General features: G+C 37.7%; 2 protein-coding genes across 4 annotated transcripts in view; both read right to left on the bottom strand.

Moving 5' to 3' along the window:
- The window catches only part of LOC129577740 (LIM/homeobox protein Lhx9-like), a 24,088-nt gene extending 8,096 nt beyond the window's left edge, over positions 1-15,992 (bottom strand). The window contains exons 1-3 of the mRNA XM_055465240.1: positions 15,124-15,992; positions 4,595-4,993; positions 4,239-4,373 (exon numbers count right to left, since the gene is read on the bottom strand). Of these exons, the coding sequence (XP_055321215.1) occupies positions 4,239-4,373; positions 4,595-4,680 (221 nt within the window). The 5' untranslated portion in view covers positions 4,681-4,993; positions 15,124-15,992. The remainder of the gene's footprint in view (positions 1-4,238; positions 4,374-4,594; positions 4,994-15,123) is intronic.
- A 42,495-nt stretch (positions 15,993-58,487) lies between these two features.
- On the bottom strand, positions 58,488-124,091 carry LOC129579203 (protein apterous). Of its 3 annotated transcripts, none has more exons than XM_055469007.1 (8): positions 122,834-124,091; positions 97,148-97,344; positions 96,262-96,478; positions 95,911-96,050; positions 63,277-63,722; positions 60,143-60,345; positions 59,902-59,921; positions 58,488-59,686 (listed from the first exon to the last, which is right to left on the bottom strand). In XM_055469007.1, exons 1-8 carry the CDS (start codon positions 122,870-122,872, stop codon positions 59,542-59,544), a joined length of 1,407 nt encoding a protein of 468 aa, XP_055324982.1. In that variant the 5' UTR covers positions 122,873-124,091; the 3' UTR covers positions 58,488-59,541. The 3 variants fall into 3 exon arrangements, with proteins under 3 accessions (XP_055324982.1, XP_055324984.1, XP_055324985.1); XM_055469009.1 differs by having other exon boundaries at positions 97,148-97,341; positions 122,834-124,085; XM_055469010.1 differs by lacking the exons at positions 95,911-96,050; positions 96,262-96,478; positions 97,148-97,344; positions 122,834-124,091 and adding an exon at positions 69,393-69,501.
- Positions 124,092-144,179: the final 20,088 nt, after the last annotated feature.

Below are 144,179 nucleotides of genomic sequence, written 5' to 3'. Positions count from 1 at the left end.
GGAAATTTGACGCAAACTGATTCGACTGTTGGAGGGAGAAAAAATATGGTTCGTGAGTAAAAGTGTCCATTAAATGTTTGTGTTGTGTCCATTTTTCATGCCTTTTCCTTGTGTGCATTTCGTGCGGTGTGTGCACTGTGTGCACTGTGCATGTTTAAATTCATGAATAATGGATTCCCAAAATCAATTCAATTCAGATGAAGAGAAAAAAATGGACAATGGCAACATACAATTTTCATTGGCATTGTTTCACTCGCTGATAACATTCTCTGTGTATGCGCTGTGCGCGTACACGGGCGCTCAACAGCAGCTTAACTTACTCCTTTTTATTTGTTATTCAATATTCCGTACAATTTTTTTGTGTTCTTTTGCGTGTGTGTATGTGTTGTTCATTCTGTTGCCATATACCTTTTGCACAAAATGTCGCGCATTTGCCAGGCCCATTCTTTTTCATTTAGTTAAATGGAATATTATCTGTCGTTTTTCATTCAAATTTCGAAAGTCAGAGTTGGGCCTGCATTTTCATTCATTGAGGTCATATTTTGTGCGTGCTTTTCATTCGGCTTGTCAAAGGGTTCTTTCTTTCCGTTTATCTGTTGCTTTTTTTCGCCATTTAAACTTTCAATGACCTTTTTAATTTATTATTATACACATTTTCTGTTGCTTTTGAAATCATTCGTTCCTCAAAGCGAACATCATTCGTTCGTGGTTTTTTTTTATTTTGCACATGCATGTGAACGATAAGCTGTCCAGCGCTGCATCGAATGATTGTTTATGCATTGAGCATTGTATTTTTATATTTTCAAGCATTTCCATAGATCAGCTTGCATTCGTGTGTACACTTTATTATTCTGATCGAATATTGTTTGTATTTTTCGTCGGTTTCACTTCAGATTTACGCTGCTTCTTCATTTGGTTTTTGTGTATTTATTTTTTACGCTTTATATTTATATTGAAATTTATTTTGCGTCTTTTGTATTCGAAATTCGAAATAAATACGTGTGTTTTTCGCCTTTTATTTTGACGTTGGCCATTTTGTTTGTGGCCGATCAAACAAACAGAAGATGCGAGAGGAAAGGAAAAAAAATGCAAACACACAGACGGGCCGGGCCGCACACGGAAGACAAGTGCGAAAAGGATGGATACTAGCGAAAAGGCGAGCCTACAAACCACAATCAAATAAAAAACGAAACAAAAAATCGATATAATAAACAATGCATAGAAATCGTTTAGCCCGTTTGCATGCAAGCATTGCGGTGCTCCGGCAATGAATCCCATGAATGCAATGAAGAATCTTTTATCTGGAAAAACCGTTTGCATTGTATTGAAAAGAGAGAATTTTTATAATTTTATTGTTTTGTACGTTGTGCAAACCAAATGACTATACTCGCAATCGTCGAAATGCACTCTCAGCAGCAGCAGCAGCAGCAGCATCAGCATCGACAAACGCAACTTGAAAATGAACATCTACGGAAAAAATAATCATACAAAAAAACCACGAAGCAGAACATACAGTCCGAGCGAGCGAGCGAATGAGCGCATTGAAGACGACATGCACAAAAAATGCAGCACATAACGCTCGCACATGGATTTCATTGCACAAAATATCAAAATGTTCGGAGACAGAGTGTGAGAGGGAGAGAGAACGCGCTGGAAAAAAAAAATACAAACTTTATCGCAGAGCGGATTTTTGCGATTTCAACCAAATTTCCGAAATAAATCGGCGGACATTTTTCAAGCACCGTCACACAGCAAAATAGTTCGCTACGAAAATGTTGGCAAGGCGACTAGCATCGAAAGTGAACGAGAACATTTTCGATGAAACAAACATTCTTTATCGGTGCGCGCGCGGCATTGGTCGCATTCTGCAAAAAAAGGAAGAAAAAAGATGAAGCACAAAACCAACGTACACTGACGCATACGCCAAGAACGAGCGAGGGATACACACACTCACGCACATTTCCGATTATCAGAAGCGAAAAATTGCCAAGTAAAACGACAATTTCGTATGAAATACTACGTCTGTCCGATTCCGAAGCCCTTCTGCACAATCGCAACAATGCGAAAAGATGAAATGAATGCACAACGCTTGTATTTGCTCTTTACCTAAGCGTTTAACATTTTCGTAGCAACTTTTTTCCCGTTCTTTTTTTTCGCTGTTTCATTTCATTTTCCTTTTCTCTCTCTCTACCTCTCTCTCTCTCTGTTGTTATTTTTTCCCTCTTTTTCACTCTGTCTCGGGATTCGATGGTTTCTTTTCGTTGACTTCTTTCTGTTGAAAAATGTTCGAATTGTTGTTTCAACCATCTCTACCTATTTGCCCGATGCTTTTTACATGTTTTCGCACATTTTTCGTATCATTGTTGCCGATTTTTTTTTTCTGTTCGTTTCGTTGTTGTTGTTCCTCTTGCCAGTTTTTTTTTCGGCTCAAAAAGTTTGTCTGCCGAACAAATCTCTCTAACGAGAAAACAAAGTCCAGTTGGCGAACAACAGTTTTATCAAGGATTAAAAAAGCTCATGATTTGTTCTCGTTCGACTCGAATTTTTTTTTCTTCTCCATTTTTTGTTGTTGTTTTCGTTTGTTTTGCTCTGCTGTGCATCCATGTTTCGGAAATTTACTTCGCGTTCACGTTTCGCAAATCACAATGTGTTACATTGGAGCCTAAATGCACGACACTAGCAACGGCAATTTGGTTGGCATATGCATACAAAAAAAATGAACCATCAAATGAAATTGAGTTATGTATCGAACCGGTATTCGACATAACAAAAAGACCCTAGGGGTTTCACGCAACTTAAAATTCATCTAAAATTTCAATATTTCTCTCTTTTCTCTAAAATTCTCTGGGATTCACCAAAATCCGTATTATTTCGAAATATTTCAACATTCACCTTGAAAATTATGTTCTGGAAGTGGGTTTTGGTGGATCCCCAGGATCGTTCAAAACTGCTCCCGGTTCTGGAAGTGGGTTTTGGTGGATCTTCAGGATGGATCAGACTGGGTTTGACAATGCCCTGGTCCATCCTGAGGATCCACTTCCAGAACCAGGAGCGGTTTTGAACAATCCTGAGGATCCACCAAAACCCACTTCCAGAATTTTTAGATTCAAAAAATTCTAAAAAATTCGAGTTTATGAACAAAAAGAAGCAATATCTATAGTTTACACATAAAATGGTTTTATTTCCAGCTATTTAGTAAAATCTTCGGCCTTCGAGTTTGCGTGAAACCCCTAGAAAAGACCCATTTCAAAAACTACACCTGCAAAATGGCCAACCAAGGATCGAAAAGTCAATGAAGGTTTTACATCCGTTCGACCCCAAAATAAAATTACCAGAAGAATTTACTTTGAATTCTTGAATTTTGTCAAAAAAGGATCGAAAAGTTGGGAATTTTCGATACAAATTATGATTTTGTTTGATAATTGTTCGTTCACCCACTGTGTGAATCCATCGCCACTGTTGCCACCGACACAAAATCATTTTCCCGTGTTGTCAACTGACACAGTGCTCATTATGTTGCATGAGCAAGGGACAAATTGTCAACCACTTTGGTGTTTGTGTTGCTAGGTGAGCTCATTTGATCGCATCGCCGGGGCCGCTTCGAAAAACATTTTCGTTAACTATACACTGATTGAGTGAAGAGTCTCTTCTGATTGGTTTAATGTTGACGTATTTCGATTCTCATAAATGTCGTGCACAACAGCAACAACGAAAGAAAAAACACCTACTCACTTGACCATGGGGCCCCGAAGTGTGGGCTGTTGGATTTTCTTTCATGCACTTCATGTGAAAGAGACATTTGGTGTTGACACTTTTCTACTTTCTTAAAATGATATGCACACAACCGATATGATGTCATGCGTTCATTCCCCAACCAAATGCGAAACGAAAGCGAGAAAACAAAGTTCGTCGACAAAGTCTCGACAATTGTTTCTGACCGCTTCGAATGAAAAAATAGAAAAAAAATTATGAACTGTTTACCCAAGTGACAGTCAATCAAAGTGAAATGTTTATTTTATCGATTTCTATCGCATTTTCTAAGTGAAGTCCGAAAAAGAGAAAATTTATTTGGTGTGGCATTGACTGCCGATGTTTTGGCTTTTCTTTTTATATTCGTCACGAAAACATGACATCCCCCTCATCACATGTATTGACTGACACACAAAAAACACAACGCTTGGAAGCTATAAGCACTTATTCAAAATGAAATGTAAGCGAATTTTCAATCATGTAATTACCGGTAATAGTCTTCTTTGCAATAAATATTTCCGTCACGAGCGAAGCAACTGAGTTCAGAATCAAGAGGCTGGGAACATCGGAAGCATCGCAAACACGAACCGTGCCACGATCGATCTGCAGCCAATAGGTAAAATCTGGAAAGGAATCACATTTTTGACATTCAAATTTAGCATTTCTTTTGAACATGCAACAAAATTTAGATTTTCAATTCGTATGAACGAAAAATTGCTTCCGAAGAAAACAATAATGGAGAAATGTGGAATTGAAACTGAACTTGCAATTTAAAATTGCAAAAAAAAATGTTTCATTCGCTCAAATTTTTGAGGAAAAACAAATGAAAAATTGATTCACTCACCGATCACGAATGGAACGACCGCAACCGCCACAGCAATGATCGGCTGTCGGTGATGAATTATCAGTTGATGGGAGTTCTTTAAGCATTTTTATTTTGTCGTTTTTTTTTCAGGTTATTTTCAATAAATCACATTCAATAAATTACGCAACGAACGAAGAAAATCATTTATTTGTATAAATGAATGGAAGAAGAACAACAACACAGTCGCTCAATTGTTATTTAACTAGCTAAATTGAAGGCGTCATCAGTTTTTCTGCATTGTGTCCAAAATATTTTGCGGCTATAGTTCTTTTTTCTCAGCACATTTGTGAATGGGTTATAAATGGTTTAAGTTCTTGATGACTACTTGTTGCAAATTATACGATGAAAGTATCCTGGGCCATTGTCTTCGAATGAAATCTACAAGAGAAAAAAAAACCGAAACAAAATTAAATATTTTAATGGAACAATAATTTTTGTATGTTTCTGTTCAGTCCAATGAATTAAACCGTAATAAATGAAATAAATTTTCATTATTCGGAACAATAAAAATATTTTCGTTTTTCAACACGTTGAAAAATGATATGGTAATATCCAGCCCGTGAACCAAAGCCAAGACTGATCCCTCAGACTGACTAAATGCAGCGATTTGACTTTTAAAAGTCAACGATGTAATGGGTTAATTTCTTTTTTTTCCTTCTTCTGTAAATTAAAGAATATAAATTTATGCTAAATAAAGAGAAGAAAAAAAAATCCAACCCAAACCGAATACAAAACCGAGGTTTCAAGTCATACAAAACGGCCGATAAATCAGAGAAACGCAACGAAATGGCAAAATGTCGACTGTGTCTGTGTGCTCATCAATCCGTGCATAGTTAGCATGCTCATCATTTTCGATGTGCGCATGCAATTTGTACAAATGTAAAATCGAAAACAGCACGCGAAAATTATCGGGTAGGCCAATTGAATGGTGCATTTTATAAATGTTTATGTGGCATTACATTTGGTGGCGATTGAACACATCAACGGAATGATGCACGCGCCGTGGTTGTTGTTTTCTCTGCGCTGCTCAAATGATTATTATTTTTTTAAGTATATAGAAATAAATGAATGTGTACAAAATTTTTGACTTAATCGATGACATCGCCTGGGCTGTGCAATAATAATAACAGAAGCGCGTCTGCCAACTGCGATGCGATGGGCAAAAGGCGCAAAGAGCCGCACAAACGTCTCAATCGAACATTCATAGCATTTCAATCGGAAATTTATTTAATTAAATGTGTTGCTTTTGAAGTTTCCAACTGCACACACGAAGACGCGCGCACGCATCCCGGCACAATTGCACGCATCAGCGGCACAAGAAAAAGGCAAGATGAATTCGATGTCTACGTACAAATTGATAAATGGTTTTAAATGTTTTCGACCGCAGCAAATACTTTGCCGACGATGCGCGAAAAGCAAACACGGATACCAAATTAAAATCACAACAAGTGTTGATGGCGAGAGATGTGCTTACGCTGCTTTGCGTATTGCCAATAAACATGGAAAAACTGTGTGTGATTCGTCACATCCACACACACACACATACACATTCACACAGCCACACAATCGTCCCGTCGTCGATGCGATTAATTGAGGTGGAAATGCACGCCGGCGTACAAGAAAATGGATTGTGCACAACAACGGCCGAGTCCACTTAACGCAAAATCGACCGAACGTTGTTAAATTGTTTGAGTTCACGCGACTATTTAAGTACCATTGACTTAGTGCATACAAATGGTTTTGCGCACACACCACATGTGCTGTTCCTGCTGATGTCGCTGTTGCTGTTATTGTTGTTGTCTAAGTGTGCGGTGTGTTGCACTCACATTCCCTTTGTTCTCAGGCTCTCATTTACTTATTTTTCGATGTTGAATGCAATTTTATCGACAATGTGCTCCGGTTAGGTCGGTGACAGTCACTAATTGCACCTATGTTATAATTAATCGAACTAATGAACAACTTTCGATTAAAGCGTAAATTTATGTTTGGCTTTCATGGTGTCGCTTCATTCGGCTGAGGCAACGTGATTTTTTACTTCTCGCATTTGCAAGTGATGCCGAGATGCATGCACATTGCACATTCTAACAATCCGCATTTTAAGCGGGTGTCATTTAAATCACATGAAACACTGCACACACACACATTCAACGGTGTTGACCTTGAGAAAAATTCTACGTCACCCATATCCATATTTGGACATTTGCCCGAAAATGTTGGTTCATTTTTGTGCAACACAATCTGTGGGAGCACAATAGACGGTCGGACACAAACTCTTTCATCGAAACGATGTATAAATTCACTCCAAAATCTTCTTTGATTGTCATACACAAGTTGTTCTTGCATTCGAATGACACTAATTAGTTGAGCGTAAGTGTGTGCGCGCGCGCGTGTGTGTGAATCGAATAACTGATGAAATCGATTCAATTTAATGAAAAAAGCTGTAAATAGAACACCACATCGTGGTCATTTGCATTGTTATTGAGCGACGTTTCCGTTTAACAAACGTAAACAATATTGGGCTATTTAAGAAGAAAGAAAAAAGCCCACGAAAAATTTGTTCCAATCGCGGAAACGATTTATTTTTCTCTCCTCCTGATTTACATATCATTACAGGGCAAATGGCTCGTTATGCTCCCATCAAAACGCAAAATGTTTCACCACATCGGTTGTATTAATTTCCCCGTTCCGACTATCATTTGTTGTTTCAATGCCGACGATTATTTGATACAAAACTTCCAAAATATTGTCGATTTCGTTTCGTTTTAGTATACATTCCATCTCATTCGCTGATAATTTATTGCATCGTATCCACGCGCCTACTCCGATCGTTTCATTAATTTCCATTCGGCGTGTCTGTAAATGGTTAGGTCTTCATTTAAAATAAAAAAAAATTTGATGCATTTTTAACACTGGGATATCGAAAAACTCTTCCTCTCGAAAGCGAGATGATGTAGCTGATCTTGTTGTTCTCAATTATGCAAAACCCCAACCAAGAAGCCCATAATCATTATTTAACCAATGCGGCAAATGTTACCAGAAGCCAAACGCCTTTCCGAAAACTTCTTTTTCATTTCGGTTTGTGTGTATGTATGTTGTGTGTTTTGACCTGCGTGCAAATTTTTCACTATCTCTAACGAACGTCGTCTGACACACAGTGCGATAACAAGCAATTAATGAACGACAAACACAAACTATGTAGCTGTTCTCTTGGGTCGGGGAATTTTGGCATAAAACGTAAAATCCAATACAATATTCGACAATATTCGAAATGGTTCGGTTTTTTCGGTGTTCTTGTTTCGTTACATTTAAATTCATTTTCAATCAAAATTCAGATTTGATCAAGAGTACAGTCAATTTAATCGGAAATTTGTTATGTCGTCATTTTAGGACGTCGGCAAAATTAGTCATAGAATGTTTAATCATTTTCAAATGGAATGTCAATCAAGTTGGAAATTAGGTCGTAAACCACCCGTTTAACGGATTTTTAGCAAAGGATCGCTTTTTATATAGCAGTCAATGACTGCTCACAATGCTGACGATGCTTTACTTTTATCGATTGTCGTTGCTGTTTCGTTTGTTTGTTCTTTTTTCGTTCGGCTCATTCCAACTTTTAACTTGACGTACGCAACATATTTGTCAACCGCAAGCTGGAATGATGATGCGTTGTATTTCATCTGGGTAAAACATTCATTGGAATAACACAAGGCCATAAAAGTCATCAATTAAATAATCATTTAAATACCAAGATGATGTTTTTGCGTATCTACTTGGGACCGCAAATGCATTGCGCTTCTATTATTTCAGATCGTTTTGTTGCGATTACGAACAACTTGCAAGCCATTTTTTTGTTTGTTTGTTCGATGCTTTCTGTCGCGTTCATCGTCATTGGTATTTCCCATTTGGTTTTGTCTCTCTGCAACAATTCACTTCCCTTGTATCGCGAACCATTTCGTTTGGTCGACTACTGATGGCAGTTGGCACAAACAACAAACAGTAAACCAATCCCATTTCGGATGCGTATGAAATACGTTATGGAGCGAACCGAATGTTGAACGCATACACGGTTTAAGAATCAAGCACACAAGTAGACACAGAGTTTAAATAAAAAAGAACAAGAACAAAGTACTACAACGGCGATAAGCGACATTTTGCCAACATCGCGCAGTGACTAAATGTTGCGTATAATGAACGCCTGCGACCTGAATGAACTTGCTTGAAACGAATTGAAATATTGAGCGATGGTCTTTTGAAGAAATCGTTCGAATTCAACCTCGAAGTTTTTTGCCTCTCAGTTTCTTGATGTTCTATCCAAAATTAACAATTCCCGATAAAAACGATGAATTTCTAATGTCGAACGTCAAGACCGGCGGCAGTTGCAGACGCCGTTCATTTTAGCCACTGCAAATTGACAATACAGTTGTGTAATTTTCTGTACATATGAGATGAATGGAAATTAAAACAACACAACACTTTTCCATTTGTAAGCGAGCCTGTACGCAATTTGCGTGTTTCTGATTTCTTCTGCGTCTCCTCCTGTCTCGCGCGTTTGTAATGTGCGTTGTGTGTAGTTTGTTTTAGTTTCAATTCGTTTTCTCTCTTGATTCGTGTGTGTCGTTCATTCGTTGGGTTTCGTTGGTTGGTTTGTTTGTTTTGTCATTTTGTTTGGAGTGCAACAGCTTCTGAGCAGCTCGGAAACAAAATGCGCGACATAACGACGATGTCGGCTATCTCTCTCTCTCTCTCTCAGTCTGTTTTTGTGTGTGTATAATTTTGTCAGCCATTTCTACCGGCTAGTGTCTTTTCCATTTATAATACACACAATGTGATGTTTTTTTTTCACATTTCGATCCTCAATGCGGCCAGTCTCGATTGATTTTTTCTTCTTCTCTCTCGATGGCAGCCAGTGGTTTTTCATCGAAATGGCAATGGCAATATCGTTTTATGTCAAATCGAATCCGCAAAGGGAGCCAATAGCGCAAAAATTATGTGACAATAAATATAAAAATTGTATAACTCTCTGCATAAATGTGTATCTGAATGCATCAGACCAAAAAAAGCAGCAGCAGCAGAAGCAGCAACAGCAGCAGCAACACGCAAAGAGGCTGCAGAAAAAGATGCGAAAAAGCGCGCAACATCGCATTCACATGAAAAACCACGAGCAATAAATTTAAATCAATCTCCCAAAAAAAGAGAAGCTGACTTTGGCTTGTCGTTTTATAGTACAGGCCAACCTTAAAGGCGATTTCATATGAACAGTGAAACAGCAAAAACGAATACCTCAATCGAAATGGCAGAAGCACTGCTGCTGCTGCTGGTGCCAGGCGAAGAAAAAAAAAACAACACAATTTTAGAATAATATGCATGAATGCATCCTGCTGCTCGACTTGACGACATGTACGTACATACGAGTGATATATTTTTCCAAAAATGTCGATCGAAGGCAATGTACAACAGGAAAGCAGAAACAAGCACACACACACACACACACGATTTCGATGCAAAGCAAAACGAACCAAAAAATCACAAACAAAGATCCATTATCAGCGCGCTATTCCCGCAAATGATTCTTTGCACTATTGCAACTTAACCCATCAGAGAGTTGACATAAACACAAAGACACAACCATATGAGAGCAACGAAAAACGTATACACACGCCGAAAACCAGCATCGCCAAATGTGTCTGCGGGCAAATGGCACACAGCAGAGCAAGAAGCTCCGAACAAATTTCGTAAATCGTTTAAAATGGTCACCGTAAATTGTGGCCGCATTCGATTTGGAAACTGTAATTCATCGTTTTCAGTCGGTCGATCGATTCGATTGCATTGCATTTATAAACGGCAACTTTGGCATACGAATTGCAAGAATGTACCGTTTTATATTCTGTGTCTGTTTTTTGTTGGTCTTATTGCGGTTTCAATTTGGATGGAAAGAGCGCTGACAATTGGCCACTCAACGAGAAAGAGAGACAATAAACCTTCAAATAAAAGTCACATATTAGTGTAGACCTTTTTTTTTCTCTCGTTACTTTGTTGGTTGGTTGACCAAAAACCGAATGTGAAAATCGGAATTTTAACAATTCGTAATTTTTCAGCATTAACAACACAAATACATCAAATTGAATGCCTTTTGTGTCATCGCCCGTAATCTAACCAAAAAAGGGTACACGATAAAAATTGGTGTTTCGCATGACCAAATCCGTGTGTGGCAGTTTTCTGTTAGTGTTTTTTTGTTTTGTTTTATCGCAATTGCACGCATTGCTTTCTTCGTTCGTTATTTGCATGTGTACAGTTAGCAGCGCCAAAATCTGAGTAGATTTTGTTGTCTATTCAAATTTATCCAATTTATCTGAATTGAAATCGAAAGATTGAAGATTTCCAGACGAAAGCGCATCAATAGCAAAATTTTGTTTCGATCCGCATTGTAGATCCACCTTATATGGCCGTGCATCGAAATCCAAATCAGCTAATCGCTCATTGCAATCTTACACACACAATAGTGAGAAGTTAAGTTGTATACTAAAGTGTCATAACCAATACATTCAAATATAGTTGACATATACGAATGGGATAAAGTTTATCGCAAAAGCCGATGTCAGCACCAACAAATATACACAAATGAGATGACATTTATCCCATTCGAATATGTCAACTATATTTAAATGTATTGGTTATGACACTTTAGTATAAAACTTAACTCCTCACTATTGTGTGTGTAGTGTGCATCAATTACACAATTACAGTCGCACTTTGGATGCAGGGAAAAAATATGCATGAAATCGAAAACATTTTATCGCTCTAACAGTACACACGAATAAGGGCAACGAATTACCATATGATTAATTGAGATGAGCGAATCAACAACTACTTTACAAGCGAACATCACATCTCGCTTCATGATTGGCGTCAATTTCTATCGTCAACAGCAATACATATGTTCTGTTACCGGATGTCTCGAGCCTCGTTTTTCTGATGTCATACAAGATTTTGTGATGGGTTGCGGAAATCGATTAAAGTCGAAAAACTTTTTCGAAATTCACTAATAATAATTCATAAATTATGAATCATAATTTTCATTTCTCAAACATGTCTTTTGAATGTTAACTATTTTTTTTTCGGTTTGATGATTAATCGGAAATGATAATTCTATCATAAACCAAATTGGTTGCTTCAAAAAGAATTTTTTAACCATAAAAAAGTGAAATGGTTCCAAATAGCTAACTCATTTAAAAAAAAAACACTCAATAGAAATCAATGCAGAAAAATCGTTGAAACAAGTCTGGTTTTTTTCTTTTGGAATTTATTCGAATCAATAAACAGAATGGTTCTCTGCTATATTTTTTGTCATGTTTCACTCACTCAGTTAGTATGATTCAATTAATATACAGTCAATACATAAAACATTAATTAACTCTTCTCTTTTTCACAGTTGTGAATCGATAAAATGTCGTTTATGTCGTCTGCTTCATATCTAAATTCATTCGATTTAGATTCCACACATAAAAGTAAATATTAATGTTATATTATCATTATCGTTGCATTTATTTGTCACACTCGAACAGGCACACACACATACAATAATGGGCTTTTAATTGTTGCTTCACTTCTTGATCGTAAAGCAGACTGACATTCTGACTGTGAGCGTTGTTGTTGTCTTCAACATTTTCTTGACATCGGTATCGATAGCGAAGATAATGTAATAAATTAAATATTAAGATATAGATCGATTGAATCGTATTTTTATGTCTACATCGTAAATTGTTTGGTTAATTAATAAATGTGTAAAACGGCAGTCAACTGCTGGAAAATGATAAATAAATGCAATCAGAAGAGAAATATGTTGAAAGTGATGGATCAAGAAATTACCATTGGCTTTTCGAAAAATGGCAAAGACAACGACAACGACAATGATGATGACGACGGCGCGAGCCAGATGCGCAACTCGTGCTTAAAAACAATAAAAATATCAACGCTTTTTACCGTCTCTGTCTCTCTCTCTCTCTTTCTCGCTCGGTTGGTTTTTTTTGCCTTCTTGTGTCTTAAAGTGCATCAATGCTGTGTAATCTAAGCAACAGATGCTTCAAGGTACTTTTTGCACCTAAATTCACATTGAAAACAAACCGAAAGAAAGAGATCCGGCAAGAGAGAGAGAAAGAGAGATCGCAGAATTTTTCAGCGAAAAGAGTTGACATTATAATAAGGCCAAAGATGAAGATGATTGCCATTTTAGCGGTTCAATTGATCCAATTGATAATAAATTGCAATCACGTTATCACAAATCGTTCCCTGAAATTGATTTTGAATGGTTACGGTTTTGTGTAATGCTGTTTACGTAATCTGGAGAATGTGTGTGTGTGTGTGTGCTCTCTGTTCTTGTATTTACTATATCAGCTGGCACTGCGAACAACAACGAAAAAACAAACAAACAAACAACCAAGATGCGTCGCGAGTTGATTTATTTGGAAAGAGAGATACACCATTAAAAGCCTCGATGACAATTCTTCGAAATGCTCACATAATGATAAGGAATCATGAGTGTGTAGCACCGATGGGCATACCGCGTGTGCGTGTGTGCGCGCGCGAGCGAGTGAGTGCGACAGTGTTGGGTGTCGTAAATCGAGTTTAAACGCGTGCAATGCGATATGTGTTCACTTATTAGAATTGATTTGACTGCCTAGGGAGAGAGTGAACATACACGATATTTAATTACTTTTTAATTATACGCGACCTGTCCAAATCTAGTGCAGGCACGTAAAAGAGCTCATTAGATTTGAATGGGCTGTAATGCGCTCATCGTGAAACGGGCTCTCTCGATCGAGGTGGTCAACAATTTTAGCACCAATGGCGAACTGACCATTTAATCATACACTTGCATTGGGTGCGAATCAAACCGAAGTGAAGACCTTTGATTTGTTGTTGCTGCAGCGTAAATTTGTTGTTTGGAATGCTAAAGACTTGCTTTTAATGAAATGATCTCGGCCAATACATGGAAATGATTGAAATTGATCTGGCACTCGTTACCCATGTGTGTGTGTGTGTGTGTGTGTGTGTGTGTGTGTCTTTGTCACGCCTGATTGACGTTGTTGCCACCGTTGGTACCGCTGTAGCTGTATTGCATTCGCCACCAGAATTTTAATTTCACTAAATAGATAATTAATTGCGATTATGTGAGTTTTTAATTAATTTGCTGTGTACAATGAAATTTTATGTTAAACGAATTGCTGATTTCACACTCACAACACCAGCCAAGTCACTATTAATCGCTTTGGTGGGCTTTTCATCGCGTTATTCGCATTTCAGTGTATATGCCTGTCTTTCCAACTCTTTCTGGCTCTTTCTCTTTCTCTCTTCGGATTGTGCTCTCGCTGTGGCCGTTCTCGTAGTCGAGCGCGCGCGCGCACGCACATGCAGCGCAACGCAAAAGACTTTTCTACTTCATTTACATTTTATGTTCGTTTTGTACAAATTATTGCTGCCAAGCATACTCTCGGGTATGCATGCGGCATTTTTCGCACTGTTGCTGCTGCTGCTGATGCTAAAATGCGGCACAACAGAATTTGTAACCGATTGCACTTGATTCGCACGTAAAACGTTTTCATTCCATTGTTTTATAATTAATTGAAATAATGTTTTCTGTCTCTGGTTGTTTTATGGGCCTTTTTTTCTCGCTGTGCGTTCTTCTCTCGCTATCTCTCTCTCTCTCTCTTGCTCTCACTTTTTTCGTATGCGCCCAAGCGCATTTTTTTCTTTATGTGCCCCGGTCTGCCGAGTTGCGGCTACCATGCACCTACGCGCATTTTGAAAGAAAAAAAAAACGTGCGCACACACACAATATTCCGAGCCAATGACACCATTTCGGAGAGATGCGTTTCTTACAAATAAGTTGTTGTACATTTTCGTTGTAAATTTTAGCATTATCGTAGTATTACTCTTTTTGTTCTCCCTACACAATTCCCTGAATGCATCTGTTTTAATTCGTAATATTTTTTTTTTCGTGCATATTTCGCCCATATTTGCATTAACTGCGCTTAAAATTCACTGTTTTGTAGTTGAATTAATTAATTGTGCACATATATATGCGCTTGTTTTGCTACGTAGCCTCTCTTCGCGCATTGTTGTTATTTATAGCCAATTCATTTTCGCGCTTGAATCGCACGCATCGAAACAAGTGTTCTTTTTTTCTGTATTTACATACAAAACTCTTAGAATGTACATTGGGCCGCGATTAGTTTAGAATTTCCATGTCATAGCCATTTGATATTAATTGCATGTAGAACACGACTGGAAGTATGTGTAAAATCGATTGTTATCTTACGCTAGAAGCCGGTCGAAATTTTCATTTTCTTCCACAAGCAACAACAACAAACGAAAAATCACGTTAAACCGACTCGCAGTATCTAATGCAAAACACACACATTTTTTAAATTCCTAAAATTGCCAAACGATTCGAACACTGAATTTGAGAATCTTAAAATAAAATAAATGTAAACAATAAAATGTGTATACGTTACCATGTGCGTCTCAGTTGAGTGTTGACCGTAAATGGTTGGCTATGTGAATGATTCGATGAGTCTAGTTGTCGTTCGACATGCATGCAATGAATTCATTTTTTTTATCAAACACTCAATATTCAATTTGTACTATTTTTTTCTAATTCTATTCACTACTCATTGTTGTGCTTCACAAAAAAAAAACTGATATCGAAAAATCACAAACTTGAATTTAGCAATAACAACAAAATGAAGCGATGCAATTTACGTGATATCCGTAAGTCGATAACGTATGCTATTTGCAATTGTTTGACATCAAAACAAATAGTGTAATCAGTGTCACAGTTCTTTCGATGATTCAAATGGCTAGGCGCCTTATCATTTGTTTGTAGGAGATTCCTTTGAATCAGCGCACACTTATTGATTTTGACTTCTGTATTTCCGCTGACGATAAACTTCGATTGACATTGAACAATAATAGAAAACATACACTTTGAGATAAATTTCTCTTTGATCGAAAAGAAAAAATAAACAATTTCACGAAGTACCTTTTTTTATCTTTTTGCACTTGGTTTTAATTTTAACTTACAAGTTCAAGGAAGTGAATTCAGTTGAACGCACGGATTTTTCTTCTTCGAGCCGAATCTATGAAAAGCGTTTGCTTAAGAGCAGCAGCAGCGAACATGTCAAGAAATGAACATGAATTCGTTTCGTTTCGACTCTGGAATTGTACACACGAGAGATGCAGTAAGAACGAGCACACTTTGTGACCGTCGCGACAGAAACAAAATACTAACAAAACACACCCGTGAGCGCGTTACAATCAGTCGAAAACGAAAGCAAAATTTCAACTAATAGTACAAATGGTACAAAAAAAAACATCTCTCTGATTCTTTTCTCATGTGTTCTATAGTGTGACACGCGTGTGTGTGTGCATGTGTTTGTGTGTGAACGGGCGCGAGGGATTGTAAATGTGTGTTTTTATTTTATGCTTTTTTATTTCTTTTATATTTTCGGTGTCGCTCCTCTCTGTGCCTTTATTTATTTATATTATTTTTTTTCTTCCACCATTCGCTGTGCCGCGCGCTCATTCTGTATACCAACTCCATACGATCCTGTGTGCACACGCAAAATACGCTTGAATTTTTATCTAGTCCCAGTTTGGTTGAAGCCGGGAAAAATCCTCTCTTGCATGTATACACAATTCAATCTCTCGCCCGTACACAGAGCGCACAGCACACACACACACACGCACACACGCCCGTTTCAATGCTTAAAATCTCGTGTCGGTGAAAACAAATCAAAACACACCGAGAGACCCTTTTTACATGTCGATTTTTCACAAACAGGAGAAGTTCACGAGTCGTGAACACGACACACCAGCAACAGCAGCAGCAAAAGTAGGGAAAAAAACGAGGCGAACGAAAGAAATAACAACAAAACCAGTAAATGAAAATAAAGCGGAAAAAATATAAGCGTGAAACATAGAGCATACAATCGACAAACGGTGTGCGCGCTCAGCACAAACGAATCTATGTATATATGCAATACGAAACGGCGCGCGGTCCAATATAAATGAAAATTGAAGCCGAGGAGAAAAAATCGAATACGAATTTTCTGTATATATAAGCACACACACAGGCACACAGACACACATGTGTATCGCGATATGCGGAAGGGCAAGAGAGACGGAGGCTGAGAGATGTGACAGAGAGGGGAACACACAGAAAAAGTTGTAAGGAAGCAGCAGAAGAGAAGAAAAAAAGTGCCACGAAAATCAGCCGTGGTATCATCCCATCGTTTGTATGCTCATCGGCTGTGCTGTGCTGTGTACTCTTCAACGGATTCGAAATCGCGCTCGGTCACATTGTACATAAGAGCAAACGTATGCGGGGACCGAATCGAACACAAAAACACATTGTTGTATGTACCTAACGCACAGCGACAGCAGCAGCAGCAGCAGTAGGAATATAAAGAAACATCAATAACATTCAGTAACACAGCCGAAAGGCCATCCGCTACAGAAGCAAACCAAAATTCAGATCAATGTTACTGCTTTTCAACAAGAGACACTCGGCAACACAATAATTCGATAGAGACAACGAATGAGATGAGTGTGTGCTCGTGCGCCGAGCAATTTTCAAACGGATGAACATAAGAAAACGGGATATGCACCTAGAAATTGTCGATTTTCTGTACCGCACGCAATTCCATTTGCCGCTCTCAATTTTCAACTAAAACGCAATTCGACGGGTAAACCAAAAAAAGAAATCACAACTCTTCCCTGTTCAATGCCATCTCTTTTTCTGATTGTTTTCATTTGTTCTTTTCCACCTTCGGGCTGTCCGCGCTCCACTTATTTTCTGATATTTCTTTTTCCGTACATTATGTAAGAATTTTTCTTCGAGTTTTTTCCTCCTTCTGAGCAAAGCATCAAATTCCGTATTTTCATTGAAATGTATTTCATGTTTTTCGCCCAACAAATGGTTCTCTGATGATTTTACAAAAAGAAAAAAGATCACGAGCGATTTGAGTAAACAAACGAGAATATTTCTTTTTGTTGGGTAAAATGTGACCTTTGCTGTGTGTGTGTGCTAAGCTTGAATATTAGCCGACCAAACAAATATAACTTATTGCACAACAATGTTGAGAATAGTGTGTCATTTTCAATGGTTGTTTGTGTACTTCGGAATGGAGACGTGTAAAAACTCGGCTAAATTTTATTGTTTCTCCTTTTTTTGTGGTTAATTAGGAAGCAAGAAAGCAGTTCAACAATAGCAACTGGTCGGCATGAATCAATAGCGGGGATTGGAAAATTTGCATTTTCCGTCTGTTTTTACATACTTGTACATTTGATTTTTTGGTTACTTTACACAAAATCGCCGCCCGTCGAACTGACTATGTAGAACTGGTTGAATTGCAAACTTGTAATTTTATCGATTCCGATTTTTCGTTTTTCGATGGTTGTATGTCGAAATTTTTTCATGCCTCAAAATCATTTGCCCGTTAAATTTTAATGATCTCGTCTCAGTGAGCTCGCATTACACACGTACATAGCATGTACGATAGAGCAAGTCTTGACCATAAGACAAAAATGACATTTTTGAAGTTAGTTCTGTTATTTATTTATTTCGTGTTTTTTTTTCTCACTCTCTCACATTCAATCCGTCTAATGATTAGTCTGATTGTTCTGTTGTATATTCTGTGTTTTTTTTTTCGTGTTTAATGTTGATGTTACAGTGCGAATGAGCGAATGGCCGGCTGGTCATGTCTTGAGACGGTCGAGAGATTTTCTAATGAAATCGAATGAAAATGGTTTGGCGCCATTTGATTCGTTGTTGTTAGTGCATTCTATGTATGTTGTTGTTCTTTTTCTGCGTTGTTTTTTTTTTCTCTCTGCCTTGTATTTTGTGAATGAGAGCGAGCAACAAATTTCGAGTTGAAAGATTTTACGCATCACATTGCAATTGTATAATTGTATCATATATGTATGTTTCCGTGATATGCACTCGAGCGGACCGAACACTGAATCCTCGCATTTCATGTTGAATATTTCCAAATAAGTAAACACATGTTTTGCCATGGATGCGCGCTGCCTAATCGTGACGATTAGAAAAAGAAGAATAACAAAAATGGAAGAAAAAAACGACGACGACGACGAAGACGACATGAAATTGAACAGAAAAAAAAACAGAGCTGATTGTGTGTTTGTAGAAAAAAAAAGAACAATTCGTTCAAGAGCTTCAATCATTAAGCAGACATAAACTGGTTTTGTGTCGCATGAAAATACAATGCAGTGAATGTGCGCTATTCGCTCATAAATGGCCACTAATAAAAGAGAAAAAAACACACATTTTTAAGGCAAATGAAAACGAACGACATACCAAAGCCTAATCACAATTCCAATGAATTCCGTCTCGCACTCTCTCGCAATGGCTCTATGGCCACTGTTGTTGTCGGCTAGTCGGCTGGTTTCGAATGGCGACTGTATGATCCATGTACTTGTCAACACGTACCTAAAATTTTCCAGCCACTGGCCCTGATCAACAAAGTCGTCGACGACGACAATAGGATCTCTATCCCCCGGATTGGACACGCTCTTATTTGGATTATTTGCACCAATATCAATGAAGAGCAAATTATAATCTGTCAATTTGATTGAAAAACCAAGACATTATTGTGCTCTGATGGATTGAGCTCAAGAGCGGCTCAATCAAAACGATTGAAAATTTTTGCTGTTTCAATAAGTACACAAAGAAGACGATGCTGAGAAATACACATATCGATCGCACAACTAATGATGGAATTGCTAGCGTTGACATTCAACAAATCTTTGTGTACTGTTCCATTTTTTCAGCTCTCGCTGGTAAATTCATTCTCTCCATTTTTGCCGAGTGAACAGAGTCATTTTACGAAAATCACAAAATGATTTGGAAGCTCAAAAGGAAGCTTTTATCAAATCATAGCCGGCCGATTCAACGTTTCGATCAAGTGGTGCGACAATGCAATAAGAGAGAAGAAAAAAACAGTCAGACACACTCACACACACACACCGTTTTTGAGCGACAGCACAAAAGCGGCAATGATTTCAAAATTGAACGGGGAAACATGTTGCAGAGAGTGTGCGGCATCATCATTCGGTAGCCATTCCGAATACCCAAGTGAAACCAAGCTCTCCATCTCTCTCTCTCCATCATTTCAAAAACGTGCGCGTGCGCACATTCGCTCACCGCTCATGAATCATGATTTAGCACCGGCACAAATCCGATTGCATTCATCAATAAATAAATCCCATTTCGTTTTGCAGAAAAGTACGCGATTGAATGCCATTTTGTTCGATTACAAATTTAATCGTCTTACTTTTTGTTTTCTTTTTTTTCGAGTGTGCATCAATGTTCGCCAAGCCTGCGATTTTCTCCTGACTTTTGCTATGCTGCGTTGTCGTCGTTGTTGTTGTTGCGAGATTTATTTTCTTGCATTTCGCCAGTGTTCGCTTCATATACAAATTTTTTCATTCATTTCCTTTGCCGAGCTTATCATACTCGTCGCATTTTTTTTCCACCACTGTCTGTTGTCCTTTCAACCTTATAGACAGTCATCTTTTTTCGTGTTCACTTCTTCATTCTTCAATACGCAAAAGGCGGCTACTTCAAACACGATACGTTTTTCTCAAACGGGACAAAATCGCCTTACATCCACTTTTCAGTTCGAGCGAGAAAAAGAATACAAACAAGTATGGGCGAAATCATCCAATCGAGAGAGAGAGAGAGAGAGAGAGAGAGAGAGAGAGAGAGAGAGAGAGAAAAGACGGGCTCTAGCACTTGATTCGGGGAAACACACGAAAGAGTCGTTTTCACAAACGAAATATCAACAAACGCATGAAATATCATTGGACAATTGGTGGACGATGTGTCGCGCACATTTGATATATGTTTTTTTGCGTATGCTATTCGCATATGAAGAGTGATACCGTGTGCGCTTCCATTTGATTCAAGTATTTTAGGAGCTTACATTCGCATGTTTCCCTATAGTTATGTCGACGAAAAAACGGAATTTGTTAATTATTGAATTATTGAAATGCATATTTGCCACTAATATACATGAAATACATTCGATAAAGCCATTAGATATTATTATAAAGCATAGAGCACTTGATGGATTTAATGCTTGTTGCTGAGTTACGCATTATTTCAACGAGACATTTGCTGTTTAACAGGTATCCATTTCAATTGCTTCGGATAAATTTGAATCTGTTGCATTATCCTACTCAACTCATCATCTCCCTGCATAATCTGAATTTAGTGCGTTGCACCCATCTCTGATGAAAGTCTCTTGCTCTGCCTCACACTAGCGCTATCGCTGTGAAGTGAGATTTCATGGAAAATTGAAGCGTTCAAAATTCCGGTGAAAATAAAATTATGTTATCAACTCTCGACTATCGAAAGAAAGTTCAGTTTAGTAGCAGCGTCAATGCAACCGAAGCACAAATGTCTTCATTTTATGTAGCATCAGCAGTAGCTGGTTGGTTCGAGTGTATTTGCGTTGTTACCGATGACGTACGCTATCATTTCTTCAATTATTATTAAATCTTTGTGAATTGATGCTTACACTGTCGCTGCGCCATTTGCTCTGTGGTGCGGCTTCTTCAGATGTCAAACAATTTAGTTGAAATGTCACACATCTGATAGTATATTTATTTTCTACATTGTGAGCAAAAGAAGCAAATCGGAGCTGTTGTGCAGTCGTAAGCAATAAAGCAAAAAACATCCAGCCAGCAAACGAATGTATTGGATGCGGCTGCATTTTTGCTTAGCCATGTCTATTGGATGTATTGAACGACATTGCAGCGCATAAATTTTCGTCGAGTGTTTCAAAAGTATGCGATTGGTGAATGCTTATGGTAAACAACACATACGATGTTGCCATACTATTCACAATAACGACGACGACGACGACGACGACGACGACGACGAAGATGACGACAGAAAAAACCTCAACAGAAGAGCAAGAGAAAAAAGCATTGCGATCGAAGATCGATCAATGGCTATCTGTTCGAGCCATATATGCCGATACGGTCTTGAAAAGACTTTTGTTTGTGCATCTCGCTGCCGTTGTCGTTGTTCGTTTTTTTTTCTTCTATCTTTATTTCTTCGATGCACGTCGTTTTGTATGTTGCCATCTCGCGCACAGCGCTGCAATAGAACATGGAACGACTGTGTTGAACAACATCGTTTTACAAGGTGTTATAGAAAGTTAATTGTAGAAAATTGCTTATTATCGCACTTGTCATTGGTGCGTTGGTTTTACGTTGCACGGAGCTAACACATACAATCGATATCGGATCAGAAAGATGAAGAGAAAGACCGAGAAAATGGGAAAATGTCAATATTTTTTAGGTTGATTTTTTTCGTTCGCGATTTGATGCCATGTTATTTATTATTGTTGTCGTTATTGTTGCTTATGCTTATTGGATGGCAGAATATCAAAAACCCACCAAAGGCATCGTATAATTTTTTCTTCATTGCCATTGCACCTGTGCCGGTTTTATATCAGAATATTTTATTTATGTGTGTGTGGTTTTTGTTGTACATAACAACGAAAAATACATGAAACCTTAAATTCATCTGATTCGATATTCATGTGCAAAACTGATAACTGGACTGCTACGCATCACGTCTCAAATGACTGAATTAATACACACAAACAATAAATGTTTCTTCTCCTTGGTCGCCTTTTTGTGCTGCTGTATCCCATTTGACGATGGCATTTCATCTTTCTCTCTGCGTTCGGTCTCAGTCTTGGTCTCCGGCTCTCTGTCGTCCGCTCTCTGAATCTTTCGGTCAATTCAATTGGCAGTCATTCGCCAAGATTATGTAGAAATTATGTGGAATTGCTTTGTGTCGCATCTTGTTTGTTACGTCTTTTATGGTCATCTGTAATTCTTCCCCGTTTGTTTTTTTTTCGTTCGCCAGGCACACATAACACACTTTATATCCATATAATGCATATTTTTGATCAATTTAAATTCCTTTCAGCAATTGCACCTAGCGCGTTTTATCCAATGATCATATAATAGAAGCGAGTGTGTGCAATACCAAATAAGAGCAAGTGCATTTATGTAAAAAGAAGCTAGAATTTAACAGCAACGGCAATTGCAGCCGCAGAAGCAACAACAACAGCAGCAGCAAAATCTAGCATTGAGAAAAGATCAAAATGCATCGATCGGTTGAGTGTGTACTATCGCGGCCTGGTCGATTGTATGCTTCACTCGGATGGCATTTCATTGTGTTTCGATTTTTACTGGAAATAGGCACACAAATAGCAGCCACAGCCAGCCACTTGCGCTTGCGCGCGCACAACGCTTTGGTGTAGATGTCATTGATAAGGTAAATAATAAGAGAACAATGTGCACAAGACGCAAAAGGTGCCAGAGATAAAAAGCGACAAAATTTTATTACATTTCGAATTCTTCGGCTCTGTATGATCGTTTCTACGCTTAATTTCCATCACTTCTCGGTGCACTTCATCTTCATTTGATGCGAAATGAGATCGGCTGTAACTAGGGGAATTGTTTGGATTAAAGAAATGTAAAAAAAAATGCTCTTTACAATTGCTTCATTACTTTTTACGACTACATTTGGGCTGTAGCAAGTGAATGAATGTGATTTCCCCTGGCTTTTGCTCAATGGTTTCGCGTCATCTTTGAGGGAATGCAACTTTTTGACTTTAAAATTGCTGCACTTGAGTATTCATCATAATCATTGAGTAATCCTGTGTGTATTTCCATTGAAAATTTCGGACAAAAAAAAGCGTCTGGTCCAAAAATGAAAATTGCCCGAAAATAAAACTCGCCCAAAGAAAGCAGCCGATTCAAAGAATGATATATGCTTATTTAGACGTTATTCGAATTTATTTCCCAATTAAATTTTTGTTTGCAAATTGAATGAGACATTCAAATTTGATTCAAATACTCCAGGTGAAAATAAGTATATGAGCATGTGTGTGTGTGTGTGAGTTAATAGTGCATCGTTTGAAAAATCCACATAATTACGACGGTTCAACAGTCATTTTTCCACTTGTGCATTTTCCTCTTATCACTTCACATGTTTGCATTTAGAAATGTCGAGTGGTGAGAATGATGACGCATCTGAGGATATGATTTGGTTTTTTTTTTATTCATTTCACTTCCTTTCATTCATCATTTTTCCATAATACAGCAGCAAAAGCATCGTTTGCATTGGGTTCATCAGTCGTAAGGTGCTCAAAATTGTACTTCGTATGATCCTTGCCGCGTATTTTGAAGAAATGCCAAAGAAAAAAAAGCAGAGCACACTTCACCAATAAAAGTGAAATAGATAAATTGAATTTAATTAAAATGTGGCTTGTGAGTTGTGTGTGTGTGTGCAAATATGTCAATAAAAAAAGCGCGCCGCTATAATTATATTTCCAAGTGTATGATTAAAGTGTGGAAACGGATAGAAAACCGCATTAGATTTTTGTTCGAAACTCAATTTCAGAGCAAAAAAGAGAGAAGAGGTAGCAGCAGCAGCAGCAACGAAAAAAAATATGTGTTACAAACGAACGAAAAATTGATTCAGTGAGAAAAGTGTATGCTGTTTTTGGGCTCATCCATATATGCATACACATATGTGCACGTAACCGATAACGTAGAATATTCGTATTTTTCATTTTACGTGATGCGATTGTTTATTTCATGTGTCGTCGACAGTGTCTGCTGTGGCATTGTTCACCGCAAGCTATACACCGACGTGCTATAGCTAAAACACACAACGTACGCATTCGCATTCATGTAATACATACGCATTTTCATCTGCTTATATACTCGTGTTGTACGTCGACGAACGGAGCGCCGAGTCTCGCTCTCAGAGAAATCTCTGCACATGAAGTACAGCCACATACACACATTGATCAAACGGATGATGTTGTGTGTGTGGAGTAGAGAGACGAGAAAATAACATATCCACCCAGTTGGCTCTACCATTGGTCGTAGCCATGCAGCGCATTTCATGAAATTAATAAGTTGAAATATAAATAGGCGGATGCTGACACCAATCGTCGTCTCGCTCTGTTTGCATGCGTTCGAATGAGACGCAGCACATGACATTGTACACGACACTGTACACAAGATGAACAAATACACACACACAGTGAGACAGCCAGCCAGAAAGCGGCGTGAGTGAATTTCGGGAAGAGGAGAAATGTTTATTCAGTTCACGATTTACAGTGTCAGTAGTTTGGTATATGTATGAAATGCGAACACAACAGAAGAAGAAGGCGAAAAAAAAACAATGAACCGAGCGCACTATATACACGCAGGCATTTCGCATTTTGATTCGAATGCTCTCACATCACAAATTCGACGAGGCATGAATGATACGAGGCTCCGTATCGATACGAGTGCGCGACACATTTCATATTTTGTCATATCAATCGGTCTATTTGTTTCTCGTTTTGCAATGATTTTGTCGTCGAATTTATTTTTTTTTTCGGCTTGCTTCGACTCCAACAGTCAATATGGATTGAAAAAGTATGTTTCGTTGCAAAGAGAGAACAAATCGAATTTTGATTTGTATTTGTTTTTCAAATGAAATTGATGCGGTTTTCTTGTAAAGCCCTTTCGGTGGATGGCTTGCACGTCCAGACATTGATGTAGCCGAATTGTGAAGAGATAAATGTCATGTAGAATCGTTTAACTGCATCAAATTCGACATAATAAAAATTGCATATGTCCGTCTGGAAATGCAAACACCAAACTCCACTGAAACATCAAATGCTATCTGTGTCTAGAAAAAAATACGCACTTTTTTATTCGTATCCAGAAAATGCAAAAAACAAATGCCTAAATCGTCAATAAAATGATTGTTTTTGTTTTCCGTTTTATGTTACACTCATGAAAATTTGTATTCGGCTCTCTCTATGTCTCTGTGTGTTTCTTTCGGTGCTGACGAAAAGAAGAAAAAAATTGTGATAAAATGTGCTAAATAAATCAGCTGTCACTTGTTCGCACGCAAACGTTCTCTGGTTGCTCTCGTTGTTTTGTCTTCTCTCGATTGTTTTATTTCGAGTTTAATTTTATGGCCGACTTCTTGAAAGCGCATTGGTGAATAGCACACGTGAACCGAAAATCGTTTTCATTTCGAAGTCGAAAAAAACACACACACACAAGCCATTGAGTGCAAGTTCAATGTTCCGGGAGAAATCGTAGCAAATGTCCGAGTACGAGTGCGTTGAAATGAAAGTTTAAATGAAAAGCAAATGAAAAAAAAACCAAAAAACTACAAAGGGCCTGGACGCAATAAAATGTAAATGTATTTTGCGGCTGGCTGAATAGATAATGGCAAAAATCGCGTCCAAGTTATTAGAAATATACATGACATTGGAGACAGGGGAATGCGCGCGCGGTGCAGACAGAATGATGGATTCCGTACGGAAAGGTGAAATTAGCTGAAGAAAACGAGTCATAAACCAATTACCGGTCACCATAAATTTACCCAATTCCTCATCGCATTTCGAACCGAGCACCGTGTGTCCTTCTTCGACGCTGTCGTCGTCGTCACTGTGGTCGAACACACCACACTTCACTGTGAATGTTTGCTGCTGGTTTTCAGTTTGCGCATTCCGTTTCTACCGTGTCATTCGTGTTGATTTTCTTCATTCACCGTTTGTTTTGCAATGCTCTGTTTCTTTGGGTGGAAAGAAGAAGAAAAAAATATATATTATTGCGTTCCGTAATTACAATAATTAACATATTTAGTTTATTGTTGAGTTTTGTGTGCCGACGAACTGGTTCGCTGCATTTTTCACTGACCTTTTGCTCTTGATCTCGCTGCATTTCTCTCGTCGTCGTCGTCGTTGCTTCTTTTGATTTACATCGATCGTCGTTGGAAACGCATGTTATGCAAGGAATGAATGTCATTCACATCAACTTTGATGGCAAAACGCATTTCAATTCCAAAACGCAAAGCCTCTCTGTTTCTCTTCCACATGCTATATGCTTTACATTTTCACCCGAAAAATGTGTGTGTGTGTGTGTGTGTGTGTGTGTGTGCACAATTTTCATATTTTCCACTCGCGGTGAAATTCAGTAAGCGTTGTTTATAGATAAAATAATCGTCTTAAAATGCTGTCAAGGAAAATCTTGTGTACTGAATCGGGTTGCATGAATTTAATCCGTTCCAACATATGTTTTTCGGTGTGCGTTTCTGTGCATATTTGTTTGTTACGGAATCATTTATGCATACGAACTAAAACCTCTTAACTTTGGCGTAAATAATACGGCAATTGGTTTTTGTATTTCGGGATTTTCTATTTTGTATTGAGCTAGTCGTCGCCACGCTGCAATGAATATAAAATCTGTTATTCTCTTCTCTGCCTCGTGCATGTGTGTGTTGAGAGCAAGAGGAGATTTCCCTACTGGTCTGGTGGCAACATTGCATTGGTTTTTGCGTCCTTTCTATTCCATTTTTCCGTGTTCTTCAAAACAATAAGCTACACAAAATCACTTTGAAGAGGGTTACGCGCGCTGCACAACAAACAATGCATACGCGTACACAAACTTTGGATGACGAATGACGAGCCCGAGTTTAGAGAGAGAAGGAGAAAAAAGAGAGCAAAAAGATACCATCGGATTATCCCAATTAATAGACGTATTACATTTTTCGCTCATGTAATAATCATTCGACTTCCTACAGGAAACAAATATCTTTATTTGCGTTGTCCATATCCATGCTTACTTTTTTCGGTTTTTCTCGACAGAGATTTCTCGATGCAAGGGCATTATAAAGTGTGCGCTTGCAATAACAAGCTAAACAAAACCAAACAAATGATAAATTGTTGGGAGAGAGCGAGAGAAGGAAAAAAGTAGCATGAAAAATGAAGCGATAGGATGAAGCGATCGTGTGGTAGTTGTGAGGGCAAGAGAAGAGCACATTTGACTGTAATGCTGCAATACAAAGCAAAAACTCACTTCGAATGTGAAGCATTCCATGGTTGGGGTGCAAGAACAGTGAACGCAGTTTTGGTGAGCGCGCGCGCGCTGTGTCTGAGTACGCAATCGAAAAAGTTTCAAATTTACCGGCGAACAAGCGACAAAAAACCACTTCACATAACAACAACATCAGCAACGATAACACACCGCACCGAAATATGAAGGGTTCCCATCAATATGTGCTATGTACCATTCATTTGTCAATCCATGCGCATTTCGGGGTCGTGTGCACATATTTTCCGCATTAGTGTTGGGTAATGAGGATCTCTCTCTTCCGTTCCATGTTCCGTTTGGATTTTTGCCATTTTTTTTTCTGCTGCTGCTGCTGCTCAATTCATACTTGCACGGGCGAAATTTCAAACCGACATTAGTTCACTTTTGGTCTTTTTTCGCTTTTATTTGCATTTGGTAAATATTTTTGGTTAAATAGTGCAATAATCGATACCTGCAGCAATACAGATGCAACCAGAGAATATTCGAGAACGTTTTTTTGGCCCTTCCCGAGTGAAAAGTGAAATTTCGCTCTCGGTTCGACTGAAGATTGCATTCCGTTTGACATGCAGCAAGGACTTGAACGTTGAACAACTTGAAAGTGAATAATATGTTTGCCGACGAATTTCATGGCAACATGAAGCGCACACATGCATGATGCCCTCACCAAGTATAGTTTCTATATGGCAAATAACAATCACAAATGTCTCAATTATTTTATACGCTTTAAAAGTGGAATTGATATGTTTTTGTTCAGTTGGTTTTTCGATTTGGGAAACAGGTTGAGCGGTTTGAACGCCAATTGGCGTCTCCTTTGTTCTTCCTCTCTCTCTCCCTCGCTCGGTTTGTGTTTGTATTATTGTAGTACACCGCCAAGTAAAATTATTATTTTCCATTTGCTTTCAGCAATTTTATGAAATATAATCCGTAGGATAAAACATGTTAGTGTTACGATTGCAAACGGGCGAACGAATGGCGGGCATGAAATGTGTGTGTGGTGACATGCATGCAACTTTGACAGCTGTTCTCTCATTTCGGACGATGGATTTATGGTCGAAATAGAGAAAAGGCATCGGCAATCGGCATGCAAGCGCACATAAATGCTTACCGATAATTGTCATCGAAGTCAAAGACAAAAGCCATTGCTATGGTGTATACAAAATGTTGATTGAGATCATCTTATTATGAACACACACAGTTCATTCAATTAAAAAGTAAAGAAACGAAACGTCAACGCGATGCAATGGCACGGGCTTCTTTATATATAATATTTATATATTAGTTTATAAAACAATCTTATCATTAACAATGATGTTATGTTTCGAACATGTTTATTTTTCTCTGTTGTGTTATTGTTGATCCTGTTGTTTTCGAAGTCGTTGTTGTTCTTTCGTACCTGGAATTCGACGACAGCCATTTGAATGTGAAATGGAACACTTCACCCGATGTTTAGTAGCAATTTAAATGAAAAACCCTTGCAATAACTCACGTTTTCTCTTTCAAGTGGTTTTTTTCTCATTGAAACGGTTGAAAGCAGTAAAACACACACACACACACACACGCAATATTTATTTGAATGTTATGCGTATTGTAATATCCCTTGCGGTTTGGGCGGTTAGTTGTTGTTGTCGCCATAAAATTGTTATAAAAACGCGTTGTTATTATTCATAATTTGAGAGTTGCGCACGGGGTAAACACGGAGTTTATTTCTCAATTCGACACGACCGAAAACTATAATTTATAGTAGAAAGGTAAGAATAACATGAATTATGAGCGCAAGAAAAAATGATAATTCTGGAACCGAGTTTGCAATCAGCGAGAAAAAAACCCAACTCGTGAAGCTGTTGAAAACTATAAACTGAACTGCAAGTCTCATTGGGATTGCAATTGGCGATATTTCATGGAAATTTCGTGGACAAAAAACGTCATTTGATTTTCAAAGTCGAGAAGAGAAAAAAAAAATTGGGTTTCATAACGGCAATTTATTTGACCGGCGATAACGAAAATTAATGGCGTTTTCGGATTTTGGAACAAAAAGCTCTTCCTCTCTCTCTCTCTCTCTCTCTCTCTCTCTCTCTCTCTCTCTCTCTCTCTCTCTCTCTCTCTCTCTCTCTCTCTCTCTCTCTCTCTCTATAAAATTTAAATTTTCACTTCATTAAAAAGAGATACTATTAATAAAAACCCTTAGATTTGTTGAAATTGGAAGGGCGTTGTTTTTTTTGGCATTGAGACAAGCTGGCAATTTGTTCGTTAGTCGCGTTCAAATGCGTGCACACATTTTCCGGTGTCTTTCTTACAAATCACAAATCAATTGTACCGCATCGAAGAAAAGTCAAAAAGGGGCACATGTCAGCATTTTTCGGTGAGATCACCGAACTTCACGATAAAATTAGTCCGTAGCGAATCGGGGAGGAAACAACAAGCAAATGAACAAACACTGTGCGCGAGCGCAATTTGAAAACAAATATGAAATACATATTGATAATTAAGAATAATTACCCCTTTTTTCTCGTGCACAAATGGCACATACCTACCTTCATTTTGCCATAATTTTTCGTTGATGTTATTACTTCTTCTTTTTTTTCACTTCCTTCATCATTATTATTAATAAACAACGGGGCTAATCAAAGTAAAGTGAGGTCGAAATCAGGGAAAATCATTTCATGTCTTTCTATGGGCATACGAAAGACGAGTGCGTTGCTGACAAATCGCCAGCACGCACAACAAAAATATTGGGAAGAGAGTGTTTTATGCGTGCATTTAATGGTATTAAACGGAAACATGTGTCGGCAATATTTTAGTGGGTTATTTTTACAATACGATAATGATCATTGCGATGTTATCAGCGCTGCGATTTTGTTCTGGGTGCACACACACACACACACACACAAATGAAACGAAGGAGAAATGTCAAGGAGGATATACGTTTATCAGCCAACCGAAATCATCACATATTGCAATAGATCGTAGTGCGACGGAAACGACGAATCAAAACAAATGCGAAAACCCCCTCAACACAACACAATGAACATGAAAAAAAAGGGACGACAACGATGACGATAACAACAATGGCAAAACAGTTTTATTAAATCATACAAAAGCGTTACTTGTTTTGCCAATTGTTTTGATTGACAAAATATTTTCATCGTTGTCTAGCATCTTGTTCGCTGTTCATTATTTTCATCAATTCTAGCGTCAAAAATTATGACATGAATTTTCATTGAGCGCTCGCTCGCACTCTGTTTTGTTCACAATTTTTCAGTTGATGTGTGTAACACACATGCATGTGGGGCAGATCTCTATCACAATTAGCTACCAGTTCGTTGTGCATTGAGCGTGTTTATTTTCTGTTCGAATGAAAAAAAAAAAACACCAATGGATTGCTTGTACATTTTTCGTTGGCTTTTGACGGTTTCAATTGAGTCGGTGGTATTTTTTTCGGTAATTGTGATTCATTCGGGATGGGGTGCGTTGCAGTAACATTTAATTCGAGAACGTATCGGCTAACGAATAATAATAATGTTGCAAAGCCCTAAACACAACACAGCACAATAGATGTGGACGTGGATAATGGGGTCTAAAGAGCTGTTTATTATTTGCGCTGAAGCAATTTTCGTGTCACATAAATCGGCGTTCACATTTCGATTTTTCGTCTTTTTTTCCAATGATGTTCACCCAACGGCGCACAAAAATCCATTTCATCCAATTTCAAGTCACTCGGCGCGGTGACGGTTCATTGTGGTCGATGATGATTTGACAGGAGTGTTGTCGGGGCAATCTGATATTCGACGGTGATCAATGATAAACAACATATCGGTTGCTACACAAAATGTGCATGATTGACATTTCGAGTGTGTGCAAGTCAAGCAGTACTCAAGCAAATAGGTAAAAATAGATACAGAACTCACCTAACTGTACAATATTACCTATAAACATATGGTCATTAAAGTCATTGATTTATTCGATCTATTTGGAAAAGCCATGAAAAAAAAAGATGGAGAAAAATCAACTCATTTTCGGTCGACGTGATTTGAGGCCCTTCATTTCCTCTGTTTCTCTCCTCAATGTTTCAATACATTGGCAAGAAGACATCCATCATATTTTTTCTCAAGTCGAAATTCCAATGACACACAACGCTGAGAGGCGCTGTGGTGGAATTAAAAAAAAAGGAAACGGACGAGCACATGATTTATCGATGCAAGAGCAAAAAAAGAGTAGTCGAAAATTGTTTTGAAGGAGTAAAGAGAGACAAAATAACGAATACCGAGAGGAAAAAATATGCTCGAGTCATCTTGTTTTGTGTGTGAAATAGGTGTCACATTTTTGGTCTGAATACATTTGAATTGAATTTTTCATTTTATTGGCGACACAAACGACAGCTCATGCCTTTCAGTGTCAGCAGGGCGCAGACAATAAAATCACATCGATTCACCAAACTTAGGCATCATAAATGTCCACATGTCTTTGTATCATCGGGTATTTTCGGATGAAATAAATTGATATTTACGTAGACCAAAAATAACAACAACAACAACAACAGAATGAAGGAAAAAAAACGGGACCAGAACACAAATGTTAATATGGAATGTTCCAAACGACTCATAAAATAAAGGAGTGATAAATAAGTTTCGTTTTTTTTTCTCCATGTAGTCAATGTTCAATGGCTTTTTTTATCCGTATGTTGCCCTTCACACTAATCGAATCACCGAGAGAGTAAGATTCAACGCCTGCTGTGGCTGCGCAGCTTCATTCACACTGGAACCAAGTCAAAATGATCAAACTAAATAACCGTTTTCAATATACACCCGTCCGCACAAAAGAGGAAATAAAATTATTCTCTATCATTTGGAGAGAAGAGAAAAAAAAGCACAGACAAAAAAGAAAATATGATTTAGTCATGCGCAGCGTATGTTCAATGAGGCTTACGCGTATGAATTCATTTTTTTTCCACTCACTCTCATCTCGTGCGCAATCTTTGATCGCTATTTCAGTGACCGCCCATTCCCAAAACATTTCTATCCGCTCTCTTTCACAATAAAATAACACCAGAGAGAAAACAAAAATTGTACAAACAAAGTTCTTTCACACAGACACACAGGTTACTCGCCTTGTGTGATACAGTTTCACATTTTTTTTTTTCTCTCAGCCTTAATCATCTCAATGAAATCATCGAGTCATTCTCAACATTTTCAATGAAACACATTGTACAATGAGCTAGCTGGCGAACGTCAGAGCAGAGAAGAAGAGAGACTGAATACGCTTCAATCATAATTACGGTCACAAAAGAACGAAAAATCTCTTCTTTATCCGTTGATTTTATTATGTGATTGAATAAATTCGATATTCAATTGAGAGATTTTTGGACGAATAATAACCCACCCGACACGTAGCGAGATTGAATGAAATCGACGAGCGAGAGAGAGAGAGAGAGAGAGAGAGAAATGGTTGAATTCCGAAAGTTGCGAATTCATTGCCTGTGAATTTATCATGCTTAATATTAATTTCGGTGAATGTGTGACAGGTAACGATCTTGAAAGTGATCTCTTCATTTTTTCAACACATTTCGCGTTACCGTCTAGTGATTATGGCCTCTGTGCGAGCATAACAATTCATTAATGCCAAACATGCGCGGTGTGCAGCTTTCCGTTGGACTCCGAAAAAACACACACACACAAACACACACATCGAAAGGGGAATAAAAATAAGAACTCATCGAACTCATTGGCTTTCAGCATAGTAATTTATGGTTTTGGCATCGAATTTGTGCGCAGAAATATTTTTTCACACCATATGCCCATATGCGTTGCGCTATGTTCTGTTGTGTGTGTGTGTGTGTAAACCAAGGCTGCGGCTTAAATCCCATCTAAAATTAAATTCTAAATTACACTTGTGCTCGGCAAACTTGCACGGTAGGTGTACACCTAATCGGCGTAATTACCGTATGTATTCTCGCATAAGATCACACCGCTCTCGGTCGTAAGTCAAATAGGCACACATAGAGAGAAAACAGAAACAAATGCTGAAATGGCGGGAGCACTTGAATCGATGGGCGCGTAACAATCCCACTAGATCACAAGCGAATGAATGAACTTATTTGTGTTTGTGTTTTTTTTTTACTATTCAAATTGGAAGCCACGATTGAGTTCAAAGTGTTCTACACAATAATTCATTCGATTAGTTTAAACACGCTATAATGATCAATTAGTTAAATTATCATGAAAAATGAGTATAAATTTGAGTGTAAATCATATGCCCGATTTCAAATTGTATCTTATACTTTCCAATGACCTTTGATTTTACACTTGTTTCATTATTTCGATGCATGAAATTTGCGCCGAAATCAAAACGTCACTGCGCACTGATTTATGTCACATGATTCCATGGAATTGTGAAACGCGAAGACCGAGAGTAGAAATGAAAAGCAGTAAGCAACAGCGCTGCGCATTCGTACGCCTGTTCAAATGATGTGTCGTTATCAAGGCAGTCGTTAACTGAGCATTACTCATACATCATAAATAAACAAAATATGAAGCGAAAATAAGGGCCAGGCGACAAAAACGTTCTCAGAATTGAGTCTCCATCCGGAAAAAAGCGTTCAAATTATTTTATAAACGAATCGGATATCAAACGAAAGACACAGCAACAGCAATGGCACAAAAAATGCTAAAATTAAGTAATTTATTATTAATTAGAAATCACTCAACCGTTTATTCATATTAATCACATTCACGAACAAACTTAACGCATTAACGCTGAATACCACCGTATTTCAGACGTTAAATGCTCTTGCTGACATAGTGCTGCTGCTGGAGCTCAGAACAGAGAATGAAAATGCGGAGAAACTGTCTGAGGCTTACGGAAAAACCGCAACTTTTGTTGGTTTGCCACTGGTTCTCGATGTGCATTTATTTTAACCGTGTTGACCGCAATTTCACTTGAGGAGAGCCTTGTATGTATTTCACGTGCTCACCACTCTTCGAATGGTTAATGACCGATTCATCTGTTTCATTATTTTAACGATGTTATGACTAGTACCTGTTCACTTCGGACATATGCACACAACAAATCTACCGAAACACTCATTTGCACGACTTTTCCAGAGCAAATGCAGCACATATATATATGTATGATTCTGGGTGATATCAGGAGTTGTATCACTCGACGATTAGATACAAATCTATAGATTTTGTTCTTTTCAGGAAGCCATAATTAAGGAAGAGCAAACATTTCAAGCGCAATTTATCAAAAAAAATTCGAGTAAATTAAGGACAGTTTCTAAAAATGTCCATCGAAATAAGTTATTTGAAATAATGACTTTTGAGCTGTCAATGTGTTGAAATTAGTGTCTTTATTTTCCTGTCTTCTTCCGATTCATGTGGACATTTCTGACGTTGCATTTTTCTTGTGAACAAAATTGGATTGTTGCTTTTTATCTGAACGTATCATTGACGCCTTTTGTTCGTTCGTTCGTTGTTTTCATTGCGTTTTTGTAAAATGAATCGAATGGACGCATGACATAGAATATTCTTTCGCCTCACACCGCTGAATGCGCGTTTGTAGAGCAAAAAAAATGAAAGACGATTCAGAGAACAACACGAGAAAGTGGTTTTATTAATTATTATGTTAGGGCATTGATACACGTTACACACAAGTCAAGATGAAATGAATGACTTACTACACAGCGATTACGCATAAATCTATAAATTTGCATTAATATATTTGAAATCTACACTCGGCAAAATGCCGTGAACCAGTAGACAAGCGCGTCAGCGATAAGACAGCGTCAGAGCAGTGGAAGCAGCAGCAGTAAATGCACATATGTGCGCGCCACACAATACAATCAGCAGCAACAGCGGAGGCAAAGTGGATTCGACCGCAACAACGGCAGCATAAGCCGTAATGGTGTAATGAATATGAATAATAAAGCGAAAGAGCAAACAAAGTGGAAACGCATCAGTGCAGAAATGTGTGTATTAATTCAATTTCCAAGCAATCTGAAATACGGGAAACGAATTCTTATTTTCACGTTTCAATTTTGAAGAAGCGGAAAGCTAAAAATGCAGTACACGGCGTGTACAAATAGTAAATGGCAGAATAGCAACAGGAGCAACGATGACGACGAAGACAGCAGCGGTGGCGGCGATGTGGAATGTATTTATTGTTGGCACGTCGTGTCGTTTCGTTCTTCTCATTTTTCTTTTCTAAATTCAGTTCGAGCGATGAAGAGAATCAAGTGACGAGCATATCCTTTGACGCGTCAATCAAGATGATGATAGCCATCAAAAGTCATCTGTATACCCATACAAAATATTAAAGCGCGCATGCGAAATTTTTGCCCCGGTGTTTGAGATTGGATGTGTGTGTGTGTGTGTGTGTGTGTGTTTTTGCTCTTGCACTTCTGCTTAGGCTGTTCCATCACCTTGTGAAATATAAATGTGAATCAAGTCACTTGCAATTGGTAAGGCAATTTTGCCAGGGCACACCGTGAGCGTACTCGATCACTCGATGCCATTGTATTGTGCGCGCGTTGTGCGAACATCGCGAACAACCGGCCGTATCACACTATCTCTCACACACAAGGAGAGAGAAACAGCGACACACTATCTGATGTTGGTGGCATTGCATGTGGTGTGTGCTCATCGCTTTCAACTAGCCAGATATATCAAAATCTAATTACATATGGTTATAACATGCACATATATAATTATCTTCACAAGTTTTTTTCCTTGGGTTTTCTCTTTTTACTCATTTTTTTTTATTTGGGTTGGTTATTTTTGTTTATTGAACAAACACCGACATTCATACCGAATTCAAGTAAAAGAAGAAAAAAAAAATATGAAATTGTTTTCTTTCTTTCGTTCATTCGTTCTTTTTTTTGCAGGTGCTTGTCATGCAATCAACAATTATCATTTGAACCTGAACCTTTCCTCTTCACTCACTCTCGTTCGCTCAATTGTTCACTTGTTCAAATTCACCAATTCGCCAAGTGGAAAAAAAGATCGATGCATTCTCCGAATTCTTGCACAGACAACAAAAACGGCATACACCAAATCCATACCCAATACGGAATGATATCATGGAAAATAGGGCACCAATTTATGGGATCAATGAATGTTAATTTAGCACGGTGACACCTGTTCTACATTGCAGTTTGCATTATGAGGGGCGAACGCAGGCAAATAAAATAAGTGCGGTGCATAATTCGTTTTGACTCGTACTCATCACAAAATTGCAACAAGTGTACGACTTACAATGCACACTAATCAGTTGCGGCTTTTTTTTATTTATATTTCGTGTCTTCTCTCTTTACCTGAGCAGCAGCAGCAACAAAAAATATATGAGAAAACACCAAATTTACACGAATATTCAATGACCACTCATTATAATCACTTACAGCATGTAATTAAAAGTGCTAAATCCATTAGAAACTTTTTACGCTGTGCTGCTTTTGAACTGTCATACAATTTCAATTGTGTTCACGTTTCTCCTCCCCTCACTTACATTCATCCACCATCAGTCACTACACCGCAGTGTGCTCAAGTGTGTGTGCGCTTGTCTCTTCTTCACTCTTCGCTATTTTGCATTATGAATAAATGCATATTAATGACATTGCGTGCAAAATTTCATGATTTACGTTTTTTTGCTTCGGTTTTTTTTTATTGGCTTTGCATAAATCTGAAAATGCACGAAAAACAACAACCGTTTTTTTTACGAATTAAGAATTTGTATGGTGCGCGGCTCTTTTTTTTCTTGCATAGTTTCACGGTCACGGCTTCCAATACTGATTCTGTGTGCGGTTGTGTTTGTGTGTTTCAATTTTGGAGTATGACCTGGTCATAGACGTCACAATGTGAGATGAATCTAAATTTAGATTGACACAAGCGGCAGTTTAAGTATTATTATCCGATGCTTTTGTTTAATGTAAATCGTTCAATTTTATTCAAGAAAAAAATTTCAATGGAGAAACAATATGCTAAAATTGTAATTTGCACAGCACAGTGACCGCTATTTGGAATTTCTATGACGCTCATTTTGTAGAAGTATTGAAGTAAATCTTCATTTTCACAATTAATAGCGAATGGGAGTTTTGAGTCAAGCGAAATATGTATGTTCTAATATTTATTTGCCGCCGAAGAATAAACAATTCCTGGTGATTTTTTTTCTCCATTCATATTCAAATTAGGTTTTGCGAGAGCAATATTGCCATTTTTCGCGAGTTTGGTCTTATTCGAATTGGCGATCGCAAATGAATGTGAATTTTTCGCCTTCAATGGATCGAACGGATCATGGTGCGACTGTGAATTGTGTCCACTTCCATTTGGACTCAAGTATGGTGGTGAATTGTAAATTCAAATTGTGTGTAAACTGGAACACTATGCTCGCGAGAAAGAAACTGTACAAAAAAAAACCACGAACCACAACACGCTGGACAACGACAACGACAATGATGACGACAACGAAAATGGTAGCTGTTTTGTGGCTAATTTATTTTAACTGGTATCGTCGAGTTTTATCTAATGATGGTCACATTAAATTTATACAACTATTTCGATATTTGGCATACGCTTTCTCGATTTGTACAGAGACGCAATCCGATTGCATTTTCTATGAATTATTTATTTAGTTTGAATGGAAAATGAACGAATGTAATACATGCAATCCACCGAAAATTTCCGAATGGCAACAGAGCAGCGAGAGCGAAAGAGACAAAAATGAAGTTGGATTTTATGTTGAAACCGAAGTCGATTGATTGTTTGTGTTTTCAGGCAGTGCAATGTGTGTTTTGCCATTGTTTAAAATATTTTTTTATTTCGCCGAAGCATTCAGATGCGAATTTCGCAAAACATATCTGGTGTGTATGTGTTGTACACACACTTTTTTATACCATTCCGTAAATTATCTGCCTACATTTCTATGGGTGAGATCGAGAGTGGAGTAAGTATTTTTTGTCGACTTATTTTGAGAAAAAGAGGAGTATGTTTTCTGATGATTCTGTTGGCATTAAAGGAGAGTATGTTCTAGTACCGTCTAGCCTCCGCGGTCTTCACGGTTTTCGCGCAACTGATAAGAGATAACAACATGGTGTCTTGAGCAAAGTTGTAGTACTCGAGGTCCTCTATAACTTGACTGAAGACAGTTATCTCTTATCTCTTATCAGTTGCGCGCAAATCGCGCACATGAAAAAGCAAATTTTATATAGAACTTTTTTTTCTTACCATTTTTCGCGTTTTTCGCGGAACTGATAAGAGATAAGAGATAACTGTTTTCAGCAATGTTATAGAAGATCTCGAGTAGTACAACTTTGCCGAAGACACCATGTTGTTATCTCTTATCAGTTCCGCGGAAACCGTGAAAAACCGCGAGGACCCACCAAAAATGAACATACTCCCCTTTTTAAGTCGGAAGAAACTTACTCTTCTCTTTCACAACCAAATCAGTGTAACATACACCACTCTCGATCTCACCTATAGATTTTTGTGTGCGTTTTAAAATATCAATCGAAAGTAATGTTGTTTATGAGTGTGCTCATTCTTCGATAAAAATTACAATCGAACAATCCAGTGAGCGATGAAACGAATTTGGCGTTTCGATTCTGCGTGTGTGCACACGGCAATGTTGATATTTGCTAATAAATACATTTCATTTCCTCTTCATTGATGCGATTGTATCAATTTGAGGTGCGCGCTACTTACACTGCTCTTGCATAGAGCGTATTTCTTCTCTTCTTCTTTTTTTTTCGAAACGAACGAGAAAAAAAAATGTTTTATTTATTTGACAGTTTTTACTTTGGTTGGGCTTTTGTTTTGGTTTTATTAAATAAAAAGGAACGACAAAATGAACATGTCCACCATAAATCTTGCGCCAATGAATTATTGATTTAGTGATATTATAGCGATCGAGAGCAAAAAAAAAACACACCGACACACACACACATGTGAAGTGAAGAGCCGTACCAAGTTGAAGTAGCTACCGATCAATTTTCAGAATACCTGCTAACAGGCCATTGTTGTTGAAGATGAATTCGCCCCGACGACTCTCACCCGAATCAATTCACCGTCGAGAAAGAGAGAGAGAGAGAGAGAGAGTGAGGAAGACCGATCACTCGGAGCTGGCGGCTGTACCAATGAATCAACGGAATGCTGCTTGTAAATCAGCGCTACCGAACGGGAACATAAACGTAAAATGCGCATCCATTTGATTGGATTTGGTCATACGATAATTCTCGAAATTGGACATGAATACGAATGTATAAAAAAACAAACAAACCCATATGTATATATACAGTGGTAGCATCATTCAGTCAGTCAGTCAGACAGGCAGAAATTGCCTAGGCGCGGTCACCGCTTTTCAGCGCAATGTGCATGAGCCTTGTTGCAGAACCGGCTTCGATTATTTTGGCATTTGTTTGTCTTTCTTTGTAAATTTCACTGCATCTCTTCTCGGGTGTACGTCTTATTTTTTTTCTCCTCTGTCCAACGGGCACAATGTGAACGAGCCGTTTTCACGATTGTTATGTGCTGTGATGTGATTCCAAAAGGCGTCGAAAATGTCTTGACCAGCGCACTCGCATCCACAAGCCATAATCAGATTTGGCTTTGGCGCAACATATTCGTGAGGATCACGTAAACCATTCCCACATTGAAATGGTCCCACAAAACAAACATTCATCGCATTATATGCATGCACTTTTTTTCTGTCCACATTTCTTGTATGTTTTAGTTTGTCATTATTTTGTTGTCATTTCTTTCAATCGCTGCTGGTGCTGCTGCTGCAACCAATTCCGTTGCTGCCGTAAAAAACATACAAAAAATAAAATAAATATTATGCAAATGTGTTATTATTTATATTATTATTCACAATTTTATCTTCATTGAGCGCACCGCGTGACCAAGCGACACAGCAAAAGATTTGCTGCCGGCTTTTAAATTATAATGCCATGTTTCTAGGCTCCTTTTGAACTGTCATCACATTGTGTGAGTGCAGACACACACACGCGCGCGCGTGATCCAGCGCTCATTCATTTTGTATTCGCATTTGCTGTGAGTGCGCTGAATGTACCGATGTCGTTGTCCGCCTTTCCATTTTATATGATCTTAGTGCTTTTTTTCTCTCTCCTCTTCAATTGTTCTTAATGGCTTCGCATCGACAAAGTTGACCATAAACTCTTATTCATATCAAAAACCCTTGCATTGGACATGGCCATAATTTTTCTCACAAGTGCGCCCAAAACACCATTCAATATATCGCGGCAAATGCGCAAAAAGATAAAACGGCCGATCCACAGGGAAAAAAACAGCCATCAAATAAGCAAACATACACAAAAAATATCATCATAATGCCAATTTGATGCACATATATGTACAAAAGACGATGGATGTGCAATTAAGTGAGCAGTTTTTATATGTGTGTATGCACGCGCGTTGCACTAAAATGCACTACAGGAATGAAGGTGGTTTTAGGCATGCGAGTGGTTGCAGACAAACACAAACACCAACAGCACGAGAAAAAAACAATTATGAATAACTTTCGAATTTCGTGGATATTCTGCTTGGCGTTAATTACACCTTTAATAATAATCGCAGAAATTATATGAATTTTATTGCAGTAAATCGATGCGTGCCGATCAAAATGCCGTTAAATATCATTATTGCGAATCCATCGCCTCCCCCCATTCGTCGTCAGCTCTATCATCGTTGGTCGGTTGTAGTCGTCGACTTCGTCAGCATCTTTCGGGCCGCAAAAATCAAATGCCGCAAAACGGAAAACGTATTAAATACGTACACAAAACACACATGCCGAATGCAAATGACGTAGAACAAAATTGGTTGTGGTGATAAATTAAAATTGCAAATTTGTCTTCATTACATGCGATGTTACAAGAATGTTGATATCCGAAACGCGTTTAAACCATTTTTATTTCTTAGAATCGGTATTTTATTTCCCGTTCCGCGCCCGAGCCCAATAAATGATTTGTCAAAGCGACAAACAGATTCGTTTTCGGGTTACAATATGTGTATGAGAGAGAGAGAGAGAGAGAGAGAGAGTTGTTCGGGCCATTTCGTCGCATCATTCTCTCTCGACTCCCATTTAAATGGATAGAGAGGAAAAAAGGGTAATTAAGCACTTTTTTGTTTCTCGGTTTCTGTCTCTCTGACGTGCAGCATGCACGCAAAATGTGTTTTGCTGCCATCTAATTCCAACATTTTGGGCATTTAGCATATGAAAAATGATTGTACCGTATTTGGCGTGGCTTCAGTAATCAAGTAAAATATGAACAGAAACAGAAAAAACGAAGAGACACGACACGAAATGAGTCTGCGCCATGCGCTTAACTTGTTGCTTTACATTTGTGTGTTTTTTTTCGTACCGTCAGATAAATCAATACTCCCAAAAAAAGGAAATCATTTTTTTGATTGTTCCACAGAAGACGCATACACATTGTAAATGAGTCATGTGTTTTAGCACTCAAATTATGGATTTTAAAACATGAAACAGCCTGGTGGAATACAAAAAAAAAAGATTCTCGCTTCAAAGTATCAATTTGTTGCATTCATTTTTGAATCCTTTTTTCAATTGGCTCTGGCCTGGACATTTTATTCTTCTGGCGTTTTTCACTTTCATAAGAAAAATCTTGTCCGAAAAAAATTGAAGAAATGGAACAAATCCACCGAGCGAATTGGAAAAAACCAAGCAGCGTTCGTCTTCAACAATATTGCACTGTTTGTCTGTTGTTTTCTTTTCATTTCATCGGCACTGAGAGAAAGAGAGAAAGAGAGAGAGAGAGAGAGAGAGAGAGAGAGAGAGAGAGAGAGAGGGAGAGAGAGAGAGAGAGAGAGAGAGAGAGAGAGAGAGAGAGTAACTTGGTTCACGTCGTAGGCCACATAAATAAATACAAACATAATGTTTTTCTTCCATCTGACACATTTATTTGTTTGTCCATTTCTTTAGGTAGTTTATTGCCTGTGTAGAACATCGATTGATCTATATCAAGCGTATAGTTGGTGCTTCAATTTTTCTTCGTTTTAATTCGCTGCTGCTGCTGTCTGATTTGAGGGATAACAACAACGAACCGAAGCATAGATGAAATTAGAGATGAGGCGCCCATGTCTCTGTGGGAAATTGACGAACATTGCATTTCGCTGGTTGTCGTCGTCAATCCGATGAGAGTAAAACAATAATAACAATATCAATATCACCATAAATGGAAGATATTTTCTTCTATTTATTTCGTTGTTGTTGGTTTTTATTTGTCTCTGTGCTGCGTTGATTTAAAAAAAAAGCCACGCAGCGCGATGCAGTCGAATGAATCAAGATGGAAAAATAAAAACGCAAATGCCCAAGAGAACGAAAAATTTATTTTATGTTCAATCTAATCAGTTGATGCCCATCAACGAATTCTTCTCCGCTTCCAATGGTCGTGTTGGTTTTTGTTCATATTTTTTTCTTTTCGTTTCAGATATTTTTATAATCGAATAAAATCCATTATTAAGTGTGTCGATTTGTGCAATGCCACAAACCGTTTTCGAAGCAATTAGGCAACAGATAATTTTGATATATTTCATCGGATTGGAGATCGATGAAATGAACAGCGATAAACTATCTCGAGCTCGGCAGATCCGAACAAAGAATTCCATCCACGGCTGGCGCATATTTATGTAATATTATTATCAGTTGAACGCCGATGAACAAATCAAAGTTGAGTTCATATTTCTCACATTCGATCAAATAAACGTTTAAATAACATTTCGGTAGTTGATTTAGTGCCGGTGTTCGGCTCATTCATTCATTCATTCATTTATGGGCATTTGCATTGTGTGTAAGCGCGTCTTTGTTTGGTATCGATTTCCTGTTGTGGAACATATCTCTCCGAGAGAGCGAGACAGAGTAAATAAAACGGGCCACAGCAACAATAACAACAATTAACACAGAAACGCATCAACTTGGATGCTCGTCAATTCGGCATTTTGATTTTGATGCGAGCGAGAGAGATATTGAATGAAGATGTACGCTCATCAATGTATACAATTTCATCGTGCAGTCACTAAACAAGTGAACAATGAACACTGAAACAGGTAGAAGGTTCGTGTATTTTATCTGACAATCTGACGCTCATACGAATCGCTATCGGCTGCCATATCTATTGTTTGATGCGCAGCGGTTGCGGCTCATGTTTCCATAGATGTGCGTTTATTTATTAATAATTACGAATGATGTGTAATGTTTAAATATTTGTTATGAACAAATATCACACACAACTTTTTACTACTGGCCCACTGTGAAGGTTGTTGCAGTTATAAGAAATGTGCTAAGCGGTTAAATCAACAGCCAACCAAATAAAAAAAACAAACAAACCGAAACTCCGGTCGCTGTGGAAGTGCGGTTGCTGAATCACTGTCAATTACTGATTTTCTGTGTTTCGACAACGGGGAAAATCAAACGACGATGACCAACCGAAAAGAAAACAACGATGGATTAGACAATATGAGAGAGAAAAAAAACTAGGTCCCATTGAGATTTAAAGCCAATTTTCACAATGCACTTGTAGCGGCACACTAAATGATCTTGTTGCTGCTGCTGTAAAAGTCGTCTCGGTCCAGAATTTTATTATCTTAAGATGTTAACTCGACTACTCTTTTTTTCGCACATTTTTCTCGGCCGTTTGATGGAAACGACAGTAAGACAGGGCGGATGCGTGTGTTTGAGATTCACAGCATTCGATTTTTTGATAGACTACCGTATTTACTTTCCTCACATATCGACACCGTTGTTTTCGTTTCGGTTCTTTGTTCGTAAATAGTGATTAGGTAGAAATTTTTCGGCGATCACTTGATGCCTCTTTGTTGTTTGCCAATGTCGGAAATAACATGTTTATGTTAGTCGAACAACGAACAGAGAACAACAAAAATAATAGAGATTCTGTTTACTTTTGTGCTTATCACTCGAAGTGATCAGAAAATTTAAGTCTCCACTCAAATTGATCGGTAGGAGTATTCATTTCGGACAGTTCAGCATTCGCTTCTTCCTCTCTGCTTCTCTGCATCTCCATAAAACTAATGTTTATTTAGAATCGTTACAAAATTAGCTACTTATTCTTTTGACCATTTGGGTTGTTCTACCGATCGCTTGTTTATGGAATGGAAAGTACTTTCGAAAAGCTGCCAAACAGTAGCTAAATGAGATGAGATGAGAAGCGACCGAACGACGATGATAAACGATTTTTTCGCTTTGGTTTCACATGAACACAAAACATCATTATTGTTTTTTCGATGTATTCTCGCCAAAGATTACATGCAGAAGAATAATATTATAAGAATGATATTCCAAGATGAAGATGCAACAGCCAATGGCAATGGATTATGATTTGCATGTAAGAATCAGGTTCATTGAAATCTACTTCGAAGAACAGACACTCAAAAATTGGAAATTTCTCTCTCTTTTTCGCCACATTTATATCGATTTATCAACATTTCTTTGGAATATTATTCATCTGTGCATCGAGCAGTATCTCTTGCAAGCACCATCGCAACGTTAACTGCATATCGTTGTAATGATGAAAAACGGTTCTCGGAAGCATTTGTTTCGTTGTATAATTGCATATTAAACCGTTATTATAAAGCATTTTTTCCTCAATATGATTTCTCTCTCTCTCTCTCTCGCTCTTTCTCTCTGCCTCTGCTCCAACTAATAAATTATTAAGAAATTTTCATGCGGTCGTTATAGACTATTACATGGAAATCCAAATGGCTGATCTAAGTGTTTACATCGATTTCGTTGTGCTCGAATACTTTGTTGTCTATTTTGATGCATGGGCGCAGCAGCTTTCAAATCATCCGAAAAAAAAAGAATGTTTCAAGAAGCTTGTTGAACAACATCGATGACGACAACGATAATTTAAAAAGAAATACGGTTTATGAAGATGCTTTACAATGTATATCGAAAGCAACGCAGTTTGATACGCAATTTACGGAAATGCTTCAACCATCAAAACCTTTGGGTTTTATTCGATGCATGGAAAAATCGAGAAAGAAAACATTTTTCACCGTTTTAAAAATCGACGCATTTTTTGTTACACTATTTTGAGCCGGTTCGAAAATTGTTCGACGACATAATATACTTGAAAACGAATAAATGTTGGCTCAATTGAAAATTGTGTGTTTTTTTTTGGCACGATGACAGTCGGACCGCGCAGCGAACAGTATATCGTGCAGAAAACACGTGTATTCATATTTTTTGACACGAAATAAATTTCCAATGAAAGTTATAATTTACTCAACTCGAATCATTTACAAAATAAATACCGGATCGAAGAGAGGAATCGGGTATGGCAAATGGTTTTATTGGTTGCGGCGGCGGCATAATGACATCTCATTCACGACGATCATCATATAAATTGCACCGGTCGTTCGGAGAAGAGCGTCGAGCGTACACCAATCATTATGAAACATTTAGACGAAACAAAAAGCTTTGCTGATAACCAATACTCAATGTTGAACTTAACCCTTTCGAAAAAATATTCTTCGGATTTTCCCTGGAGTATCAAATGAACGTCAAAAACCATGGCACATAACCATAGTCGGTCGGCCTGAAGTAAAAAAAAAGAAGTAATGTATGATAAAGTGTTCAAATGCGCCAAAGATCACACTTTCGAAAAGCGGGTGTAAAATGAACGACATCGGATCGCCTGTTGCAAGCGCACAACCAGCACACATGATAAATGTGCAGAGAGCGAACATTTAGTGTGCCTCTTTCGAACTGAAAATAAAAACGTTCATCTGTGATTTATGCTAAATATTTATGCTTCAAAAGAAGGAGGGAAAAGAGAGAGAGAGAGAGAGAGAGAGAGAGAGAGAGAGAAAGAAGCAAACCACAGAGCACGTAAGAGAAAGAACGAACAAACGACCGAATACGAGGATGTGTTTGAAAATTAAAATTAATAGTTTGGTTAAAATTTTGTAGACACTTTAATGTGCAGCCTGAACTTAAAACGATGTAAACGAACAATACATGCACGATTAATGTGTGAGATACAATCGGAAGACAGATCGCGGAACGAATATTCATAGATCACGCATGTACGATACATCCACCACATAAATGCGATCGTTTCGGTGCACTGCCATCCCCAGCAACCAATGCCGTTATGCATAAACGCATTGCGTATGCGTACGATGAAGAAAACGATATACTGGATATTACCATCATAAGCATAAAACTGAGTGTACGCGCGCAAAAAAACACACCAAGAAAGTAATTAAACAGGAGAAAGAGAGAGAGAGAGAGTTGCGGAGAGAGACAGAGAGAAAGAGCCGAAGAAGTACAATAACAACAAGGAAAAGCATGAGTTTTTTTTTTCGTTGGTCGCTGTGTGATGATGTCGTGTGCGTGTGAACAGAAATAAAGACAACCAGAACTTGTGCGCAATACGACCTCTGAGCATATATCATTTAGCTGTTGCAGTGACTTATGTCTGATGTTTTTGGTGCATCAGTTGAGGACGTTTTTTTCTGCTTTCTGCCTTTTTCATTCGAGTTCTTTTTTTTTCGTTCGGTATTGTATTTCCTCGCTTTTTCTTCCATAATTTAGCTGTGCTGTTCCGAGCTACTTTTTTCAACTTCATCTTTTTTTTCAGCATGTAACAATAATGTGACACAACCGCAATGATTTCTGGTAGGTACGGTTGGTTTTTTTCTATATTGATACTGTATATGCGATATGAGCACGCATTCCGACTGGTGAAAATGTCTTTTCTTCGTCTTAGTTAGTCGCTTTTCATTTCGTTTTCTAAGTAATTCTAGTGGATTTATTAGTTCAAGTTCAAAAAGTGAAGAAATTTTTAATTTATTACATTTTTTGACTTTATTTGTTGTTCTTTCTAGCTTCGACACTTATGATGCTATCACTGAAGGCGTATTACACTAGAGAATCACGGAAATTCGAAGCCAGAACTAACAACTCATTTTTTGGGGGATTCATTTTTTTATGGTCTAGGTCGACTTCGAAAATGATGATTTATTGATGGCAGCACATTATCAACATTCAGTCAGACCAATCGAGATGAATGAATTACTTGAAGCATGTGCAAATAAAATGATCCAACTGAAATCATTTGAATGCATAATGAAACGCAATTTAATGTTACATTTGAATTAAAACGATTCTTTTATTAATTGTTTTTATTTCCATTTGGTACTGAAAAATTATTGCAATCTCCATGAAAACTGTTTAATTATTGATGTTTACCTTCTTTTGATTTCATAATAATACCGTTTTCGAACTGAAAAATATACCATAATCGTAATTCATGTGTATAAAGATCGGCTGATAATTCTGAATTTCGCCTCATTTTTCGTCAAAGTACAAAAGACTTCACGGTGTCACAATTCCGTGTGCATGGAACTACAGTGTAACGAACAGCAAAATGGTAAAGAATCGCACCAAAACTTCAAGCCTCCCATAAAATTGCCGACTTTATTCAATTTGAATTTTTCACCTCTTTCATATGAATATGATAATAATTTGCATAAAAAAAGAGAGAAATAAATGCTTCTCATTTTATTTACAATCCGTTTAAAAAGTGATTTTTATTGTTGATAATGAGATCGGTTTATCTTATCTTCTACGTTTAAGCGTCCGGTTCATTAAGGTGTTGGTTGGTCGGACCGCTCGAATGGAATTGGACAGTGGTGGAACAGGAACCAAATCAAAAGTTGAACGAAACCAAAAAACAAAAACAAAAGTATTCAATTAATGTAATGGCTGTAATAATCAAGCGAATTCAATGATCAGATTGTTTCGGGGGCTCACTTCAATGGACGTCAAAACAGAGAGCACAGCAACTTCAGTCAAAAGCAACATACAATCTGCATCAAGCGAATAATTCATTTTGCATTTTTTTTCCCCTCAATCCTACTGACAATGGCTACATTTATCATATTTTTTGATTACTTCACTCTATATTCGGTTGTTTGTGGTAAGCGTTTTTGGTGTAGATAAAATTGTCCGTAATGAATGCAAAACTCCAGCAAAGGCACTGAAGAGATTTTCCGGTCGAGCTACTTGCGGCTGCGTTGTTGTTGGTTTTGTTCCTGTTGAAATATATGCGAAACAATGGCCACGTCAGTGTCGTAGTGTGATATTTGTGATATGATATGTATCTGGTCGTTTCCGATAGGCCAAAATTTGAATAACTCTTTTGTTTGTGTCTCTGGGTTGTTGTGTTGCAAAAGCGATGCAAATGAATTGCCGACTGAAGCGAAATAGATTCGCGCGTTGCCTGTGCGACGACTCATTTGCATATATTGGCAAACCGAATGAATTAAACGGTAAAATTCGTTGTAGTTTTATTTTTTCACGCTGGATTCTTTGAAAACCGGCAGAAAAATAAAAATGATTAAAACATATCTTAACGATGTGATGACGTGTGTTTTGAATATGCATTTTTTGTTATCGTAAAGTATCTGGCCAGGAAAAAATACAGGACGTTACGAGTGTAGAAACAACAATTAAAACTGTCAAATATCGGTAGACAGTTTTATATTTGGTCTCTCGTGAGAGTCTAATGTAAGCAGACTTTTTCGAGCGAATAACAACAACGAACAGAGAAAAAACTTTTGCTGATTCCGGTGAAAATCCGCATTCAATTGAAATAATCCTTCTCACCGAGCGAGAGAGAGAGAGAGAGAGGGAAGACAAAAAAAAACATTCTTTTGTCTTGATGATACACGTGTCATTGGCAACACAATTCTCTCCGTGTCCGTTTTTTTTTTCTCTTCTTTTCGCTTCTATTCTGCAGTTGAACATCTTTTATGCAATTATTCTGGTGGGCTTTCTTCCCATCGATGATTGGTAAAATAAACATGATTTTAATTTGCACGTGTCGCATGGCATTCGACTTCTTTATTTTTGTTTTTCACTTAACGCTCATAGCCATCATTGTCGTTTATCGTTCATTGTTCGGGTGAAATTGAACCAATTGTCGTATGGCAAAAACATGTTGTTCTGCGTAACACTCACTTGCACACCGAGCGATCTTTTACTCGCTGCGGTGTGTGTGTGTGTGTGTGTGTGTGTGTCATTTATGAAATACGGTGCATCGATTCAAAGAGAGTGAAAGAAAAGCGAGTGATACGAATGTCGTGAGCCATTCAACTCCCGCACTCCTTCGGGGGTTGGCAGAATGAGAACGACAAGAGAGTGAAAGCAAGAAAAAAAGTGCGGTCCACACAGCAGGTGGGCCCTTAGCGTTTTGTGCGAAAAACACATCATTGCATAATGATGGATTTGCCATTAAATCGCTAAAACTGTCATATTAACCAGTAGTGAAATCTGAAATATGCGCTCTCTCTCTCTTGTTCGCTCTTTGAAAACCGTTCAACTACCCGCTACGCCAGAAACTTGCAAACTTCAAAATATAATGAAATCGCTTTATTTGTTATGCTTTTGCCTGTATTTGATCTGCATTGAAATAGAAAAAGAAAAATCATTGCCACTGCTATGATTTTTTACGTGACTTTTTTTCGCTCATTGTACCATGGTTATGTTTTATTATTTGTCGAGGACCAAAGAAAATTGCTATAAGTACACAATCACGTTGCCAACGAGAGAGCCATTCGATGTATTTATAATCCTCATATCCAGCCGGAGAGCGAGAGCGCGCGCGCGCCCATCACCAACAAAAAAAGACTCGCTTCAGCGAGTATTTTGTAAAGATTCGTTGCGCAAAGTGAAGAAGACACACCGAGCCAAATTTTCTAATCGGATGCACAGAAACTCCAATTTGAATAGATATACTTGTGTCATGGCTCCCTGGTACTTTATTAAATCACGCGGTAAATTTTCCATTGAAAAAGGGGCCGCAACGATTTTGGCACAGGAAATATGCTCACTCTCGCCTCTCTCTCTCTGTTCGAATTGAGTTATATCGTTATTTATACAGTGATTATTATCATTGGCAAAAGAGATACAAATCGTTTATTATTGTGATGATGAGCAAGCGGACGGGTGACGTAGAGAGAGCGAGAAATGTGGGGTGCAAAAATAATCCATGGAATATGCTATCAATCGGCAGCAAGCAGCGGGAAAGAGATTATGTTGTAACATGGTAACGTCATCTCCTTTGCATATATTTATACAGGTTCCAATATAAATGAATAAAAATGAAGAAAAAAAAAGTGGAACAATTGTTCGATTGGTTGGTAATGTGGTGCAGGTTTCGTTTCGCAATTCGACAAAGGGCATTAAATGGTGCAAACCAGAAGGGTGAAAAATGTTGTATTAATCGTATGCATTGATCATCAGGTGCACGGCATTTATTTATTGTGCAGATTATTTTTTGATCGTGTCACAAGTTCAAATCGATTTAAATCTCTCGCCTCTCTGCTTCTGACAGAGAGAGAGACAGAGAGAGAGAGAGAGACAGAGAGACAGAGAGAGGGAGAGAGAGGTTTAAAGTGAAAAATTACCGAGCGAAAAATATTCTGCCGTTGCAACAACCAGCGCAGGCGGTGGCGGTCTGGCCCAGAGCGGTCAACGAGCGCTCGTTCGTTCGTTCGTATGCGAACATGTTCGTTTGTTCGTTCGTTCGTTCGTAGAATCTACGAACATGTTCGTTCGTTCGTTCGTAGAATCTGCGAACATGTTCGTTTGTTCGTTCGTTCGTTCGTAGGTAAAATTTCATTTTTTTTTCAAACATAAAATTTTCTTATTTCTTAAAAAAATATAGGAATGATCCTATGTACTCAATAATACTGTAAGCCCTGTAATACTGTAATTTTCAAGTTGTGAACATTATTTTCGCACAAAAAATTGAACGAATATTTTTTTGAGTTTCCAATTGCACAATTGGATGCATAATAATGCAATAAGCAATAATAATGCTGGTTTCAAATGTTGTGAAACGAAGAAAGTGATGCATACGGAGAGAGAGATAGAAAAAAGTGACAAAGACAGTGTTCATCTCTTTTTGCCAAGTATGGTGTGCACATTTCAGATTCGTCTTGTTGCTGTGATATCATGAAGCACGTTGTCGCTCGAACTGTGTGTGTTGTACGATCACAGAACAAAACATTGTCTAAACGTATAACTGTTTTGCACGTGGCGATTTAACACAGTGCGTAAAACACACACTGTTTGAACGTCCATGTGATTTAAATCATCACTGCAACAAGTCTCTCTGAATTGCACACCATAAATGACAAAAAGAGATGAACTTTGCTGTCTTTGTCATTTTTATCTCTCTCACTCTCTCTCTCTGTATGCATTACTTTCATCATTTTACAACTTCCACGTTCATGTCCAGCTAATTATCATATCATTCTATTCTCGCCAGCGGACACACAAACCACAATGAGTGAAAGTAGGATTTTCAGCGATGTTTTTTGTTGAGTGAAGATGTTTTTAATTAGTTTTATGCATTCAATTGTGCAAGTGGAAACTCAAAAAATATTCGTTCAATTTTTTGTGCGAAAATAATGTTCACAACTTGAAAATTACAGTATTACAGTGCTTACAGTATTATTGAGTACATAGGATCATTACTATATTTTTTTAAGAAATAAGAAAATTTTATGTTTGAAAAAAAAATGAAATTTTACCTACGAACGAACGAACGAACAAACGAACATGTTCGCATACGAACGAACGAACGAGCGCTCGTTGACCGCTCTGGTCTGGCCCGGCCAGTTTTGGTCTGGGTAAGCTGTAAATGTGATAGGAAGAAAGCCAAATCGGAATTACAAGAGAGAAACGAGAAAAACAATCGGATGAAATATCAAAAGATCAAACGTTCAATCCTTATTTCCGAATGGCATACGAAGACAGACACATGTCAACTAGTGAGTATAATCTGATGCTTTTTGTTTCTCGTCTTTGACGCTTCGCTCTCTCGAGCACTTTTAGTGGAATAAGTTTGTGTCTTTTCTCTCTTGTGTTGTATTTTTGACGAATATTCTCTGACTTAAGGAAGCGGGTGAGCTACAAATCCGCCAACAACAATTGACATAAGAACAAGAACACATGTGTCGAACTCCGTTGAATCTATGCGGTGTTTCATGTACACAAAATATGCACTCTGGGCTTTATGTGTACGCATTAGCAAAAGGGAGTAAAATTTTACGCTTTGATGGGCGGAAAATTTTCATAAAATAAAGACTCTTTGTTAAACGTGACGTGCTCATTAGTGATGTGTTGTGATTTTTTTGTTGTTATTTGTGTTGTTGTTTTCTGTTTCACATTTGCCAGCCTTAGTATACCACATACTATCTCTACCATTGCTAGCTCATTCAATTCATGGTTGCGTAACTTTGGGTGCTTGAGCCGCTCCGAATTTTTATGTAGCACACAGAGAACGAGAGAGAGAGAGAGAGAGAGAGAGAGAGTTTTTGGTGTATTTGATTGATTTCACAATGTGTGTGAGCCAATGTGTAAGTCTTGTGTGTGTTTTCGGGTGATATTTTCCGTTCTGCATCACATCATTCTGATGTGTGTTTCAACTTGAACAATTTCGTATGCGAATTACGATGGTAGTTTAAATTTAACACGATATCATTACAACTTCTATATTGTCATTGAGTGGGCTGACGCGCAGCCGAACACGCACAAACACACACACACACAACAATTCCGCTTGAATGAACATTAGTTTTTGGAACATTCCAAAATCAATTCCGATAATTAAAAGCATATTTGTTGAACATAACAGCAGCTATGCAATCAACTGTCTTACTGAAGGCTGCCGGCTGCCACGGCCAACAGAAAGATATGAATGAGTTAAAATGTGCGATACAAACGAACCACAACGACGGGGTTTTGCTTCATTTGGCCGGTCGTCAGGAACTGAACAGATAGTTGGAAGGAAAAATGGAAATTCAGGGAATTTTCAATGGATCGCAACTTAACGTTACATTTGATTTTTCATCCATTACGTTTTTGTCGTGTTCCATTTATCGCACGTCAAGCTCACCGACATTTGTATTTAGCCATTTATCCTCTATTAGCATAGATTCCGTACGCATCTTAATTTGAGGGACACAGTGAAAAATGTACGCGAAAAAACAATGAGCGAGCAAAAGAATAAAGTTGAACAGTTCATTTCAATCATTAAGACATCAGTTGCGCATGTCAAGCAATCATTTCAATTTAATTTTATTTACCTATTCGATTTCTATGGCGCTTTTTTTTAGTTAGTTTGTTTGTTTTTTCCCTTTCACTCAGCGATGGCAAAAAACTTGGTCCGAAAGACGGCAATCATCAGAAGAAGACCTCCACATTCAGATGTCACTTATAAATTGTAACAATTTTTGCGACAAATGCTGACACTTTTGCTCATATATCATATCAAAAAACCGCTCAAATGCAACTCGTGTGTCTCGAAGCGAATTGATGACAACCATTTATATTAATAGAAACAAAAGAGAGCAAGCGAGCAACAACACGAAGAAATTGATTGCTACATTTAGCAATGTGCGGCAACCAAATGGAATCGCACACTTCTCTCTATGTCTGGAATAGATTTGATACTGAGTGCGCTGCACACAAGTCATAATAATATTGAGTGTGTGAATTGTAATTTTAGACGACACACGCTCCACACTCTCCACACAGCGCCAACTCACCAAACAGAGTAATAAAAAAAAACAACAACAAAAAAGCCCTAATATGTGATGTTAAAGCCAACAAATTGGGTCCATTGGGACCATAATTTTTGCATTACCATTGAATGTAATGCGATGGCAAATGCGTTCACTGCCTCATCACCACATACACTCGCTCTGATGAAATTAGCTCTCGTTGAACGTGAAAGCGCGGAATCGCCTCATCATTTTAAATGATATGTTGGACGAAATGCCACTAATTCGACAATCATTTTCTATGCCTCATTTAAGAGTGACATCGCTTGTGATCAGCACACAACTAATAAACGACAACCGCAAAATGATAGCTATTACTTAAATGCCGTTTTTTGTCCTTCTGTTATATGATTGAAATAAACCGATGAAAAAATAAGACATTTTGTACACGATGGAAAAAAAGGCCACAATAAATAATAACTAGATGAAAAAAAAATAAATCCTTCGAGAAAAAAAGTAGCAACATTTTGATTAAGTGCGTTGATTTCAAGAAGTCATTGCTTTGTGCGTTGCCGCGAGGACGATACAATTTATTGCGGCTATTCTTTAGAAAATGTTGCGGTGACTTGTTCCATCCCCTTTTTCACTGGTCCAGAGAAATTTAAACCCACAACTGATTCATTGTGAAAGATGACTTCGACGGAGACAGAAGGAGCAATCGAGTGAAAGAAAAATGCGAAAGAAACACATTTAAAAAAAAAACCAACTCATAAAAATACGACATAAATTACATCATTTCGAAGTATCTACACCAATTTTCATACTTATTGCTCATAATTTAGCTAGCGTTCGCTTTCTTCAATCGATCATGTTCGAAGCGAAATGAATGTAGAATGTGACACAATTAGAAATTACTAGTCATATTTTCATTTTTCTTCTTTTTTTCTTCAGAAAAATGAAAATGTGCGCGCGATGCTGATATGCGTAACGGGAAATATGAGATTCAAAAGAAAGCGCCGGGTGTGTGTGTGTGTGTGTGTGTGTATTTTCGTGTCATGTATGTGCTACTGCGGTTTGTGAATATTCAAATTTCTATGCAGTCTCCCTTTCGCTCTCTTCATACTCGGCCGTTTGCCAAAGAGATGAGGATATGGAAAGCGATAAAAACGGTTCGGTTCACATACTGTATTCGATAATCAGTGTGTCCCTGTGAGTATCGTTAATTTCATCTTGGATTTGGCTCTCTATTCTTTCTCTCTCACTCTCTCTTTCTTTTCATTTGCGGTTTGGAATTTGTGTATGTGTGTGCCATCGAAGCGCCGTCTCTCTTGTTATCCATGCATTTTTCTTTCATCGTATACCGAAAACGCTGGTCTCGAATTTCATTTCGTTTAATGCAGCGATCATTTTGAAACATGCTGTCCCAACATGCGACACCACACGAGAATGAAAGAAAAAAAAATCGGCCTTTTTCTTCTTTCTTCTTTTTTTTCCCTGGAAAACTGCTACATTTTCTCCAAATGGCCATTGTACTTTGTACAGAAAAAAAAGTAAGTAATGTTTAACGACTTTTACGAAAATGACAAATGGCAATATATTTAGCGTTGTTCGATCGGAATGCAATTGGATGGTGTGAAGACTGTTGTATTCCATCATACACTCTCGTTACTGGACGTTCTTTTGCCACTTAATTTATGACAGCATATATTTTGTGTGAAAGTGAACCGCATTGATTTTTAATGGGCGTTCCAAACATTTCCGCTCCGTCAGTCTCTCTCTCTCTCTCTCTTTCTCTGGGTGCACGTTCAATATATTGATTGCGCGGTTTGTCAATGTGAACCATGACACTATCTCCTATGTCATTTGCCTTTGAGCGAGATCAATTCAGGCGTCACATTCTCGCTCAAGCAAACGAAAATGTGAAACCAAAAATCTTCAATATTTATGCGGTTCAAAAGGTGCAGCCGGTAATGACAACTGTGTGGTATGTGTGTGGCACATTGAAAGCGATCAAAATAAATCGTCAATTGCCACATGCAAAAATTATTGTATTGATATTGAACGAAGGAAAAAAAATGCTGCATAGAAGATGTAGGAGAAGACAAAGAAGTAGAGAAAAAAAATCGAAAATGTTCAAAAACTGCACGTGCCTTGATCAAAAACAGTTGCAACTTGGTGAAACGGAGACCGAGACCTATTTTAATAACTGCGCTCTTTGGATTTATTTGCCAAGACGAAGTTCTCAATTTACCGTACCGAATGCGAGTGGCGGGCGTGTTGAGTATATTTTTACCGTGAATTTCTTACACATCATTTTGAATAGCTTGCATTCAAAAATAGCGGAGAAATTTTTCATCGCGTTTTCACTCGCTCTCTCTATTCTCCATTCGGCAATCGCAAACAGTTTTGCTTGAAATTAGTTCTTCTATTAGTTTAATTGCCAAACAAATTAACAAATCGATGATGATAATTATGCAACATTATTATTCGGTGGGCATACGACATATATTTTAAGACATTGCAAACAAAATCCAAACGCAATAACATTCAACTCAATGGGGATTATTTGTTTTTTTTTCTCTTCTACTTATTTTCTTCGACAATCGGATTAAAAATATTTATGGTTTTTAATAAATGCTGTCTCAATGAAAATCACAGCAATTGAACGAAAACCGAATAAGCACGAGCTGTACATGAAACGGCACTATGTCTCTCTCCCTCTCCCTCTCTTCCTCTATGTATATATGTGTGTGTGTGTATTTTTCCAAATGTAAAATTCAAAAATATATTCAACGATTCCCATAAATATGTAATGATACCGATGATTACATTAGTAGTTTATGAAAAGTAACAAATGGAAAATTCTAAGGTTTAAACCGTGCCGAACAAAGAGTGGGCAATTCATTTTAATTATGCGATATGTACGGAATAAATGTTCACACATTGAACCGAACGTAGTGGCCAGCGTGCGCTATTTTTTATGAGTATTGCACTAGCGAAAGCTACTTGATAGTATGTTCATCCCATTTTTTGTGTCTCTTCTTTTCTTACCTTGATTTTTTTCCTTCGGTTAGACTTTAATTTAAGAAGCAATTTGAGTTTATTGCAATCCACACGCGTAATACACTTATATTCCCTCCCCAGTGTGTGTGTGTGTGTGTGTGTGTGTGTCTTTGGTGTGTGTCTTTCTGTGGCGTTTGACGATTCTTCGGGCATTTGGATCTTCCGTCAATGCGATCGATTGCCGTTTGCTTTTTCGACTGTACAACTTTTTTTTATGGCAACTATTAAAGAGTCGATTTATTACGAGTGCATATGAATCCGAATAGTTTTATGCATGCAATCATGAATGGCTTTGTGAATATGGATATCTCTCTCTCTCTCTCTCTCTCCGTGTGAATCCATCGCTGTATTTTATTCATTCACAATGATTATTATTAGTTTGTTTATTCGCCCCGTGCAAAGATTATTATCAGCATTTCGCGTGTTTCACAGTTGGAATTTCCGCTTCTAAGTAGCATATTCATCGCTAATAACTTACATATATTTCTTTAATTGATCGATTGGAATTCGTGCGAGTGCGCTCTTTGGAAATTTGAATTCGAGAATTGATTGAAAGAACAAAACGGCAAGAAAAAAGAAAGACAAAACGAATAATGCCATCTGTTTACTTTTTAAATACACATTCAGTTTTTATTTTTCTCTGCATCTTGGCTAATTCGGTCTGTTTCCACTGTTTCATATTTTACAATTGTTGATTTTTCTTTTCAATAATCATCATTTGCTTAACTCTATCGTCTTTTTGGGTTCACTTAAAACATACGCACTTCACCGTATTTTTTTTTATTTTTGTCTATAATTATTATAAGTTTTTTTTATTGTTGTTGTAAGAATTGTATAGAAGTTTTTTTTTTAAAGAGAAACACAAGACATAGAAAAATCCTTTTCTATCTCCAAAAATGTCTAATGCTATACGTGCCTTAGGTAATCTATATAAAAACCAATTGTGAATTACATGAATTAACTTCACCAATCATCCTTTGATTTGATCTCTTGCGAATACATGCTACGGATTGTTTTAATAAATGTTTTTTGTTACTGCGTTTTTTTTTCGTTTATTTTCTTTAAATTTATACACATATAAATAATCTATTTTTTTTAGTAAAATTAAGTTAGTTTAGAAAGATTTTGTTTAGCTTAAGATGTGTGAAGAATCGAACACGGATCGACTTCAAAATACAATCATGCATCTCTCTATTCATCTCTCTGTTCCATTTTCTCCGTTGTGTGCTTAATTTTTTTTTTGGGTGGAGGAGGAAGGGTGGAGAAGGAAATAGGATTTAAAATAAATTACAAATTAAACGTACAATTTAAAACAAAAGAAAAACTTTCACTGATTTTTCGTCCATTGTCGATTCTATATTGTGTGTGTGTTTTTGTTGCTGGTGCGAGTTAGAGTGCGCAATTGTTGTGCGATATTTTTTTAAGTAGTATGATGATCGAAATATAGAATATAGGTTTGGTCTCTGAATTTCACAGGAATACATTTCGAATTCAGTTCACCCGTGCGATTCAATGTGGCGAAACTAAATTTTTTTCTAATGATAAGGATGTGGCTGTGTGGCAACAATTTCAACGCTGTGCATTTGATACAAGTGTAAAAAGAGGGCCATACGATGATTTGAAAAATGATATCCCTGAATTATCCTTAAAACAAAATTTTTTTTTTTTGCGTCTTCTCGACGGATTGACATTTGGAAAAATAAATAGCCTGCTTTCGCTAGATTCTTGTTTCTTTTACGTTTTTGTTTGAATAAATGTTGAATAACTCTAGTGTAGTGCGAATAGTGCCCTTCCAATAAAAATAAAAACTATCTAGCCAAAACGACCAAATTGAAAGAAAATTACGAGAAAAAAAACAATTCTCATTTATTTTGAAATCGCACAAAATGTGCGATACACGTTCCAAACTGAACTAGGGTACTTGAAATACTTTAAATCGTTGCATGATCTGATCGGTTTAGTTTATGTTTATGTTTATTTTGCATGCCGTGTTTCATTCATACTTATTTGTCATTTGTCCTAAATAAACTCCATCCTGCTTGATTTGCTTCCCATGTGATGTTATTGTTGTTATTGTTGTTGTTGTTGTGGTCTCTCGTGTATATATGTATTTGGTTGTGTGTTTGTGTTGGCTTCTTTTCTTTTTCTTATTCTTCTTCTGTTTGATGTACTTTGTTTATGGTAGTTTAGTGTTGTGATTTACTTATATTTTGCGAGTGCATACAAACGGCACACATCAGCTGATTGTAGCTATAGAATTCGTTCGTGCAATGAGATCAATCCGATTAAGCATTGCCTTAAATTCAACTGTTAATCAATTGAATTAGGGCTGGGTGGTCCGACCCCCATTATAAACGATGTTGGGCTATGACTGTAGCTATCTAAATCTAGTGAACCGTCACCTTTATCACTACCTTTTCCATCTTGTTTCATCATCATGCGCCGCCATTTCGCCCTGCAAACGTTTTGTGTGAAAGAATTGATTAAAAACAAACGGAAAAAAGAGCAACACCTTAAAGTACTATACAGTTTTTGCTTCCTGACTGTTCAAATGAACTCAATGTGCATTTCAAAATGCTTGAAAAAAAAAGTTCTTAATTGAATAGTAATGTTTTTCGAAAAAATTGGCTTAATATTATTCCAAATTATTGAGAAAAAAAGTTCGCTTACCTTGCATTTTGGAACCAAACCTATTTTATTCGCGCGATCAGCAAATAAAACGATGAGAGGAGAAGGCACAAGAGAAAGAAAAAAAAGAAAAAAGAGATTTCAATTTAAATCACAGTTCAAATATCGGGAGACACTCGTCATTTCGATTGCTATATAACAATTGTTGGTGTCGAGTGTTAATCTGGCAGTTGTTTTCATTCAAGGTAAAAGGCAAATGAGACGGAAGAGTGTATATACTCACTTGTAAAACTCTTTTAGGCAATCCAGTCTTCTGTGACAATTGTTTCAGATCTTTTGCATCGGGATTGTGATTGATTGCAAAGTACGATTTCATGGTTCGTAATTGATGATGTTTGAATGAGGTTCGCATCCGTTTAGCTCGTGATGCCGCACTCAATGGACCACCGCGTCCAAAACCCAACTCCAAATACTCCGAGTTCAAATCTAATCGAGACACGCACGGAGAAGAAGGGAAGAAAAAGAGGAAAAAACGGAAGATAAAGACTCAATTCGATTCAGAGACATTTTAAAAATAGATATACACACAAATTAATTGAAATGTTTTGTCTTCGGTCAGAATGTGTCGATTTAACGACTTCTCCCTTTTGGGATTCATTCGTATGAAAAATATGTTTTTACGAAAATAAAAATGGTACAAATGGAAAATGCAGAAAAAAACAAGTGACCGGTAGGCGCCTGTCTTTTTTTTCTTCATCTTTTGACGCAGGTAGTGAGTGTGAATGCACTTCTTCGAAGGTGGAAAAACAAGCAATATTTTCGATTGCCCTGACCGTTCGAGATTCTTCTCCTTTTATTTTCTCTTCGACAAAGCAATTTGATAATAAAATGAATATATCCTTTTAATCCAGTGTGTGTATGTTTTCCTTCACTTCACAAGAGTGGCACATCATTGTCTATCACAGCACCACTCGAAATGATGATGGTGTTGTAACAGAGTATGAAACGAAAAATACACACTCACACATACGCATCGAATTCATACGGCTAAATATTTATTTTCATCCGAACGATGAGTCGGTGTTCAAAGGATTGTCCTTCCATTCACTTGTTCTTTTTTCCTCTCTCTTTTTTTATTCAAAGTTTCGAACTTTAAATTACAGGCTGTAAATACTGTTATTTTACTCTTTGAGTTCTTCAATTTGGTTCTTCTTCTTTTATTTTTGCTTTTTTTACGATTAAAAAAGATGCGAGATTTTTATTATTGTGCGGATTTTTATGGCATGGTCTCTATTTCTCAGTATTTTTGTTTTGTTAGAATTTCACAGCCACATGCTTTATTACTTCAAAAGATGAGCATAAAGTCTTTCGTTGTCTGTGTACAATACCACTCACGGCTAGTGTACCTTTTGATGCTCACTTTTCTCTCTCACTCTTTGCCGTTGTCGAAAATCATAAAGCCGATCATTGTGATCGACAGCATTCGAAAAACACTCTTTCGCTTTGGTATTCACAATTCGATTGTGCACCGTGGGAAGTGACGGTTTTCCGATTGCATCAGATGTTGAGGAAAAAAAACCAAAACGGTCCTTTGTCGATCTCACGAAGTCGTTGTCGTCGTCACCGAATCGAGTGAAGTAACAACACTACCAATTGAAACAAATTTACTGTACAAAACATTCATTTTAAACACGTACCGAATGCATCATTTACGGTGCATATTAGCAAAATCAATATCAAATTCAGGTTAATCGAAACTACTCTAATAAAACTCATTGCTGCTTGACCTGAGCATTAAATAATATGGCTAAATTGATACTTCTTGCCTCTCCAAAATGATAGCACACACAAACCGTGTACGACGTTAAAATTAAAAACCGTTCCTGTGCGAGAGGAAGCGATAAGGGAAATGACTGCAAAATCTCACAAAACACTCACACCCAACGAAGAGACGAAGAAAGAATCAAAAGGAAGAAGAGGTTATCCATTGAATGAACAAGTAGATAACTGAATGTGGACTTGTGACATCAATGCATTAATTTTGTTGGCTGTGTGTTGCTGCCTCTTTTTTTCCCATGGTCAATCTCTATAATTCGACAGTCGTGGTCGTCGCTTTTTAGCAACAAATTAATTATGTTTATTCAATGTAATTCGACTATTCAAAGGAGTTTGGTGAATATGCAAGAATGTAACCGAATTTGTAGATTAAAAGAAATATTAAGTATAAATAAAGCTGACTTTAACAAGATAACATCAAGTTTGAAAGCAATTAAATGCCATAGCTGCAGCACAGATCGAAAGGGAAGCAGATATAGAGCCAGCATGGCAGGCAGACGGATGGCCAAACGACAATCAAAACAAAGCGCACAGCAAATTCAGTGCGATGTGCTTAAAACTTTATTTTATAAATAATTTTTCTGCTTTTGTTGCCCGTATATGCCGTTGGATTCGGTGATTTTGTCATCACTTTCTTTAAAACAGCACTTAAAATTGCGCGCACACACACAAAATAAATGAGTAGCAATTAAATAAATTTTGCATACGAATATTCGCATACGATGAATATGCATGCAACGAAAAAAGAGACGGGAAAGAGAGGAGAGAGAGAGAAAGGCGCACGATGGCAACGCAAACCGTTTAGGACGTTAAGTCGCTAATCGCATTTGATTCCCTTGTTACATACAAATAGTTGGCGGATTTTCTTAATAACTTCTCAGCGCGCACCGAAGTTTCCTTTTTATCGCTTCTCCTGTGTGCGTGTGCGTGTGCGCGGTCGCACTCTCTGCCACCGTGTCAAATGTTTGTTATGTTACCACTCGTCTCAAATGGAAAAAATCTCGGTGTGTTGGAAGCCAAGAATCTCGTAAACAACTTGTAAATTTAAATGAATCGCATTTTCGTACACACCGGATGAAGATTATTCGGGGACTCGTTTGTTGTTCTTTTTTTTCTCCTTCTCGTTGGTCAATTCTTTGAATGAAATGAGTTTTTTTTTTTTTTTGAACGAAGTCCACCTCAAATTCTTGTTGGCAATAAAAAAGGGACGTATTCGTAAAATGACACAATCGAAATATGTGCTACATTCACACGATCCCACATAAAAAGTAGTCATCATCAAGAACAAGCCACATGAATGAGTGAAAATTAATTTTGAATTCTTCTCTTCTTTCAGTCAACCAGCAAAAGAAGGAAAGGAAAGAATCCAATTGACAATTTTCGATCGCTTATTTGAATGAAAACGAGATATAATTTTCGATAAGGATTGAGATGCAACCAATGGATAAATGTTTTGTCATTTGAAGTAATTCAAAACGGCCGATATTTCGACCAAAAAACCAAAATTAAATTGTGTGTTCATAAAATTCGTGTAATTTATAAGATTGATCGAGAGAGGAAAAAGAAAAAAAAAACACTCACCCAAATTTGTGGTCATCGCTTCGATGTCTTTTGGTTTTCGTTTTCGTGGACGTCCTTTTTGGCGTGGCGTTTGTGGTAAACCACCGGTCATTGAATGCGGTGTTGGCGGTCCGAAGTAGCCGCTCGATGGGCCCATTTTCATGGCCGCATTTTCGCTGCTACTTGGGCTTGTGTGACCATTCGGTGATGATCCGTACTGTGAATACTGGCATGTCATGCCCAGCGGTGTGGATGTCGTTGTCGGTGATTCCAATGCAATTTCATAATGTGATCGACAATAGATTAACGAATCACGCATACCAAACTGATCGCCCTTCGTTAACGGTGAATTGCACACGGTACATGAAAAACATCTTACGTGAAATACTAAGTGGCGAGCACGCATCACGAGCTCTGAGGAACTTATCGAGGCCAAACAACGTGCACATCTTTTTGGGCCGAACAACCTGCGGTGGTGAAACGAAAATAAGAAGAAAAACTCACATGAGAAAATTGAATTCGAATACAACAATTTTTTTTCTATGGGATTATAACAACTTTCTACCTAGACTAAGTCAGGGAAAAAAGAAAAATAAGAAGAAATATGATTTTTCGTCCATAAATCTAACATCGTTTGCATATTGTTTTACTTGCAACGAGCAACTAAACGCTGAGGCGGATGTAAATTATGGCACGAAATCGTAATAAAGACATAACCATTTCGTTTTTTTTGTTTCGTTCGAACGAAACACAACAACAACAACAACTCGAGATTATTTTACGGGAAACGCTTTAAAACCGTCAAATAATATCAACATCAACAGTGGCCATCAAAACTATAATCGTCGCGCATAAATGCAGAAATGTGCATGCAACTGCAATGTTCAAGTGTAGTGTTGCTGGTTGTTTTTTTTTTCACTTGCCTGCCCGAGCCAAGCCAGACGAACGCGCGCTCATATACACATTTCCGAAAAGCATAAATTACAATTCGCCAAAAGGAGTAACACACGAAACGCCATGCCATTTGGATTTTTGATGGAGTGAAGTGTGGTGTGGATTACAACAACGGCGCGCCATAACGCGAAAACCACAAAATGCGAAACTAATTCAATGCTTTAATATGCACATTAATGCGAAATAAATCATAATTTTAAAGAGATACAAACCATTGATTTATGCGTTCGTAAAGCACATTCGCGAACGCTATAAAAAATATGGATGCACTTCGTTGTTGTGTTGTTTTTTTTGCGCTCGTTTACGTCGGCCAACTTTTTTGGGGTCGAGTAGAACATTTTATGATTTTTCACTGTCTTAAACCGAACAGAGAGAAATAGAGTATTAAATTCGAGCAGTTTTTTCTCTTCAAATTCTGATTGAGCCATGAGCAAGCACAAAATTCACACAAGGAAATGACTTGTGATCGTTATTATTAACACAGCAAACACCTGTGTCTTTCTCTTCGTCTCCCCGATATCCAAATCATTTCACGTCAACGGATTGAAGATGATGAAGAAAAAACACCCGGAGTAGACAAAGCCAAACCGTGTATTAATCCAAAATCGACATCGACCTAACGATACTCTAAATATAATCAATTTGAATGATTATTGCTTTGAAGCGAGCAATTCTTGTTGTTTTGGTGATTCGGATGATGCTTTTCCATAACTGCTGTTGGAGCTAGTGAACAATCTTCGGGTTTTTTTCTCTCTTGTTTCTTCGTTCAGAAGCAGAACATCGATTTCCTTTGTATCGCTTTGAATATTTTTCTCAGCGCTTCGAATACCTGGAACAATGGGTGCTATTGTTGATGCTCTCGTTGATAATTATATAAAACAAATTATTATTTATTATTATTTGCTTGTGAATTGCGAACGTAAGTGGGAATTTGCAGCAGCCACGATGACGATGATGACGACGACGAAGAAGAAGACGGCAAGAAATTTTGCTCGCTTCCTTTGGCCACTAGATTTTGTTAGGACGCGCGCGCGCTCATGGAAATAAGCAACACACAACGAGTAAATAGAAAAATGTTTTTTTTTCATGGCAACAAACGACGAGATAGTATGATGACAATGGCAGCCCAAGCAATTACGAATGATCGAATGAGAGCGAAACGATTATCGGCGCGTTTGAGAGAGTGCTTTGTCTTTTGTTTGACACTCACTAATCTATTAGGTTGTATTACTTGAACAAGTGCTACCGGTGTGTGTGTGTGTGAGTGTGAGTGTGAGTGTGAGTGTGATATTGTCTGTCTGTCTGTCTGTCTCATGCCACTATGTGGCATCGTTGTTTTTCCATCTTCGCTCTTGACGGCCCAGCGCATGTGATCATTATTAATAATACTCGCAGAGTTTCGAGATTATTGGTTCTTTTCCATATCTTCATTCACATTCACCTTGCTGTTGTTGGCGGCGGCCGCTACTGTGGAGATGCGTATGCATTCACAAAACTCTGAATATTCACTTGAACATCAGTGGGAAAATCATCAACACTCATTTGTTCGTTGTGCTTTTTTTCTCTCAGCGCTCGCCGAACTCAACTTCTTTCTGCCTGTAGTTTTTTTTCCCTTCATTTCTCAAACAAATTATTGTTAATAATTTCAAATGAAATCAGTACGCATTCATTAATTTTTCAAACGATTCACTGTGTAGTTGGTTCTTTTGTGTGTTATTATCGTTTGCCTTCTCGATTTTAAATCGATAATTTAATCAAAATGATTCTTTTGAATGGGTTGCTACGAATTTGTAAGATTACTGTTACGAGGTTGCGCAATTCAGAAGTAAAAGAAGCTTTAAAAAGAAGATTCACACCGATTTGAGGCTTTGAAAGTGGGGGCTTTGTCAAAGTTCAATGTGAATCAAATTGAGAATAATAGAATCCAACCGAATTTAATAATTCCGAAAATATTCATTGAATTTAATGGCCATTCGTAAATTCTCTATTCTTGCAATGATTTGTACGCATTCTTTGCTCCATGAAACCATGAAATGAGCCTCTTTTTTCCGTTCTCTATCGGCTCTTTGTTTTGCAAGTCGAATAGAATCGACGACTTTTGACTTTTTTCCTACCATTTTCATTACACAGCTGGAGGATTGTAGCAAGAAGTTAAGCCACACATTAGCCATTGTGTTTGGGCTGGCGAATTTTACGAAATTATACATCGAAAATGTTACTTGGTTCCGATTTGTTTGCACTTTTGTTCCATTACTCGGTATGTGCATTCATTTTATTCTCTTTTTTTCGCTACCAAACGATCGATGATTATATGGCCGAGATTGTAACAAAGGAGAAAAAAACGTTTGCAGACGCAATTTTCGAGTGAAAACTGTGTTTTATTAGGCAACGAGAAAGGGCAGCACAGAGCGGAGAGAGAGAGAGAGAGAAAAAGTAGCATGTGCTCATGAATATGATAAATATCTTGCGAAATATATGTTTGGCTTCCATTTCATTTTACGATCTGTTCATGCAAAATGTGTGCGCTGGCATAAAGTCGATCGCTGCAGTCCATCGCCCGCGCGTACTCGCTCGTCGTCGTTCTTCTTCATTTTTTCTCTCTCTTTTTTCTCGTGTGTATTTCTCTTCCGTTCTTGAATTCTTTGCAAAAAGCCTTTGCAACTCCGAATCGCATTGTGTGCAACATATTGCATAGCAGCGAGCGAATGAATGCAATTTCGTGGAGCAAAACCTATTCACCCAATCAATTCTTGTTCGATTTGTATGGAAATTGGAAATGGCAGAAAAAACCGTAGTAATGAAAGAGAGCGAACGAGAGAGAGAGAGAGAGAAAGAGAGAAAACAGAATACAGAGAAGAAAAGGAACTTTTACCCGAGCGTTAGCCGATTCATGGAAACGAAACGCATTGCAGATCATCAAAAAGATTCAATGATAGGTTTTTCTCTTGTTTCGTCTTCATCTATTCGAATGGGTTTTTGGCTCTTTCTGATGTTCGCGCCACAGTTTTCGCCGTTTGCGCTTGTTTCTGGCTTCGTTTTATCTGCCCATTTTTTCGCCGATTTCGTGTTTTTTTCTTCGCTCCGTGTAAGCTACTTTATAACTACCGTGTTCAGCACAAAATATAATATCCAATGGCAATACAAGGATACCATCGCTCAGCACATTCTTTGCGCTCGGGTTTTTGCCGATGTTCTTGTTGCCGATAAAAAAGCACGTCGTCTGCCATGAGAAAAATGAAGAAAAAAAGAACAACCAATACAACCACACCAAAACGACTACAATTCAACATTTGTAGAGACGAATGCTTTTTATAGTAGCAAATGCAAAGAAAAAAGAGAAGAAAAAGCGAACAATTCGAGAATCTGAATTCAAAACCAAATCGCAAACCAGAAACAAATGCAAAATAGACTCTTTACAGTGCCATTTTCCTCTTTCTTTTTTCGTGTATGTGGCTGCTGTTGTTGCTTTGAGAATCCATTTGAAGCTTGCGATTAAATTTCGATATGGATTCACTTTTCGCATTCGAGTGGCCAGAGAGATTGCGCATTAATGCAATTGCTGCTTCTTTTTTTCGCCATTGTTTGATTTTTTTCCCCCAATGCACACACATATACGCAAATTATTGATGGAATCGATTCGAACAGATTGATATGCGGTGCACAATTCGTGTTCCACTCAACGAAAACGCTTGTCTATTCGTAGAAAATACATCGAATCAAGATCGGTAAGAGTTCAAATCCATTTCGAACAAATAATTTATTTGAAAGAGCACCGTGAGTGAGAGAGCGAGAGGGAGCGGGATAAAAACGTGCGCTTCACATTTGTTCACCGTACGTTTTTTTTTCTCGGTTGGTTGTTTGTTTGTTCTGGCTCTCGGTTTTTTTCATCTCTCATAAAAGAATCTCCTGAAGGATGGGCAATGCGATATGCGCGATGCGCAGAATTTCAAAATGGGTTTAGTGTTTAAATTTTATTAGTTTTCATGCACGCATTCGGTAATATTCTGATTTTTACGATGTTGTAGTTTTGATTTCTTTATTCGCGCTATTCAAGGAGAATTATTGCCATAGCCCGACCGCAAAAAAAAAGGTTATAAAACACAAAATATTGAAAAAAATGCCAAAATAAAACCGAGAATAAGAAGAAGAAGTAGAAGGAAAAAAAACGACTAACAATTTCAAGTCTGGTGTTCGTACTCATAATCGTCAGTACTAATCGGCGATATGTTGATGTATAATTATAGATGGTTGTGGATTCTAAATGCGTCGATTTCACTTTAAAAATATGTGCTCTTCATTGCAGCCAAAAATGGTTTAAGCGCTCGTAAAAACGCCAACGAATTCCAATTCTATAATCAAAGCAAGGGGCGAAAATACTAAAGAAAAGGTCCGCATTTTGCACAGAATTTCAAGAAAAAAAACCCCGATATGAATTGACTTTGAAGTGCTAATGCGGTTTCGAATGTTAATTATAAATCATTGTGACGATCTTGTTGAAAAAATGCAAATGTTGATGCGAGTCCCATTTCAAATGGCGAGATCTCATCTTCACAGCAACAGACACCGCCAGAAATTATTATACTAGTTCGAAAATGTTGAGAATTTTTGGCAAGAATTGTTATTTTTCATCGAAAACGAGAGAGTGAGAGAGAGAGAAAAATGCGAAGAGAAAAAAAAATGTGGTTGCAGCCGGTATGAACTATGAAACTGACATTGGATATCAAAACTAATAAATTATTTCACATATTTGTGTTCGGCTGCAATCATCGTTTTCCGTCTTCAGATTACATATCATAAAAGTCACGACAAAGAATCCAAAAGAAACAAACAACGCATGTATTTTTGGACAATATGACGATTTTTTTCCACTCTCTCTCTCCCTCTCTCTCTCTCTCTCTCCACGGTACACGATTATCTCGATCTATTCGCTGTGATTTTTATGGGATTTTTTTTAATTGTTGCCATTACACACTGCGGTAATTTTTTTTCCTCGTTCGACGAAAGAAAAAAAAAACAAGCAACAAATACATGTGTGTATACAAAACACTATGAATTTGTTTATCGATAACTATATTTTGTCGTATGGCGTCCCTGGCATAAACAACAATAAAACCAATCGAAAAAGAAAAATGTGAATATCCTGCTGTGTTTACATATGTTTTTTCGACTGATATTATTATTACTATTATTATGATTGCTGTGTGGATATTGGGTTTTTGTGTATGTTTTGCCTGTGTCTCAGTGGCGCTGTGTTGATGTTGCCAATGGATTGGGCGTTGTTGGGTTTTTTGTCATCGTCGTCGTCGTTGTTGTTGTTGTTTGAAGGCGCTGTTAGTGTTTTGTGGCGAACAGCATGCTTGTACTTCTTGGTTTTGATCGAATATTTGATGTGAAAGATCGAGTGGCGTCATCGTCATCCACATCAATGCCACGGTATCGTGCGCAGAATAGAGTTTTGCCAGAAAAAAAGAAATCGATTTCTGGCAGCAACAAAATGTTGCATTTATACGTTTGTTCATTTGCTTTAAGAGGCGTTAAGGCCTAATCGCCGTAATCGGATCATTCGCTGCAATGTGCAGCCTGTCAAAACACAGAAGCAAAAGTACTGCACAAGCATGTGTTCATCAGTTCAAAACCAACAAACAGAAAAAAGTTACCTGCGATCAGTCGAAACTAAAATTAAATTCACACAAAACCTTGGCTTGACACACACACACACACACACACGCGAGTTTCGAGAGGTGGCACACAGTTCACCGCATCAAATGAAAGGACTCTTCATTTGTAATGTGCTCATTTGAGCATGCTGCACCGGATTGTAGCCGCATAAACATTGGCATTGATTTTTCAATCACTTAATCGCCAATAGACAAAGCCATGAATCGGAAGCGCAAAACCAGAAACACGCACACATTTGACACAAAACGCTGAAAACAATCCCATTTTTCCTACAAATCAACACAGCACACAACAAAAGAAATTTTGTTTGCAACAACCGACGGGATAATCGACATTGGAAACTACTCTCATTCAAACTGTACATACGCTTTCGTACTAAAACGCATCATTACCGAAAATAGCGGCGAGAGAGAGAGAGAGAGAGAGAGAGAGAGAGAGAGAGAATCGAATGCAAACCGATTTTCAGATCCAGTTGAAATAATTGGCATATTGGTTAAATAGAATTTGAGAGCGCCCAAAAACTCAATAGCACAAACATTCCCAGCCGCATCAAAACAACAACAACAACCTCGACGACGACCGAAGAATGTATTGAATAATAAAAAAGAGAGCACGAATTTCGGAATATTGACTCATTTGGAACTGCAATGCGAACAGCAATTCCATATTATTTTCAAACTATATATTATCACAGCAGGACATTGTGTTTCCTTTTTTTTATTTCCACCGTATATTTCACATCCATAGTCGGGATATTCGGATGAATGTGAATGAAATGCATATGTTTGTACTGACACAATTGTTCAATTGCGTTCGGCAATACACATTTCGGTCACGTCTCTCTCTAGCTCTAGCTCATACTCTCTCTCTTTCGGTGTGTATATGCCTATTGTGCGCACCGATGATCCTATTGCAAATACACGCACACATACACGCCGAATTTCTTTCGACGTACACATTGCATCTTCAAGGAATCGACAAACGAACATTTATTTCGAAATCATCAGCGTGTACATATTTCGTTTTCTATTTCGATACATTATTCGACAACGATGACGTACAATTCGCTTCCCCGGTTCAACTTAACGTGCAACAAACGAACCGAATCTTGTTTTTTTTTCTCTTCTTCACAATATTATTACACAGTAGCATGTATCATCCGTTCGCTGTCATTTTTTCTCTTCAGTTGAGCTCTGTTCATCGAAACGATTTCATTCACATAAATGTTGAAATGAAATCACATATTCAAGAGATTTTGCACCGTGATTCAACCGCATTTCAACTGTTTGTCTACCATGAAATCTCTCTGAAATAAAATAAATGCAGTTTGAAAAGTGACACAACTGCTGAACAGAGTGGAAGAAACGCAAAGCAACAGAAAAAAGCGAAAAACACGCCGGCTCAGCGATTCAATCGGATGACATGTGTGCTCTGGGTGAGCGTCTGCCAATCGCAAAATGTAAAAGTGAAGACATTCGGTATCATCGATTTCAAACATTTTTACATAAAAATCCATTTTTAATGAGGATGACGATCAGTTTTTGATGGTGCTAATGGTTTCATAGCTATTTTCCAATTCTGGTTCAATTCGACTTAGACCGAATGTAAACACGTTGAATTTTCCATATTTTGCACACGTGTTAAATTCTTGACGGATTAAATTGTGGCATCAAATGTTTGAAACAAATACTGCAGGGATAATATTTCGTGTTTGGATGTGGATCGTAAATAATTGATTCGAGTGAAAATTATTTTGATTTTGATAGAATCTGCAATTATGTACGCCAATGTTCTGGTATGAAATTGATCTCACCACATTCTAGACACACATTCTGACTTCTTTTTTTTTCGAAATCTCAAAATTTAATAATAAAATCGCTTCTTAAGGTGTGTTTTAATTATATTTGCATAATTGTAACCATTAGCCAAAATGAAATATGAGCATCCAGCAGCGTTCGATCTCTCGACGTGATCTAAGAAAGTTGATTGATATTCATGGATGAAATGTGTGTTGTTTGTGTGAGTCATAAAAGAATCCAATATGAAAAATAACCGATTAAGACAAACAAGCAAATTCATATTCGAGTGTGTTTTTTTTTTGCTTCAAATTCTGCGACTCGGAAGAATTATGGCACAAGCAAGCGGTTAGACATATGGCATTTCTGATCAGTTTGTTCATTTTAGCTGCCGGTAAAATTTATTGTCTTGGGAAAATCAGTATGGCCCACCCTTCTAGTGAATCTCCCTCGACAATATTTGTGTGCATGTGTGCTTGAGTGCACTCGGCGCAACAAGCGAGAGAAAGAGAGTGTGGACGCGTTCCCCCGCGTCAAACACTCGCCGATAATTCATATGTAAATGCGCAATTAATTATAATGCCAGTAATTTATTTGTGCCCGTTTAGATATTGTTGATAACAAGATAAGCGAAGCGCAAACAACCGAACCAACCGAGTGATATTTTGCTTCTTCGCTTTTCGCTCAGTCTGCCCCTTGGATGATAAATATATTGTTTATACCATATTCAAAATATGTCTGCAGCAAGTGAAACAAATTGCAGGTAAGCGCGATTTGGCAGCACTACAAGCGAATCCAATGCCAAAACAGCACACTTGACTAGGTTTGGTGTAAGTTTAACGAACATCCGCCATACCGAGCCGGGGAGTAATATATGTGCTATGCAACGGTTGATCTGTTTGATGATTTAATGTCGAAAATATGGTCATAATTCATTGGACGAATATTCACGGTCTGTGTGTGTGCTTGAGACATTTTTCGGTCATTTTATCTGGATTTATGATAATGGCTTTTGAGGACGTGAAACTGCAAACACACACACACACACACACACACACACACACACGCATGGAAAATGCCCATTTATGTACCAGAACTTGAAAATGTTTCCAAGCTCTCGCTTTGTGTCTCCATCTCTCATGGCCAAAATGGCAAGCTCCGAGAGACGGACTGCACAAGCTTGAAATTTGATATGGTTTAATAATTATTATTGCATCTCTTGTTCGCTCTAGTCGCGATATTTTCATCGAGTGCGCTTATATTGTGGCTGCTTTGTCTTGCACTCTATATATGTCTCGGTGCTTTTCTCAGTCTCTCCCTATCTCACTCTAAATCACCTTTCATTGCACTTCTTTTCTCGCTATTTGCATTTCGCCTCGTTTTTTTCTCCTCTCTCACTCGAATTGATAATTTTGTTGATTTTTCCATGTTTGTTATGTTTTCGTGCGCACGGATCTCTTATCAGATTGTTCGAAAAGTGCACGCATAAATAACAGTTGGATTTCCAAAGCATGTGGATAATAAACGGTGTCACTGAACATGAGCTGCTAACTGTATGAGGTAATTCGAGTGTTGTTGCTTCTCTCTCGCTCTGTCGCGGTGGCTTTTTTTTATTACACTTACATGTTGCTTATTGCAACGGTTGCGATATTCTTTCAACTATTCTCTCTGGCCGGTGCTTTCGCTTAAGCTGTGCTTGACTCTCTTTTTTTTATCGTGTTGCTTTATTACCAGCAACCATTTAGATGGGCTCCTAGATCATAATGATGCAATCGCTTTTGCATTGCCTTATTTGCTTGGCGCGCGATTTCTGCATCTATTTATCTTCTTCGGTGCACCAAAAGGCCTGTCATTGACAAATTGAGTTCGTTCTGGATGTTTGAGATCTGGTCATTCCAAAAATGAATACACAACACACATACAAAATGGATTGCACAATTTTCGCCATCATCGTTTCTCTCGATGCGCGCGATTTGACATGATACACTTGCAATCACCATACATAGATATGATGCGACGATCTTGTTCAATCGTGTTGTTGCTTCTCCGTTTCTCGCCAAAAGAAAAACGAAACCGCGTTTTTTTTTCTGCCCCTGCTGAGACAGCTCGAACTCATAATTTCCATTTTTCTTTGGTGCCGATTTTCTTGACACTTCTTTCAAAATCATTCCGAAATATTTGCTATTTGCACGAATATACTTGCGAATTGTGTTCTACCATTAAGAAAGAAAAAAAAAATCGCGAGCGGCTTTTTTTACCATCGCTCGAAGAGCAAACAAAAAACGAGCAGTCATGGAAAACATGCATGCTTATTGGTCTGTCATCGACTGGCTGCGTTATTTATAGGTTTTTACTTGTGAGCATAAATCGGATTTATTACACCGTTTTATGTGACAATAAATTTCTCGCGGCTACTACCACTTGAGTCTGGTTTCCGATTTGAATTACGTCTACCATTTAACTACCGAGCCGCAAAACGTGCTCTGCGGTTGAAGTATTTACAGTGGCAAAAGCACCATTATGTTGAATAAGTCAATTTCAGGCGTTTTTTTTTCTCTTCTTTTTGTTATTGATGTTTCACATGATTTCCAATTTTTAGTGATCGTCGGTCAAATTTTGAGAAAGATAGTTAAAAATTACCGTTAACAATGACCGCATACAAAAGCAAGCTGCTGCAATCAAGCATCGGGTTATCACCTGACAACTTAACCCAACGGCCAGGAAGCAAATGTCAATTGACGAAAGGAATTTTGCGCAACATAAACACCTCAACGCAATTGAAACATCAGACTTTTGAATTTGATGGCATTGCAAAGAGGCAGAGAGCTCGTCCGCTACATACACACTGGATCAAATTAATAGGTGTCGTTGCAAAACTGTTTTCATTCAATGGAACCAATAAGTTGTGAGAAATTTATGCCCATTTATCATGCGAAATGCTTGGAGGCGAATGGTTTACAGCGAATTTTATCGCTAAATTTACGAAATGTATGCACTCAATTTGTATATTAGTTAATTTGTGTCGTAATAAAATAATAAAGACGAAAATAAATTACATTGAAGAGTGAGAGCAAACGTGATGCGAATGGCGAGTATCCACACAAACACTCACACACACATACGCACACACGGTATCAGCATGCCATACAAGTGCAACGCAAAAATTACATGCGCTCGAGAGGACAGGTGTGAGACGACAAACGTGCATGTGGACACACAATTTGCTCGGACGATATAAAATGTAAATGTTTGTTCTTCTTTCCTTGTTGTTCTTCTTTCCTTGTTGTTCTTTGTGTTGCTGCTCGTTTTCTGAGCGCGGTTAATGAAGAAATTTCAATTCAATACACTGTACAAACATGCTCAACAGCCGTAATTTTTCATAAATACGGCACTTTTGACTGAAGCATCGCTCGTAGTTCTATGCGCATATTTTTGTTTTTCGGCCCCGTTTACATGATGGTAATACAATTATTTATGTTGATTCAATATTTTCATTGCATGTTTGCCGAGCATTTGTTTAAGATTAACTGAAACGTGTTTGCTTGAAAAATTCGGTTTCGAGTGATTCAAGGCGAAATTGAAGCAACAAACATTTTTTATGTGCTAAGTGCAAATTGTAACACCAGAGGAATCTACACTTTCTTTCGATTCAAGCGATTCGGAAGAATTCTCAATAAGAACGAATATATGAAGAGCCGAAAACAAATCCAAATCTCCATTCCGTATCACGGATTGCATAATTTTATTCTATTTCTTTTTATATTTTTCCTACGGCATCGGATTTTTATGCGGATGAATTCGGTTAATCCTCTTGTGTAAAAATCAGTGTAACGTTACGAAATCGCATTTTTATTGTGTCAAAAGTGGTGAAGCGATGGCGCGCGTTGGTGGTAGAACAAAAGCACCGTCCGTCGTATATTTTATTATGACGGGTGCTAAAACAGTAAAATGTGACCATTTCCATTTGATTTTGACTTTGGTGGCGTTGAGTTGAATTGTTCTTAGGTTTTTTTTTCTTTTCTAGCCCAGCACCAAACTGATCTCAATGAGTAAGTACTTGATGCACGGAACAATAAAGTGAAGAACAAAAAACTGTGATGCGTGTTCACTGTGATAACGGCGAAAATTTTCTATTCGGTTTACTCCGAAATATTCGCGTGTAACCAGCATTTAATCTTGACTGCAACACGATACTTAACATAGCACTTCACAAACCATTATGACTTTAAGTAGTGATACAATGTATCGTTGATTAACATTAAATTTCGTTTTTCTTCTTCGCCGTATTATTTCATTTGTTCTGATGGAAAAATTACAAAAAAAAATTATAGCTCATCGCAATTAAATAGTACAAAATATATATCCATAAACATTGTCTATGATAATATATGTGCAACAGATATATGCACAAAGAATTGGTTATGTTTCTTAATCTCGTGCACGGTTAAATTCATCGCATTTTAGCTAGATTATCGGTAACAGTTTGTTTTTTGTTTTCTTCCGACATTGTAATAAATGAGCAGTAAAATGATTAAAATGCTTGCAGACGTATGGATTAGCAGCGGACCGATAAATTTGGTTTCTTCTCCGCTCGCATGGTAACCGAATTCTATTTCATGTTCAAAAAAAAAAATGACTTGCTCAATCTAAGCACATGGTTTGAATTGGAAGTCCAATTTGAATGCAACAGTTGCTATTTGAGAGATGTGAATGAATGCGGATGACTTCACATTTGATTGCCAAAAATCTGAAGCTTGAAGGACAAACTAATAAAAAAAATGGGAAATAGTAAAAAAAAAGTCTGAATGTAATGTTCAAGATATTCAAATGTTGATATTTCTTTCGAAAATTTATTCCACCGTTTCATTTCCTGATGAAATCATTCCTTGCACATTTTACCCAACTGTTGAATAGCTAAAATACATTTTACCGCATTGTAAATTCGCATTTTGCTCACGTACCAAACGTTGAGATATCGAAACTTGAAATGTTTAATTGCTGCGAATGGTTGGTCTCAATTTGTGTGCTAAATTCATTCAGCGAGTTCTGATCGCGGCAAAAGTCCATTTTCAACGAGAAATTTATCTCGTCGAAATGCTTAAGTGATTGCATTCTATCGGGCAAATAAATTTAATTTAGTTGTAAGGTGTACCCAATGAGTCAAACGAGAGACAATTTAATGCTTCGTTGTTTCGATTGTTGTTTGTATATAAAATAGAGTGTTTATTCGTTGCCTTTATCTCTAGAAACTCATGTACAAAATAGTGTTCTTTTTTCTTCTCTCTCTCTTTCTCTCTCTCGCTCGCTCGCTCGTTACGTTGCTTCCAACGTCTCCGATACGTGCGAGATATAGATCAGACGATCATTTATCCTCCTCCCTAAATGTATTTTGTAAATAGAATTCTAATCGGGTGCAAGCACTTTTCTTCGGCTTCGTTTTTTCTCGTCTTCTTCTCTCATTCTTCTCTTCTGCCGTGTGTTGCGGTTGCCTGTGTTATGGTGTTCGGTTTTGCAATGCAAGTGCGCGTTGTGCCACCGCTTAAAGGTAGAGCAGACTTGGATATGTCAGGTGAATGCAATTAAATTAAAATGATAACTTCATTGTTGCATTATTATTAGCCAACTAAAAATTGAAATGAAGAGCGGCAGAGGCGAAGGACGGCCGAAAAGGGAATGTGTGAATAAATGGGGAACTAGTGCGTCAGCGAATGTTCCTTTCGCTGTGTGTGTGTTTGATAAAAGTAACAGAATTTCGTGTAGAAGCGACCTTGACAGCGAATGTAAGTGGCTACTAGTGTGAGCGTGTATGTGTGATGCATTAATCAACAAATTCACCAAAAGGAGCACGGCAGTGACGACGACAGTAGCGTTGCCTTGATAAAATCTTGTTGATGATAATCTCGCGCACATTAAAACAATGAAATGGAGAATGTACCCGCAAATCGTGCTCATTTCCGTGTGTGTGTGTGCGTTTGGTCATTTGTTTGTAAATAGAATGTGGTTGAATAATGCCTTTTTTCGTTTTCATCGCCCCAATTAACCATTTCAATAGGCGTAAGTGGTCAATTTAATGCACGATTTGATACATTAACAAACCTTCGTGTGTACACTGTACATTGCCTCAAGTAATTTTCATTTTATTCATTTGTTTATTCTTTTTTTTTCTCGACCAAATCCAATGAAAACACTGCGATAAACGGTCGAATTAATAAACACAGCAATAAATATTGCGGTTCTTTGTTTGTGTGTGTGGCAGGGTTGATTTTTGCTTAATTCTTTGGTCACAACGAGACGAGATAAAATGCATAATGCCACGCGATTTGCGGCTACTATTTTTCCCCGGCCCATTGTTGACAGCATTCCAAAAATCCATGACACTATTTCTGCACACATCGGCGTTCTTTTTTTTTTTCTTCAGCAAACATTTAAATACGTCAGCAAATCAATTAATATTCCAGCAATGTATGCGCATTAACGACATCATCGAATTTGCATCAGACATTATACACGGTTTAGTTTTAGAGCATTTTGCTCATGGTCTTTTCACAACATGATGGGAAAAATTATCTGCTTTTTTCGTTGCTCTTGTGTTCATTTGAATGCATCGACGGGGCGAGCAGAGGAAAAAAATGTAATGCATTTTTGGGCGAGCAATTCCAAGTTTGTAAATATGCGTTTATGAAAGAGAAGAGAGAAAAAAAGACAGTGGCAGTTCGCATAATTGCCATGCATAACGTATATATATAAAAACAACGCATGGTATAAAAGAAGTTATGTTGGTTTCTCTCCGAGTTATTCGGTTGTTGTTGTGGTTTTTTATGGGCAGTAAAGGCGCTATGAAAAATTCCAGCCTACGCATTGCTAAGTAGAATTCAAGCGCGTTGTTTATGCTTACAAAATGTGCACTTCTCAAATAAAACAATCATACTTGAAGACCGGGAACAAACAAATTCATCGGATCACTAGCAGCAACAGCAAAAAACCATCAATATACCCAGAGACACACACACACATACACCGAGCGAATAGCAGCAATATAATAATGCTTGTTGTTGTTGGGATCTTTGTTGCTGCAGCACGCAATGCGCTCAAAATAAGTAGAAAAAAATACAAACACACATAGTTTTAATACAAAATAATAATAATAATAATAATAACAATCGTTCGGCAAATAAGAGCTAACGCGTACAAATGAAAAGGTGCCGCATGTCAAAAGGAGATAGTAAGACACAAATTGCACATATGAATATTCATGAATAAAAGCACTTTTCCCCCCGGTCGTTGCTGCTGCTGCTGCTATATTCCAACGATTCAGAGCGAGCTCTTTTTCTCGCACTCACACTGTGGTTGATGCTTCTTCGTTGTTTTTCTTTTCATTTTTATTTCTCTCTTGTAGAATTGGAGTATTTTGCATCGAAATACGCGCGAGTAAGTTCAATTATATGCCGTGCACAAAGGTATGCGTAACAGAATTTTTCCTCGTTTGGCTCACTCGCTCGCTGTTGTGGTGTGCATGCATTTTGCTTTTGTTTTAGGTTTTTGATGCGGTCACATATTCTTAAGTGTATATAGCTCATCATCTCGGCTCTATGCTCTTACTCATTATAATTCTGCACTCAATTTTTGTTGTCGTTGTTGTTGCTGTTATGCTGTTATTCAACTTCAATATATTGTTTTCTGAAGGAGATAGAGAGAGAGAGAGAGAGAGAGAGAGAGAGAGAAGATGTGAGTGCTTTTTTGTCTATTTTTGGCGCATTTCGTTCTCTTCACCGTACACTTGCTGACTTGGCTCAATTGCAGCAAAGTGCTAAACTGCAAAAGATTATAAATGTCTATGGTCACACGGTCTGGTAGATCTTTTACGATTCCGACACAGCAGCGCGCACATTCAGAGTCTAGACGATAGTCGAAATCTATCTAAGATAACAATTGGCTCCATTATAGCTAAAAAAGCTCATTTTTTCCGAAACATGTCAATTGTTTAATTTCACATAATTAAAAAACAAATTAAATTGGCGCAATATAGACGAAAAAAGGCATTGAATTGCAAAAAATCCATCATATTCTTGTAATCTATCCGATGCATCAGATTCCCTTAGATAAGAATCGGTTGTGGTATCGCAGACGCGAGCGCTCGTGCCAATGTGCAATTGCCACGAAATGTGTTTCACCGTGTGACCGTGACTTGAGCTGAATTTTTCGTGTGCGCTATTTTATGGCTGATGTGTGTGTGTGTGTTCATTTTTAATTCATTTCAAAATGCCTTAATACCAGGAACCGTTTTCTTCTTTTTTTTCTATTTCGCGAAGTTCCATTAGGGCATTTGTCGGTTGCATCGTTTGTATATGTATGTGTTTGTGAATATCGTTTTTTTTCCATAAATTTCATTTCCTTTTGAGAGCATATGCGTTTCAATTCTATGGTTTTTGGTTCAATTTCATTCTTTCATTCCGTTTGCTATATATTTCTTTGTTCGTTTTAATCTGCGCGAATATTTCTTCTGCTTCTATCTCATTTAAAACAAATAAATAAATTTATTGTGTACTTTTCGTTTTTTTTATCGTATAAATTGCCATCTGTACTGAAGCGTACAAGAGTTTAAATGTTTCAGATAATGGATACAACTGAGCATGATGAAATGGTGGATTTCTTCTGTAGTTCGCTTTTTTTTGCTTTAATTTTTCACTTAACTGGCGCTTCAGGTCTTTATTATTATTCAAATGTATTCTTGTGTTATTTTCCTTCTTTATTTTCGAGCAAATTGTTTATTTCATATATATAATATTAATGACGAGATGAGCACATAAACGATGTGGCGCACGAGATGAAATCAAAGCCGTTTCCAATCGATTTCATCGATCAAAATGAATGCCGTTGTTGTCACACAGATGCTTCGGCTATGTTTTATTGTGTGTTGTTGTGTTTTTTTTTTTGGTTCGTCGTTTGTGTTATCTCTCTCGCAAAATATTTATCGGAACCGATTGATCGCTTTACCTAATATTGAAAATACAACATGTGTCGATGTTGATGACACTGACACTTACAATAAGCATTCGAATGAGCGCGCCGATATCGAGCGAAATCAAATGAACGTTGAAACAAGAGAGAGAGACAGAGAGAGAGAGAGAAAGAGGCGAAAAAAACTTAATCCGAAAATTCTCACGCCTTTCAACCTAAGCGCGCCTCAATCACTCACATTCAATAATAAAAAATTGTGAATTATGGCCTGGTTGTATCTACCGTGAAAAGCATATGACGATGACGACAACATCACAACAACCAGCAACAAAATTGTGTTGTTGTTTTTCTCAGAAGACATTATTACAGAACATTAAGTGTCCAATGAATGGAGAGAGGGAGAGAGAAAAAAACGCATATAAATTCAAATGACAGGCAAAAGGTAGAAGAAAAGGCGAGCAGCTCAGTGAGAGACAGACAGAAAAGCAGCCATCGTCAACGCTCACACACTCATTCGAAGAGATTTTGCCTGCAACTGATCAATCCACAGATCGCTTACACATCATTTAAACGCCGCGCGCATTCATTTGAGCGCAAGAAAATGTCAATAAATAAAATAAAACGACGATAAAAACCAGCGACCACAAGAGACACGATTCCTATTTTCGTTGTTGCTTTTTTTTTTCTCTTCTGTTCATATCGGTATACCAAATAAAATGTTATCGCGCTTATCGTTTGGGCTCAATTAATATGCATCCACCAAAAAGTTTCAGTAAACTTCTCTTTTTGTTTTTGTTTTCCTACTTGGGGCCGTGTGCGTATTTTCTCTCTATCTCTCTCTCTCTTTCCATTCGTTCGAGTTGGTCGTTTATTTTTTCGTTCGTCTTTCGATGGGCTTCTTCAACACTGTTGTATCTTTTTTATCTTGTGGATGGCATTTGATTCGTATTTTTCATTTCTTTCACTCGCTGTCTATTTAACCAAATAATTTATTGTTATATTCTATGTCATTTAATTTTATTACTAATTTTCTTAAACTATGGTAAATTAATAAACATCCATTTGTGTGCGACGCGTATATATTATATGCAAAGAGTCGAAACGAATGGAGCGCGCTTTGTGAACATGTGAGCGTGTGCGATGAGTAAATGACAAAAAAGGAAATATTTAAAGAGCAACACAACAGCGCGCAAATGAATGCGACAACATCAGAACTTTTGAACGAAAATAAAAGAAGAAAAAAAACACACACAAAAAAACTATAATACACACAAATTTACTCCAATGTAAATACAAACCGAGAACAGAATACAAAACAACAGCCACAGAAAGAAAAAAAAGAAACGCATTTATTTCGGAGGAGGACGACAAATAATTTATGGATGTATCGACCGAAAAGAATAACGTAAAATATGTATATGTACTTATGTGGCCGAAAATGTAAATTAAGGAGATATAGACAAAGTGAAACAAAGATCGCATCAACAGCAAAAGAGCACAGAGAGAGTGAAAGAACGAAGAGGGAAAAAAGGAGCCTGACCGGAGCAGGTACATGTCAACCACGCGCGCATAGATAAATATAACTGCTTTGTGGCCTTGGCTATCTCTTTTGCTCGCCCGTTCGCTCGATCACACTACCCGATGAACTGATGACTGGTGTGCCGTCATCGATATTTAGTAGTTGATAGTTTGGTGAGACCCATCCGATATAATACGGACGACGAGCGAAATCGAGCCTCCATTTGTAATAGAGCTATAAATAATTTCAACAATAAATTTATAACTTCAACAACTAAATTCAAGCATTCTTATTCGTTTTGCCTCTTTGAATGTTGTCTTCCTCTCGGTTCTGTCTTTTGTATTTGTCTGCGTGTGCGCGCGTTTGATTGTATGTGATTCTATTTCTTCTCAATGTTTTTTTTCTTCATTTTTATTTTATTTTATTAATTTCGTCTCCTTGTCGTCGTTGTCGTTGTGGTTGTTTCTTTTGGTCACTTTGATTTGTGTTTACATTACATTAGCGGCATTAACGGACTCCGATCAGAATATCGAAGAGTGCACACTGCACATCGCTGTGGTTGCGGCAGCGCCAAACATTTCGATTGTTTTTTTCTCTTCTGTTAGCCATTCGAGATGCAGGCAGTGCAGCAACAACATAATTCGCAGCAGAAGCGAAGGTGCATGGATGATGGCAAGGCTTAGAATGTCATACGTACCATTTTGACGCCGTTTTATATGAATACTCTTTCTATCTGTCGCGGTTGGTGTCCAAAGGCGAAGCACCGGTATGCACACCAAAAAAACCGATAAAAATGAGCCGAATACACCATTTGAGAATATTTAGATTGTAAATCGCAACGTGTGCCTGCTGTCTGTTATCTGACTTTCCTGATTTTATTTGTGACAATTCCACCGATACAACGTCGCAAGCATAATGATAATCCGATAATCAAAGTCATTCTCGCTGTTTATGGAATACGAAACAAATTTTCTTTTTCACTCTCTAGATAAGTGATTCCGTTTGAATGTCGTCCACTTGAAATGCTCTGCGCAAAGCAAAAGGGGAGATCGCATCAGTCGTTATCATTTCTCTTTTCAAAATTTATGTATTTATGAAACGGGCGGGATTACGTAAAGAGTGGCGCTATTTGCATTTTCATACCGAAACCGATGCAACATAGTTGCATTTTCCCAAGCCAAGAAAACCGCTACAATTGGTTTCGGTTGCAACGGCGTGTGCAAATATGAATCACACACACAAACCGTGCCTTTTTTGTGGTTTTAAGTAGAAGAAAAAAATGTGCATGTGTCGTTCCCATACTAAAAAGAATGCTTCACATTATGGCGAGAATCTAATTGATAATGTAAATTCAATTATGAAATTTGGTCTCACCTTAAATGTGAAAAAATGTTGATCGCCATCGCACCACCAGCCGCATTCAAGCTGAATGCGGCAAAACCACACCAAGACAATTGATGAGCGATCCGAATGCGTCGTTGGCCATTTAGCCAAAGTCGATTGGACGAGAGAAAGAGAGCGAGAGAGAGAGAGAGAGAAGCGAACGAGAATAGAGAAAATATGTGAACGGCAAACATGAATAGTTTCTTTCAAAATGAAATCAACAACGCGCAATTTGTGATCCCCAAACAAGTTTGCTCAATCGCGATCGGGAAAAACACACCGAAACACGCACACACACACACATATACCGAATCGTCGAAACTTGTAAGCTATATCGGGAAAATGGTAGGTCGATCGAACGTACACGCATACACACAAACACGCTGGACTTTGGGTTTGTATTTTAAAGTTGCATTTGCTGAAAAAATGTGAAAAACTCACATAATTTTCTCATTGTAGAGAACAACGCGAAAAAAATAAACTAGTTGACATTCCAAAGATGAATGTTTTGCTGCTGCCCATAATAATAACATGAAGTGTGTCCGTACTGCATACGGCATGTCGATTTGATTTGTGTGTACTTTTTATTCAGCGACTACAACGCATAAAGATATATACAAATGTCCAAATGCATTATTACGTTGTTGTCGGTTTTTGTCTATCCACTTCTATCGCTTCTTTCGTCGAATCGGATCGATTCGAAAAACGAAAACACTTGGCTGTTTCACTAGAACGTCATTTTGGCCACTCATTTTCATGCTCGATGGGAATATAAAGCGCATATTATTTATCGTATTTTCCATTTTGTCTCTCTGTCTCGCTCTTTCGGTCTGGTCTCTCTCTCTTCGAAATACACACTTCCACTCATAAACACAATTTTGTAATTGAATATTAAATGGATTTTCCTTTATTTGGCATGGAATCAATAGCGAAAAAGTTCATAAATACAAATTCAAATTAGTGTGTGTGTGTGTGTGTCGCGGTCTCTCGCGGGCGCGCTTCAATTTTAACCGATCGTCAAATACACATAAAATCGTTTCTGCACACGCATTCAATTTTGTAATTTTATTTCTCTAAATACAGATCGCCGCGCTTCGCACAATCCGATGCGAATCGATGAAATCACAAATGCTTGCACACACTTTTGGAGCACGTTCAGTCCTAATCGAGGATTTGATTTTTTTTCTCTCTTCAAAAGTTGCAATGAGATTCTGGCCATGTGATCATTTATAGTCGATTTCGATGTTGTTGTTTTTTATTTGAAAAGTCGTCTCTAGGTGAGCCTAACTCAGAAAACGAAGGAAAAAACCATAGAGCCAAATGAAAATTGAAAAAAAGACCACGACGACCACGACGACCACGACGACGACGATGACGAAAAGAAAACACGACATTTTATTCGTTCTCGACAAGTGCAGCAATAAATAAAAATGAATACAATACGAGCGAGCTCAAGTGGATGATGGAAAAATATAAAACAAAACCAAAATCAACGAAAAGAGCAACAACAACAGTTTGATGAAAGCAGAATAAAGGGAAAACACAAGTATTACGATATTATGATATTACGAAGTTACGACATAAAGACACGCATATAACAAACCAAATTATATTGTTCAAGCAGCGAGCGAGAAGTAAGAAGACACGACAGAGAGAGAGAGAGAGAGACAGTATTTTTATATTTTATATCTATAGAAACCAGCTAGAACGACTCAGGAAAAAAAATAGTCGTAAAAATTAATATAAATAAAATGACGATTTTATGAGCTATCTGTCAGAATGACCATTCCATAAATTATAATAAAAAAAAGCCACAGGTTACTCGACTCGTCGCCTGCACGCACAATAGAAATCGTCAACGATCTATGATTCTATTTTCATTCTTTTATCTCTTTTTACATGAGCAACACAAAAAAAAAACACATTCCGGTCTACTACATTAAAACCGAAAATAACATTCACATCGAGAGACAATGAACGCTTTTGACATTTTAAAAGAACATTCGAAATTACTTAATTTTTTGGCGATAACAAGAACAGAATGTTCTGCATAAAATAATTTCTTGAGAGAGTTCATGCTCCTGAAATGTATTAAAATTCGATTGGACTATGCAGAATCTATGTGGAAATCTTCAATGTGACCCACGTAACCATAGTGCTTAAAGCAGTAAACGGTCACTAATAATGGTCACAAAGAGCCATCAGAACACGAGCTACAAACTAAAGAACATGGTGCGCTCATTTGTGGTGCGTTTTGCGGGTAATTCAGTCGACTCAATTCAATAATATTCCTTGAACCACGACCATATTTCATCGTATTCATTTCAGAAATGCATGAAGAAACCAAGCGGTTTTATTGCAGTCAATGACAGATAGCTGAGGATTTATGCTGGGCATTGAAACTCAGCAAGCTGAGATTGGGACGTTTGAATTTTGTGACTTGCTATTCGTGCAAATTTATGCAGAATTTCGGTGGAGTGTTGATGGAGTCATGGAGTGTAATGGAAAATGTGTTCCAAACTCCCCTCCATCATAAATTTGTTTGAATAGCACGTCACAAAGTCAAAATATCCCAATCTCAGCTTGCTGAGTTTCTATGCTCAGCATATATCCTCAGCTATCTGTCATTGACTGTTTTATTGGTTGAAGGATGAGTCGAACCAGACCGGACCGGACCACGGACTGAACCAAATGGGAAAAAGTATCCATTACTTGATGGTTATTGCGCGCGCAATAATGCGGTGATGAATCCGATATTATATCGCGGTTCAGTTGCTTAAACGGTTTCGAAAAAAAACCATAAATTTTCCAACTTTATTTGGGTGCACAATGTGAGCACACTGCACGAGATAAGAACAATGTTCTTATTTTCTTTCCATTTTTCTTCTCTCGTCCATATGTGTTTTTCCCTCATTTTCTGTCCATTTTTTTATTTATTTATTTTATTTGTTTTTCTTTTTATTTGAATACATTAGCTGAAAAGCTTATGAGACCTTTGAATTTGTCGACATTATTTTATGTGTTGAACGAAAGAACAAACCAAAAAGAAATCCACAGTACGAGTTACTATTTGTTTGGCCTGTGTTTTGATGGTGTAGTAGTTTTTAATTTAATGACAGTTGTCAATGCGTTTGTTTTGCGTTGTTGTGACTTTTCAGCGCACTATCACTGGCTGAAATTGTATAAATAAGAGCAATTAATGCTTGCATGAACGAAAATAAAAGAGTAAAATCCGAGAAACGGACGACTTTCGTTACAAAGATTTACGATGTTGTGAAGATAAAAGTAAGAAATGAGACTGGAAACGAAATGGCAAAAGACGTGCGGAGTGTGTCACATAGCACACGCGAGTTTATGTGACAAGAGAGCTGACGATCAAGCCATGCCTAGCTCGAATGGATTGATTGAAAGGGGAAATTCACCTGATTCTCGAACATTCTAGCAACAAAAAATGCCTTGATTACCTATCTCTTCAATGTGATTTTATATTCTATCTGTTGTCGATGCATCGAATGTTCGGCCTTTTACATGTGGCCGTGATAAGCAGCTATCTTGAAGGTTATCGTTGCGCCAAAGCTTATTATTCGTCTCAAACGACGATTCTATATTATCAATCACATGCTCGAATGCAACGATAAGCGACAATGTTTCAATTGTATTTTGAAAAAAAGGAGCAAAAAATTATCAATGTCGTGTCGAAAAGGAGAAACACACATTAAAAATCACATCCAAATAGAAAGCGAAGGTTTGCAGCATCGCATTTTTCTCGATTGGCTCGTGAAGATTTCAAGATTTCGTTGGCAAGTGGCGCGTACAGCCATTAGATGAATTTATTCAGCTATTATCTCATCCAAAGGATCTAAATGAGGAGAACTTAAGCCCAATATACTGTTCGGTTCACATGTGCCGATGGTTATCCGTAACGGAAATGCTTATATTGCTTTTTATGATGAATATTTTGGAAACAAAAATAAAGAGAACTATCTCTTGTGCAAACGGTTTTAAGCAATGAAATTAGCCATTCTGTGTTTCATCAAGGCGGTTCTATGACAAACGTCATGTCGAATTGACTGCATTCACTGTATATGTTTGTGTGTTTTGTGCCCCCCAGAAAACAGTGAATTCAATTAAGAACAAGAAAAATAATCACAAACAAAAAAGTGTGTCTCTTTCCATTGCATTCGTTCGCTTCTTTGAACTGGAACTTTTTTTTCGGTCGTCGAATTTTTGTCACTGCGAAGCACTCAAAACTTGAACAAACCGAACTTAATTTGTCTATGAAATGTCTATTTATTAGCTCGTTTTCGGTCGGGGGCGGAGAAAAAGAAAAAGACAGCGTGAAAAAAGTGGAAGTGATGTTGTTCTCATGAGAGCTCTCTGATCCGTATCGAAAGAGCATTCGTGCGTTGATGACTACTACACGAGGATGGTTTTTGAATTGAACAGAGTATAAAAAAAAAACCGAATGAAGATTTCATGAAAATGATATTGACATAATAACTTCATCACGGCGCCAGCAGCAGCAGCAGCGTACATTTCAATTTAACATTTGTCCAAATTACTGTAAAAACACTGAGCGGCTAAACTATATCATACTATGCACTCTATTTTTTTTTTCATTCCTGTTCGGTTCTGGTACGTGACAAATTTCTTTATAATAACGGTTTTGGCTGTTGACTTTGTGTTATACGGTTTGACGGTTCATTGTCATTATTCTCATTATGATCATTATAATTAATCAAATAAAAATTGTCATTTGCTTCGCACTTCACATGGTGTTGGATACGTATGTAATAATTAGCCATCATCGTGTGCGTACTTGTAGTTTTGGTATTTTCGTCGCGCCGATTACAACAGCGCATCGGAAAAAAAACCAACGGTAGCAGAGCGGTGAGCAGAAAATTAATACGAAAAAAAAAACTTACAAACAATAATTAAATATGACATGCTTGAGTTCAAGTGCATGTATCGAGTCTCGCTTGGTGTTTTTCGCCACACACAAAATAGATTTAGTGAATTGAGGCATTAACAATCGAATTCGAGTTTGTACGAAATGGAACAGAAAAAAAAACGCCTGTACAAAAATATTCGGAATATGCAGCTGGTTTCATTAAATCAACTCATTAACACATCGGCCAACTGGAAATTAATTTGAGCGATTCCATTTTTTGGGGTAATCGTCCATTATGTAAATCGATTACATCGGTTGAAACGTGTGAATATTTTAATCAGGATTTGCAATATCGTGCATTTCGTGGAAATTCATCGGTTTTCGTGGAATTATTTTTTTTTTATCGAAATTTCGATATTTCGCGTTAAAATCATCCGGCCCACAAGTGAATCATTGTTGTTCTGTACATGTACAGAGCAAGAGAACGAAAAAAAAAATGGTTCAAAATGAATGCGAACATGAAGACGACGACGATGGCAGCAGAAGAATAAAACATGCTGCAAGAGAGAAATGTGTAGTGACCATAATGGCGCCGATTGCAATATCAGGTTTTTGCAGTAGCTCAACAATTTTGAAATACACGGCCTTAAATTCTAATGCTGCTTCTGTTGCCACTGCCGTTTGCTGCTGCTGCTGTTGGCATTGCCCAATGGATTGTGCAAGGAGAGTGAGCGAGAGAGAGAGAGAGAGAGAAAATAAGCAGAAACAATAATAAATTCAAGAACCGAACGAAATTCAAGTAGAATCAAGAGACGCAAACAACGCCAACAAAACCAGCAAGAACGGCATGGCACGGCAAAATGTACGGACAAGAGCGAAATAGGAGAGAATGCACGCACGCATTGGATATAATGCACGACAGGTAAAAAACAGCAGCAGCAACAGCAACATAACAAAAGAACGGCAGACACATAAAGGCTGTTTCGTTCGTTCTTTTCTCTCTCTTTTTCTCTCTCTATCTCTCTCTGTTGCTTTCTTCTCTCCATCATTCAGAGAGTTCGTTTTTAGCAATATCCGAGTGTAGCTACTCCATAATATTGATATTGATATTTGTTGAAAAGAATAAACGAACAGCAACAAAAGAAATGGCTCATTGGCGGCAGCGACAGAGGCAGCGGCGACGATGACTTGATGAGATGCTTGCATCCCAAAGATATGATATGGGAAAATGAATGCGCACTTTAATAATTTATGCAAATCAATTCCAATTGTATTACCAAATCGGGCGAATCAAATGAAAGTGAGCGCAGATTGATGCATATGCGATTCAGCCATTGGCTGATCCATTGCCCACTTCAACGCAAACAGGCAGCGATGCGAAACAGAATTACGGTTAAACATTTCTGTCGGTTCGCTTGGCTTGGCGAAAATTCCAATTCGCTTTGCCGAAAAAGAAAGCTTGTCGATCGAATGGAAAGATATTTTGTGAACTTCTCGGCGATGCATCTAGGTCTTGCGACAATTTCACAGTGTCAGATAGCATTCTACATATCGAATAAAATGTAGAATACACTTTTTCTTCGCTTATTTTTTACGCACTTGATAATCTCTCATCGCCATGTACATAAAATTCATATGAATGGCGTAACATCAAAGAGATCCATTTGCAGTGAATGCGATTTGCGTTCGCGCGTATATTCCTTTTTGCTGTGAGTACCATATCTCTGATTATGCGAATCAAATGAGTATGAAAGAGGAAAACGCACAAAATAGTGGCTCTTATCTCGCAGAAAGTCCCTCTCTCTCTCTCTCTATCTCTTTTTATGCCTTCTCTCGATGTAAAAGAACGGAACGTCTAAAAAGTATGCGATTTTACGATTAATGTCATGCTCTTTGCATAACCGAATCGCCTCGTTTTGATAATTCAAAAGGCGAAGACGGCAGAAGAAGAAGAAGAAGAAAAAAACTCCATTTTTATAGTAATTTACCGTTAAGTTATGATGAGCCAGATACGCTCACAAATATATGTAAAAAAAAATAAATAAATAAATATAAATGTGCGCACGAGAATACTTGAAAAGTGAGTGGAGCACTCTCGCCGAGTCTAATGTGTGTGTGTGGATCATCATCCATTTTAATCGTGTGATATTTATACAATTCTTCTTTCTTTATATTTTTTTTTCACTTCGGTCCATGTTGCTTTTTTTTCTCGTTTCATACATTTTTGCATTCCGTTCATTAAATACTCGAAATCTAAATGAAAAATTTATCGTTCGCCGCGCGCCTGTCTCTCACTTGCGGGTGAAATGATAGTACGAAACGCAGATATGCATGTACATGATATTTCAATAACGGTATATGCTGGAGCCAGTGGAAGTGGCATGTCAAGCAAATATAGAAAACTGTATCGAGTGAGTGCGAGACAGAGCGAAAAAGAAGTCAAGTGCTGTCAGATGAAATGGTTGGGCGCGCTCGCGCTCACATTTTCAAATACCTTGAAGAAATGTTGAATTCAAATGTGTGACTTTACTGCCGACTTGGCGAGAGCCACAGTCGCATCACGCTTAGTTTTTTTTTCTTGTAATCTTTGGTTTTTATTACGTTCCGGCGATGCATCTTCTTTCGTTGCCGCCACCGCCACCGTCTTCGTCGTCATCGTTTGGAACAATTTTCAGAGAGTCGTGCGATAAAAGCCAAAGAAACAGAAAAGATTCAATCACACAAAACTTGTGAAAAAAAGATAAAAACGACATTGTGCTCTCTTCCACCGATTAGAATAAGGCGCTGACGCTGTGTGTGCTTGACTTGGAATATCTCTTCACTCCCGGTGAGTGTGTGTATGCTTTGCGTTTTTTTTTCCTCTTCTCCTCCTAATTAGTCTAAACGGAAGTAGTAATTGGTGTAATTTTTTATTCTGTATCGTTGTTGGCACATATACAGAAGGTTAATGGAAAAGAGAAACAGCCAACAACGCGATACACTCGCGCTCACACATTTGGACACCGAGAAGAGAGACTCGGAGTCGGAGTGAAAGAGAGCGAGAGAGAGAGAGGGAGGGCAGGCAAGTTTTGAGCTGCTCGAACTGCCATGCACACTTCACACGCATACACCAAGAACAAACGCAATTGCCCATTCATTTGCCACGATTTAAATTCATTCATCTCTGCACATAAACACAAGCACAAATTCCCTACACTACTATTTACATTGCATCAATGGCACACAAATTTTTTTTTATGCTTTTATGAAGCAGAAAAAAAAATTCGAGTACTTTTTTTTCTGTTCAGAATGCACAAATTTTAGTTGTGCACTCGCGACGACGACGTCGTCGTTTGAAATGTTCCTGATTTAAGACGAAATATAACGATATAATTTATTGCTTTCACAACCGAAGAAAAAATGTGGAACGTACAACGAAAAAAAGTGATGTTTCAACTTATTTTCGGAGTTTTTGATTTGTTTCCCATCTTTGCTCTTTTTTTCTTTTGTGCCTGTTCTTGGATCGGAGGGAGCCAATTTAAGTTTGTGTGTTGGAAAATGAATTTTTCCATAACGGAAAAATGGTCCTTTTGAATTCCACATGAAATGATAGCCTGTCAAGGCTCCATTTGGAAACGATGTAACCGGAACAAAACGTCATATTCCAACGAGTGTACAAAATATATTTCCACCTTGTTTCAAATGAACGAACATCAATTCTGTGTTTTTTTTTCTCCATCGTTATTGTTGTTGTTCCATCAAAGTTCCATTTTGATCAAGCTTTTTGCATTACATCGAATGCAGAAAGAAAGAAAGAAAGAAAAAACACAGCGTCATACATAATTCATGTTATTTTGTTATCAATTAGTGAAAATGAAATTTATTATGATAAACATAATTAAAACTGGCAAGTAGCAAAATATTTTCTCATTTAAAATGCACTCAATCATGATAATATCGCGGCAAAGTGCGCGCTTCAAACAACATACGCTAGATAGAGCGCGAAAAAAGGAGCGGGAGGGCGAAAAAGATAGAGAGGGAAAGATACACGTCGAAACAATTCGTTTTCGAATTAAAATGAAGGTTATGCAATAATTTCCAAAGTGAGCAGCACCAACCAATCATCTCATTGTTTCAGTTATAGCTCTCTTCATATTGAAAAATGAAAAGCACACAGAAAAGCGATGTAGGCAGAAGAGAAAGATGTGCGTTCGTTTATTTGTTGCGCCGATGTGATGTTCTTGTGTGTTGTTTGCTTGTGATCTGCTTTTCATTGTGCACACTCTGTTGCTGTTGTTGCTTTTTTTTGTGTGTGCATTGAATACGCATTTCGATTCAATTATTTTCCGGTAAAGTGATCAAAGTGGTAGCGCGATTCTCAGAATTGTATAGCGTTCACAATTTTTTTTCTTCTTTTCACTCTCTTCAATATTGCGTCGTTCGAAGTCTACCTTGAAATATTCTTCAACACGCTTTGGTCATGATTTTCGCACATTTCATTTCGAACTTTTTTTTTTTCGAGTCACTGTTTGATGATATGGATAGATTCCATCAGATTGTGTGTCGAGACGATGAACAATCGTTGGTTGCGCCACACGCGCGCAAAACGATTTACAAAAAAAAAACAACAACCAAACGCACACAACGAGCGTGCACACGAAATATTCGCCGGCATCTACTGCAGTACACGAAAGAAGTGCGCAACAGAATATAAACAGAAAAAACTATGAGCGACACACTCTATCGCCAAGATTAATTACAACCGAACCATACCTTGAACGCACAACTAATCACAAAAAGGTGATTTATTTGTAATAAAAATGTAATTCGCACAACGGCAACAACAAAACAATCAGCGCACACCAGAGAAACGATTTTCATTTCGCAGAACAAATGCACGCAAATATTTTCATCCATTTCCATTATTTTATTCTCTGAATTTTCAAGAACTTTAACAAGCTTCAACGTGCATTTTTGCTTTGGGTTAGAAATGTGCGCCTTTCTTTGTTGTTTTTTTCTCTATTTACTGCGATTAGCGGCTGCAAAGTACTCACAGTAGCATATTTTATTTGATAAACTACCTATATACTTAATCGTTTATTTGCTGAAATGCATTCCAAACGCGGCAATCTAGCTATCGGCAATCAACCCAAATTAAATATCTATTAATGATGAATGCCGGTCGCATTTATCGCAAAAAAACAAAACAAACCGCCATTTCGAAAGGAAGAAAAAACTCGATTCTTTTGCGCGGGTGCACGCTCACCATTCCAAATAGCGTTTAATAAATCAAACGCAGATAAAAACAAATTAGTCGCAATTATATCAAATTTACATAATTATATCAGATAAATGTGAAAGCCAGGGAATAGATACTTTTTCAATTTGATACGTTTTGTTCCATTTGTTGTCGATCAATTGCAGTTTTGCATCGTGTATTGTTGTTCGATTTTGTTGAATTATTGAGTACAAACGAGCACAAATTCGATGGTGTTTCCACTGCAACGTACTATTTGCGACGTCGTCGACGACGAAATTCGTTAGCCCCCCGACGAAAAGTGTACGACAAAATATTGTATAATTATGGTGAAATGTGACAGCGTTTGATTTCGCAACGGTAATTTATGTGGTGCAGTGCAGTGCATATGCGTCAAAGGCAATTACACGAGAAGTAAAAACAAAAATCCTTTGATTTCATTTCAAACGATAAATTCCGAATGAGAAATGAATGGTGAAATACGTTGAAATGCAGGCGAGGGATCAATAATTTTTACGATTGACTGGAAACACGCTCGAAGTGTCCTCAAGACAGGTGCATTGATTTTTTTTCCCTTTCTTTCTTTCTGTTCTTTTTGCTTTGCAACCGAAAAACAAAAATAACAACCATTGCACATGCTGTGGAAGACATTGTGTACAAAGCTCGACTACTCCAACACGACCAAAATGTAGTATCAAGTGATAAATTGCGGAAACCGTGAGCAACACAGCTCACATGTATGTGCAGTTGTGCACTGTGCAGCCCGGCAACAACAACAGCTCTGTCTGTCACATCGCAGCGGTGAACCGGACGAGAGATGATGCGAGATAGAAGAGTGAAATGGGCGAAAACCAGCATATGCTTAGGATGGTTTTTCGTTCGTTCCAAGCAGTGATATTCGTTTTTCGACTTGAAGTGCCATGTCGTGTTCAACATACACTTGTGCTGATGATTATTTGGTGTGTTTGTACAATGTACATGCAATGAAACAGCACAACAACTACTATCGAAGAAGAAGAAGAAGAAGAAGAAAAAGAGGCACACGTATCCATTTTAACACGATCACTTTTGCAGGTTGAACATTTTCCCGTATCTTCAGCGTGAATTCGGATTTGAGTATGTGTTTTGTCGTCGTCGCCATCGTTTCTCTTGGAGTTATTCTGTCATTTTTCGTAGCAGGCATTCAGGCAGGCGTGCTGGTGTTGAAATGAGTTCAGTGTGCATCTATTTTGCATTGGGTTTTGGTGCTGACTTTCTGAGATCTATCTATTTATCGTTCCATTTTATGCATGTTTTACGTGCACTATTGCATAAAAAAAAAAGACGAGAGAGGGAGAGAGAGAGAGAGACCAAAAGCGATAAATAGACAAATCGACACGGCAATGTCGTCGATATCTTTTGAATGCTTATGTTAAATGAATTGGTTTCTGTGCTCGGTGTGTGTTTAAGTGTGTGCATTTTTTCTATTCCTTTTCTCTCTGTAAGTCTCTACTTGCGCTCGCTCGCGCACACACTCACATAAAAGACCGCATTCGATCTCTGCATTACCTTATCTCGCTGTAGAATCAAGCATACGATTGCTAGATTTTATATAACACACTCGACACTCTCATAAAAGTGATTTTTTCTCGATTACACTGCCTCGAATCGCTCTTAATCTCTATGTGCTGCATATAATTTGTTTAACATACGCGATCCGATCGGCAGCGATTACATCGCGCTCCATGATTTTTGTATCTATTTCTTGCTGCCTATTATTGGATTGCCATTTTTTTTGTTCGTTCGTTCGTTCGTTCGTTCGTTCGACCGTTCATACGTTCGTTGTGGTTCGTTCGATATGAATCTCGCAGCTGGTTGCATGAACAAGTGCATGTAGAATTTTCCTTGCTTCGGTTTTTCTTTTGCACACATTTTTCGTGCACATTGAACTTTGCTATAAGTTAATTAGATTGACACCATTTGACTGTACGCATATCAATTGCGGTAGGAGATTTTTATCTCTTTGCGCGCGTACTCGATTCGCGTTATGTTTATTCTTGTTGTTGTTTTTTCTCCATTCTGTTGTTGTTCTTTCTTTTCTGTCGTTTTGTTATTTTTGTTGTTGATAGTGTGATATTTGTACCTTTTTTTTGCTTTTGTATACCTGTCTTAATCTTGAGCGACAAGTAGGCTTGCTACATGACCAAAATCGAACAATGAAATGGAATTAATTTTACATACAATTGGCTACAATTCATACCTGTAGTAGTCCGATTTGCAATAAATATTTCCACCACGTGAAAAACATGACGTTTCACCTTCAAGAAGTTGCTGGCATACATTACACTGAAGGCATGCAGCATGCCATCGTTTCTCAACAGCTGATAGATAAAATCGATCCTAATTGCGTTAAAAAAAAAAAAACAAAGGAAAAAGGGGAGAGAAAGAAAAAAAGACGTGAGAATGAAATTGACTGTTGATTGGAATCAGTTGAGTCGATACGCATTGAATGGCATTGACGTCATAATATGTATAAATAGACAGAAATAGCGTTACGCCAAAAAGAAATGTTAATCAATTCGCTAAGACAAAAACGAATAGTGATTAGTACCTGTATCAAACGGCCGCATCCAGCACAATCGTCGGGTCCACCGCCGGTTTCTGCGGACGATTCGGGGCTGCTGGCACCGCCGCCTGGTTCCGATTTCATTTGAACATACGTTTTCCCGCTATTCACCAGCTCCGTGCATTCTATCCGATTGTCAATGTGCGAGTCTGTGAATCCGATGCCTGATTCATCAAATATGGATCGATCCGTTGTTTCGTAACTAATTCAATCAAGGATTTGAGATAAAAAAACGAGGGAAAAGACAAAAATCAGCGCATATTTTGACAGCGTGTCCATATTTTCAAGCGAGTACGAATAAATTACGTGCATGCGACAAATTGAACAAAAGTTATTGCTCATTAATTACAATGCGTGTAATCGCTTGAGACGTGATTGATGTTAATTTTTCAGCAAATTTTGCATTTCTCTACACAGATGAAAGTAGGCACTGAAATGAGGTGTTGATAGACGGAATGGATTAAATTGTAACACAGTCATTGCCGTACTGTTTCACTCGATTCGTTACTTTTGCATTGCTAATCTACCAAAACCGCACCGAATTTAAGCTAATTAAATTTTATTGCAATGACTGTGTGCGAACGCGCGTGAGATGAGCACCAACTTGAAAGAGTTCATTTCGGTTCTGCTGGTTTTTTTTCTCTTTCTCTCTCTCTCTCTCTCTCTCTCTCTATTTCTTAGGTTTGTTTCGGCTCAAAAAGTATATCGACTGTAAGCCGGCTTACCGTACGATGATAGTCGTTGCAAATCATTTCAACGATGATTTCACAATGTGAACCACAACGAATGAAAAAAAAAATGTGAAAGAAGGAAACGAACCGACGCAATGAAAAACAGAGAGCGAAAAAAAGCGAAAATTTGGCTAAATTACCTTCGACAAGATTCATTGAATATGGGACTGGGACCGAATGTTTTGGTCGCATGATGTTCGCACAGGTCGGTTGAGCATGACGCGCACGGTCGATGTAACGGGTGATTGTTATTAGCTGCAGCACATTGTCCAGCCAACGAACCGGGCAATGTGGGACTTCGTTCTCGCGATGGACCCAGAAATCTTGCGCTCTGCTGCTGTAAATAAACAATAAAATCGTAATTATTTATGGTAAATTTAGATCAATTTGGTAAATCTAATGAAAATAGAAAGAAAGAAAATTCAAAAGCGCATACACACTCACACGTACAGCGCATGCACGCTTTATTTAATTTTTTTTTTAATCTTTTGCCTTGATCGCAATGCAATGCACTGCGAAAAAAAGAGATTGGAGAACGACTTCCAATTCGCGCGAGGCGCAAGGCGCACGCCGAATCAACTGATGAGGTGAACGACGAAAGGGAATATAAATATCGCCTATTTCGAAATAGATGAAATGTCGTTCAGACATAATTGTGTCATGAACATGATTTGTGTGCAATGTGCACATTTTGTGTGAACGCCGCATAATTTGATTTATGTTCGAAATTGCTTATAAATAAATACGCATCATCTGCATCTACAATTCATACACACGCACACGACCAATATTTTATTCTCTCTTTTTTTTCAATTCAGCGACGTGAGCTTATTAGATTTTGCATTCACTCGGATAGACTGTGCTTGATGTTTTTTTTTTTATTCGTCGTTTTCATTTGCCTCGGTTCGATTCATGTACGATTCATGTACGTAAACATTTCAGGCGCATTGGGAGACAAGCACCAAAGAAATTTCAGGACAACAAACAAACAGAGCGAAAACGAAACAAACAAAAAACAACTGAACGGCACGCCGAAACGAAAACAAGGCATGTCATTAAAAATAAATATTCTTATTCATTATTCCGTTTGTGCGTCTTCAGCTTGAGTTCATATCATGGGTGCTAGGTTTTTACTCGGTGTACTCTGTTCTGTTGGCCCCTTGTGCCATCCGTTTTGTCTGCGTGCCGCGGCGCTTGCATGTGCTCTCTGGTAATGATGAAAACATTCGGGTTTTTTTGTCTTTCGAGAGAGAGAGAGAGAGAGAGAGAGATAGAGAGAGAGAGAGAGAGAGAGAGAGAGAGAGAGAGAGAGAGAACAAAAACGTGGCAGAAGACAAAACAGTCGTCTAGCCAAAAATGCACATCGAAATTAGATTGAATCACTCACTCTCTAAATCTCAAACGCAATCATTATTTACGCGAAAACCTTCTGAATTCAAGGAAATTATTCCGATCTTAATATGAATTTCCCAAATCTGCCTTTTCTCTCACTCTCTCTCTCTCTCTCTCCCTTGTTGTGTGTATGTCAATGCAAAAATAGACTCCATTCTTGTGTGTCTTGTCCTTTTCGGGTTTTTCGAGGGAAAAAACATGATGTGATTAGAGGAATTTTATTTCAATGAGAGAGAAAAAACCATCGGACAAATTATTAGGCTTGGGAAGAGGCGAAGACGTGCGACTTTAAAATAACGGCATTTAGACCGATGCAAACGAGCATCGTCTTTGCATTGTACCGTGTCATTATATCCTTTCCGGCAGAGTGAGAGAGAGAGCGGAAGATTTGCAAACACATTCAATCACAATGATACAGATCACTTCACAACAAAAGGCGAATCACTCAGTTTTTTTTGTGATTGTTTTGTGTGTATTTTTTTAATTCGGGGCCGTTTGTCTTCTCTCTGTCTTTCTCACAAATCATCATGTTATGATGTGAATGTTCTTACACGAACGATGGATTTCATCATTGCTCGTTATAGTTTGAAATCCATATTCACCTTGTGTTATTTGGCATCCGACACTTCCCGTTATTTAGCCGCTGCCGCTAAAACAGTAGCTTAATACCTTGAAATTTCCTCTGTCGTTATTCGGTTGCTGTTGTTTATTTCTTGCCTTCTGAATGTCAAAAGCGCGAATATTTTTCTACAGTATGCAAGCGAGAATGAGCGTCTCTCTAGTTCGACGAGTGATCGAACTACGAACACGATCACTCGGTTTTAAAATCAAATCACATCAAAATCACAATGCAACATGGAATATCATTTGTTGTGTGTATGGTTTTTTTTCCTGTTTTTTTAATATCATTCCGTGCCATTCATTTTGAAGCAAAACACATTATTAAACAGTAGCAAAAAACGGGCCAAGGTATATATAGGCTTAGGAATATGCAATTTAAACCTGACTTTGTTTCATAGTGCTTTTGGCGATTAACGAACTTTTCGAAAGCTGTGTGTGTGTGTGGGGGGCACAATCGGGATTCTTTGGAGCATCGTTGTCGTTGTGCGCTCATTTTAGTGATGCGATTCGATAAATCGTACATTTCGATATTCTCTCGATGGATTTCCTTTTTTATTGTTGGTGTGTTTTTTCTTTTTTTGAGTGCAAAACGACGAAAAATAACACGAGTTCTCGTTTTTTGCCAGTTGAAGAGGATTTTTTTTTTGTTCTAACCAGAATTTCTGATCGCTTTTTTCATCGATTTATGCAGCATTTAGTCATAAAAATGTTTTAAGATGGGATAATAAATGAAAAATTTATTCAAACCCCGAGAAGAGGCAATACAACTGCAACAGCAGTAACAACAGACCAATGCACACGCACCAAACAACAAGTGATTGTCTTTGTGGAACCGGATACGTATGTGTTTCTTTTCTCATTTTTATTTGAGCATTTAGAGAGAGACTGAAAAATTGTGATGCAAAGGCGAACAGCGGCAGAGAGACAAGCAAGCAAGCAAAAAAAAATACAAAAACACAAAACAAATCGCGCACACACATCGAATTGCACAATAAAAGTGCATAATATTATTTTAACTTTCTTGGCGGAGACTTCAGGCAGAATATCAACTTTATATGCATTTTTAAATGAATCAATAATAAAAAAGGTAATCACAAAGGTTGAAAAAAAATGCAACGAAGTAGCACAAGAGAGGAGCGTGAGGGATAGAGAGCGAAAAAATCATAAATGAGCCCCGAACTGAAGAGTGTAGCAGAAACGCCAGCACCGACAACCACAAGAACTTCGACGGCGGCAAATGCAACTGCAGCAATAATAAAAAAAAACACACAGAGCGAAGAAGAAGAAGAGCACCAACAACAACAACAACAACAGTGCAGTGTAACAACTCACAAAAAGAAATGAAAACGAATGATATTAAAAAGTCGAAATATCAAACAAGACTGTAAAGCTTGTGTCTTATCTACTGATTCTTTCTCTTTGGAGTGCAATTTTGTTCGTGCGCGCGCACACACTCTTTCGTGTGAGGTGATTTTCTGCATCATATTTTTCTGTGTGTTTTTTTATCTGCTGCAGTTTTGTTGTTGTTATTGTTGTTGTTGCTGGTGGATTTTGTTGTTTCTGGTATCATTGTTAGTGCCGGTTCCCGTTTGATTGCATTCAATGCTATACATCTTTGAAAACCTTGCGTTGTTTTCTGCTCTCTGCGTTCTGTTTAGTGTGTGTATGCATTCGATATGTGTACTGCAATATTTTTTCTCCTCTTATCCATTTCGTTTCGTTCCGTTCATGTTGTATTGCTTCGGATGGCTCACGGATTTGTTATTTCTCAGTTTGGTATCATATGATTATTACCCTTTAGGTGTATCATTTTTGTTTTATTTCGCCAATTCAACATATAATTACAGGGCAACACTGCCAATAAAGCGAGCAAACGAAGATAAAGACTGAGCAAGAGAGAGAGAGAGAGAGAGAGAGAGAGAGAGAGAGAGAGAGAAAGAGAAAGAAAAATAGTAACAACCACAACCAAAATCACTCATGCACCGACTATCTAGACTCTCTCTCAATACTCATATACATAAAATCAGAAACTATGAACAAACCAACGAAAAATGTGGAAGAGAGCGAATGAGACCGAAAAACAGCAACACTGCGCCGTTTTTTTTCACTTCTCGTGTTGGTTGTCGGTGTGTGTGTGTGTGTGTGTTTCACCGTCGATGGAATTTTGGAGTTGCTGCATCGAGCACAACCAAGAAAGCGATAAAGAAAAATAGCATCCAGTGCTCGTTCTTGATTCATGTATGATTATTGCTGTGGGTGCTCTTTTATTTATGTGAAACATGTTGAATGCTTCGTGTTGAAAATTATCTGTGCAAATTTGGTGTCATTGATGAAACGCCGCTTGACTGATCTCCCATATGAGTGTCGGTGTCGGTCATCAAGCTATTCATTTTGGCGAGTAGAAATCAAACTTCGGCTCGCTAAGAAAACAACAACAACTTGCACCGCAAAGAGAAAAAAAAATGTGTATCTCATGGATGACGAATTTGAGACAATCAATATCGCTTGAAATCCAGGCTAAGCGAAAATCCAAACTCTCACATATGCCAGTTCCTGGTCGAAACAATGTAAATCTGTGCATGAGTGAAGCACGGCTCTCGACCGATTGAGGTGTTCTCATTTATCTCGTCTCTTCACCCAAAACTGACTAACGGTCAATGCAAATAACACTTCGTCGTCCACCCGGGTAGACACAAAAAACCAACCTGAACACGAAATCTTTGGCTTTTGCCTGAACCAAGAACAGAATGAAACGAAATCAAACTGCAACAGCAGTGAGAAAAAAAATCGAAATCGCAAATATACACAGTTTTTGTGCAGATACATCATATCATTTGGATATGGCATTCATTCGTATCCTCTCTTTTCATTTGCACTTTTTTCTTCCACTGATGTTTTTTTCTTCTACATTTGTTTCAATGCATTTCTTTGATTGTCGAGATGGATGAAGATGGTTCAGTCACAGTGAGTGTCAGTGTGTGTGTCTGAGTGTGTGTGACACGTAAAGTGGAGTATGCAGAGAATGAGAGCAAGCGACGAAACAACGTACCGCAATTTAAGACATGTATTATTATTGACTGATGTGCATGCAAATCAAATGGAACACACATTATTTCGATGTTCATATGTTGATAACAGTGGTCAATGTCATTTTCAAATTACGCTAACACGGCTCAACATACTTTTCCCTCTCTCTCTCTCTCTCATTCACTCTCGGATTTCATTCATTTGCTAGCGCATATATAATCATCAAGGCATTTAAAGAAGGGAAAAAAATCGGACATCTGTCGGAAATAATTGTGGAAAAAAATATGAAACGACGCACTATTTGCGCAATGCCAAACTACGCAACGATTGACGTATTGAAATGCAATTGAAATTGATGAAAGCAGCACGTTAAAAGGGCTTCGATGAGAGGTCAGCTCCGTTTATTCATGCGAAATGCTATTGAGATACATTTCGGAACAATTCCACGAATTGGAATTCACACGTTCAATTTCAATTTTTAGTGTGCGGCAGAAAAAAAAAATTTGCTGTCAAGAATCACAAAACCTGTGGAGAGAACGAAAAATAAGGCAGCTACAACGGCAGCATAAAAAGCAAAAAAAATCGACCCAGCAAGAAAAAAAAAAGAAATGGAAATTATTTATGCAGTACACGGGTAATGTGTAAATAAAAATAAACAAATGTATGCAAGAGCATACAATTAATTTAAAATTGCATCAATAAATCTTCCTTCACTTGCTGAATGTGCAACGACAGTCAAAAGAGCTCGACCACATTGTAATGTGCGTGCGTACATGTGCGCGCGATCTCGCTCGTTCTCTCTCTCTCTCTCTCTCTCTCTCTAAATCTGTGTTGCGTATTTTTTGAGAGATTCGCGTTCACCAAGAATAGCTGTTGTTATTGCTGTTTGTCGTCGTCGTCATACAATTTCACGTTGCGAATTGTTTGTTGAATCGTTCCTTCTCGACTCGTTCATCGGCCGAGAGGCTCATACATCGATTTGATTTAGTAAATTCCAAAAAAAAACTAATATCATTCGAAATGAGCTGCGATCTCCTTGTGCCCCGATACATTCATCGGATTTCATTTTGAATTTACATATTATGTTTGTCGAGCGGAATTTTTTTTTATTGTTACTTCATTCAGTTTATGTGTTAAACATGAACGAATCTTTTATTTGTGTTCCTTTCATCATCATCTCCATCTCCCTTGTTCCGCACGGTTTATCGGTTTTCACGGTTGAGACAGTGTGTTCGACATGATTTGGCATACAGTGAGAAAATGAAATCGAATGGTAGTGGAATATACGACGATTTGAATCGATCTGTGCCATGGCCACATTCATCACACGATAAAAACCAAACCACATATCCTTTCTTTGCACACCAAATCACATCGAAAATAATGCGATCCAATGCGAAAATTCAATCATTTAATAGTCATTACTTCAATTTGTACATCTCGCTCTCTCTCTCTCTCTCTCTCTCTCTCTCTCTCTCTCTCTGGCCGAGATGCTAACCGTATGGCATCGTTTGAAAGGATCGAAAATCGGGTTGTTGCTGTTGTTGTGTGTGAATCCGAAGAAGTGCCGTCGAAAACATAATTCATATTGAAATGAATGTGAGATGCATTTTCACACAGCAGCAAAATGTAAATAATCGTTATTTGGTGTATGTCGTTTCCATCGCTTCTTCTTTTATTTTTGCTTGTGATTTTCCTCTAACTTTTAGAATTCTCTCTATTTCCCTCGTTTCTTCGCACTGAAGAAACATGCTGTTCGATTTGGTGCCACGTTATACTTGTCGCTGACATTGCAAAAACGTCTCCGATGGAAGAGTGAGGGAAGGAGAGCTAGAATGAGAGCCACAGTCCCAAAGAAGCGTATAATCCTTTAGGTTGAATAATATTTGTCGCATAATCCGGAGTCAATTTTTTTTTGCGATGTTGTCTCAATGGCAAAAAACGCCGTTGATTTATTATTAGCTTGGCGCAACAGCAACAGCAACAACAACAGAAGCGGGACGAATAGGAATAAAAAACACTTTATGTAAATCAAAAAGATGTGCAATGTAATTTAGCTGCGAAGATGCAATTAAAAAACTGATGTCTTTTTTTTATCGACAATCTTTTCTCCAAGTCCCTTCGAAGTCGACGCGATTTGGGATGCGAATTACACGATCGATAAAGGCAAACATACACACACACACTCACAAAGAAAAAAAATCCGAAAAACAAACGTTGCGAGAACGAAGCGAGCAATTGAAACGGCATGAAAAATCACAACAACTAGCAACACGTTTAATGTCGACGATGAGCGTAAACGTAATGCCAACTCATCATATCTCATCGTTTTTCTCTTCTCTCTCTCTCTCTCTCTCTCTCTCTCTCTCTCTCTCGTCGTTTTGGGATTAAGTGGCTCGTGTTGAATTTGTCGTATTGTCAAAGCGCTATGCCCTTTGAACTAAATTAATTGGTGGTATTTTTGAAATTGGTGCTGAATGTGAATGAAACACGATAAAAAAAACCGGCACACATACACATACACACTCGATTTCGATAAGTCAGTTGTTCAGTGTCGCAAGTGGATTGACTTTGGTTGAACCCAGATGTTCACAATATTATTTCGCCGATGTTTACTTATGGCTGATGAGTATGAATGCATTGCAAGTGAAAATGCGCATGTGACAAATGGCACGACAATTTATAGGCATCACTGTGGATGCACTCCCCAAACAATCTGTCTCTCTATCTCTTGTCGACACAACGATGCACAGGCGCGCGAGTGCGAGCCCCCAAAACGACATAAAGCCTTTGACAAACTGAACAACATGAAGAAGCGAGAGAAAAAAAGCGACAGCGACTGGAATTCCACTTGACACTTTTAATTGCTTACCTCACAAAGAATTTCAATCATTCGAAATGTTTAATTGGCAAACAGATTTCCTTATGGCACTTATTTACATCGAAAACTACACTGATTTTTCGTTGTTTCGTCCATAAAATTATGATGTTGGATTAGTGAGCCAATCTCTCTCTCTCTCCTACTCTCTCTCTCTCTCTCTCTCTCTCTCTCTCTTTCTCTCTCTCTCGTGTCTTTTGTTCTGTCTCTCACAGTAATTGAAACTTGTCTTTTTTTCAGAGGTGCGTTTAATTGGTCTGATTGAGGTGCAAAAATATGCACTTTTAAATGGTTTTCGATTGAAAGGGTTGTCAAAAATAACACACACCATTGGTTTTGGCCCTCAGGGTATCATTGAAATACACTGGAATTTCTAGTTAATTCCAATTTTGTTTCCAATTTTTTCGAAATGCTTGTCAATCAGTGGCTGATTGGGCTTCGAAGAGAAAAATGTTTGTCGATTGGTGTTGGCTTGTTTTATAAGTATGTGGTTCTCATCCGTGTTTTCGTTGTGATTTTTTTCTTCTTTCCACCCAGTGATATATTCTGATTGCAACGATATTAGCCGACCAAATGCCGTTATTCATTTATGATCATTTCATTATAAATTGTGTATAATATACAAACTGTGTTAACTGTGTTTCGATCGTTTGCAAATGATTCATTGTAATCAAGTGGATTTTATGGCATGGCTAATTGTTGAAAAACTGATTGCTGATTCCGTAGTCTCTCAATCGTATTATTAGCAAGATTTTCAATTAGAGTCATTTTTCCCTGATTTGTTCACATTTTTGTTTGGTCCGTTTTGCTTATGGGGTTCTCTTGATGATGGCAATCATGATAAAATGACATTTTGATATGGTCCATAATGCGGTGATCATTAAATGTGTGCGTTTCAAAGGCATAGAAAAAAAACGCATTTGATTTACGAAGCAAATGTAAAATATTATTGATTTCACTTAGAAAGCGATGGAAAATCGCACGAGCGCACTTACACCGCTTTAATTGATGCGTTTAAGCGATGATCAAAAGGCATCAGCCATATTCAATCGACCGTCCACTTTATGAACCATCATCATCTTCATCAACATTGCGTTGAATCTTCTAAACATAAAAATATTCTAAAACCATTGAACGCGACGGAATTGAAACCGCACCATTAAACGGTTCATCATTTTTTATTTGAATTTTGCGCAATTTTTCCGTTCTTCCTCCTTCGGCTTTGGTTCGAATTGAAATTTCGATTTTATAGCAAATTGTAAATGCAACAACAACAAAAAAGAAACGCTGGAAAAAATCTCTTGCTGCTTGGTCTGGTCGTCTTCGTCGTCGTAGAAAAAAGAGAAGTAATCGCGGTTTGCGTGCAACTTATGTCTTCGTACGATGCATAAACTCAATGTTTTGATTGCTCTTTTACCATGTACAACAACAGTGGAACGCAATATGAGCGTGAGCAAACGATCGCACACACACAGGCACATCCATATTCAAATAGAAAAGCTTATGCAACAGTATTATTTTTTCCCTTTAAACATGCATATTAAAAACAAATAATTCATGCACGCAATAAGTGGGCGTCAATTTTATGTGTGTACTTCTTCTTCGATTTTTCAAGATGATAGGTTTACAATTTTTCTGTGTGCGCGAGTGTTTGTTTTGACTTTGCCAGTTTTTGTTTCTCTCTCGCGCTCGCTACTTTTTGCATATATGAATTCATGAAAAAAAAGGAAATGATACATATAATAAATATGATATTGACTTTTCTTTCCACATATTCGTGGAAAAATGTGTTCAACGCCCGAAATTATGGCCCAAAAAAACGAATGGATTCGATGAATTCACGAAAAATGGTAGCGTTATTATGAACGAAAACAAAAAAAAATGAAACGAAACTAAATCGCATTTCCTGTTATAAACTCTATATCACTGCGTGTAACCAACGAAAAAGTTTGCACAGTAATATCAGCCAATCAATGGTATGGTCATTGGGCGCTATTTTGAGTGGCAATTGAAGGCAATTTTATGATATTTCCGAATTGTATTCCGACTATTGACTTGAGCTTGATGAAGCGTAACCGTGAAATTCAAATGCACACACAAGATTCTGATGCCGAAGAATAGCAGTTAATTAGAAAAACAAACATTGCAAATTCTGAACAATATTGTTATTTGAATGCTGAAACTCCTGAGCATGCTTCAGAACAACGGTCAATCATTTGTGCCTACTTGCAATGGCATGAAATATGTATGTGCGAAATATCTGATCTATTGATCGATTTTGTGTGCAACACTTACTCAATCTCGCGAGGGTCGATCGATTCGATACGTTTATTTGTTTGTTTTGAGCGTGAGCAATCATCTGCATCGCATAACGCAAACATGCACAAAACATTTGAATTCAAATGCAAACTAAAATGTGCATTGGAGATTCACTCGTTTCAACAAAACGAAACCACAACAACAACAACAACAACAAAAAAGTCGTAGAATTTTCTTTGCGTGATTGTATTGCATTCAACGGTAGATCTTTTCTTTCCCTCTGCGCTCTTTGCGATGTAACATGCATTGAACGTGCTCTAGGCACGACATTATTGGGAAAACAAAGCTGCGGCCTTTTGCGAATACACAAACGAAAGATTCAATTTCATTTAAATGTTACACAATGCATCGCACTGCATCGATGATCTCTCGGTGTGTGTGTGAGTGTGTGTGTGTCCCATACGGGTTTTAACTCGCCTCTTTTTTCAATTTCGTGTAAAATCAGACGCACTCATTCAAGGGGCTTCATCGTTTATTCATCACACGTTGAACAAATTTATGTAACCTTAACTCAATTAAGAACAATCTATGCGCCACACATAGCAAACTCGGTAATGAGGAACATTCGCATGTTTGATGAGCAGATTGCGACCAGTGCAGTGTTCGTAAACGAGTACTCACAGAGAGTAGGCAAGCAGCTCAAAAACAAAAACAAAAAACAACCCACAAAACAGTGAGAGATTTTTAAGTGTGCATTCAAAGACATATTGCTGATAAACATTCAAGACCATTGTCGAACTGAGCCAGAGCTGCTGCTCCATTGAAACGAACGAAGAAAATCGGGGAAAAACGCGCACCAGAACAAACGTAGAGAAAAGCGCTGAATGAAAAGAAACGCTTTGAAGTGTACACACACACACACACACAACCAACAGCGACGATTTCAAGAATTCAAACGATTTTCTCTCTGTTCGTCGTCGTTTTTTTTATTACGAGCTGTGTTTCTATTTCGTTACTTTTTCATTTCATTTAGTTATGTCTTGTTGCGTTTCGCCCTCGAATCAAAAGCTTTCAAGTTCAATCTAATAAATAAACATTGATAATTATAAATAGGCATGCATAAATGTAAATAAAGTCTTTTTTCTTCTCTCTCTCTCTCTCTCTCTCTCTCTCTCTCTCTCTCTCTCTCTCTCTCTCTTTCGTTGAGAGTATTTTTATTACAGTAAAGCGAACGATAGAGAAACAACAACAAAAAACTGAAAATGTGGCAACTGTGCCTGGTATCTAACAGTACCGCAGTGTTATTCATTGTGGATTCTTTGCGCATCGGAAGAAGAACGGAATTATAAATACATGCCAACATGACATGATGTGTGCCCTGCTTCGATGCTCATTTCTCCATCTCGCCTGATATGTTTGTGTGCGCTTGGATCACGATCACTCTCTGAATGGGCGCTTACATTGTTGCCTACTTAATATTTTGATTTTTTGTATTCAAATAGTAACGTGTAATTTAATTTAAACACCGCGTCAAACACAATTTTTTCCCTTCATTTCTATCTTGCTTCACTTTTCTTTTATTCATTCGTTCAATCATTTAGAATGAAGCTGCTCATCTCTAATGAAGATGAATAGTAACTGCGTAGCTGTGGAATGAAATACAGGGAGGCTACACTTAATTGAAACCAACCATCTCCACGGTTCTGTCAAGAAAAAACCGTACATTTTCACAGCGCTGAAAGTTACACTTTTTTGTTCAATGAGTGAAAAGAAGAAAAAATACGTCACATTCTTGACGAGCAAAAGACTCTCTTTTTCTTCTTCTATCGCTGCTGTGAATGAAAATCTATAGACTATTTGATTCAATTCGTCATTTTCGCTATTCAATTCGGGGATATTTCATCCGGTTTATTTATTGGACATTGAATAGTTGACGAAATATTGATGAATTCTCTCTTGTCGAAAATCTTGGTTAGCCAACACCAGAAAAATTTGCATGATTTATGTAGAGGCGCCTCACGAAACACGTTCGTTTGTATTTTAACGCGAGCGCGAGAGCAGTGTCGTTATTGTTTACATAGGTGCTTATCAGAATTGTGTTAAACCACTTAATTGATCAATCTGAACAGCGTTTGCATTTCGATTTGCGGCTTTTGGGTAGCAAATATGCCATTATTAATGGAACACGAACGGAATGTCATCAAGAGAGGAGCACAACGAAAACAACACCTTTTTTTCGAGAAAGACTCACATCAAATCGTCTCTTGTTTACATTCATCTTACTTAGTGTGTTGTGTTTTTTTTTCTGTTATTTTGTTCCGTGATGTTTTGAAGTTATGTCAAAAACACCGACTGAATTGACAGCAGCAGCAGAGAGAGAGAGAGAGAGAGAGAGAGAGAGAGAGAGAGAGAGAGAGAGAAAGAGAATTCAAAAATTCTCTCGTAAAACATCATAATCGATGATCGACTGACTACACACCAAAAATATTTGTGAGCAATTGTGCAGATGGTAAATAAAACGGTCAACTATCTGATGCACTGTGAATAAATGAGTGGTGTGTGTGTGTGTGTGTGTGTGTGTGTGTGTGAGGAGAACAACAACGCAGAGACATACAAAGAAACGAAAAAAAAAACAAAACAGAAGGAACAAAAAATTACAATGTCAAAATCGCCAGTGCGACACAGTTTTTATGCAAAACTCACGAAAAGCGTACCGTCAACCGTCATCGTATAGAAGCGGTGAGCGTTTCAGTTTCACTCGATGAGGCTGTTTATGTTTTTTTTCTCTGTTTTTATTTTATGAAATGCATTTAAAACTTGACATCTTGACTTCGGTCGATGTTCAAAAAGAAGGTAATGTATGTTAATTGTTACTTGTTTGCTGGCTTTTGTGTTCGACGCGCGAGGCATGGATGTGCGGCAAACTGCAAAAAATGTGTACGCATATAGATATATATGAATTGTGCACAAATATATGTTGCCCTTCTAGCCTCCTATACCTTGTTTGGCCTTTTACCAGTCGTCTGTAAACGCACGACGGCGACAGGTATTCAAACGCATTTCTCGGCAAATTTTCATTGCACAAATATATACGGTGTCACGCCGAACCACTTCACAAAAGCAACAGTTACCTCATCATCACCGTCTTCGTCGTCGCCGCCGTCGTCACCATGATGTGATGTGTGATAATCGCACGATTCAAATCAAAATAATAAAGGAAACGATCAAAATATCCACGAAAATCTATCAAGTATTGCCGAAGTAGTTGTGGTTGGCTTTTACTTTTTAATGTATTCCCTCCCGACGAATTCACCGATTCGAATGGATTTGACTAAAAACAATGTGATTATGGCAAACATTTACTTGACGTTGTATCTGCTTTCGTATATATATGTGCTTTTACCTCACAGCGCAGCACAGCGCGCACACTGAGTGTAACATGCAATAGTAATAAATTATTTTGTATAAATTAATTGTCCTTGACATTTATGCACCCGCCACGCTGCTCTTTGTTTTATTGTTGACTTTGTTGGTTGCTTTTTATTTCGTTATGCCTGTATCTCATTCTGGCACTTGGCAAAAAAGAAACATACACACAAACACACACACACACACACAACCGGCCGAATATGCCTTATATTCGCTTATACCGTTCGCCTTCTTTTCCACATAATATGCCGGCGAAACTTGCAGCAACAACAACAAAGCCCACAGAAGCACTACTTCTGTTAAATGCCGAATTGAAAGCGAAAACAACTAACAAACAATGTCAATTATAAAACACTTGATATCGCCAACTTATTGTCAGTCACTTTGTACACTTGACTGGAAGGTTCTTTTATTTTTATTTTTATTTCTGTTGCCGTTTTTTTCTCCCTTCATTCGCATAACAATGGAAACTTTTTTTTCGTCGTCTTAGTCGTCATCAGCTGCTTAGATTAGACTTTCCAATTTTCGAAAAGTCAATCAATGTTCTGGGCTTTGTGCTTCATCTTGTACATCATTGTGCTTGCATCGCACAAACCATTATTATCATTTAGTTGACGCAAAATCACGAATGTTTGTGTGTGTGTGTGCGCGCGCACTCGTGTCATTCATGATATTTGATGCCGATCGAATTGGTTTTTGACGATGTTAGATTAAAGGTAAAATGTGTTAATTACCGATCGATTAGTAGAATTAGTCAAACCATAATTGTTCGATCATGATCTTCCGTCTTAATCGAAAAAACCGAGGCAGAATTCACTTGTTCGGCAGCTGTAGCCGCAGCGTGCGCTCTTTGTGTACACATTTCTTATCACTTGTGTAAATGATGAACGCGAGCATTTGTATGATGATGATGATGCATGTGGCAACAAACAAACAAATAAACAAACGAAAAATGAAAAGAACGAGCGAGCGAGCGAGCGAGCGAGTAACATCGAGGCAAAACCAGTGCCAACGTTGTATTGACACACGAACTTTCCTTGATTGATTTATTTGCTACCGGTTTTGTTGTTGTTGTTGTTGTTGTTGTTGTTGTTGTTGTTGTGCAAACATAAAAAAACGAAATGAGTTCTCGAGACCAATGTGTGTATGATAATGTAGTTTTATTCTATTTTACACTACCTCATCGAGAAATGCGATTTGTAAACTCGTTTTCAGCAAATAAACTGGAAGAAAATCAAAAGAACGCGCACGCTCACTCATACACGCGAAAACAACCAAAAAAAAACACACACCGCAACACTGAAAATAACCCGGGCAAATCTTGAACATTCGATTTAAAAAAAGAGTTGAATTGTGCAACGGCAATAAAATCGAAGAAAAAGCATTTGCAGCTTTTAATTGTATGCAAATTTTATAAAAATCAAATGGCCGAGAGCGGTGCACATTTCTAGCGAGCATTACTATGTACCTGACGGTGTATGGCTGTGACGGTTAGTGTCTTTTTTCGGCAGGGAAAAACCGAAAAAAAAATGTTTCTAAAATGGGGTCTCTAAGCAAACGATAACGATTTTGTGTATGGTCGATTGTTGCTCTTTTTGCCACATATACAAGGCTAAATACACATTCTAATGTGGCTTTGATTTTGGCTTGAAGTCGTTTACCATATTAGAATCAACAGATTAAATTCAAATCGGAATTGGATTTGCTTGACCGTTTTTTTTTATATTTCATTGAATTTGCATTCGTTTCTTTCTTTCGAAAGGCATAAATGTGGTTAATTGTTTTTTATTGAGACCGTTGAACTTTTACTTGAAATGGTGGAACTGCACACAATTTTTTTTGGCATCGGCTATAGACGTGTATATGTATGTGTATGTGTATGTGTATGGGTATGTGATGCGATCGACAACAACAGCAGCAGCAGCAGCAGCAGCAGCAGCAGTAGCAGCAGGAAATCGATGTGATTATTGTTTTACGATATTTGAACAAATCTCTCATTCTTTCACCGCCATACAATTGCATTCGCTCACATCAGTTTTTTTCAGTTACCCACATTTTGTTCACGGAGGATTTAAAAATGCGATAAGGAAATTCGCGAAAAAAATGAAGAAAAAAAGCATTCACGTTTTCAGGCATTCCAATTCCACCTTGGGGGATTTCTCACGAAAAAAATGAATGAATTTTTATAAATTTTGAAAAATTCCTTCAATTCGGTCCGATTCGATCAATTTTTGACGATTCGTGTAAATAAATGTACATTTACACTGAACTTTTGAATTATGCTTCAATGAAATTGTTCTAGAAGTGGGTTTTGGTGGATCTCAAGGATCGTTCAAAACTGCTCCCGGTTCAGGAAGTGGATCTTCAGGATGGGCCAGGGCAATGTCAAACCGGATTTGGTCCATCCTGGGGATCCACCAAAACCCACTTCCAGAACACTTTTATTCAAGCAAAATCGTCATTTCAGTACATTTTCATACAATTTCAATCAAAAAGAAGAAATAATAGAAATTTTTGCACATTTGCTCAAACTTTTTGTGTGAGAAATCCCCCTAGAATACCACACGTTCATGCTATTAATGTTGCACGTCGCGCGCCCACACCCAACGTCTATGGTGTGCAATTTCCTTTCCACCTGAATATTTCGTTTGCCGTGCAGCTACTATTTCGCCAATTTTTATCACTCGATTTGGTTTATTGCACTTGTGACTTACTTTCTGGGCTTACCACACAATGCAGTGTTTTTGGAAAGTCGCAGCTATTGCTGTAGGAATCACAGATTAACTGAATTGGGCTTTCTGCTCTGTTCTATTTTTTCCTCTTTCGGTCGGTAAAACCATTTATTCGCACATAAATCAAAAATTGGCAAATGGAAATGAATAGCATTTGATGCACATACGGCATTGACGCTATTTATTGTCGTTTGAGGCGTTCGAAATTGAGTATTGCAGACAAATTACTTCGATTAAGAAAATGCTAAAATCATTCGTGGCCGCGCAAGCTAATTAATTGCCTATTGAAATTGTGACACATAAAAATGTAAAGACAATAATTCAAGACAAAAACAAAATCAACAACAATAACATCGAGCACACACACAAACACCGAGTATCAATTTAATATAATGCATTGAATGTTTTATATTCGATTCCTTCACAATTGATTGCCAGAGGTGTGCAATGAACATGGTCATTTTCATCGATTGGCTACTGTTAAAATGACGTCTAATCAAAGCACACACACATAAAATGACATGTATTTCAATCAAGTCAACCGTCAAGTTTCTAAACACAAATTTTTTTCCGTTTGCTTGACATTAACGATGAGTGTATCGCCGTTAATTGCATTCCTTTATATTGCAAATTATGCTTCATCCAATGCATAAGTTTGATAAATTCGAAATTAATTTAATGCACAACACACATTTAAATTGATTACAAACGCTTGTTATTTAGAGTCGCTTGAAATGCAATTAATCGATCAACTGCTGCTAGTCTATAAATTATTCATTACGTTGTATAGACATTTATTTTATGGATCGTTTGTCTTATTATCGAGTGTGAAACATGCATATTTTATGAATTGAAAGCGATTTGTGAGAATGATCACCCGAAACAACACACACATACACACACACACACACTCACACATAAATAAAGCCAGTTATTGACTTTTTATGTCAAAATGTGATATTTGAGTGATTTGATGTGGTTTCACATTTGATTTAATGCGGTTTAAAACCATCCATTTGTTATTTTATTTTCTGTCCGAGTCAAGCGCACACACAAGTCTAAGCAAAATGGAAGGAAGGAGGCCGGTTCATTATTTACACTAATGTGCTGATTTGATTAGATTGTAAAACTAAATTGAAGTTTGCGTTGAGGGTGTTCCTGGAATGACGTGCGAATGACAATCGCCGAACGTAGCAACACATTGTCTTTTAGCAAAGCATTAACTTCAAGTATATAAAAATAGAAAAAAATGATGCGCTTTGATTCTTTAATTAATAGCTCAAATACGAAAGACCCACTTGAGATCAGTGCGTTGAATGTGAAACCATTTTTTTTTAATGAGTCTTATGGTCACCCAGGGAACTAGCCAACGAACAAAAACGACAGAATTGTTGAAAATGTATCAGTGTATTTTAATACATTGTTGTTGTTATTCTCATTTATGACAGTTGTCCGATTCGTAGGTAGCCACTTGATGTTAGCACCCATCGCGCATAGCTATCTCTCAAAAGCCAAGAGAAAAGTAATTTGTAACGGAATATTAGCTTTTCATATTTCGTTTTTTTCCTCTCTTCTGTTCCATTTATCTGACAATACCACGGAATTAATTGTGCGGCAATTTGTGGGTGGAAAATAGGAAGAGCGAGCAAGCGAGAGCGAGCGAGAGAGAGAGAGAGAGAGAGAGAGAGCGACAAAGAAACATGAATATGTTCAACAATAATACACTGTTATTTATATACATATTCGTACATTTAAAAGTGTGGCCGATGAAAGGTTTATCTCTTCACATCGATAATTTATTACATGACCGCTGCTTGTATCTAATTTGGTTGGTTTCTTTTGTTTGTTTCGTTAATTTTCGTCCAATTGGCATGTGTGCGTGACTTTTTTTCCCCCTCTTTATTCTATGATATGTGTGTTTTCAGCAAGGTTTATTTTGTTCTCGCGCAGCAAATAGGGAAAAAAAAGCGTACACAGCCGGAAAAAAAAAACAAAAAAAAACGAAGAATGCCTGCGATTGTGAACGCTCAACACAATAAAGAGACACAGCAACAACAAAAAAAGACAAATCAGATTCCCCCTCTTTCGAGCTAATTGAAAGACAACATTCAAAATGAATACATGATGTTTATTAATTTATTTTTTATCACGCGGAATTAAAAATGGCCCAAAATCCGGAATAAAATAGAAATGCAAATCAGTTTTACACCATTTATCTATATGTATCACAGATAATAATGGGTGCGCATTTCCATCCGTCAGTGGTTTCCCAAGCAATCCAAGAGCAGGCTTTGTTCTCTATGTTCTTCTCTCTCTCTCTCTCTCTCTCTCTCTCTCTCTCTCTCTCTCTCTCTCGCTCGGTTTGTGTTTGTTGTGACAAAAGCCTCCAAACCATTCGTGGTGCTGTTGAAAGCAAGCTAAAGTAAAAGTAGCAGCAACAGCATCTGTGTCTAGGCACTGATGAGTTTGGAGCAGTCCCAGTTCGGCAGTCCGAAAATTATCATTAAAAAACGATTAACAAGAAAAACCATCTAAATATTTTTAATGTTGGCATTAACATAAAATAAATATTTGAATAAAATGTGTATATCAATGTAATAAATATAAATTTAGCATTTTTCAAGCCAAGGCTGGGTTCTGTGATAGACAGCACCATCATCAGCAGCAGAAAAAATAGCCAAACAAGCTGTGGGAATGAAGACACAAATACAACCATTGCGACAAGTTGTAGAAGTCCCAATCAAATCGAATAGAGAGAGAGAGAGGGAGTGTGTGTGTGTGTGCGAGAGACAGAGACAGAGGAACAAGCAAACGGACTCGATCATAGTAATAACTTTTGTGAAATATATTTTACATATTGTACCATGTGACGATCGTAAAAATTTATGTGACAAAAATAAAAATAAAAAGATCGCTGCCTGCCATAATCGAGTCTCTGCCCCTCCCGCTCACAGTCCACCAAATATAACATAAAATTTGTGAGTTTATTTGGTACTCGGATGAACAAAGTGCCACTAAAAAAAAAGCAATTCAGATTCAATCGCAATGTGAGCGTGCGCGCGCGCTCAACCCGCACCGCAAAAGCCATATTCCTCAATCGATGATGCGATGTAAGGCTTTTGCTTTAGTTGTAAACTCACAAACACACATCCACTAATTTAATATACTCTTTTCAGTCGTCAGTTAATGTTCAAGAAACATCACATCAATATCAATACCAATAGCCTCCCATTGGCACCATATTTTCTTCTTCATTTATTTCTATCTCTTTTTCCGTGTGTGATTTTGCGCGCACAGGTCGAAGAGATAGAGCCAAATCAAGAATGATGATAAAGATAAGAGTAAATGATAACGAAAAAAAAACCCAATGGTCCCATCACAGTGCCAACAACACAGTGAATCGACTGGCCAACCGATCGTATCGCGCTACACATCAACTTTCTTCGTGCGTGTGTTAACCCATCGCATGATGCTCCTCATCATCTGTTATCTGACAACGACGACGACGACGACCACGATGACGACTCTTTAGTTTGTTGTGTGTACGATGAGTTTTTTTTTATTCTCTGTCTGTCTGTTTCTCTCACTTTGGCTTGTCTCTGTGAGTCGAATAAGTTTCTCAATAAAGAAATGTGTTCCAAGTGCAATTTCGACAAATATCGTGCTATGAATCCTGCATTTCATTGCTGCCATTTTTCTTATTGAATATTAAAGTCATTACCGTTTATAATTTTGTCGGTTGAGCCACGAGAGATATTCACAAGGAGCATGAACAAACAAATAAAAGGAATTGGCCTTGCATTTGGCTCATTTGCATGCCGGTTGTTGGCAATCGTTTTTGTTTCTGATTTTTGTTTTCATGAAGAAGATGAAAAAAAACAGAGATGTTTTTGGTTCATTTCTCTCTCGAACATTCTACCATCGACACACATTTCCGTTTCAAATCTCTGTCGTTCGATCTCCGCATTTCTCTCTCGTTGGACGCGTGATGGTTTTTTATGTGTGTGTGTGTGTGTGTGCATGAATTTTTGCTTTCTGACTTCATTTGTTCCGATCCATATCACCAAAAACAGAAAAATGTGCATATTGACACACGGTGCACGAGGTAACAGTGTGTTAGTTGTGAGCAGCGGTTATTTTACATCTCACATTGGACCAGAAGAATGAATAAAAAAAAACACGAACATGTCGAAAGATGTAGCAAGATTGAGTGAGTGAGTGAGTGAGTGTATTTATACAGGGGCGCAAGTGTGCACGTATTCATTTGCCTGGACTTTAGATCGACCTCAAAAGGTCGTCAATGCGAGATAATTTGTTCAGCTCAAATTTATATGGTTACTTTAACCGAGATTATCGATCGAGACGTCGGTGACGTCATCATCATCATCGATAGATTTTCTATGCTCATCAAACGGTATCAACATCGGCCCACAACTTTCAATATTTCCGTTGATTAGGTTGAGTTGAGTTGGGTAGAGCAAAAAAAGGACGCGCACAATATTTGTGTGTGTGTGTGTGTGTCGACAACGATTCGAATGAAAGGAACGACAAAAAAAAACGCAGACACTGATAGTATTATGACAAATGGTCGCGACAATCCAAACATCGTTAACATAAGCTTTGAGATGTCTGCCTTTCTCGTTCGCACTGAAGATGAGGAAAAAAAAACAAAAACAAATGACTCGTCATTTATGTGCCTTTTATGATTAAACGGATCGAACGTTGCAGTTGTGGCAAAAAAAAGGAGGCATTTGCCTTTGAAATTTCAGGGAATCCTAAATTTTGTTTATATTCATCAGATGTCTGTCGCTCTCTGATTATACGTTGTCATTGTTATTGACTTTTCTTTGCCTTTTTTTACCGCACATCATAATATTATTACGATTATAATCGAATTGAAAAGGAGACATAAAGGCGATCTCACACACTATAACCCTTATCTTTATGTAAAATTGGCACGATGAATGTCGTGATTAACGGCGCTTAACTACGATCACAGCTATCATAGAAGTGCATGCAAAATAATAACAGTGGCAATATTTCAATGAAAAAAACTAATTGCAACGTAAACATCGTCGTTTGCCGAGCTAGAGATGCGCGAAGCGGAGAGGAATAGATTTCGATTTATTTATTTTTTGTTTCTCAATTGGAAGGACTCTCTCAAGATAGAACTCAGTTGTCAATCCAAATTCAAACGTGCGAATCGACTTGTCGATTAGATAATCGAACTAAATATTGTGAATGGGCGCAGTGCATCTGGCGACAGCGGCACACTATATATATAAAATGGGATGGCTTCAACCTTCACCGACTTAATTAACACAATATCAGACCTTTGGCTCAATCCTTTCTCTCTCTCTCTCTCTCTCTCAATCGGTCATCGTATGCACTTTCTACGACTTTGAAATATTTACAACATTTTCTCGAACGCAAATACTATTCGATTGATACAGGAAGATTGAAAAGTAGAATGAACAGAAGAAGAAGAAAAAATCGAAAAGAAAAAACGAGTCGTACGCAAAAAGTGTCAAGATCTGATTCAGCAATTTTCTTCAAAATATAAATGCCCGTAATTAATTACGATGAATAAATGTGGACGTATTGAGTGATAAAGTGGTTTCGATTGAGAAAGAATTTCCAGATTTGACCGATTGAGAAGATCGTGATTTATTGTAAACGTTGAACGAACCGTACTGCCCTTCCAGCTTTCACACGCATTTTCAAACGACAAACAAAACAAATGATTAAAGTTTTCTTTTTGTTGTGAGACTGAAATGCGTCTGGTCATTCCAGACACATTCCGTTTTGCTATTTTTTGTAGTCGTAGAGATATACACAAAAAAATTGGTTTATATTTAGACAAAGAAAAAAAAACCGGTGACACGAAATTCAATTCTCTCAACGGTCACTCACGAGTGATGTTTTTTTGTGTGTGTGTGTAGCTGTTGCTGCAACAAATCAGCGATAGTGCGTGTGACTTATCATCAATCGAATGGCATTCGTACAAACATTAAATTCGTGTAATAGGTCCAATCGCACAAAAAAAATTTAATCGTGTAATTTGAGAATGGAAATGAATTGACTATGAATATGTTTGGAATACAAATCAATTTTCAGAGTCACATCATCTGATGTGTGTGCCTTTTTCTTCTTCTTCGTCTGACCTATGGAATTGAGCGTAAAAAAAGTGTCTCTATATGAAATATAAGTATGTAGGGAAATAAGAAGAAGTGAAGAAAAAGAAGCAGGAGCAAAAAAATGCCGTCAAACCGATAAAGCCAATACGAGTAAGTGTTACTTTTTGTCAGAAAATTGTTCAACACGTCGAACGGCGTTTGATGATGATGCACGCTACACTACTTACACTTTTTACAACTTTTTCCGTCGAATGACACTGAATGTCGACTTCGTAACTAATCATGCTCGTAAGCGATCGCAAGCAATTACAATTCTAGTGAGTGCAGCTTTTTTTCGTTGTTCGTTCTTTTCGCAGAAAAAAAACATCCTAATCAGCATGGACAAGAATCACTCGACAAAGAGAGGATATATGCGGAAAAAAAGAACACACGATAGAAATAAGCCCAGAAAGTGTTTATGTTTCCAATCGAAAACCATTTCTCTGTGAAATGAATTTACAGCAAATGCATGCTTAGTTCGTTTTTTTTTCTCTTTCAATTCACTCGTTTGTTCGTTCAATTCTCTCGCACGCCCGTTCTCGCGATGTTTTCATAATTCAACTTTGCATGACAGATTTACATTTTCAACGCTTTGTAATTGAAATGATTGGCAATATATGTGAAGTTTGCTGATATTTCTTGTTGATGTTGTTGTTGTTGCTTTTATTTTTGTGTTGTATGTGTTGCTGTGTGTGTTTTTTTTTCGTTCGATCGTTCCGTGTTTGTAAAGTTACACGTTTTATGCTCAAGCTCGTCATAATCGTATGGCTTGAAATTGACGCGATCGCGAACCAACAAAAAAAAAACAACGCACATATAACGCACAAAAACATATGCTCCATTGAAGGTGCAAGCGAGAAAAAAGCGAGAACAACATAAATAATTGAGTTGCGGTTGCACTTTATGCAAAGAAAAAACAATTGCTAAACACTTAAATTATTTATTGCTAATAAAACGAATAAAAAAATAATAATACCAACAACACAAACGCAGAGCAGAGAGCTCAAGAAGTGGCAACAGAAGATATTCAGTAGAACAGCAACTGTTGCTGTTGCTGAGCAACAAGAAAAAAAAATAGTATCGAAGCATACACAAAACACACATACTATGTGTACACATATTATTTTCTTTTCATTGTAACATTTTTAGAGGGAAGGAAAAAAAAGCAGCGAGGTCTTTAAGGAGGAGATAAATACAACCAAGATGCGATGGTTTCAAGAAAGAGCTTACATTTTATTCGTCTTCTTCATTCTTGTTGCATCGATATTTTTACATACATAAATAATAATCAGGTATGGAATTGGTTAAAAGGGAACTAACGTTCGGCGCTCACATGAACGCGAATCGCATTCATGAAACCGGCCAAAGAGAGACAGAGAATGCATTTAAAGTTCCATATTGGTTTTTTTACAACCATGTTTGTGCGCACACAGTGTGTGTACGATTTGTTTCATTCAAATTGCGGTAGCGCTAGAGTGGACACCGCGTCAAATGAGCTAACGAATTCTCAACTGATAATTAATTTTACTGGGAAAATACCATTCTTCGAATGCAAACCTTCAAATAGGTGAAATTGCGCAGAACATTGGTAGCATCATCGCAACCACGACGGCAACGAAAATAGAAGAGAGACAAAAACATGGACGACTCCACGCCACTCAGAATGGTCTACTATCTACTATTTTTTTTTTCTTGCTGTTGCTATTTTGTTTTCATCTGATGCACAATTTTTTGTTCGTTTTATTTCCGATTTGAGCGAAGAAAAAAAAAACAAGTTATGAATAAAATAAGAAGTTGGCGCAAAAGTATCCGAGGAAAACAGAAATACACAAAGCAGAAAATTGCGATTATAATTGCTCGCAGCAATTATGAAACAAAAGAAGAGGAAAACGCACACACACACACACGACGACGACGACGACGACGGCGAAGACTTTAGCAATGTAGACATTGGAAAAGCTCGAAAACAAAACAAATGCCAACACCGATCGCGATATGCGAGAGTAGCTGAACTCTGGCTCTTTCGTCGCGTGCGTTTCAGGTGCGTAAAATAGATCGCATTAACACGTATCTAGCCATGTATGGGGGACTGTATGACGATTGAAGATCATCAGCCATCAACACGACACACAACGACACGGCAACATCAACAACAGCAACAGCAACAGCAGCAAGGCCATGAAATGCAAAGAAGAAAATGTTACTGCAGAAGAAAAAACAACAACAAAAAAGTGTGTACACACAACACACTCCATGACAAAGGAGCGCGGCGCAACAATGACGATAAAACTAACTTTGACGGCAACGGAAAAATATCTGCGCGTCGTTGTTTTTATTTTTGCTTTTCTTCTGTCTACACACGCAAAACGAATAGAAACACTTTGTGTTCCTCACGGCAATGATAATTCTTTTTAATCACTCCGTCGTGTGTACAATCCAACTCGAAAAATGTATGCTTTTTGAGATTGTTTGTAGATTTATTTGCTTTGATTATCCGGCATCCCGTGTCAACAATCATTTTTGCGTTCTTAAAAAACATGAAGCGCAATGGGCACATTTATCCGAAGAAAATTTGCAAATAAGTAGCTTTTCTGATATCTCACCGAAAAGTGTGAAAATCAGATTTGGGGGCAAAAGAAAATGAAACTGGAACTGAATCGGCGCGGTGGATACACGGATTTACAAAAGCATACCAAATAGAAGAGGAAAACAAAACATATTCACTCTGAACGCTTGATTTGTCAAAATTCAAGCGAAACAAATGGGTTGATATGGCGTTCAATAAAAACAATGAAGCAATCTTTCCATCAGATTTGCACATGAACCAAAAAAGAAAAACAACAAAAAATTTGTAACACCAGAATATAGATGGAGAAAGAGAAGAAACCATAGCGCTTAACGAAAATGAAAATCACGACACAATCAATTTATGACAAAATTCTTAAACACACAAGCGATTTGGACAGTTGGACTCAGTTAATGTTTGTTTTTTGCAAAAATTGTTTATTTCATCCAAAAGCCAAATGGTTTTATATTTTCTTAAATTGTTGTTGTAGTCAGAACACCGGTCAAAATCATAAAAAAACGCTTTTAAATAAAATATCCATGTTAAAATGTTAATGAAGGCAATTCCACAAGGATTCCATCGTTTTGGTTCATTACTTTTATTTTCAATGTGTGTGCGAAGGTTTTTCTTGGAATGAAAAGCAGATAGAAATAAAGGGAAAGTAAGAAGCTGCAAGCGCGACGCAATTTCGACATTGCCGTCGCCAGTGCAACGATTTAGTGATTTCGTGTAGAATGTTTACTCACCCAATGCATCACAGGGCGCTCTTCAGTACACACGCCCATGTGCTTCTCTGATACCGCTTCACCAATACTTGGCAACGGGTCACGAAACCGTGATCCTTCGAAACTGATCAGATTATCGTGAGCCACTGGAACGGAATACGCACAAATATCGATAGCCGAAAAAAAAAAAAAAGCCGATCGAACACTTTTTCTTTGAATTCGATTGATCGTTCGTTGAGAGTTTTACTTTTCGGTTTTGGGTATCACTGCTTGAGAACAAATAGAAAACTTTTCTTCATACTTTTTGGGTTCAAAACAACAATTTTTTTTTTTTTTTTTTGAAAATTCAACAATTATCCATTTTTTCCTAGTTCGTTTCACACTATAGCAGTCAATTCAAACACTTGAAATTGCATTTCCACAACAATTGAAAACTGTGAATTGGTTCGTAAATTCCTATGCACAGTGTCCACTTTCTTTTGTCAAATGCCACCGATTATTTCGGGCAAACAAAATGATTGCGACGAAATAAAAACCAACATTCGTCGATCATATGAGTTGAATGTGCAAATTGGAAGTCGTCAACTTCAATAGCACTCTCGCGTGGCTGAGTGAAGTAGAAGATTTTCTTAAATTCTGGCGCTAGTCGGCTCTCGTACTATTTGCCTCCACATTCGAAGGCTTCACGGACTTATTTGCTGAAGTGTTTATCATGCACTGCATACGACAACGATTATTCTAATTATGTAAACAAATACTTCTTTTATTTATCTTCTTATCGGTGCAGTGGAATTAGAGTTTGTCGCAATGGCTATCAAATTTTATACATATATATTCTTCTGCTGCTACTGCGGCGTTTCTTATATTTTTCTAGCTCGCTCTTGTTGTTGTGTAGTTTTTCGTTATTTGTGTTTTCCTTCTGTTGTCGCTGTATTTCTTCCGTCTTTTGAATAGAAAAAAATCGCGTAATCGCGCGTCTCACACAAAATCAATTCAAACACTAGCCACTTGACACATTTATCGAAACTACAAACTCAATGTTTTTATTTAATTTTATTTATTTATTTTTTTCCTTTGATGAATATTTCTTCTCTTCGCTTGGTTTTTTTGTTTTGTCAAATTTTTCGTCGTCGATTTTTTTTTCTTCACATTTTATGCGAATACGATTTTATGTTTTCCGAATCGAATGTCGTACGTAATATTCGTTCGAATATGTTTTCAGTGTTTTTCAATAATCGCGTGCGTACTCTTTGCAACGAACCGAACGCATGCGCATCATACAACGCATTAATGTTCAACAACACTGTGGATTAATACTTTACGTAGCCGAGTCGAAAACCCCTTAATAAGCGATACACGAAACCGTACACACGCATACACACATACACTCCATACCCATGCATTTCCACATACACATATGCACAGTCATTCGCCTCTCTATCTCGCCACATACATAGAGGCGCACACGCGAGCCGACACACACAGAATCGCCAAGCCAGGCAGCAGCCGAGACAGAGATGGAGATGTGAGAAAAGACGAACGAACGAATAAAATGAAGAAGCAGTCGAACGAAACGAATACGGCTTTTTCAGAATGAGAAATACACAACACACACGGCAATTCCACTCGTTTTCTCTCTCTAGATCGACCAAACTGAATAGTAGTTGTAGCAAGCAGCAGCAACAGCAATAAATGAAATATAATCACTGAACGATATTCAGCTTCGGAATCGATGTGCTTGTGTGCGGTGCACAATGACGATACACTTCGACAGCCATAGATGAGTGTGCAAAGAACCAAACTATGCTATGAAATGTTTGCACTCTCTTTCGCTCCTACTCTACCAACGTGAATACCGCTGAAAATGTATCGAATTTTATTTGTGTGAACGCAACCGACATCGCTCAAAATTATATTGAAAATACTTGCGTTGAAATTGTTTGAAAATTGCTCTGTGCTGCACGAGAGAAAAGAAGACAAGACGGAAAACGAAGTGAAAAGGGGAAAAAACAGAAACAACAGTGGCCGCATGTTGTACGGCCCGGGCAAAAAAGCTTAGTATTGTTGTTTACATACGCATCTTTGCGTGAACAGAAAACAAAAACAACACAAAACACACATAGCTATAGAGGAAAAAGAGAGGCTCACCGAACCGTACCAACGCACGGCGTTGCTATGCCGTACATGCGATGCAAGTATATAACATTACAAAAGGCGGATACAATGGGTGGCGCATAAGCGTAAAAACGGTTACGTTGCTTCCTACGGCTACGACGAATGCATTGACGCGAAAGAGACCACTACATTTGTTCCGTAGTACATAAGGCGAGCCAACAAGTTTTCAGGAGAATTGTTGCCGTGATTTTTGTTGTTGTATTGTTAGTGGTGTTGTCGTTGTTGTTGTTGTTATGTTGTTCACCAAATAAAGTGCGTTTGGCGGAGAACATGACGCTTTTGCCGTTGTATTCATGATGAACGATGGTGGTTGATTGCAAGCGAAAAGTCTCTCGTTTTCTTCACATTCATTCATTTACATTCTAACGGCATTGTTCACTGATTGTTTGCCGATCAAATAAATAAATTCACACTTAAATGTCATCGTTTAGTGAATCATCAAGCGATGAAACACAATATGTTTGCACTCACACGGATTAACCGTGTACTGGGGTTGTGTGACTCAAGCAATTGCTGTGCATAATTTACCATGACAAAAATGCTTTGACTTCGAATCGTGCGATGATAAATACAACAGCCTTTGGCTTTGCGATTGAACATAAGCCATCCCGGACGATGGATGGAATTGAATCAAAATCCGATCGAAATGCGATGACTTTAAATTGTTCACGTTTTGACACATTTTTTTTTCTCTTCTTCAAAACTTTTTTTTTCTTCTTGAGCGCTGTTTATTTGGATTGTGATTCGAACAAGCAGATCAAATCGTTTCACTCGGGAATAGGTAGAGAAAAAAAATCCTGTCTCACAATGAAATTGTGACATTCAACAATCAATGACACAACTATCGACCGACTACGAATGAACGAATGAAAAAAAAAACAACCAAGATGATGTGAATGACATCTTAAATTAATAATGAATTCTAAAGTAAAAATCGGAATAAAAAGCATTTCGTTGTAATGAAATGTGAGTCGACTGCTGAAGACAAGCAGTCTATGTTTCAATTGTTTCGGCTGGCTTGAAATCGTTGTGTTTGTGTGTCGCGCCCGCGTGCGATTCAAATGTGAGATCATATATTTTGTCTCTCTTTCTCTTGCGCGCGCCCTGTTGCTTGAGCACACATTTGTCAATGTGTGACAAAGAGATATTTTGTAGCATAGGTTCTGACATAGTCTGATCTCGTTGATCCTGACCCCCCCTGGCAAAATTTGACCCCCAACGATTTTTTCGGACCCATTGCCATTTTCGGACCTTTTTTTTTGCTCCTCAATTTTGCTGCGAAGGGAACATTAACACTAGATAGAATGGATTGATTATGAAAATGATTTTACATTAGATAGAATTGATTTTTTTGACCCCCAAAGGAATTTTTGGTTTGACCCCCCCTGAAATTTTTGGTGTCAGAACCTATGTTTTGTAGTCATTCGGGCGCTCGCAAGTGATGTGTGCGATTTATTTCGCTTTTTTCTGTATATTCTTTCCCAATGTTTGGCCATTAGCATGCCAATGCACACACAAGCCGTTTAAGTTCAAAGCGCGTCGAACACATACAAATTATATCCACATTATACATATTGTATGTATCAAATATATATAAAATTATTCATTAACATTTTGTTACAAATAAAATTACGTATAGGATGACGATGATGTGTTTGTTCGGGAGACTGTTTTGCGTACAATGCGCTTGTGATGGCAATTTATCCATGGTTTTGTCTTATGAAATCTCTGTATGTGTGTGATGTTGTCACGGCATGCACTTCTCTTATTCACCATGAATTCGAGCCAAAGAGTCGGAATCCGAATGAGACAGATTCGATCACAAATCGTTGTGTCGGTGTTGTTGTTATGGTTGCTGTTGTTTTTGTCGATTGTGCGCGCGCTCTCGTTCCAAAAGTCTGAACAAGTGCAACACACGTAATCATTTAAGAGACGAAACCATCGCGGGCAACGAGTCATTAATCATACGTATGAATTCGAAGGTCATTTGAACACCACATCGCTCATTTGGCGTAGTAAGATAGTGTATGTGTGATTGTGTCGTTTTTTCTTCTTCTTCTTCGTTTCATGCGACTTCAGCACGATCGTTCGAGCATTCGATTACTGATTGATTGTATACCCAACAGAAAAACACGCTCCCCAACCAAAGAGCTACGCGAACACACTAAAATGATTTTTTCTCTGCAAGCATTTTATTTTGTTGTTGTTCCGCGAGTACATACAATGTCTGCATTTTGGCTATCTTCAACGGTTGTTTGTCGTGTTCACAACATTAAGCCGGGCTGTTTGTTTGTGTTTGGCCTGGAATTGAAACAAAAACAGCAACAACAGCACTGAAATGAAGAAAAATAGCGGCTATCACACACACACACACACACACACACAAAACTTGCAACCGCCTAAAGCAATAATGATGTGCCAAATCTGGAAAGAAACAACTCGATATCAAGTGATACAAGTGAAAGTAAGAAGAAAAAAAACGTGATTTTGAGAGCGCGGCTCAAACGAAACAAAAAAAAAATGAAAACAAAAGAAAACAAAATAATAAAATCGAATTTTGTGTGATTGCGAATGATATCTTTTTTTCCTTGCTGCGATGTGCAACGATTTTATTGCTGGCTGCATCCATCTCACCATTCAAATCGAACGCATATTCGTTCGCAACAAAGAATGATATCGTCTGCTTATTTAATTTTCAATATCATTGGAAATTATAGATTGAGATGTATAATTTCGATGAATACGTTGTACGTGTTCTGTGGCTTTTGAACAACGGACGGGGAAAAAAAAAGAGAAGCCCGACATGCAGTTGGCCACGATAATTCCAGCTTATTTCCAAAATAACGAAAGAGTAGCAATTCGAACGCCAACGCAATAATAAGCATCTATTATTTTAGCTCGCTGCTCTTTTTTCCGTTGTTGTTCTTGTTGTTGTTGCGGTTTTATCGCTTTCTTCATTATTATTGAAGGGGAAAAAGAGATGGCAAAAAAATTGCGTGTCTCTTGGCACACACTGGTCATCGATTCGATCTGATACAGCATTTTTCAATACCATTTTCGATCTCTGAACAGGTCGTTATTTGTAAAAAAATTTTGTGAATAGTTTTTTCCATCTCTCTCTGTTCGTATGCTGAAAAGATACAACACAAACAATGGACAAGAAACAGCGTAATCGGAACTTATGTCCAAATGATCGAGTGGCTTAATTCAAATATCATCTTATTAAAGGCACCTTTTTTTTGCCATGTTCCAATCATATATTGTATAGGCGAAACAATACGCGCCAAACCGAATCGATCCCATTCACATTTTTGTGTTCCGAATTTTCAGATGATGATTGGCATGTTTGTTGCCGCAATTTATGGCCCACAAAATAACACCATGTACACTGGGCATGTACATTTAGCCAGTTGTTTCGACAAATTTGCCAAATTTGAATCGATCGAAATGCGAACAATCAACTGATGAGACCCAAAATTAGGTGACCATTTTTTCTTCTTCTTCGAACAAACCGATATAAACACAACCCAAATGCCGTCATTCGATTTGACTTTTATTCGTTTCATTTCGCACAAAACTTCCAATTCAGATGCAATCAATGCTTTAATCAATATACAAATTGCAGAGTTTGCCCTGAAATTAGGGTCCATTGAATGAATTCCGTTAGCATTGGGAAATATCATGTTAATAAATAAATGACTCGAAGAACATCATTTTCGCGGCAAGAAAATGTATTCAAATTTTTTATTCCGTTTGCAGTTCGGTTCTCTGCCTCTCTCCTCCTGAGCCGTCGAAATAAATCTAACTGTGCCGTGCAAAAGTGCGTCTGTGTGCAACAGAGTACTCCAGCACAGCAAGATTCATTTAATTAAGATTGAAATGGGAAAATATGGTTCGCATCGTTGTTTGTGGTAGCATTTCGATATGAGATGATGATGATGTTTTTTTGTTGTTGTTGCGCCGATGTCATTGTTAAACCGATCCGAACGCTTGAGCTATTGTAGCTGCTGTAACAATTTAACACACACACACAAAAAAAAGAGAGAAGAAAATGAGATGGGTTGTAACCGCTACGGTACTTGGTGTATGCATCACACGCACTCGCAGCCGCTCAATGGGCGCTGAAGAGAACAAATGAACATTGGATGGGAGATTGAGAGAGGAAAAACAACATAATTATAGGTTATAATCAAATTTGATTTTTATTTTTGCGTATTCAAAGCGAAATGTTCACACCAGAGGGGTGTCCCTAAGAGAAGGCGCGCGAAAGACTAGTGCAAACTCTTGTTGTATTCCATCGCTGCTGCTGCTGCGGTACACTTATGTGTTTGCACACAGGGTTTTTTTCTCTCTCTCATCTTAAAACTCGATTGAGCTCCTATCGACAGGCACAGTCACATTTATAAAAATTGCGTTTAAACGTTGTATCTCCGGTGCGGTACCCAACGATCGCACACTGAGATATTTTGGCTTTAAGCGAAATAAATAACAGGAAAAAGAACGGAGCGAAAAGGCACGGCATCGTACCGCATAAACGACGAAATATGTCTGCAAGCGCCTAGCTCAATCGGAAAGAAAGAAGCGCACACACTCACAACGAATTGGGAGGAAAATAAACAAAATCATTAAAGTGAACTGCAGTGGTGAGTTACACAGGCGAATGCACAGGGGTTTCGATGTCACATCAACAAACAGCATTTCGCATAGTTTTGCACCGTCGATGCCGTACCGTGTGCCGGTTTGTGTGTGCGCGCAAAAGAATGGTTTGTTGTTTTTCAGGGCGTGTTAACAAACAACGGGATACACGGCATTATTAATAATTGGATGAAAATAAATTGTTTGCATATAAATGTATTAGAATCAGTTGCGATCGAGCAACGAGTGAAGAACGTGAGAGATAGATGTGTGTGCGAACAAAAAATGGCAGGCTAACGAAATCAAATGGAACTGAAAATAACACCTAGAGCGCGCGCGCGCGATTGGAAGAAAGAAAGGAAAGAAAACACACCACGAACCATGTAGATTTTCGTTTAAAAACGCTGTGTGCGGCGTGGCGCAGAAGAATAATAGCTCTGAGAATGCAGAACGAAACAGCAGCAGCAAAGACCACGATGACGACGACGACGATGGAAAAAATGAAGAATGGGAAATGTCTTAAGATACCGGAGCGCCGAAACCAAATTAACAACCGAATGACTGATGCGCAAATTAGCCAATAAAATTGTATTTAAATTAATTAATACGAATGCAAATTGACCTTTTGTTTGGCGCATAAATGGATTCAAATGGCTTTATCTACGGTCGTAAATCATAAAAGAAATGATCATATAAAATGCGCCAATAAAACCACCATCTATGAATTCCTGACCATCCAATTATCCATTCAGTCGTTCTATTCTATTGCATAGTGCTGCTGCTGCTGTTGCAGTCAGTCTTTATTTCTTCACTTGTCGAGCCTCTGACGATTTTCTTAAAACACATGAAAAAAATCTCTTTCACAACTTAGCATCGCGTCGACCGAAACGAAATAGTTTCGTTTGCCTGATTCTAGCAAATAAACCTGCGAATTGTTGAAAGTCAGCACATAAAAAAATTGATAGAAAGAAAAACACCAAAATCTAAAAATAAACACGGATAAATGATGGAAACAACAGTATGGATAGAGAATGGAGAGTAATTGCTACACATGCTCAAGTGACTTTAATTTTTACGACATATTCGTTTTATGCGTGCCGTTTTTGTTGTTGTGTACGGTGCGTGATTGTGCACTCGACACAGCAGCACAGCACCACTCCATTTAATGTCTAATGGCACTTTCTTGTTCATATCACGGAAATTAGTACCATCGTAAACTTTTATCATTGGAGATGGAAAATTGACGATTCATAATTCGGCATGATCAAGTTAAAATCTAACCAAGTGAAGCTCGAGACAAAGGCATACTTAGGCTTCAAGCCATCTCATGGTAATAATATCGAAATAAGATCAAAAATAGATTTCTAGATAAGAGTAAAAGAACCAAAAATGAACCCAAAAAATAATAATATCCGTTATGCCAAAAAATCCGTTTGTGAATCAAAATCATCAAGATTTCATGTAGTCATCATCGCCACCAGTCATTAACAGATTATTCGCTTTTAATGGGATAATTTGTTGTTGATTTTAAGAAAACCTCAAACCAAAACCCAAATGACAAAGACCGCGTTTTTTGTTGTGAATTTTCCCACCAAATGCTTTTGCTCACTGTATTTATATGTTGGTCAACCGCATTCTGGATTTGTTGGATTTCTTGAATGGATTCAAATAGCTGTGTGGATAACAGGAAGTGTTGAAAACCGCAAAATTTTGAGAATGAAATTGAATGAATGGTGCTTGACTTTGTGCAAAATCGGCGCGCTAAATGCTAAACTGTATTGATGTTTCGTCAAAAAAAAGAGAGAGAAACAATTCTCTTCATTCATTTTGGGAAAATGTGCGCGCACTGGTTGATCCACACAGCATCGAATCGGCCAATGCCGTTTATCCGCGTACACACAAAGAAGCGATGATACCCTTTTAATAGCTTAGTGTTAACACGGGTATTTCAGAAGTTATTTCTCTGTTTGACTCAAGTGAAGATATCACATCGCTGTCATTGTCGTTTGATGGTCGTCTGTTTTTTTCTCTCTCAAAATTCTTTTATAGCCTAGAACCATTCTATAGCAAACGACTGTTTCATGTAGTCAACATGATAGAAGGAGAGAAAGAGATATTCGAGGGAATCAAGAATTGGCTCGAGTTGAAATCAATATAAATTGTCCAAAGTCATCAAGTTCACATCGATTTTAGTAGAATCGTTTGATTTTCGAACGCAGAGCATTGAAGTTAAATCGATCTGTAAGTTGAACAACGAATAGATCGATGAAGTGAATAGAGAGAAAAAAAAACGCCATAGAGAGAAAGAGAGAGGGAAAAAGAACCGAGTCTAAAAATGCAGAAGATTTATTATCGAACGGTGGAGATAATACAAACCGATATAACATAATAGATAAGAATCGCGGAAGACACAAGGCCGTTCAACGTCTGTTTTTTTTCTTCTTCTTCAGATTCTATGTGTGTTTTCGCCTTCTTCTGTCAGCCTCCGTCTGCTATTGAGAGCTGTTCGATCTGAAGTTTCGGTCTCCTTGTTTTAGATGTGACATTAATTTTTTTCTACTCGTTCCTTCTTCAGTCACACAGAACGATAAAATGACACGAAAGTTGAACCGAATAATATATGGTCATTCGATTCGTGCGACTGAATAAGAAGAATAAAAAAAGAAAAATAAAACAGGTAGATCGATGGGTTTCGTTTGATGAATATTCAGGAAAGTTTACTTGAAATCCGAATTCGATTTCATTTTCGGCTTCGCATTTACATCTGTGAATACTGAAGAGTGATTCTAAACAGAAGAAGAAGAACGAGACATTTGTATTGCAATCGACGAACAAGAAGTTGTTCTTCACGGATTTTTTCTTTTTCATCTGCGGTACAAAGCAAATCGATGAGAATTCAGGCCCTTTATCGGTACGCGCATTTTATTTCATTTCAATTTTTCAAACGTTTTATGGTCGTATATTACACTTACCGCAGTAAGATTCTCTGTCGACACACACTTGGTCGTGCAGGCAGCCAGCCTAGGTGTGCAATCGAAATCATGGAAACAAGTGCAAACGCGTTTCGATTTTATTATGGCTCTCGCTTCAGATCGCCTTTGATCGTTTTGACTTCTCTAAATGAGACATTTAATGTTCTTCGTAAAATTAATGTGTCGCTGCTTTTATTGATTTATTAAACGAATTTCATTTGTATGTTGGGTTGTTGGCTTTTTTTTCTCCTTTGTCTTGATTCATATCAGAATAGAGCTTTAACCAACAATTCGGTGACCATTTTTCTTTTGTTTTTCTTTACCAAATTGATGCATATGGATGCAGTTGCAACTGACAACAAGCGGCAAAAGTCAAGAAAATGTCTAAATATGCATGTGCCCAGTACAACTCTATTAAGTGGAATATTTGTTGTCGTTGTTTTTTGTCGTCTTTATTTTTCATTCGTTCGTTTACTTTCGAAGTCATCGTTCTCTCTCTCTCTCTCTCTCTCTCTCTCTTCCGCTTACTCTTCGGCTTCGGTGAGAATGGTTCGGAAAAAAAGGCTTTGCGATATCGTATTTAACAACCAAACTCGAAAAGATCAACCTCAATAAATTTTCCAGTTAAAATAGACAGAAACATACCTAGGCCAGGCCACAACATTTTTATCTGCTAATGTTTCAGTGCACTCGGTGTCTAGAGCTCGCGCACTCTTTTACACACAAAAACACACATTGGCAATGAATTATGCATTGAGATTGTAATCAATGTAATGGTTAACGGGGCAACAACAAAACTAAACGACGAACCAGCCAACCGATCGACCAAATGGTTGGCCGGCAGGCCGAAAATGAATAAATGAAGCTTAGATGTGAAATTGTAACAAAACGCATCGAAAATACAGTGCCAGAACTGGAGTCCAGAACTTATTTTAGATAACGCATTTTAATTTATAGATTAAAATTGGAAGCATGTTAAAATAAAGATAAAATGAACAGAAAAACATTTTTCTCCCCACTGAAATGGATGCAATGCTTGCTCGAACAAATGTACACACGGAAAATAAAAGAAAGAGATGGCAGCAACAGGAGCGTGCGTGATCGTAGAGCTCTTGTTACGTCAGTGTTTTGGTGCACGAAAAGTTATCTCAAGAAATCTCACACCGGCCACAACAATTTACGGACATGAATGATATGACGATTATTGACCGAGCCGCAGAATGAGTACGAGAGAGGGAGAGAGAGAGAGAGAGAGAGAGAGAGAGAGAGAGAGAGAGAGAAAGAGAAGATAGCTAGATGTGGGCGATTACTCCACATCTTTTATTAGATCAACAACGTCTGAAAAAAAGCTGAAACTTTGTCGTGTTTTAAAGGGAATATAATTTTGGTTTGGATACACACATACACAATTACCATACTGTGCGACATTTTATTGTGTATATTTTGTTTTGTGTCTCGTTGCATTTATGATGGGGCTGTATTTCATTTATTTTTACTCTCGACAGCAGAACACCAAACCGAATGGCTTTAAGGTTGTGCGCTTCTTTGTTGTGGCCATTGTAAAAGTAGCTCTGCTTCTGCTTCTGAGATTCCATCTGTAGATTTTCATTCAGGTGTTGCTTTTGTCATTTGCTTGCAATTTTTTCTCGCTCTCTCTCTCACTCTTTTTATTTTCTGTCACCGTTTTTATGACGAGCTCGATGAGTTGCGAATGCACCTCAAAACTGCCTCACCGTATAAGGAATTTCATGACCGTGTTTCATCCACATTTTTTCCTCCTCCTGTTGTTGTTACTTTGTGTGTGTGTGTTTTTTTTTTCGCTCGCTCACTTCGTTCTTGTGCAGAAATTCATTCATATACAAAATCATAAAATGAATGCATGTCTCTGTTCACCAGCAACAAGAGCTCTGTTTCGATGAAAATGCACATAACAGGAAACAAAAACGCAGAAACGTACAAAAACTGGTATACATGTGAAATTATAAAAACAAAATTTTAAATGATAATTTCGTTGCGTTTTGACGTGTACAAGTCAAGTAAAATGTCTACATGAAGATCACCAAATGCGACCTTTGCAGCGGAAAAGTGCAAATATTTCACCGGCACATTCGCATTACAACAAACTATGGGTGTCATGCAACGGCGCGCGCAATAGCCCCAAACACATCAACAAATTATTAAGTAGAAATTTTCACGTAGTCTCAAGAGGCGAGCGAGCGAGTGAATTGCATGAATGTATATATGTTCATTTTCATTTTTTGACGTTTACATATCCGTACAATCGCGTTGTACACACGAAAACATCCAAACGTCCGTGATGATCCGTAATCACAAGCATATCTACTGCCGTTGCACATTCGATTTCCTCACAGATCGCATCGTATAGTCTTTTAAACTCGACTCTTTTTTATTATCGTTGTTGTCATTTGTAGCAGCAGAATTTTAGCAACACTCTCGTTGCTCATTCGCACTGTTTTTTTTATCTTCTTCTTTTTTACCTTCCGTCACTGACCATCTCCTGTAATACCAAACGACTGTTGTTCCATGTGCGCCGTTTTATCAGATGCATTTTTTCCCTTCAATAAGAAAAAAGAAGAAAGAATGAAACATTGAGCATTTTATTATTCTTCATCATTCGTTGTATGCGAATGCATATCCAACTGCCAAAAGTTTCAGCAAAAGAAATGCAAATGTGCTTGTGTGTTTTGGTTGAAGAGAAGCGTATTTTTTATTGCATGATTTTGATCTGATACCGATTTCCGGAGGATATTCCATTTCATTTGTCAAAATTCGATCGGCTCAACGCAACACACACCGACGATGTGCAACAATGCCAAGTACTCCGGATACAACGGCAAATTAAAATGTGTCATCGTCGACGACTTAACTAAAACCTATCACCGGACGAGAGATTATCGACGAATTAACAGATAAATCATATGTAAAGCAGACGATTTTCGATACATGTATCCGATGACAAAAAGATATGACCGTGGGCTCTCTCTCTCTCTCTGTCTCAATTCAAGTGGAAATATTGCGAAATCGATGGCTGACCTTTCATCGCCCGTTCAACATGCATCGTAAGACGTAGGAGTAGCGTCGTACAAAAAAAAGCGGCAGAAGAGAAAAGGAAACAGAACACACGAAAAAAAAGAGAGAAGCGGTATGCAAATGTGTGGAAAAGCCACGCTTTGAGCACGTTCGCTTAAGACTCTATTAATTGGAGAAATGCTAAATTTGAAGAAAGAAACGTGTGTCCTTGGTTGCAAATTTATACGCTTATTGTATTCATGGCTTTCTATTCAAAGCACAGCTTTGGCTGGTTCAAAATCGTTTGAAATGAAAGGCTGGATCAATTCAAAATGGTTTTCGTTCGTTTGGTCGGATTTTTTTCAACCAGATATTCTTTTCGAGATTTTGAATGTGTGTATTTGATTTGGCGTATGTTCCGACATCATTAGGCGCGCATTTTCCGTCTCTCATTCTATACTGCTTAGAATATTGGAGTCTTAGCCTTAGTGCCATTGTACTGCCTACCACATTCTTGGCACTCGATAATATCGTATACAAACAACAAATCTCAACGAACGAACGAAAAAAAACCACCACAACGACGATAGCAACAACAACACACAAATGAAATTCACGAGCATTAAGGACGCATCATTCAGAACAAATAAACAACCCACCTTTATGAAGACTACGACGCTATGGCACACGTTTATCGTATAATGTTCCGAAAAAAAAATCCGAAAAGATTTCTGTACCATGCGCGCGCTCCCAAGCGAAAGCTAACGAGAGAAAGAGCGAACAAAAAAAACCATCAAGTAAATAATGGAATCAACACACACAACATGCACAGAATGAAAAAAAAAACAAAATATGAAGAAGAAAGAAGCGGAATAAAAAGTGCTCTTTGAAACACAAAGTCAAAAAAATACTGAGCATATCCATGCGATTGTTAGTAGCGCACCGCATTCGTTCAATATAAGCTTCGTTATTTTTGCTCTTTATTCAGTAGCTGAACTGAGTTGGTGCTACTGCTGTTGCTGCTGTCGTGTGATACCTTTTCATCATTCGTTCTATGTGTGTTTTTTTTTCGTCATATCTTCGGAGAGTGTTAACAATGATGTTATGTGTTCGGTGGATTGCCCTTTCAATACCTTACTATTGCTGCTGCTGCTGTTGCTGCTGTTGATGATGACTTTTTTCAACTTCATTCGTTGGCTCGTTTTTCCACTCACATAATGATGGCAAATAGAGCAAATAGCAAAAATCCTCTTAAAAACACACGCATTTTAAACCCAATCTACTCTACGTGCGCCAAATCTCTCTCTCTCTCTCTCTCCCACTCTCTCTATCAATGTTCCAAGCTAACAAATTAATTCGTTTGCTTCGGTCGTGTTGCATTGAAATGGCAAGATCTGACACGTGACTTATTGAAAATCAAACAATGCGCATACGTTAATATTTTCATTAATGAGATGACGTTACATGACACCACACCGTGCGCGTACACACACAATTTATTCAACATTAAGAGCATTCACTTTGGTCGGCAATTCGAAAAAACAACAACCAAAACGGAAAGCAGCAAAAAATCGACGTAAAAAACAAAAAGCAAAATACACACACGCGTTCCCTATCAATGGAAAAAAAATGGATTTAGGGACTGCAACAACGACAACAAAGGAAAAATTGATGTAAAAAGAGTAAAAGTTAATGTTAACTCGGTTTTTTATTACATCCCTAGAGATGGTTTTGCATTCTCGTCTCAAATTCAATATGCTTTCTCCCTCGGCTACCATCAATTCTTGTGGGATCGCTTGCTGCTACTGCTGCCGCTGCTGTTTTTTTTTCTCTTCATCATTTTATTTATTTGCGATGCGATTGATTTCATAAACATTTATGACTTGATGCGTTTAACGCCCATCATCATTATTTTCCTTGATCTTTACCGTGTGTGTGTGTGTGTGTTTTACAGTGAGAATTAAATGAATTCGCGTGCGCTTCAATTAGGAAGCTTAATGCCAAACAGGATAATGATATCAAAACTCCAATATTCCCACACATTTGTACCGCGTATCACGGTAACGATTATTCTTTTGTTTTATTCTTTATCTGTTGTTCTGTATACCTACCTACCGCTGATTTGCATATCGTCGGTCGAAATTGATTATCGGTGAATGGGATCATGTGTGAACTAAAGCAACAATGAAATCAATCAAATGCAGATGAATGTAATAAAGCACGTGAGGTGAAATGTGTGCAGCGTACAAATTTTGATTTCGTTCAGTTCGCACAGCACACACGATCATTTACCTTCCAAAATCAAAACCTCAATAAAACTCTCCACTTTGGCCTCATCAAAACAATAATTACATTATCAGATTATGGTTCATTGTTCATTGTAACCGGCAAACACAGACACACACACACACACACGCAGACAACAAAAGCCGCACCAACAATGAAGGGTTTGATGACGATGAGAAAACCAACAAACCAACATACAGAGAGAGAGAGAGAGAGAGAGAGAGAGAGAGAGAGAGAGAGATGTAAATCTAAAACTATAATCGGTGCAAGATATTAACGTGGAAATGCGCGAAGGATTTTAAATAGTTTACATACGTGTATTTACATTGTCGATGGTTTTTTTTTATTTCGACTCGATACTTTGTCGACTTGTTGGCCGTGTGCTATTACACCATCACCGCCGTTGTTTGCTAGTTTTTCAAGTGAATTGTAAACAATTTTTGCCCGAAAACAAATTGCTCAAGTTGTGTATGATATAGTAGTGCGATTTTTTTTTCGAGGGACCAAAACGATACACTCCGAAAAAACATTACCATTAAATGTACAAACTATTTTATAATAGAGACATAAACTGCATCACCCTACCTACACACATACATACGACCATCAAAGGTATTCTTGTCCTTCCGATGCGAGCGAGTGAGTGAGTGTCAGGAGGAGGGTGGCAGTATTAATGTGAGAGCGGTAAGAGGAAGAGAGAGAGAGAGAGAGAGAGAGAGAGAGAGAGCGCAACGAGAGAATATCCAACGGTGAAGACAGAGTGGCAATTGAAAGAACAAGGCTCAAATAAGCAGCATATTGTTGGTGCAGCACGTGTCGGCTTCATTATTCTTCCACTAAAATGAACTTGAATAGTGTCCGATATCGAAATCCCAAAACCTCGAAATATGCACTCATAAAAGTTTTTCTTTTCATTCATTCATTCGTTCGTTTGTTCGTTGAAAATCCAGGGGCACATGCAACAAAAACACATACATTCACATGGAAATCGCACAGCTTCTCGCATAATGCGCATAATATTTATTCAAACATTGAAATTTATTTCCAATAATCTGTTCGCTTGTTATTTGACGCAACAGCGACAGCAGCACCAACACCGGTCCAATACATCCGAAATGAGAATGTGTAAAAAGGAAATAAAATGCTATAATCGGTGAAGAGTATAAAGAGTGGCACGGCAACAATAACAACCAACAAGCAAATACTATTCATCGAAACGTGTGTGAACATTAATTCCCTCGTATTTATTGTTGTAATTGTTTTTTATGCGATTTTGCCCACGAATTGTCTATATTATTGAATGATGGAAATGCGAATGAACCGAGCAAAAAAAAAACAGCAGCCGCAGAAGCAATGTGCAACCGAAACCATGATTTTTGCCCAAATATCATTTCGAACCTATTGAATGGTTTGCTGCCGTTTTTTGGTGCCGTTTATTTTTTTTTGTTCACATGAAAATAATATTCTATTTTTTTGGTTTATGTTTATTTTATGCGTATAAAACACAAATTATTATAACCATTGTTTTTCCCATGGCAATAGAGAACGAGAGTGATGGTAGTTAGTTTTAGTGTTCAAAATTCTATGAATTGCTTATGCGGAAAAACGGCGTCATTTGCTGCTGGCAAAAATCGCTAGTAATGCGATTAAAATATTTAGGTATTATGACAACTACGCGACTTATTTATGCGCCGGAAACACTAAATATTTTGGCTCATCCCGATGGCAAACTGACCAAATCCAATTTTTAAATCAAAACGTGACCAATTTAAATAGTTGAAAAGGTATTTCCATTTGTTCGTAAATCGATTCTATGATTTCATTCATTTCGTGAACGAATTTTCTACGATTTTATTCGTTGAAACCGCTTTCGATGAAATGTGTTGGATGTTCTCGCCAAAATGCCGCTTGGAATTAATGAAAATGTAGCAATGCACAAACAGAAGCCAAAAATCACAGCTATTATAGACGTTGCATGTAGTGGGTGGATGTGTATATGCTAGTTAAATACCGTCTATCGTCATTTTTCCATGAAATTTTCGAATGAGTCCATAATCAATGTGATACTCATCAGTTTTCGAGGGATAATTTATCACCGAATTCGGCTACCGAATTGACTGTTTCCTGCACGGACCCGGTGTCTATATCGCATCGCAGCAATTATAAACAAAAAGATGATTTCATATTATTAGAATAATGTCCGTATTAAAAGACCGATCAAACGGCTGACTAATATATTATGGATCGTTAATTTGAGCTCATCGTTCGTTTCAAATAAGAATGAGAGCAGAGAAGAGGAGAAGAAGAAAAAAACAGGAATTTTCGCTCCCGAAAATTTCAGTAGCAAACCCTCAGTGATAGAAAATTTATGTCTGTAAGAAAAAGTTTCTCTCCGGTCTCTGGCCCATGGAATGAAAGTTAACCGTTTGATGTTTGTTTGGAAATAAATATTTGAATTAATGCTTGAGAAGCATGAGAAGATGTTTGAGAATGTTGTGCGCCGATTCGATAAATGTCATCAATCATGGAATTCCAGTGAATCCATTTTGGGTTCGAATATGATGAGAAACAAACAGAGGAGGAGGAGGAGGAGGAGGAAAAACGTGAAGTGTCCAAGATCTCAATGAACGGAAACAGATATTTTTTTCTTCGTTCGAAACATTCACAATAAACAACTGGCATTTGATAGATGTTATGAATGAGAATGGCAGGATAAAGGCTCGATTGAGCGGAAGATTTTGATTGGTGGCTTAATTCCATCGAACCTAACAATTGCTACTAAAGTTCAAGTTCTCGGGCCAGCGAAATGGCAGAAGCATCTCGCGATATCGTAACTGTGAAATGAAGAATTCAATGGGCAAAAGTAGAATATTAATCTGCACGAATCGAAGAAATGAACCGTCATTTTTGCCGGCCAAACAAAAACGGCATTTGTATCGAACATTTACTGTTGTTGTTTAGACTTTAATCCACAATGATTACGTTTGGTGTGCTGGTGATTCACAACAATGACTCATCGTCGTTACAGTGCCGTTTTTTCTGCTTTGTAATCACCTAAACACTGCGCACTGCATCCGCAAACCAATCAAAAATGCCGAAAAACACCGGCGCGTTTAAATGTATGATTATTGTAATTTGGCGCTAACAATTACTTTGACATCACATGGAAACAAAAGATTGGCAGCGGCAGCATTAACCTCATGGATACGTCGTCATAAACACAAATTATGACGTAGTATTTTTCTCAAGTGAAAATATGTATAATTTTTGATTGTGTCGATTTTCCCAACCACTGAACAGCACAAGTTTCAATTCTCTCATTTTTTTTCTCTCTCCTTCTCCTTCTCCTTTCTCTTTATGCGTATTCGTGCTCAAGAGCAGCTCAGTCCTTTTGTTGATAGTTTTTATTTTAGTGATCTTTACAACTTGCTCTTCTTTGCCATTCCATTTGTAGACAAACAGCTCTATTATTTATGTTCGAAAAAGAATTGTTGTAACTAAAAAAAAAAGAAGAAGATAAAACAACGGCCATAACAATGGCGCTTTTGGATGAGAGAAGTGGGTGTGAGAGCGAGAGAGAGAAAGAGAAAAAAAGTGCTGAGATCATTCTGTCTGCAGTTCAAGCCGGGGAAAAGGTCAAATGTAGAGCATTAGCAAGAGGAAAAGTTGCATATTGTGAAGTGGATTGTTTTTTGAAGTGCTCCCATTCACCTGCTTTAAGCCGGTTTCACATCTTGTAGTCATGCTAAAGTATTCCGCGAATTTCCGCTGAAAATATGACCTATACATGTCGAAGAATATGTTGTTCTCCATCTCTCTCTCTCTCTCTCTCTCTCTCTCTCTCTCTCTCTCTCTCTTTCTCTGTGTCTCTGCCTCTTTCTCGCACTCATCACATTGAAAATTATGACACGAACTATTTCAATGCTCAAGATGTGTCTAGAATAGGCGTTAGCGAGTAGAACAAACACAGTTTTACCAATTAAATTAGGCAAATGTGTTTAATAACCGTTCGGTAATTGCAAGCGCTAGGCATTTCGAAACGGGAGAATTTCACGAATTTCAAATTACTGAATTTAATTGAAGGCAAGGAGCCAGCCAAGTGTCTGTGCGAACGTCGCTGCGCTGTACGCCACACCGGCACATAACACAATGGTTGCTTGGCTGCAGGGTGGTTTTGCAGTTCGGCAAAATTTACCGTCTTTTTTTTCGACTTTAAAATGCATTACACACGCTTTAAATGGAACAATTACCATGTAGCCAACATGAATATTTATTATGTGTTTATTTCCTACTTAATTTTCGCCCATGATTCTCATTCAACGAACACACACACACACACAAAATCACAGAACAAATAGAAAATTTCTACTCATTTCATTTTGTCGGAAGAATGCACGAACGAATGAAAACCGAAAGAAGAAAAAACAATTGTGATGAGCTGATTTTGCTATTGGACAATTAGGTGCACTCTTTCCTTCGGCCAAATGGATTCATTCAAAATGCCACGAAATGAATCGTGATTCTATTTAAATGGAGTAAAACAAATTATGTTTTTAACTTGACCAGAAAATAACATAGGAATTAATTGGTGTTTGCCAAGGTGTGTAGCTGTTCTTTTGTTCTGTTTTGTTTCCATCTGGATAAGTTGAGAATGGCGTTTAAATGCATCGTCAGTCGTCAAAAACTATCAAGCCAACGCAAGACGATCGCACACATATCCCGGTCGATGTGTGCAAGCACAGTAATCGCATGATGTATGCCTATTAATGTTTACACATTATCACTGAAAATGAAGAGAGAAAAAAATCAAACGTATTTAAGTTCATTTACTCACTTCGGACATTGCACGCACAGCGTAAGTGTGGATATACTCGAAGCCAGAATGACTTTTATCAGTTGCATCAATTCATGGGTTGTGAATCGAAATCAATTCGGAGACGAGAGCTACAGGGTATAAATTCTTCAATTCTGTGAATATTCAAATTATTTGGGCTCAAAGCTGTGATTCATTAAACAAAACAATATTTCAAGCTTTTATAAGTTTGAGTTCTTTATTTTTATGCAAATTTGGAACGTCTGGTGGTTCTCAAATCAACCAAAAATTACTTTAAATTTCCTTTATATTGAATTGCTAAACTAATTCATATATTTATTGTTTTTATTTAAATAAAAAACAATTTTCTATGACGAAAACAGAAATCAATTGATTAAAAATTAAAAAAAAATTATGGTACTCTAACACTTGTATTTGATATTAAACAGTAGGTCCTTCTGAGCACAAAATGTGCACCTTCAAATTTGGGCGCTGAAATCAATTTACATCGATGATTCGATTGCGTATTTGCCGTTCTTTGTTGGATCAGCTATCAGTTACTTATTATTGCATTTATCAGATGCGCTCTGAATATTTTAATTTCAACCATTAGTTTTTCTTCAGTTTAAGTCGAGTTAGAGCCATAGTTGTCACTGAATCTCTGAATTTTTTGCCATATTTTCTCGAATAAGTATGTCCAAAATTCAATTAGAATTATTTTCACCGATAAATGGGACTAAGATTCTTCTTCAAATTTGTATGGGAGAAGTTATGATCGGGAAAAATGACCATCAATTTATCGAAGAGATTTGTAAACGTTTTTTAAATGGGACATCAGAAAAGTTAAAAAAAAGGGAACAACAGTACAAAAAATATCGATCGATGATGGATCGATGTGAAACACATATTCGACGGCTTGAAAAGTGTCATCAATCGCATTCGAAACGTGGAAGAAAAAAAAATACGTACATCATTAATAAAAACAAAGATCCGTCATTCGCAAATGTATTCGATTTGATATACATACCAGACACACTCACACACACACACACACACACGCTAAATCGAGAGATGTAAACAATAAAAAAAATATTGAATGCGTACACAGGTTCCAAGCATGAGAGCGTGAATTGCTTCAGTTTATTTTTGGACTATTGTTGATAATCTCATTGCGTTGCCTGATTTTTTGACGGCGTGTCTCATCGAATTAAGATAAAACGCATCGTATTCAACTGTGTTCATTTTCATTTTCTTTCCCATTCCCATTGTCACTGTGCAATGGCCAGCCACAATGACAATCATCGACCGATCTTAGTATTGCGTTTTCAACGATCGAGTGTTTCTCAATGAATTTTCGAAATTATCTACAGCACAAAATCTCGTAACATTCAATTCAATCCGAACACAAACCTTCGAACAAGAAATTCAATACTGACAAATAGAGATGCTACAACAT

Source organism: Sitodiplosis mosellana, unplaced genomic scaffold, assembly GCF_009176505.1.
Source record: "Sitodiplosis mosellana isolate CC-2019 unplaced genomic scaffold, AAFC_SMos_1.0 Smas_scaffold_6226, whole genome shotgun sequence".
Classification (NCBI taxonomy): domain Eukaryota; kingdom Metazoa; phylum Arthropoda; class Insecta; order Diptera; family Cecidomyiidae; genus Sitodiplosis; species Sitodiplosis mosellana.
This window is presented reverse-complemented; position numbering and strand designations above follow the sequence as displayed.

What these genes read in the sequence shown, in the direction of transcription:
- LOC129579203 (XM_055469007.1), bottom strand. Translation starts at nt 122,872, where the DNA reads ATGGGCGTGTGTACTGAAGAGCGCCCTGTGATGCATTGG. An exon ending in AGCGATGACCACAAATTTGG is followed by an intron (nt 60,346 to 63,276) that starts GTGAGTGTTTTT and finishes TGTCTCGATTAG; the next exon opens with ATTTGAACTCGGAGTATTTG. An exon ending in GTTTGGTTCCAAAATGCAAG is followed by an intron (nt 59,687 to 59,901) that starts GTAAGCGAACTT and finishes AAACGTTTGCAG; the next exon opens with GGCGAAATGGCGGCGCATGA.